Below are 144179 nucleotides of genomic sequence, written 5' to 3' on the forward strand. Positions count from 1 at the left end.
AAAATTTAACTTATTATCCATTTTAATAACCAATTAATAAAATATGTAAATGAAACCATTTTTAAAACCCCATTCCTAGAATTCACTTCTCATTTGGATGTAGAAAAGTATATAGATCCCACTCTAGCAAAGAAAGAAAGAAAAGGCCAGATTAGCTGAAAAATAGAAAATATTTTAACTGAATATTAAAAGAAAATATTTTAGGCTGAGGACATAAAGAAACCTAAATGAACCAGTCTCCAGAAAGTGCTAAGTCCTTCATAGGATAGAAGAGACCCATGGCTGCTCACCCCCAAAAATAAGACCTAGCCGGATCATCTGCTCTAATGTGTCTTTTGGAGCAAAAATTAATATAAGACCCGGTCTTAATTTACTATAATATAAGACCCAGTCTTATTTTACTATGTATAAGACCGGGTCTTAACTAACATAAGACTGGTCTTATAATTTTTGCTCCAAAAGATGCATCAGAGCTGATGGTCCCGCTAGATCTTATTTTTGGGGAAACACGGTGGTGCTAGCTGAACTATGTTAGGAAGAGGAACCCACCACAAGGAAATAAAGAGAAATGAGTTGAAATTTAACAAAACTTTAACAGCTTCATGAAAGCTGGCATTAGAATCTAGAGGACCCAAATCCACAGACAAAGCCTGCACCTACCCAACCAATCTTACCTCCTAGATTATAACCAAATACAGGGAGATAGTAGATCAATAGTAGGAGGGGGTGGGTAATAGAAGAGCTGAGACAACTCACTCCTGCCCTTAAGGTGAGTGGAGCCTCTCCTGAGTGTAAGATACCCTTTCAAAATGAGGGGGCAATGCTGAGAAATCCATCAGAGACACTCCTGAAGGCAGGAGAACTGACAGACCCATCCCCCAGGCATTGGCACATTCATCCTCAAAATACTAAGGGTAGGGCACATGCAGGAGCTGAGAGAAACACCTTCCCAACCCTCTATCCCACTGACCTCAAAAACCTAGTAAGTAACTAGGCTGTAAAGCAGACAGAGATCTCCACATTTCCAAAAGCTGGCAGCTTGGCTATGAAACAAAGTGATCTCTCTGAAATCTTGCCATTGCCCAAAACCCAGGCCTCACTGAAGGGAAAGTTCTGGTTCTGCCTTCAAAATATTTGAAGCTAATGATGAACTGAATCAAACTAAAACTGTAGTAAAGCCTAGATCTAGGTCAAATATGTATCAGATAGACTGAGCCACTATTCAAGTGGCTGAAAGAAGAATGGGCATGCCCCATTTTGAAGGTAAGTGATATTTACTTCAGTCTGTTTTTTTAAATACAATATGTCCAGCATACAATCAAATATACAAGACATGTGAAAAGCAAGAAAATGAGATCCATGGTAACAGAGGAATGATTCAATAGAAACAAAACTAGAGATGACCCAGATATTGATTGAATTATCAGTTGGGTTCATTAAAATAAATCTGATTAAAATGCTAAACAGTCTAGTAGAAAATGTGGACAACATGCATGAAGAAATGGGAACTATTAGCAGAAACATAGTAACTACACAAACATAATGAAATGCAAGAAATAAAGAATTCATTAGATGGGTTAACAGAAAGCATCAGGGGAGCTAAATGGAAAGTATCCAAGTTGAAAACAAAGAGAGAACAGAATGAGGGAAAACCATCTGAGATCTGCAGGATAATATCAAATCATTTAATATAGATATAATTGGAGTCCTAGAGAAGAGAAGTGAGAGTACGGAACAAAATAAATATTTGAAGAGATAATGGTCAGGAAATATCCAATATTAATGAAAGACATCAACACAGATCCACGAGGTTCAGTAAACTCCACACAAAGGAAAATATACCTAGACACATCATAGACAATCAACTGAAAAGCAAAGATAACGAGCAGGTATAACCACGGGGAGAAGAAAAAAAACCAAAACAACCACATGTGAACAGGTAAACAAATAAAAATGATGGATGACTTCCTACCAGAAATAAATGAGACCTGAGAACAAATAAATAACTACTTAAAAGTACTGAAAGAACTAAAAGGTCAACATGGAATTCTATATTCAACTAAAATACCCCTCAAAAATTAAAGTAAAATATATTCTCTGACAGATAAAAGCTGAGAAAATTCATCTCTAGAAAAACTGCAATAGAAGAAACGCTAAAAGGATTTCTTCAGATTAAAGTGAATTTATACCAGATGGAACCTTAGATTTGCTGAAAAATATGAAAAGCAATAGTAATGAAGTATTGTGGGGAAGAGAGTAATAGAGTCTAAAAATAACTACATACACATATGGTCAATTGATTTTCAACCAAGATGCTAGTCAATCTAATGAATGAAGGAAACGCTTTTTAAACAAAAGTTGCTCAAACAACTGGATATCCACACTGAAATAAAATAAACCTCATTCTGTAAACAAAAATTAATTTGAAATGGATTATATACCTAAAACCACTGAAATAAATCATAGACCATCTACGATTCACCATAGTCATAAAATCCCAAACCACAAAACTTCTAGAAGAAAATATGTTCTGTATGATCTTGGGGGTCATAAAACCATAAAAGAAAATATTGATAAGGTGGACTTTATCAAAATAAAAATTTGTTTGTAAAAAGATCCCAGTAAAAAAGGAATAGATAAGCTATAGTCTACATAAATAAATAAGTAAATAAATAAATATCACAGCATGTGTGTTTGTCAAAGGACTTGTATCCAGAATTCACAGAATAATAACCACAATAAAAAAGACAATCCAATTTTAAAGTGGGAAAAGACGTGAAAGACACTTCATGAAAAAGACACAAATGTAAGATAAGCATATGAAAAGTACTCAACATCGTCAGTGAAATGTAAAGTAAAATCCCACAAATATGACTACCCACAAAAATGACTAACAAAAAACACTGACAACAGTAAATGTTGACAAAGACGTGGAGCCACTAGAACTCTCATACACCATTGGTGGCAGTACAAAATGGTAAAATCACTTTGGAGAGCAGGAAGGTGGTTTCTTAAAGTGAAATATACACTTACCATAGAATTCAGAAATTTTCTACTCTTAGGTATTTATCCAAGAGAAATGAAAATATGTATCCACAAAACAAAATTTTATGTAAGAATTTACATAGCAGCCTTATTCATAACTGCACCAAACAGGAAATAACCTAAAAGTCTATGAATAGAATGAATAAATTGTGGTATATTAGAATAAAATACAACTCAGCAATAAAGAATAATTTACTAATACATACAGTATGGATGTCTTTAAAGCATTATAAGTGAAAGAAGCCAGATGCGAGAGAGTACATATTATATGAGTCCATTGATCTGAAGTCCAAAAGAAGGCAAAATAAATCTTTAGTGATAAAAATCAGCAAACGATCATTGGCGTAGGGAGGGGAGCAGGGATGATTTGAAAGATGCACAAGAGTTAATGTAATGTTATGTAATGTAATGGGTTAATGTAATGTTCCATATCATTTTCTGAGTGCTTATCACCAAGTGTATACAATTATCAAAACATCAAACTGAGCACTTTAAGAGGTGTGCATTTCATGATATATGTATTGATTTCTCTATCTCATCTTAAAACAAAGGTGGGTGGAGGATTTCTATTTCAGGTACATCTGTCCCAACATTTTCCTGATCTGTTCTCCTCAGAGTGATCTTTGGGTTCTAATCTGTTCAGAGCTAAGAACTTGATTATGGAATTTATCTTAAAAAGCATACAATCCAGTGTTCCAACAAAGTAGTATTTAGAAATCTGTGAAGCCATTTTATTTCCATTGAATAGTGAACAACACATGTGACCATTGTAAGGCACTGACTTGTAGTAATGTGATTTCAGCATGAATAGATTGTACAATACTTAACCTATTCTGTTGCAAGCTAGTCAAAACAATGGAGTAAAAATGAATTCTTCGAAGGCATATAGAACACTGTCACTCTTCATGAAACCCATTCTCTGATATTTGCTGCCATGACCTTTACAATGCTTCAAAACAGTCGCAGGGTTTTTGGAGACAAAAATAATTTCCTATCCAAAGCTGGCATCTTTTCCAAAGCAGGTGGACCCTTAGGTCGTGCCTCCTCCTCTGTAGGAAACACTTTAGTATTTGCCCGTTACGTAGAAATGGACAAGTCCATTGGGTCATATGGTAGGAATTTATTAACAAGCAAACAACTTTGTTCCTACTAGAAGACTAGCAATTAGGTTACAAATGACCTGAGAGCAGGTGCAAGAACTTACAATTTGAGAGCATTCCATTAGAATGTCTACTGCCTAAGTGGGTCCAAAAGAGGTACTCCGCGTTAAACGCTCCCTATCATTTTATGCCACACTCCCCCTGAGAAAATGATGTGACCTGCAGAAGTGGGGTTATACACAAGGAGCCCCCTGGAAAGGAAGCTGGGAGACCCAGTAAATAGGGGTGTTTTGTATAAGGTCCCTCAGAAGACTGAGGATGAAATCCTGCTGTGCGCTCACTCCTCAGGAATCCCAACTTGACCAGTTGATTCGAGAGAGCCAGATCCTCACTGCGTGAGCTGGAGTCCCAGTTCTAAAAAACAGCCATTTAAAGTGCACCAAAGTGGCTTCTAGGACACTGCTTTGTTATTATGCACCCAGAGACCAATTTTAGCCATCAGAAGGAAATCGAAAATATATACAAGTTTCCACAACTTTCTGGAGAATTAACTATTACCGAGAATTCGTTTTCTATTTCTTTGATCACCTTTCAAATTCCCACCCAGAACATTCCATGGCGAGAGGCAGTCAGCTTGAAAAGTAAAGACCAAACTTTTACACGGGTATAGTCATGAGGAGGGAGCTACAGGTGCCAAACAAGACACCAAGTCAGGAAATACTCCTTTGTGTGTAACGTGAAGGCAAGTCATCAGCTCAAACTAGGACTGGTCCAGAGAGGATTTGGGAACACAGGGCTTACTTCTTAACTCTCATTAGAATGCTAGGGTAGCTCTCAAATGTGAGGGAGAAACAGGCATTCACTGGGTCCTTTGCAGAGTATCTGAGGTCAACAACAAGAGACATGTTTTGAACAGAGAAGAGCCAAAAATAAAAACTGGTCATTGAGTCTCCAAGGCAACCTAAGGCTGGAAATCTAATAATGTTAGCAGGTGCTGTTGGAAAGGCTGTTTGAGAAGCAGCTACAAATAATGCATAGTGGTCAACGTGTGCCTCCAGCTCTGCCATTAACGACTGGGTGACCTTGGCAGTCAATCCATGGTTGAGTGTCAGACAAAGCAACAGGCCTTTTTGATCACCGCTGTACCTCCCGCATCCAGAACGGTGCCTGCCGCTGTGCGTGTTGATTGAAGGAGCCTAGGTTTCCATCTTCATCCCGCCACTTACACAGGATGACCTCGGGAACATTACCCACCTTCTTTGTGCCTCCATTCTTATTTATAAAATGGAGATGGTAGCTGGCTCATAGGATTGTTTTAAAAAGGTGGACATGAAGCATGTAGTAAAATTAGGTAAGTTAGCCATAATTATCTATTATATCATAATTCCTGATATTTATTTCATTTCAGGGCATTTCAGTTTTGTCACAAGGTACCTTTTGTGATTGCAGCCAGCGAACCACGATCTCCAAGATATGTCTCCCAACCCACAGGAGTAAGCCCCCCAGAGCCACATTTGTACCAATGAGCTGCTCTCATGGCTGTTTGGTTCTCTCTGAACATGTCTGGAATAGTTAAAATGTAACACCTGGAGTTATGGGGTAGCTATAGGAAAAGCAAAAGCTGTTAGAATGGTGTGGATAGACTGATGGCCTACAATGCCAGCTCCGAATCCTAAACGGCTTTCTAGTTCCTGCTGCCGATCTTGTCCTGTCTTTGGGCGTCTATGACAGTGCTATACCCTTATTTTTTGCCCAAATTTGTACTAGTGTACTTACTAGCTGTAACTAGGCTTTCTTTTCCCATTTCCTTTGCTCCTCACAATATTCCATATAATAGACAATATAGCATGATAGAATGAACTCATGGGATCAGACAAACACGACCCTACCACATACGGTCTGTAACTTTTGAGTTACAACCTATGAACCTGTTTTCTCATTATAAAGGAGAGCAACGCTGACTGCTTTAGGGCTGCTTAGAAGGTACAGATAATATAAGTAAGGCATCTAACAAGAAGGACTCAACAAATTATAGCTCCTATTACTATCCCCATTTTACAAAAGGGAAAACCATTGGTATTCTTTCCACTACACCACACTGGGAATGAAAAGAGGAAATTCCAGACTTAACACATAAGATCATCACAAGAATGGAAGTAACAGTGAGAAACTTGTGACTCTCAGGTGCTCTGAATTTAACTTGAAGTGGAATTGTGCACCAACTTGACATAATACATAACGACAGCTTTGCTCTAACCATTTAACTTCCATGTCTCAGACTCTACACTAATTTCCTTTCCCAGATTTCTCTCCCTGGGGAAGAGAATACATTGCCAGTTGATGTTGAGCATTCCACTCTGCTTGTCTGTTTTACAGTTGTTCTGGTTTTGGGAATTTCCTCCACTTACCAGAAAACTGACAAAGCAGGCACTTCACACTAGACCCAGAGGAGGCACCATGCCACAGTCCCTACTCAGCCCTTTCCTGAGCCTGTGAATTTGCCCCAAGTCCTAGTACCCCATGTCCCAGCATGCTCACCTTTACTCCCTTCGCAACTATGAAAGTGTCTTGATAAATGGCCTCAACTGTGTCTGCAGGTCTTAAACCACACTACGATCACCAGGGATGGGGATGGGGACAGGGCTTTTAAAAAGTATTGATGCCCAGGCCACAGCCCAAAGCAACTGAATCATCATCTCTACCGGGTGGGACTCAAGCATTAGTTTTTATGTTTTTGTTCTGTTGCAGCTTCTCAGTGATTCCACTGTGTGGCAGATGGATAGTGACATTAAGTTGCAAGCCAAGACTAACACAAGTTGAAAAATGATCAGGCCCAAGAGTTTTCCTTTGACCCACATTTAAGAATATTGTAAATAGTCAACGTTTCAAAATTGAGAGAATTCACTTATTTCAAGGCCCACTTAACCCATAGTCGTCTATTAAAATATTCACCTGGCTTTTGTAGACAGATCTGAGTTTGAGACTCCTGAATTACTGTAATAAAGTTGTTTTTGGCATTGTTAGAACTGCTACATATTAATGTGATTTTTATGCTAATTGGCTTCCACTCTGAACACGCTTATCTATGGTTCATAGTCTGAAAACTGCTTTTCAAAAGAATCTCTTATTTTTCCCCACTGCTACTGACTGGAGAAAGAACAGTTGCCTTGAAAATTTGATTTAATTCCACAAAAATAAAAATTAAAATTGAGAAGTTGTTTTACTCTGTTTACTCCTATAGTAGGCACAATTTGATTATTTCCAGTTGAGCATTTCCAAGTTAGCCACTTCATCTTAGGTAATTAGGTAGAGAAGCAAATTCCCTAGAATAAAGCAGAAATACACCAATTTTATCCCCAAAGAAATCTGAAAAAATTTGAGGGGCCTATACTTTTTCCTGAAGGAGCCAGGATTTCCCCATAATGCTCAGCACACATCTTCTTAAAGCCTCCTAAGTCATCCAGTTGCAAGAAATGCTGGGAACAGATGGATATCGGCTGTTCTGTTACCAGTTATAAAACAAATTCTGTAACATGTTCCAGACCACTATCTGAAATTGTTTACACTGGAAATTCATTTGAACAAAGAACTAGACCAACGACTGCAAGCTGCTTGGTCATTAATGATCAACTCAAACGATGCAGAACCATTTAGTCTCAGCTATCACATAAGGTGTTCTTCTTATAGGACTGTCCCAATCAACAAAACAGGAAGGGTTCTTCTATTCAGGCCTGGCTTCTGGATTAGGCAAAACACAGCCACATTAGTTGTACACTCTGCACTAGACTGAAGGTTAGAATAGTATATATTAATAGTATTCCTGCAACAGTAGCAGCGACAGGCATTTATGTCGTCTTTGATGTGGTTTAGTACACCACCATAAACCAAGAACCACCTTTCCTGGTACTGAATGCTAGGTCATTCTGAGAACAGATTAAGAAAATATGATACAAAGAAGTAGTACAATATTGATCGAGCCCCAGAGAAAAGAAAGTTTGAGTCCCAGACAGAAGAAATTGTAAAATCTTGGGCAAGTTACAGTGAGCCTTCGTTTCTTCTGTAAAACAGACCAATTTCTACCCCCACTTGCTTTAGATGGTAATATAAGTTAAAGTGCTTTGAAGATAAATGAATTCTCATAATTTTGGATCCAAGTAAGACCAAGTTAAATTGTCCTAAAGTCTGGACTTGGCTAGACTATCAATGACAAAGATCTCCAACCTGGGACCTTCTTTAAGACAACTCTCCCCCCATCCCTATTGAAGATTCCAGCTTCTAAAGAGGGAGTTAAAGGGAAGTAACATGAATTTTGAGGTTGAGAATGACTTCTAAAATAGTTTACCTTTAAAAAATTGACAAAGCATCTAATACTAAGCATACAATATGTATCACTGTTACAACACAAACAACCATCTAAATTCAATATTCCAGACACAGAAATTGGAAAGCTTTCAGAAAATGCTCTGAACGCTTCACTAACCAAATTAATTGTTGGGGATGGTCTCATTCAGTTCCCTGCAAAGAAACTGAATCAAGTCTTGACGTTTTATATTAAGTAGGAACAGTGAGCAAGGCACATAATACAGGTGACTGAGGTCACCAGTATGTCTTTTAACTATAAAAATAAACATAAGTAACTAATGGAATAACAAAATAAAAGTTTATTTTATTAGAATTAGGAATGTTCTTTCCCTCTGGGCAACCTGAACAGTCCAGTTACAATGAAAATCTAAGAACAGTTATTTCCACAGCACAGGGTGCTCTATGCACAAAATTACAGGGTTAGGAGCATTTAATCAATTTTACGGATCTGATTGTCTCACCAACCCGCCCCCTCCCGTCCCCCAAGTGCTCTATACCGGGATTTGCAGCCAAAAGAATTTGTTATATCAAGTCCTTTTCTCTGTTGTACTGAATTTCAGTTCCTAATTATGGCTGAATCACATTTTACATTGAAGATTCAACCATGTCAAATCAAGTCAGTCAGTCTCAGATCTGTTATATATGTGTGTATGTATACACATGTGTATTTAATATACTTATTTAAACACACATAAAACACATACAATCTGGGTCTCAGCAAAGTACACAGAATTTAGTCTGATGTTATATGCTACTCAATTTTACCACTGTGGTTTGTGTCCTGAGCTTTGGATCAAAATTTCATGGTAAATAATTTAAAGTCCATCTATTGCTCAATGAATTGTTCAAATGAAGCATGCACTTTCCAAAAGACAATGTAACCTCCCTCAAGACAGGGAGACCCTGGCGCCTACCGTGAACAGAGCCCTCTTGACAGAAAGACTTAGGAAAGTGAAATGGGGAAGCTGTCTGTCATACAATATGGCTTGCCTATCCCAGCTGGAGTCACTGAAGCTACTAGCAGTGAAAGCAATTAACTCAAGGAAGTCCGGCAAATATGGAGATAGTCGTTAAAAGCCCGGAAGTAGAAAAGGCCGGTTCACCTTGATCCATACAAATTAGGGAATGCACCCACAACTGCACTGCCCTCAGATGATGTGCCACACGGAAACGGAAACCAGAAAGCATCTCTGAGAAGCACTGTACCTCCTGGGGCAGGGGCTGATGTTACGAAGTGCACAGTTTTTGGATACGTGTTGCAAGGGGAGTATGTAAAGAGGATTTATGACACTCAAACTCAGACATTGCAGTTAACTGGTTAATATCTTTTTAAAAAAACACCACACATACACAAAACATTTCAAGGGAGCCACATATATCTAGATAGCAATTCTGGCTGCTTTACAAAGTTTCCAGGGAAAGGAACTTTTTCCAGCTTTCTTTAAAAAAAAAACAAAACTCCTTAGTTTTGATAAATGCCTTTTAAGATTGATGCAGTCATTTAAAATAAAGTCAAATGGATGATGGGGGGAAAGAGAGAAGAGGATATGGAAGAAGCAGACACCACGTTCAGATCTGCAGCTGAGCTGACAAAGGAGAGAGGGTAAAAAGGGACAGTAAAGTTGATCCTAAAGCGACAAGTGGTTTAAGGAAGCAGCATAATATACTCGGCAAACATTCACTGATTTTTGATGGGAAAAGAACAGTTGCAAGTACATCTCATGTAACAACCTTTTCTAAAAGGAAAAGTAAGGTGATTGAGCAAAGCCTAACTTAGGCAAAAGGCCAGAGGAAAGCAAACCTACTTCCCAATGGAGTAATAAGATGTACATTGCAAGGGCGGACAAAGTTGCCCCACAAACAGTAAACACCCCCTAGGCGCCAGGCATTTAAAGGAAGACAAAGAGGTCGTCAGCCCACACCGGTATTTGCTACTAAGACCTCTTAATATAGTTGCCTAGTTCACTCTGCACTCCTTTATAAAACTGAAAGATTAGGGATGCTGACCTCTTGAAAAATACCACAGCCAGAATGGCCTAAACAGGTATATAGTTAATAAAACCACCACCATCCTTTACTTTTAACATAGCTCTTAGTAGAAATCTCATAAAAATGGACATCACAGCTAAAATGCATTATTAATTCTCCTATCTGCTGACAATAGAAAAGAAGCAAAGTCAGTGATTTCTGTTTAAATGCACTAGATGGGAGTACCATGTTCTAGGGGTGCTGGCCTTCAAACTGAACCCACAGCAACACACACAAGCAATTGCAGGATCTGCCATTTTAAATTCACAATCTGAAACTAAGTGAATGGCTATTTATTTATATTTATATTTATATTTAAAGCAACAATATTCTATTTGACACCCTAATGTAAAGAAGGGGTGAGAAAAGAGCCGTAACTAAAATCTTAAAAGGCTCAAAGCAGCAATTAAAGGAAAAAAGGAAAAATACTTGACATGTTTCCTCTGGATGGGATCGGGGACTAGGATGCCTTCACCTGTGCATGAATGGGCACAAGAGGTGTAAGTGGATGTGTGAGGCCACGAGGGGAACGAGGCTGGGGGCCGGATCCCCGTGGACCTGCAGCCATGGGGCCGCATTAGTCAGAGCCTGACCTCTCTGGCCCTTATCATGCGCTGGGAATTCAAGGCATGAGGCCCATGGCCAGGAACAGACACCAAAACCAGAAAGGGAAAAGGAACCTCAGGAAAGGGAAATCAAAGAGCTCTAGTTATGTCTTCCAGAGGTGCTAAACCGACACACTTTTTATCCCAACCCTGAACCCTAGAAAGATAAAGAAAACTGAAAGAAAATGCACAGCAAATAGACATAATCTTGAAGATTTTTAAAGAATAAATATTTTTGTAATTAAACATTATGCAAACACGTGCCACGCTTGCTTTGTCCATGCATATGCGCTATATACAATTTTGAAAAATACTGTGTTGTCCTCTTGTTTTAAAAGTCATATACAAAGTTTTTTGTTGTTGTTTAATTCCTCTTGCTGCCTACCCCCTTCCCCGCCCCAAGAATTTTCTTTACAAGGAACTAATCATCATTCACTCATGACCTTGGGGTATGAGAGAAAGAGAGCCCGTCTGTGTGTGTGGGTGTATTTGTATGTGGAGGGGAAGAGGGGAAGAGGTCCTCTACCAAAGTACAACAAAATGGCTGGTTTGGACATGAAAAGCAGTGTCAAGGACCTGTTTTAAATTTTAACTGTACTACACTCAGGAAAAAGAAAAAAAGGAGTCAGCTTTGAGAATGAAGCTACGTTACAAGTTAAAGTTGGAGGGCTTTTAGTGTGTCTGTCACACTTTTGTTGGCGGCCTAGAATACTGTTGTACAATGGTTTATCTACCTTTTTTTATTACAATATAATTTACTTAAACTTTCCGTTAACAAAACAGAATTCTGGTACTACAGACCAGCGGTGTCAGAACAGGCTTATTGCCTCCTTGTGTGTTTGTTTTGTTGTGTGTGTTTTAATTGCATGAGCACTCTAGATGGTCAAGTTTTCAGAGTTCATTTTATGCAGGGCCATTCTCAGTCCTCAATGTACTCCCACAGGTCTTTTTCATAGCCTTCATGCACATGCTGTAACAAAACCCTTCGCCGACTCTCACAGTATCTGCAATCAAAGAGGAAAAAATGTTGTCAGCCTCCAGTAATTAAAAAAAACAGGCATTTACTTCTTTTTAAAGGTCCTCCTTGATTTTATACCGACTTGGACTTAAGTACCTATTTTTAGTAACACATCTTTAGGTCTAGATATAAAGATGCGACAAACTGTTTCTAATTTTAAAGAGGTATTTTTCAAAAGCCTGATTCCCAGTGTGGGGAATTAATTTTAGAGCAATACAATGTTAGAAATTCTTAAGGGCCTTAGGAATCATATGATTCAATCCTGTGATTCTACATAGAAGTAAACAGTTCCAGATAGAAGTAATTTCAAGGGTTGTTTATTCACATTTTTAAAATCTTTGTTAAAAAGAAAAAAAAAAATCTTTGTTAACTATGAAAGTACGATAAACACAATGTAGTAGCTATAGTTGGCTAAGGGAAGTTAAAATATTATTTAGGACAAAATCTCCAAGTCTCCCAAATTTCCAAAGATTTTTACTACTATTAAAAAGATATCAGTATTTGCCAGGAAACAACTTTGGGGGAAAGAGCTCCATGCTGAGAAAACAAACCATTTGAATCTTTGGCTTAAGAATCTTTCATCTTGAAGTACCATCTACTTAGGACAAAGTAAATCTCTCCTTAGGAAAAAACTAAATCTAAGAAAAACTCAAACAAGCCTGGGTAGCTCGCCTGTCAACAGCCACGATCCCTGGGGGCTCCAGACTACAGCTGGCATCCTAATCTCACCCCTCATCCTAACGGCCACTTGCCCTTTTACGCTCTTCCTTGCAGGGCAGCTACTGAGCAGATAAAGCTGAAAGGAAGCAACAGAATCCGCTGGCGGGATGCGTGGCTGATTTCCTTTGCTTTGCTTAACTGGCACTACTATCTGCAATTTGTGGCCCAAAGGACAAAAGTAATCTATGAGAAACATGGCAGCAGCTCAATTACTGGATATGATAAACCCAAGTTTCACCGTCACCTAACTTCACCACTAAGGCATGCCAGACCATCAATGGCAGAAACTTTAGCTCAAAAACTATTTTTTAAAAAATCTCACCTGTACTTATCTTGTACTTTCTGCTTTATATCCTGTAGAGAATCTTGGGAAATATCTCGTTCGAGGTAGCCCGAAAGCACCTCCGTGGCATTTTCTAGGTCTGCTTGGTTATTCTGCAAGAGGATGAAGAAATACATAGTAAATTTCAGTTTCAAAAGAAAGCTAAAAGGTAAATCAACTTAGCTACTTCCTTGCTTATAGGCTGCTCTCAACCCTGACTCTCTAATTTTCGCAGGTGGCTTTAACTGTACCCGTAAAGCTCTTTATTGCTTTTGCCTCTGACAACTTGTCCTCTCTTTTCCAGGACAATTTGTTAAATGTTAAAAGAACTAAAGAGTTACCCACTAACCTCTGGAAAAACATCAAGGAGAATTTGAAAGGACTTAACGAGTCTTTAGAAATCTAGAGTTCTGAGAACTGCTATTTGCTAAAACTCAAGGGAAAAATTGAAACCCATTCTTGCCTACATCTGGCTGTACCTACTTCTTATAAGAGAACAATGTATGGAAGATTAAAATTTTGTTCTTTTACTACGATGGCTAGTTCCAGATATTTACCCACCTAAATTCCCATCTGCTAGTCTGTTATGTCTAGTCATCTATCGACATCAATGTTTCATGCATCAATTTTAAATGAATACCCCTAGTTGAAAAACCTTTACTGCTAAAAATCCCTCCTTTAGTCATTACTCCCCCACGAAAGGTAACCACCACATTAACTTCTAATATCATATATTGCTTTTGCCTGAATAAAGGCTTTTACTGAGAACGACTGATGTGCCAGGTGCTACCGAAGCAACATTCATGGACTGTCTCACTTAAAGCTCAGGAAACCCTAGGAAAGTAGTAGCTCCATTCTAACAACAGATGGAGAAGAGGTTAAGTAATGCGCTCCAAGTCAACAGAGCTAAAAAGTGATGAAGTCAAGATTCAAAGTCAGGGCTGACTCCAGAGCCTGCACACGTAACCACTTGGTGGCTGAACTACATGCATTTGAGTACAGTTTAGGACAAGAAGTCTAAATTTCTTGTATCTTCCTCATACTACACTTTTACCCTACATTTTCTGAGCAGTTAGGAACTTTTGAAACGTTATCATATATCATATGTATGAAAGACCAAACAGTCCTATGACAACATGAGGGTTTTCCCCACGCAGTCACTACTCCTACCTCAAAGATAATGGACTGGTTATTCTTTTTGAGGTAGAAAGCGAAGACATAAGTGTACATGAGTGTGGCACGACACTGGCAGAGGACATCGACTGCTTTCTTCAGGAACTGCACCTCGATCCAGGACATGTTGTGCTGCTGCATCTCCTCCATCTTCTGCTTCACCTGAGCGTACAGCTTATGCTCAAAGCGCAGACTCTGCATGTGGTTCATGTAGCGATTACAGTAGAACAGGTACCTCTGCAGGGCTGCCCTAGATCGCTGTCCCAGGAAGAAAAATTAAAGTCACAGAATTATAACAAGTGTATTATATATATATACAAAAGCTGATACCAGACTTACTGATAAAACAGTATAGGAATTTGGCTAACCTCAGGAAGAGACAGACATTTTCTGCTAGCTTTGTTATTTAACTGCTTTGAATGGCCTACAGCTGTACTTCCCAATATGGCAGCCATTAGAAACACATGGTTATTTAAATTAAAATGAAAACTTCAGTTCCTCAGTGCTCAATAGCCATGTGTAGTCAGTAGCTACCAAACTGGACAGTGGTGATAAAGCCCATTTCGACCATTACAGAACATTCTATTAGATATCACTTCTACAGTAGGCACTAAGGTGTAAAACAAGAAGCAATATTTTAAAGAAGACAACAGAGAGGCAACCAGACATCATATAACTCCTGACATACTGCAACAAGAAGTAAACTGTCCCACCAGCAAAGTGTCCTGTGTCCTTTCCACCCACCACCCCCTTAAACTGAATTTGAATTCAAGTACCTAGAATTAACCACCAGTTTCAGGAAATAGAGGGGTAGAACCTATTAAATGACACCAGGGAGTTGCAACCATCAAAATCCAGAACGTGGAAAATTCTACAGGACAAAATGACTTAGTTTCTTCAACAAATAAATGGCAAGGAGGAAAAAAAAAAGAAAAGAAAGGAAGAACTTAAAGACCAGAAGAGACTGGTGCATTATCAAAAGATAGCAATCAAATTTGTGGACCTGTGTGGATCCTGATTTGAACCAACTATTAAAGAAAATTCATGAGATAAATGGGGATATCTGAACACTGGAGAGTTGATGATATTAACAAAGTATTGCTCTCAAAATATACAAAGGGTGCCAAAAAAAATATATGCACATTTTAAGAAAGGAAAAAACTGTATTAACATGGTAATAATATATACCAATAATAATAAGAATATACGTCATGTGTATACATTTTTTTGGCACCCGTGGCATATACAAACATAATAATGTTATTATAGTTTTATATTAAAATACTCTTTTAAAGATACATGAAATATTACCAAAGAAACAATATGATATCTGGTCTAGATTTGTTTTATATTATTTATTACACTGCAAAAATAATTCACATAGGTCTTTTCCATTACACTGTAAATCTCTAGAAGAGAGAGGCTTTGAAAAGAGTAATCTTATCTCTAGTACCTAATATGCAGAAAATAAATGCTTGTTAAATGCAACCACTATAAAAGGGTTTCTCACCGCATACATAGTTCTTTTCTTTTATTATCACCTCCTCTTCCTGTCCTCAAGTCGCAGACACTACTAGGCTCTATGGTTGGTCTCTTGCTTAGAAACACTAACTCTGAACCACAGAACTAGCTAATCACATGATATACTATCTTATACATTGAAGCATCTCAAAAAACCTACACAAGACATGTTATTTCAAATCAGGTAGGTAACAAAATAAATTCTTATACATTGGAAAATTATGCCAATTATATCTAATCATTATTAGGTTAAAATATTATATTACCTAAGTGAATAATCTAAAAATTATGCCAATTATATCTAAAAATATAACACACGGAAAAGTAATCTGCTTGGCATTCTATTCCCCCCCACCAAAAGCACTAATATTTTCAAGCCTGTCATACTCCCAAGAGGAAATGGAAAACCTAAATTACTGTATTAAAATGTAAGATATTAGAGGACTTTAATATAACCAACAATTCTGTCTAGAAAATTCAAATATCCCCCACTGTCAGCACTGCAGCATAGTATATTAAATCAAAAACTTTCTACAACACAGGTATACCTTCCCAAGGCACTCAAAGTACCACCAATACTCTTTCTGGACTGTGTGCCACTAGGCCAGAGTATGGAAGTGAAGAAAGTAAGAAGAGGCCAGATGGGTATGCAATGGTGTGCTCTATTCTAGAAGCCATGGCTCCCACTAAATAAACAAATAAAGGTACTCTTATATATACCTATAAGATCAGAAGATTCTATTTTAGTAGAATAGCTGTGAACTACAAAAATAATGCATTCTATGGGCCGGCCAGGTGGCTCAGGTGGTTGGAGTGCCGTGCTCCTAATGGTTGGTTCAATTCCCACATGGGCCAGAGAGCTGCGCCCTCTACAGCTAAGATTGAGAACAATGGATATCCCTGGAGCTGGGCTGCCTTGAGCAGCTGGAGGTTGGCGTGAACTGCCTCCAGACGCCGTGAGCTGCCCTGGGCTACTATGTGCTGCCGGCAGCTGCTGAGAGCTGCCGGCAGCTGCTATGAGCGGCCTACCGACGACTGGCTACCGACTGCCTCAGCCGGGGAGGGAGTGCAAGGCTCATAATACCAGCATGGGCCAGGGAGCTGAGTCCTACACAACTAAACTGAGAAACAATGGCTTGAACTGGAGCGTGTGTGTGTAGGTGAAAGAAGGGGAGGAATAATAATGCATTCTAGCATCTAAAATCTAGGAATTAGAAACTGGCTTAGAAACTATGCACAATAATCTACCCTCCGCTCGGTAGATCCCAGAAAGGGATTTTACCAGTACCCAAATGAAAACCACATGAGGCCAAAGATAATCCATACCTTTCCTCTATTGGCACATACTTTACCTGGCTAGATCTAGCCGAGACTACTCTTCAGGATTAAGTAAAAACTAAAAGCTCACTACAGTAATCAGGAAAAATATAATGCAACATAAGAGAAAAACATTTCTCTGTGGACTCGAAAGAATTATCAAAATTAGAAAACAGTTTTAGGAAAGTTTATGGTCTCTTCAGTATGATCTAAGACAATCGTGATTGCTTAAAACAGAAGTAGAAAACTGTAAGGGACAAAAGGCTAAGATAAACAAAAATGAAAACAAAAACACAACAGAAGGAGATGCAATGACAAACTGAGGTAAATAAAAAATGCAACAGGAGAATCAAGTCCAAATGGAAGGCTGGAAAAGCATGACTGTGATTGTAGAACTTATGTATCAAAATGACATGGTGTGATGTACCTCAAACCAGAGTTTAAGGATATTAGATGTGACTTGGGTAAGGGTGCCAAATGATCTCACTGAAAAAGACCATGGGATTTAAAAATCTGAGGATGATAACCTAAAACAACACAAACACTCTGGATACTCTGAATGAACTTATAACTGAGAACTAAAATTTTATTTCAGGTCTTAACATTTGTGAAATGGCTAAAACTGGCATCAAGCAGTATTACTTTAACTGTACCAGGAGAATGAGAAAACTAAGTGATAAGAGAATACATCAATAGTAAATTCTGATCAAATCAAATCATAACGTGCTATAGGAATGAAGGTTTGCTATACTGAGATGTAGAAAACAGGTAGGAGGACACGTTATCACATAGCACTTAGTAGTATAATTACACTGAATTAAAAAAAAAGCCATATAACAGTCTTATCGATAGTAATTTAATTTCAGCAAACAACTTGTCTGTCAATTAATTTTAACTTGAGTTTCATTGGTTTTATACTTCTTTTGATTTGGTTGTATAGCTGTACAAAAGCATAATAGTTTATAGCTGGTTTTATGTTTAAACAGTAATATTATAATGAATATAATTTAAATCAACATTGAAAATTATGGAGATTTTTCCCTTTAAAAGAACTATAAATATTGTGAAAGTCTATGAAACACCACTCATCATTTACAAATACAAAATGTAATTTTCCAGTCTCTTAAAAAAGTGAGACACAGAACTTTTACTTCTAACAATATAACAGACTAGGTTTATATACATTCTTTTGTGTTTATGGTATTTTTAATTATAAATAAATTTATGCTACTTTAATTAGAAATAAATTTTAAAGGAATGTTTAAAAAGTGAAATAAGAAGAAACAGATCATATTTTGGATTGTATCCTGGTAAGAAAAGCCATTTGAAAATATTTTGGGGACAATTTTGATATGGAATGAATTCCAGGAGTCTACAATGATAGAATCACCATCCTGAAAGGAACTCAAAGGGCTGTTGAATCTAATCCACACCAAGTATTCAAATTCCCCCTGTAACAGTGGTTGTTTCCCTATCAGATAACAGGGAATTAATTCCCCACCTCCTGAGGCAGTCCATTCCAAATGAGACCACCCATAATCATTAGAGTACTTGATGAACAATGAAGTTAAGAAACAACAAAGAATTAAACATAAGTGAGGCTGGGGGTGGCCGGTTAGCTCAGTTGGTTAGAGCGCGGTGCTAGTAACACCAAGGTGGCCAGTTCAATCCCCACATGGGCTACTGTGAGCTGCGCTCTCTTTAAAAAAAAAAGGATAATAATAATATAAAAAAAACATAAGTGAGGCTGCATATAAATAGCAGCAGAGCTATTTAGGATATACTGTTCTCCAGTCTCCTGGCTGGGGAGGGAAAATCTTGACACCCTGACTACTGAAACCTGGAATTATACTACATGACTAGATTAATAAAAAGAAAGCAAACAAACCGATAAATAGGAATGCTTCTGATAGGCATTCTGGATAAAATCCCCCTTCTAAATCTACGTGGCTACCCAGTATTCAATGGAGTGTATTTCCATCGATCTTCCAGACTTGAAAACTTCTCCTGATGTGCTCCCGATGAGCATACAACGCACGCCCCGGTGGACTGCTGCCCGGTAAATGCACCTACCTCCTGAGCATCTCTGGCCGCCTTCGCATCGTCCTCGTTATAGCGATTACAGTTGTACCTTAAAGTAAAGTAAGAGCATTCCATAAAGCCATAAATCAATGAAAAGGGAACAAAGCACCAAATTTTAGCCCGCATTAATACCTAGAACCAATATGCTCCTTTACAGAGACACACTGAGGGGCTGAAATGCCCAGGGTTCTACCACGATAATGACAGTCAGCAGGCTGAAGGGCACTCAGTGTTGTTGCCTCTCATGCACACCCAGAGCGGGAATCCTCTCTAGAACAGTCTATTGGTTCTCTATCCAGTAACAGGGAATTCCCCACCTCCTGAGGCAGTCCAGTCCAAATCAGCTCACCTATAATCATTAGAAAACACTATCATTCTAGAACTTCCATTTACTGGCTGCAGTTTGAACTTCTAACTCAATTTTTGAAGAAAGAGATCATCTCATCTCCTAGGCTGACTATTATTTAGGCCAATGCTGCCGATTTTTCCAGTTACTCACCTTCTCTTTTATAAACCAGAACACCAACAGCTGACAGACGACTGTGCGACAGATACTGCGTTACGTGCTCTACACACTAATACAGTTTATACGTCCCTGAAATCTGAACGAACCAGAAAATGAGGAGCAGGGAGAAGGCTGCCCAGAGAAGGCAGCAGAGTGGAGACGACTAAGGCAGGCACGTCCCTGTCCTGCTTACTCTACCTCTTCCTGTATGGGAGCCTACATCGTGGAAGCAGCTGATATTTACTGAGTACTTACTATATGCAATCCACTCAGTAAGAACTTGAAATGTACTATCACATTTAATCCCCGCAATCACCTTATGAAATTTGCATTATTATCCTCATTGAGCAGATGAAGAACTAGGTTTTGAGAAGATAAGTAACATTCTCAAGGTCGCAAAACTAGTTTCCCAGCTGGGAATTAAACACATGCATGTCTGTCTACTGAGCCCCAGGCTCTCAACCAGTAAATATACTGTTCACATGCTGTTATCATGTCTCCAGACTCCTTTAACAGTGATCTTTGTAGAACTAAAGAAAGAATTTTGATTTTAATTTAAACCTTATTAAATTGGATCCAGTATTCTAGCTTGTCAAGTCCTTCAGGATTTTAGTGGTCTATATATTCAATGTCCTTATTTGGTGTTACCTCAAAATGCATGCAAGATTCTCATATTATTAGTTCAAGAATGTCATTAATAAAACTGACTGGAAAAGCAGTCTAGATTATGTAAAGTAAAAAAAAAAAAAAAAAAAAAAAAAAAGCTTTTCAGCAAACCATTAAAGTATTCTACCAGGAAGACACAAACCCATTAGCCATACTCCAAGAAATGATCATTCAATTAATCCCAAATATTTCTCTGTCTGCATTCATAGCCTAGGCCACAAACTTCTCAGTCCACACCGAAATATTTTGCTGAGATCTACAAAACATTCCCTAATTCATCATCCTAATAATATCATTTGATTCTGATTTATATGGGTCATACGTAGCTTGTGGAATCCATCATAAAATCTGGAATTAACATTTTGTTTGCTTCCAGTCTTTGGTTCCTCTCTATTTTCCAAAATTATTCAGAAATAACCAACAGTGTTTCACTGATCTCATCTTCAACTTTTTAAAGTAACCCACACCACAATTCACCTGGCTCAGGAGATTTATTCATTTCCCCCAGCCTGGGTAATTACCAGTAATTACTCTACTTCATTTAGCCCCAAGATCACCTCTCCTTGCCCTCTACGGTCAACTACTAACACCTTTTCTTCCTATTTGATACATCCTTAAGTATTTTCCTTTTGATGCTTTTTTAGATATCTATAAGCCTCAAATCAGTCTGAGCTTTACTCTGCCACCATCATTAAGGATTTTCAGGCCAGATGACTGGTTATGTTACTTGGAAGGCTATTTTGAGGGTTCTGAGGCATTTTCAGATTTAGACAAGCAAGCAAGACTGATTTGCAATGTTAGCCATGAGGAAGGCAAGACACAGGTAACACTTCAGACACTCCCGGCCCAGGCTATTCTTTATTCTTCTGTACCTATTTGTTTTGTGTCCTTTTCAGTTTTCACTACAGCTCATTCAAAATTTAAGTTGTGATCAGAGATCATCTTACACACAAATATATATCGCTTTAATAACTCTTCTGCCCCACTCCCTCTCCTTCACTTTGCTTGTTTAAATAGAGTGGATTTAATTTCTGGAAACCCTAATCCTCCAATTTGCCTCCTTAAAATCCAGAATACCTGTCTGGTTAAAATCCAAATACCCTTCCTTGACTCTGACAGTGGCAAAATCACTTTCTGTACTTCCACTTAACCAATTAGTTTTTATCTAGTTCAGAATCATTTCAGACAAGTAATCCCTCAAACTATTCCTAACTAATGAAAGTTCCAATGAAACTAAAAGGGAAGACTTGCCCTTGTGTTAAGTACGCTCCTCATCCTGTCATGAACCTGCAGTTTCTTCCCCTCCCATCCACTCTCTACAAAGCAGCCACAATTAGGAGATAATGTACGTAAAGAACATAATACAGAGCCTTCAATCATGTCACTCCCTTAATATCCTTCTGATAACATCCAAACTACTTTAGGTCCCAGTGTACGTTCTCTTTTCCTATTTCCCACAACTTATGAGGGGCCACAAACTCAAATGCCAATAGGGGACAGGCCGGTAACTTAAATTAGTGAAACAGGCCTTTAGCATATTATAACACTCAGAAATACTTCACTTTTACCAAGAGATGTGCAAGCTCCTGTTTTTCTCAAAATTCATTTTCCCAAATTGATGCATGGAGCAAAGGTATATATCTCTACTAAACGTGGTTAGTGTCAGCATAATACATGCAAATGCCATTCAATCTTGGCGAGACATATCAAACTAGAAAGTAAAGGCCCCACTGAAAGGACTAATCAAGTTCAGGTGATTTCTGCCAAGCAGAAACTGCAGGCCTGTTCCTGTTTCAAAGAGAAGCTAAAAGTCTGGACTGTGTTGGGCAACTCCAATTTTCAAAGTTTGGGACAAATTTTTTGTCTGACAGTGGGCAGGGTATATAAAACACAACTGCACTCTGGATTCTGTCAACAGTCTCTTCGTTTTCAACTATTGCCTAGAGAGACATATTAGACAATGCAACTCTCCTCTAAATAAGTCACGTACGTTCCCATCATCCCCCATTTGTTCATGCTGCTCCTTTTGCCCTGAATGTTTTTCCTAACACTTTTTCAACAAACGAACGGAGTCCTCCTTAATTCACCTCAGTTATTACCTCCTCTGTGAAATATGCCCAATCAATCTCTTTCTCTGGATATCTTGTATGTACTTCTAACACTGACCACACAGGGTATTCCTCTAGCTAGCACCCAAGTTCGATGGTGATTTCCACGAGGCAGAAACCTTATTCACGATACGCGGCATATAGCACATACTCATGTGAACATATTCTTCCCTTCATTTCCCCAACCTACCAGGCAGATCCATGTGGTTCCCAAGGGCCAAGACACACCCAGCAAAACTCTGCTTTACAGTTCTGGTTACGACAGACCATGTGATTACAACCGCCATCCTTCTCAATTGTGACATGGCATTTGGGACATTCCTATGAAGAGAAACTATAAAGTTGGTGTCAATGCTACACTAGGTTGTATTACTACCACCGAGGAGAAGCCAGTTCTAGATTTGGTTTATTTTTAAATACCACATTTAATGGGATTAATACATGTAAAACACTTAGAACAGTGTCAAACACTTAATAAGTACTACTGAAAATGAGATGTTATCATCATTACTGGCTTTTAAGTTATACAACACCTTAAGGATTTGTTTTAGTGGGGTTGGAGTACAAAAACATTTTAAGCGCTTTTAACCATACACATAGTAATAACAGTTTTTATGGGAGGTAAAACATTTTGTTCATGTAAATATATTCTCTAGTGTCATCTAGAAATAATTACATACTTTCTGTATCTCACACTGTTCTCAGTGTTTTATATGCATTAACTCATAATCCTTACAGTGGTGCTACTCCTATTTCTATTGGTCAGATGAATAAACTAAGGGAGAGAAAAATAATAAAGTAACTAGTCCAAGGTCACACAGGTAGCAAATGGGAGAGTCAGGATTCAAACCTAAGCAATTTGATCTCAAGAGTCAGGCAAGTGGGATTGGTAAATTCTTTGTGGTTATTGAATTTTTCAACTTTCTTCTGCCAAAACTCTTGTTTTAAATTCTTTTCATTGTGGTCCATTTACAATTGTGCTACAGAGATCATGCTTTTATCCCCCGCCTGTATCGTTTTCTTGGTTGCTAATGAGTCAAAGTTATTACCCTGAAGGCCTACTGTTTTTTTTCTTTCAAAAAAAAAAATCAAACATTATTTTTAATAAAACTATAAATAAGATATAAAGCTTATATTTTTTGCTATATTTGTTTGATGTCTATAACTCCCACAAGGGGGGAGCAGCACCCGTTATATTATTTGTACAATTCAGCCTTTGTGAAACAGACTACATTGTCCACAAGCTATGGTAATTTAAAATAGTCAACATGGGAATTTTTAATCACATATTTTGAATCAAATTTTTGAAATGACTCACATATGTTTTATGTTTTCCCAAAGAAGCAAATTCAAAGCCTAAAATACCTGTTTTATTCTACATTTCTTGGTTATACCGTGTTTCCCTGAAAATTAGACCTAGCCAGACAATCAGCTCTAATGCGCCTTTTGGAGCAAAAACAAATATATGACCCGGTCGTATTGTATTGTATCGTATCGTGTCGTATCGTATACAACAACATAACTTAACATAACATAACATAATAACATAATGTAATACTGGGTGTTATATTAATTTTTGCTCCAAAAGACGCATCAGAGCTGATTGTCCAGCTAGGTCTAATTTTCGGGGAAACATGGTAATTAATCAAATAGTAGTAAGCGCTCGGTATGTTAGGATACCATCGACAATCTGTAAATGTGTTTAAGGAGCTAATAATAATAAATAAAAGATTCTGACATCTCCCAAGAGGAAAACTCTTCAGTTTCACTTCAAAACTACCAAGTAGATAAATTAGTTATTACAAATTGCCATTCTTCCTCAACAATCTACCTTCTAAACAAAGTCAAATATATCCAAGCCTCCATACTCCCTATTAAACATCTTGGGGTTTAGAGTATTTGGGTACTTCTCTAGATGCACAAAGAAGGCCAGAGTTTAATCAAACTACTTAGTGAAAATATAGCTGCCCTGTTCTAAATACTAGTTTAGCAAAGCATATTTAAGGATTCTGGGGCTTTAACTGGCAGGGAAATCTTCAATTTTCAAAAAAGATGGCTTGGCTGGAAATTTTTTAAGATAACAAAAGTAACCACTTTCTGACATTATAGTAAGGTTTTCATGAATGACATGACTTATATTTATCATGATGGCTTTAGAGAGCACAAAAATATTACTTAATTTCAACCACACACTGCTCAAAGACACTGGCATTTGTACTATGTGACAGGACTATGTGACTTTTACTGCTAATGCTTTCTGAGAGAGAGAAATGAATACGTACTTTGTAATCTTTTGGGGTAGAGCAGGGTAGTAATGGTGTAAAACTGTGTGTTCGTCTTCATCATTTAAGCACTCTGTATTCTTACTGTCTTGTAATTGAATGATGGAACAGTACAAAGCTATAACTAACACTGGCCAAACAACTCAGTATTATTTAAAGCACCATCTTCACATGTGAAAGACAATACTAAAAATGAATAGCCCATGAATAACCCTATCATTCATTACCCAAGTCACTTCCTATATGGATGAAATGTAAGACTGAATTAAATAAAAATTAGATATTTATACAATTTCCTATTAAGAGACTGGCTAGTATATATCTGGGATTCAAATGCCTGCTTGTTACTTAGTGATAGAAAACAAGGGTGTTCAAGATTATTTACATTTGTAAGATACTTGTCTAGTATTAAATTTTTGAATCTAGTATACTGAGCAATGCACTTCAAAAAATTAAAAACAAAAAACCAAGGGATACCCACATTACCCCCAAACTTCTATTTCTCAAGATTCAAGTCTCTTAATAAATCATATTATAGAAGTTTAACATGTTCAAGATTTACATAATAAAGTTACTCAGTTATTCTGACTGAATGCTGCTCAAAAGAATGGTTCCTTCCTTAAAAGTTAAACCCTGGGGATTTTTAAAAGCAGAGATGCAAATTAGACTAGTAAAACCAAGCTAGGTGGCGTAAATTCTATATCTGTATGCTAAAAAGTAGCCAAGAACTGTATGAAAAGGCATTATTATATCAAATGCCAGGGTAGAAAAATTATCAGCCTATTCTTCTATAGGAAACTGTTTTTCCAAAAAGGAAAACTTCGAGTACTGTGCATATTACAGTATAGTATTCAGTAAAATAAATTCAAACACTAAAATAAAGAAAATTTATTAATAGGCAATTATTCTGGAAAAGAAACAAAACAAACCTTAATCAAGAAAAAGGGAAAACAAGGTCCTTAACCAGGTAAACTTACTGCTCTTGCTAATGCTGATGCACCTATCCTTATCAGCTCCTCATTACCAAGAGTTTACTGAAGGAAAATACCAACCTTTGTGTTGGCTGCAATCCAGTTAGAGGTTTCACTGTCATCATCACACTTTTTAATCCACTTCTTCAACCACTGTTTGAAAACAATAACTATTAGGGTACAACAAAAGACTTAAGAAGGAGGATAGCAAATTACTTCAACACTTAAATGCAGTGAAGCTTAAATATAAAAGCCAAGGACCGCATTATCACTGGGTTTATTTCCTTTTAAAATCAAGGAAATCCTGTAATTCTCATGTTCAGTTTATACAAAATCAACCAAAAAAGGACCTTCGCTGGCTGAAGCTGAAAGGGGAACCTGGAGTTTGATGAGAAGCCCAGCTCCAAGGCGTGTCACTTCCCTTAGCTAATTACAAAGCCTGCTGAGGGAGGTGACTTACCATGCTTATCCTGATTATGTCAGGAGCTGGTTTATTCCTAAGGAATACTTGTAATGATCACCTTGTGGGCTGTGGTTCTCAGTCACCAAGTCTTAGAAGTGCTCTACCACAATATTTACAAATGAAAACGCCAGACAAACTTACCTTACATTTAACTGGATCATGCCAATTTTCTCCACAGTTAAAGCTGTTAAGTGACACAAGAGTTAAAAGAATTAAGTCCTACTTACTGTAAGTATATAAACAAACAAACAAACCGTTTCATGCTTTACAGTTCCTCAATATTTTCACCAGTTTCTAGTGACTGGCAAATATATGGGCAGAAACCATCTCTATTTTATTCTACAGTAAATCATTTAGAATTTAGTGTCAGGACCAGCGTGTACCGGTGTATGTGTGTGAATGCAGAATGATTATAAGCATAAAGGCATGCTTTGATGACAATTTTGTAATAAATGACTACCTAAACAGCTACCAAACTGTTAAGAAAAAAAAATCAGTTTAGTTAAATCTGTATTTTTCTGATCGTTTTTAATATGTATGGTTCCTTGCTACAACCATTCTCTAACTGAAGCCAAATTAAAATCATTTTCACTAATTTGAACTTAAATTTCAACCACTCAGCATATGTTAAATCGTGCACTTAATGTCTCAAGTGTCTCACTTTGTGGGGTAATAGATAATTTAGTACGAATGCACAGTACGCAATTTGAGAAAAGCACACAGGCCACATCTTTGCATGATACAAAAAAATGAACCTCAGTCTAGTAGAGATAAACTGTACCAAATAAGGTATAAAACAAGAGTGTGACTAAATATTCTCTAAAAATACACTAATTGCTAATGCCTTTCTGTTTTCTAAGTACATGGTATAGACATTTGTTTAAAAAGTATAAACTGAGAATAAACAAACACAAATGTTTATGAAAAAGTAACCATGGAATGGCTAATAAATTAGCTAATAAAGTAAGTTAGGAATGCCAAAAATCCTTTGCACATGAGAGGAACAAAATGCTATCAGTTTAAATGAAGTCAGGATAATGGTTACTTCTGGAAAAGAAGACGAGGAATGGGATGGATGGAGAAGAGAACCAAGGGGTTTCAAATGTATCTGTTTTATTTCTTAATAAAAGCAAACAAAATACTGATTTTGATTAAGCTGGATTGTAGCTACCTAAGTACTCATTGCTGTTATTCTCTATGCTTTAGTCTGTATTCGAGTTATTTCATACCAGAAATACATTTAAAGGTAGGTATGGAATCAGACTCCACCCTCTGTCTAACTGGTAAACTCAAACAGTAATGTATTATTTAATAATTACCAAAATAGCATGTATTGTACACATATTTAATGTCTGTGAGTTTACCTGCTCTTTTTGGAAATATTAATACCAATGATGTGTAAGTCTAATTCTATAGCTATTTGGAGAAGAGAAGACGGTACGGAATACCAAAATGTCGGTTTACTAGTTCAGAGCCCCTTGGTTTGACTGGCTTCTCATTCCTAAAAGATCCACAAAGGATCATCTTAACTCTCTAATATGCGAGATTATTGGAAATTCTCCGGTAGGTCGAAATCTATAATTCAAAGGCTGTAGAATATGCAATAGAACTCCAAGAACCCAGGTTACCGCAAAAGCTGGGGCCAGAGGAGCCATAGGAAAACTGTTAGTTAAAAAGCATATCTAATCAACCATGTTTTATCTTTCCAAATTTATCTGCACATTTTCTTTCTAGAAATAAGATTAAACTTGAGCAAAGAAAGCTTAAAAAAAAAAAAAGGCCTCATTTCAAGTAAGAGATAACTTGAAAACAGAGCAAGAGTCATAAAGGAACCAAACATAATTTGACAAAATAAGTCAATCAGAAATGAGAATAACTGAGTTTTCGTCCCAGATCTCTAGGTTAGCTTCCATTTAAGTTCCACTGGCACCCAACAAGAAAATGTGATTACAGCTGCACTCTTTCCCCTAAGAAAACATATCCAAAAGTTATAGAAACAAGGAAAGAGGAAAATTATTTCAGATGTGATTTCTAAATCCAATTCTTATTTAAAAGAAATACACACTACTTTAAATCAACACCACCCACATCCCGACCTGAGGTAAAAAAAAAGTTTCTACTATTTTTCTACCAAGAATAAACAGAAAAGCTCTGTGCACTATTCCAATGTTGGAAGTCACTTGCTCACCAAAACTGGCGCCCACATTTGCAGCGAACCGGTTTCGCATCAGGATATTGGACTTTAACAACGTGGTGGCAATCTGGGGCGGGACACCATTTTAACAGCCGATTGCACTGAAACACAAATTAGAAAGTAAAAAATGACAGTAAATTAAATCACCATTCCAGATTTCCTAGCACACCAAGCAATTATTTATATTGCTTTCCCAGTGTAAGGGCCAAAGGGGGGTTGGTGACACAAGCACATAAAAACCTGCCACCATTACTTAGTCTTCTACAGCAATGCTTTTAGATGTACTGTTTTTCCGAAGTTATAGATCCCCTGAAGTCTTGGTTTTATAAAATATATGTGTTTCTTGTTCTATACTTAAAATCCCACTGAGAAACTTTTTAAAAAATTACCCATTATGTGATCATTAACAAATATCAATTTGTTTATGGTTCTATTTCAGGGCAATTTTCAAAGATGCAGGAAAACAAAATATGCTCCACCTTAGGAAAGGTGTTTAGGTGATACAAACAAAGTAGTTTGAAACGAGATGGGATATGCATGTAATTTTTCCCTTTCACCATAAAGAGAACTCCAAAGAACAAAAGCCAGTTCTAAACTATGGCACAGGATGCATTTTAGTTCTTTCAAAAGGAAATAGAACTTTTACAGCATTTTGTTATGGAAGGAAACATGGATCATCAACACTATAGCAGAATTCAAGTTTATTGACCATTGGAAAAAAATACTATTCCTAAAATATACTATATTCTAAAAGATCTGACGGTCAGTTTAATCTCTAATAGAAATGAAAATTACTTTCTAGAGTTAAAATATCCAATTACACTGAGGCTCCATGCAGGGGCTGGCAAACTTCCGTGAAGAGCCCGACAGTCAAGGTTTGTGGCTTTGCATGCTCACTGGCCTCTCTACCAACTACTCAGCTCTGCCACTATGGCACAAAGCAGGACAGAACAAAGGAGCGTGTCCCAAGATAGCTTTCTTGAGAAAGCCAGGCAGGCCATGGTTTGCAGATCTCTGTTCTGATCAAAGAAAGACATCTCCTAAAAACGTAATTATTGCATTCTTTATTAACAAAGTTTACTGGTAATGGAAGCTAAAACAAGCAGAGATCTAGTGGAGTTAGAGTGCCAAACATAATTAAATATGACATAATTAATAATCAGCTATAACATCTGAAAACTATATAACTTTACTAACAATTGTCACCCCAATAAACTTTAAAAAAACAACAACAACAATCAACTACAATTCTCTGCGAGGGATAAAGAAAGAATACTATAAAAATAATTTTATTATCAAAGTTCAAGATTTATGAAGAGACGTCTACTTATTGCTTTGTCACATTCCTCTGAGAATAAAGGTGTTTGGTATGCTTCATAAATAAAGTCCATCACCCACGTTTACGATAAAGGTGTAGCTTACTGTCGAGAGTATTTTAACATGACAAAACCTAATATTTTTATTAATAAACAATTCTTTTTATTAAAAGAAGGAAAACTTAAGAGAAATCACTTACCTCTACAAAGCTATTTGTTATTAAATGCTGATACTTTAATTTAACTTTTGAATCTGTGATCAGGCGCCTGAAAGCAAGAATAAAAATAGTTTCTTAGGAAGGTTTCAGCCAAGATTATTTCCCACATTTATAAAATGTCAACACTATAGCTAAAAAACTGCCCTAAATTAAAAATATTAAAATGCACATAGACTATCCACAAATGTAACTGTAGTAATCAAAACAGTAATTTCAAAGTTTCTGTAGTTTCATTTTGGTAGGCATTTCCCCCATATTTCTTATACTCTAAATATTCTATTTTTACACAGTTTGTATTATGATCTAATGACTTACCAACTATTGAAATTTAGGCCCCTTTCAGAGTCTTCTGATATCTTGCCTTAAGACCGTAATTCTCAGCCAGCTTCCCTCAGACCCCTTCCCCAAAATCAGTGTGTGAAATAAGAGATGTTACAGATGTTAAGAAATGGATCCAGGTTTTGCTATATATAATTTGAAGGGCCTTCTTCTGAGCTCTCCTGAGAGCTCTTGTTAATTTATAAGAAATGCTTACTGACTGCAACCTGGCTTCTCTTGTCCACCTAGAACACACTATAATTCACAACAATTTCTAGAAAACAGGAACCCGTGAAAATGAAGAACCCTGACGCTCAAGTTTCTTTAGTTTTAATGGTAAAGTGAGTATGTTTTAAGAAAATGGTGTTAAAACAGAAAAAGATTAAGCAGTAACAAAGTCAGTAAGAACTGTATCAAACATGCACATAGTCCAACCTCATTAAAATCTTTAAAATGAACAAGAAAGTTTTGTACAATCTGGCCTCATCTAATTTTTGAGCTCATCACACAGTTCTCCTTCCACAAGACCACCCCACCCCCTCCGGCCTGTACCCCTTTCAGTGTACTCCTGTCACATCTTACAAAATAGTAAGCAGCACCCTTCTTCGGAGGCTTTTACTAGGAAAGGAAAGAAAAGGGAAGAATGTCATGGTGGGGCTCTGAGGTAGGACAGCCTAGGTTTGAATTGCTGGCTTTACAACTTTCTTGCTATGAACTGAGGGTAAGTTCTTTGACTTCTCCATTTTTCCGCTTACTCATCTGTAAAATGGACAGTAGAAATAGAGTTGGGAGACTAGACCGGTGCCTGGCAAATAGTAAGCACTCAATAAATATTAGATGCAATTACTATTATTATTATTTTATTTCATTAAACTAAAATGCAGTGGTACTCAAGGAGGCCGTTTCTGACAATTCCTCACCGCAGTCTAGATGTAGACACCCCTTTCTTAGTTCTCAGGGCACCTCATACACCTCTCCTTTAGAGAATTTGTCATAACTTGCATTAGAATGTTATCTGTATAATCATTTGTTTAATATCTGTCTTCCTGCTCCCGTCTCCAACTAAACAATAAGCTCCACGAATGGATCCCGTGTGTCCGGCAGACTGCCTGGCCTGTAGAAAAGTGTTCAATAAGTATTTTTTAAATGAGTTAAACCTTCACATTTCACCAGTGTTGGAACTGAGGTCTAAAAATAGAGTATTTGGTGATTCCTCAAAAAGTTAAACACAGAATTACATGATCCACCAATTCCATTCCTAGGTGCACATATCCAAGAGACGTAAAAACAAATGTTCAATAGAAAACTTGCCAACAAATGGTCATATGACAACATATGTTTCCACAAAAAGTAGAAATAACCCAAATATTCAAGAACTGATGAACGGAAAAACAAAATATGAAATACCCACATAATGGAATATTATTTAGCCACAAAAAAGAATAAAGTATTCTTTATTCATCCATGCTACAACCTTCATGAACTTTGAAAATATTATGTTAGGTGAAAGAAGCCAGAAGCAAAAGATCACATATTGTATGACTCCATTTAAATGAAACATCCAGAATGAGCAAATCTGTGCAGACAGAAAACAGATGACTGGTTGTCAGGGACTATGGGGAGGAGAGAATGGGAAGTGACTGATGGGTATGGGATGTCCTTTGGGAGTGGTGAAAATGTTCTGGAATTAGATAGTGGAGATGGTTGCACATTATGAACATACTAAAAGCCATTGAATTCTATACTTTAAAAGTTAAAATGGTGAACATTACGTGAAATTTACATCAATTAGAAAAAAAGGAAAGAACCAGACTCCAAGTCAAATGCCCTGATTCCCAAACACATCTTACTTCTATTACCCATAATGTTTTCCCGATGTGACAAACACTAATGACTTCTTACAGCTGACTCTAGCCTAAGTAGCCTAGCCTAACCCTTGCTTGGCCCACCAGGACTGGTGAGAACAAAGGTTAGCTATTAGGCCCAGGTTATTAAGTATTAGTTATTATTAGGCCATAGTTTATCTGGTGATAGGGAAGAAAAAGAAAGTGATTTCCCAACCTTGAGAATTAAGCATTCTCAAGAAGGCAAATGTCATCCTGGCCATTAATAAGCTAATTGTCTTGACAAAGACCGTTGTCATCACTTATGCTGAAAATAGTTATTATACCAACTCTCACAGGGAAGGCAGACAAAATGACTTCAACTGAAAGTCTATATACATTCCGAGGACAGCATCAGATGCATTTAACCACCCCTGTGTTTTGGGATAATCCTCTATTTTTACAGATGAAATAACTGGAGAGCTGTGATTTGATTTTTTTTTTTTTAAGTATGCCAGGTACTAAACCATGCCTTATGAAACTTGAGTGTATCAACAATATTATGCTTCAATTTAAGAGTAATAAAATTTCTTTAAAAAGGTTTGTTTTCTCTCAACATACCAATTATACACAAGCATAAAAAAGGAAATAAAAATCACCTGTAACTGTCACTCAGGAGGAATAGCCATTCAACATTTTTATAAATATGGACCTTTTCTCTCTCTCTACTTTTTGGTAAATGTATGATATATAATTTTAAATACAGGACTTACTACATATAACTTTATACCTTAGTTTTTTTCACTAACATTATTATAAGCATTTTTCAATGCATTTAAGTAATTTACAAATCTTTTAAATGGCTGTATTGCCTCCCACCTACTCCGACTGTTGGGCATTTGGATGGTAAGTTATGACAATGTGATGTTAACATCTTTACAATAAATCTTTGCCCAAACTTATGGTCATTAAAAATAAATATAATATTTACTATCATTTGAATTCATCTAATCAAAATGAAAGGTCAAAATGATCTGAGAATCATCTTTGGCCCATCTCTTTCTCTTCTACCCCACATATAATACATAATTCTGACTCTACCTTGAAAATCCAAGACATGATCCAATCCAATCATGTCTCACTACCTCCTCCGCTACCATCCTGGAGCAAACGACCATCGCCTCGCACCAGGACTGTTGTAAGATTCCCAATCTTCCTGCTCCTACCTACAGTCTCTTTTTAACACCAACAATCCGAGCAAACCCTGCCTGACCATGTCACTGCTGTGCTCTAAATCCTCTCCCGGCTCTATCTTAAATTAAAAGCCAAAAACCTTACAATGGCCCATACGGCCCATACAGCTTAATGCATCCTTCCCCCTCCCTCCTCTGCTCCCCTTCAATCTATAAATTTACATTTACAGAGTTCAAGAAACATTTTTTTAAGTTTAAATCAATAATTATCAGTAATTTACTCCTGTCTATTATCTACTTTGCTTTATTAACTACCAAAACTTGACAAATCATTTCATTTTTCTTTTTAACGAGACTAGGAAATTACTTCAGTATGAACTTGAGCTCTGATCCCTTATGCATTTAGTTTAAAACAGATAGTATTCTACAGCTTTTGTGTTCAATTTCCTACCTAGAATACTAAAGTAGTGCTTGTTTTTCTACTTCATCGTGGAGAAAGGATGGGGGCAGTAAATTTATTCACTAGGAGACACACAACATTCTCCATAAATTCTCTATAATCTGACTTAAAAATAAATACAACCTTGGGATAAGAAAAGATTTCTTAAATAGCAATAATCATAAATGATTGAAAATGAAAAGGGAAATCATTGAAATCATTGAAAGTGAAAAGGGAAGACAAACATTGGGGGAAATAGTTGTGATACACATACCTAACAAAAGACTCATATCAGAATATTTAAATAATTCTTACCAAGTTAATTAACAAACAACATAACAAAGTTTTAAGAATGGGCAAGTGTCTTGAATGGGTACTTCATAAAAAGGAATATCCACATGGCTAACAGAAAGGTGTCTGACATCATTATCCAGTAGAGAACTGCAAATTAAAACCACAATGAGATATTCCTACATATCCACCTAATGGCTAAAATTTAAAAAGATAGTGTTACAAGTGTGGGCAAGAACTAGAGCAGTCATACATAACTAGGAGGGATGGAGGGACAATTACTTTGGAAAACCACTTGGATCTACCTATTATAAAAGCTAAAAATCTCACTTCTGAAAATATACCCAAAAGAAACCAGTGCATGCCTACCAAAAGACACATACAGAAATATTCTTGGTAGCTTTTCCCACAGTAGCTAAAAACAAACAAATCAAAAAACTCTGAATGTCTATTATTAGGAGGAGAATGAAATACTGTATAGCAATAACAAAAACTAACCCTAAAAACCACAGATGTATTTGACAACATCCACTTATCTCAAAGACTTAAGCTAACTGAAGCAGATACTCTTAAAAAGAATGTATGTTACGTGATCTCATTTAAATAAGGTTCAAGAAGAGGCAAAACTAGTTGATGGTGACAGAAGTCATGACAGGTAACAGAGATGAGATAGACACTGTCTGGGAAGGGGCACAGGATGAACCTTCTGGGCACTGGCCAGGTCCTATGCCTTGACCTGAGTGGTTAGTAAAACAAACAGACCTTTAAAGCTAATGTACTTTACACATTTCACTGAATGCATTTTAGAACTTAATAAAAAAAATGAAAATTGATACACAGAAAATTGAGTCTATTATAATTAAGTAGGAATGACGGGTTTTCCATCGCAAAAGATGTTCTACTGTATTGCAATTAACACACATATCAAAGTTTAGTTTGTCTCTTGCCTCAGGTGGTACAAACCATATGACTTCACGTGAGGGTCTAGGCAGCTTCACAGCCCTATTTCTGACTTTTAAGATACCAAAAGAATGTAAAAAATAATCAGCTGACTTGGATGTTTGGAATATTCTTCTTGGAACAGCACAGACTTAGAGGATTACATTTACTTCTCTCTGGATCCATTCAATTACTTGGTTTTATGTCATATTTACATAGTTATAATATTAAAACCACTAGCTTAAAATTTTGTGATTGGACCTGTTGACAAAACATGAAAGAATCTGTTCCAGAATAAAAAAGAATAGCTATAAAGTTGACGACATAGAGTAATTAATTATACTAGAAATTAGGAGGTAGAAGAGATAAAGGTGAATGACAGTGTATAGGCACCAATCTCCTCGCCTTATGTAGTAAGGAGCTAAGACACACTGCTTAAAGTTGATGGGACGGGAAAGAATTATTAAAGAATAGTACTTAAGCTATATATCTAATTTAAAACAATCTATTGAAACAAAAACATTTCTGCCCTTTTCAGACAAGTGGAGAATTAGCCAGTAGAGGTGTCTATGATCTACATACCATGAACTTAATTTAAGATTCATTTTTTAAAATATTATCTGTCATTTAAAGCTTTAAAAAAAGCATTTGGCATAATTTTGCTAGATATAAGTGACAATAAGTTCCTGTCATCACCTCTGTTCCTAAAACCCCCCAAAAATAAATCATATGTTTTCAGAACAGCTGAATCAGAACACTGCAATTACAGATGTTTGACACTATCAATGATTAGTCAAGACGAGACTAAGTATATACTACTTGAAGGTCTCTGAAGACTTAGTAGATACAGGTTTATCTTTAATCATCACTAAGATTACGAGAGAGGCTATATATAGTAAAATAACGTTAGGCCCTAAACGCCTACATAAAAAAACTAACCAACTGCTAGGACGAACAGAAATAGATGAACATTTATTTGCTCTCAAGTGATAAACAATTTAGAAAAATAATTTTCATTAATCTCACGAAAGCATCAGGACAACTGGGACAAAGAAAAATTCTCAAAATAGACTTACTGTTGCTTGCCTGATTTTGGAAGTGTAACTGTATGAGGTTATTTGAGTAGGGCAGCCCCACTTAGCCAATAGCCTTAATGGCATCACAGCACAAATCAACCACTGATGTTTGCAATGATGGCATATGCTTATGAAAACAAGGGAGAATATAGTTCCGCTTACTTATTCAAGGATACAAAGCTATTACGTATCCGGTACTAAGCAATAAAAAGGTGAATCCATTGAATCACTAATCTTAAGAATTTTAAAGTCTAAGAAGCATTGAGAGTCAGTGAAAAAAAAGACTTTCAGTGTAGCATTTCCAAGGCCACATATCCTGAATGGAAGTAAGCAAAGAACTGAGTCAACATAAATAGGTACCTAGGGTCATACAGCTTACAGCCTAAGAATATGAGCAATCACAAAAATGTGTGGTAAGGGAAATATGGGGGAGCTAAGGAGCATAGTATGTCTGCCCAAACCAAATGAAAATCTAAACTAAGGCCTGAAGAAGGACTAAGAGGATAAGGTGGTTAAGAGTACTAAAGAATAAAACAGGAAGAGAATACTGCATGTCAGAAAGTCAAGAAGCAATGGAGAAAGAAGTAAACAAAATCAAACCAAACCCAATGCAAATGAAATGCACAGTACTTTCAAGAAACCAAGTTCTACATGTCCAGAACAGAGAAAAGGTAACAGGTGAAGCTGCACAGGTGCGAGCACGGGGGACAATGGACGCCATGTGTGAAGAACTGGAAGGCGATGGAAGTGGGTCTAGGAAGTCACTTAGGAGCCAGTTGCAGATTCACATCTAAAAGAAGACCTGGGGGCCGGCCTGGTGGCTCAGGCGGTTGGAGCTCCATGCTCCTAACTCCAAAGGCTGCCAGTGGGCTCTCAACCACAAAGTTGCCAGTTCGATTACTCGACTCCTTCAAGGGATGGTGGGCTGCGTCCCATGCAACTAACAACGGCAACTGGACCTGGAGCTGAGCTGCGCCCTCCACAACTAAGACTGAAAGGACAACTTGAAGCTGAACGGCACCCTCCACAATTAAGATTGAAAGGACAACTGGACTTGGGAAAAAGTCCTGGAAGTACACACTGTTCCCCAATAAAGTCCTGTTCCCCTTCCCCAATAAAATCTTTAAAAAAAAATAAAAGAAGAAGACCTGGATCAGCTTAATAGCAGCAGGAACAAAGAAACAGATGGACTTGAGGGTAATTAGGATGTGGAACTGAAAGAATTTGGTGCAAGGATGACTGGGAGATGCAAGAAAAAAATGAATCAGGGATATCATAAAGGTTTCTAATTTATGCAAGTCTTTAACACTTAATAGTGCCATTCTTTGATACTGAGAAGCAAGAATGAATGAGTTTGGTGATGGTGCAAGTAGCAGGAGGGTGAATCAAGATTGCCTGAGGAATATACATATGAAGACACCGGTAGGGAGATACATGGGCCCCAAGCTCAAAAGAGAGTTGATCTGGAGATATAAATTTGGGAGTTTCCAACGTATGCCTAGAAATAGTGGATAAAGTGTATAGACTGAGAATAAATAGTGGGTTGGAGAAAACCTGAGGAGCAGTATTTTACTAAGAGGCACATAGTCAATTAGAGCAGATCTGCAGCAGGCCTAGCGTGGTGGGCTTAGGGGTAGGTGGCTGGGATGAAGGGGGTTTTACCGGAAACGAGAAGATCAAGGAAATAAAAGGCTATAGTAGTGGTTCTCACACTGAAGCGTGCATCAGAACCAACTAGGAGAGTATGTTCAGATTGCTGAGCCCCATCCCAAGTTCTGATTCAGTAAGTCTGGAACTGGGCCTGAGAACGTGCATTCTTAACAAGTTCCTTAGATCTGCATCTGCTGGCCAGGGGACTACATTTTGAGAGCTACAGGAGTATCGCATAGAATGGACTCTGAGAAAGAAAAGGCAGTGAGTGACATGTGAGCACTATGTATAATTAAGTGGGAGTGACCAAGAAGTCAAGCAGACAAAAGCACAAAGGGCTGTGATACAGCAGGGTAACACAGAGAAACAAGCCTCAAAGAATCTGTGGATTCTGTGAAGTAAAATAACAGGCTGAATACAGCATTTGGGACTGAAGAGGAAAATGACTTCACATCCTGACCGGAAAGTATAAAGGGAAAAAAAGCTAGTTTCAACTTGAGAGGGTTATAGGGGAATGTATCTTCTGGAAAGAATTGGGTTTCAGTTTCAAATCATTAATTCCAAATAAGGTTAATTTAAATTAAAACAAGAAACCAGGTTTTAAGCTATCAAATTAGAAATTTAAAAAACAGTAACATCATGATTGGGATGGATTCAGTTTCTTTCACACTAAAAAAAAAATTTTTTTAAAGCACATTTCAGTTTCTGCACCTTATGATTAAACATTTAAAAAACGACATTATCTGATTTAATTACTAACATTTTAAATTCTAAAACAAATTACTTAAAAGAAAATGGAAGATATATACCAATACTATACAGCTACATAAAGCGAAAAATAAAAATCCCTTTTCCTAACTGCCACCCGATATCACTATTAAAATTCTCTTATTAATAGTCTTAGTTTTCTGTGCATGTACAAGGCTGCATATCCAAAGAGCTCAAGAAACCCCACAGAGGACAAACACAAAGAGAACCATATCTAGATATGTCATAGTCAAACTTGAAAGTCATATCTTGAAAGCAGGGAACAGGAGACAGGAGACAACAGCTATGATTCATAGCTGACTTATCAGAAACAATGGAGGCAACATAGTCAAAGCGATGAAACCATTGGATGAAAGACCAAAGAACATATAAATTTGTAGAAATTGCCAAACTACATTATAAAAAGGTTGCAACTGTTTATGCTCCCTATTGAGCTATATTCTCACTCACATTGGATATTACCAAATTCTTTAATCTTTACCAATATGAAATGTAAAAAGGACTTTTTTAAAAAAGTCGGGAGTATATAACTTTGATTTACTCGTTCATTTATTTAATTAGGCATGATAGCTAACACTTATGACCATTTAAATTTCTTGCACTGTGAACTGTTTGTTCATATCCTTTCCATAGGATTTTCTTACTGATTTCTAAGAGCCCTTATGGTATTAGCCATGTTTGTTTTAGGTGCTGGAAATGTTTTCGCCATTTCCCCCCAAATAAAATTTCATAGAACAGCCTTCTAACCACATCTCACTACCCAAATGTCTCCCCACTTTAAACTATCCTTCACTACACCATCAAAGTTTTATTTCTAAAATGCAAATCTTATTATCACACTTTTTAACCTTCTATGGCAAAACTCATCATAAACTGTCAAACTCTTTTCATCCTCACCTCTAATAATCTGCTACTCTGTGGCTCTAGCTACAATAGAATACTTAATAGAGAAATTTATGACCTACTTGGCACCCTTTCCTTAACCAAGATTACCCTCCCCATTCCCTTAACTCAAAATTTTACCCCTTTCATATTATTCCCTAGATAAAGTCTCCCTAAACTCTTCAGGTAATTTGTTTCTAACTGTACTTTATATATACCTTTACATATAAAACAAATTCTGCATTTTTGTTATTATTATGCACCTTTTGAGGGAAGGAAATATATCTTAATTTTTTTGTTCTCCTGTACATACTAGGCTCCCAGTAAATGTGGAATGGATGAAAAAATACAGAGACCTATACTGATGAAATGTATTGATGAAATTGATGTATTGATGAAAGAATACGAGGGATCAGAAAGTATCAGGGGACAACTGGAAGGATGGTGGTACTTCAAAATGACATGGCTTATTTCTGCGAACTTAAAAAAATAATGAAAAGATTTACTGAACGATAGAAACAGTATTAACATAGAGCTGACAACAGTAAATATTTTATGTAAATACGTTTTAGTAAACCAAAGTAGACTGATATTAAAGTGGGATCAGTGAGCTTTATAAACTGTGCTGATGAGGTCAACTCATGGCTTTATTAGGTTAAGAAAAGTGATCATTACAGCCCATGGCTGCTTTTACTTTTATTACCTTCAAATCCTAGTGCTTAAACACAGATGCAACAGTCCAGGACTAATTACATCATTTGTTCGTGGTTTGTTCAGGGCCTCAATCTGTTTATCCTCCTAGAGTGAAGTCAATTAGGCAGCCTGAGGTTATGAAAACAGCCCCACTCAGGAATTAAGTACCCTGGAATTTTACCCCAGATTTAGGAACTAACTATACTTGTTCCTTCAAGTTTCTTTCTCTCTTCAAAAGAGAACCTTTCACAAGGAGAGTGGTTAGCCAATAGCCTCCAGCTGCAGTGCCTCTGGGATGTGCCAGCTGAGGCCACATACCCCTGGGCAGTACCCAGGGGATGACCAAGCATGGCAAGGGTACCAGGGCCTGGTCATTTCTGCTTATTGAGGCATTCCTCTATGGTCAATCTATGTCGTGGAGCTCCCCACAAGGCGCCACAAGGCTCTCACAGCTGCCTCTCAGTCTGAGTCCCTTCCAACTGATTCCTCCTTCCACTTTCTCTCCTCCAACCAAGTGTTAGACCTGCATCAAGGTCTGTCTGCTCCTGCTCCCCCTCCTCTTTATCCTGCACAGAAGCTCTCCCATAATCAATCTCTGTCCCTTTTAACTCTATATTAGCATCTGCTTCCCAGGGGACCTCACCTGACACACTGACATATCCTATTCTCCAATTCCAAGGTTTACTGAAATCTAGCTGTCATGCATTGCCAAGTTTACCAGAATAGTGATTAGGCATTGAACCAAATTACAAACGGGCTTTTGTACTACAAAGGAATGTAGATTAGAAAGTCTCTTCAGACTTTAAAAATTTCACCTCCTTTGAGGTGCTGAGCAAAAATTAATTTGGTTGAACCGACTAACCAATATTCAACATGCAGAATCTATCAGAAATACTTACATAACTGTGTTGTCATCCACTAAGATATCACAACCATGAGCAGGACACGAAATAGTCTGAAAAAGATTGAAATTTAAACTATGTCTTCATTCAACAAATATTTACTGAATGCTTACCATCGCCAGGCACTGTGCTCAGTTCTGAGGATGCTGTAACATTTATAGGATCTTAATCGTTCCCTTTCTATCGAGGGAAATGTATGTGCATGAGTGTGTTTATCACCATAAGATAACTAGAACTGCTGACCTGAAAATCATTGGTTCTTCAATATAAAACTTGAAAGCCAAAAGCAAGAGATCTGAAAAGATTGCTCAAAAAGTTAAGCCTGATATATACAAATGTTAATGCTCACTGAGAAAACATTACCTGAATTGAATCTTTAACTGGAATGTCACCATGTAAATAGAAAAAAGTCTCAATTATCATTTAGTTGTTTTAATCTAGATAAAAGTTCCCATGCAATCCATAATCCAGAATGCTTCACCTGTTTATGTTTGTGCAAGGGTTAACAAGAAAAACTAAAATAATAATAATAAAAAAAGCATCTTTACCTGTCCCATGCCTTCCTCCATTATTTTGGTAGTTAAATATTCGCTCCAGCACTGCATACAAAACTTATGTCCACACTCAAGGCCAGTGAAATACTGCAACAAAAATACATGATCTTGTAAGACATTATCAGAAAAATCACTATACATAGTGCCTCAGTAAAGCTCTATTAAGTCACATTTCTCATAGTGGCTAAAATGTCCAATCTGACAAGACTAGATGTTCTCCTAAAATGAACTTCTAGGTGAGGAATATAGTCATGTGAACACATTGAACACAAAACACCTAATGAGAAATGCACCTACGGTACATATTTATATTTAGGAAAGACAGACAAATTTGTGTTAAATATAAAAATGTATCATATACCAATAAGCACATGAAAAGATGCTCAATATCCTTAGCCATCAGGATAAATCAAAATGACAATGTAAATCAAAATGACAATGAGACACCACTTCACACCCACTAGGACAGCTACAGTCAAAATGACAGATAACAACAGGTGTTGGCAAGCATGTGGAGAAATTAGAACCCACACACACAATGCAAAATGCTTCAGGAAACATGGAAAACACCGGGAGTTTCTTAGAAAATTGAACACAGAGTTACCACATGATGTAGTAATTCTACTCCTAGGTATATACCCAAAAGAAACGAAAATGTATGTACACAAAACCTTGTACATGTTCATAGCAGCATTATCCATAATAGCCACAAAGTGGAAGCAACCCAAATGTCCATCAACTGACAAATGGATAAACAAAATAGGGAATATCCACATAATGGAATGTTATTCAGTCATAAAAAGGATACATACTATATAACGAGGATGAACCTTGAAAACATTATGCTCGGTGAAAGAAGCCAGTCACAAAAGACCACATATTGTTTGATTCCACTTATATGAAAAGTCCAGAATGGGCAAATTCATAGAGAAAGTAGAGTTGTAGAAGTAGATTAGTGGTTGCTAGGGCTGGGGGATTGGGAGGAAATGGGAAGTGACTGTAAAAGGATACAGGGTTTCATTTTGTGGTTATGAGAATGCCCTAAAACTGTGGTAATGGTTGCACAACTGTGACTATACCAAAATCCACATTAAATCAGTGAATTATACGATATGTGAATTATATCTCAGTAAAGCTGTCTAAAAAGTTATCTCACACAAATACAGAATTTCATGGAGCTGCATGCAATGTGCCTAACCTAGAAAATAAAATCTTATGGAAACCAAAAGATTTATTCAGATAGCTAACAGTAACATTTTGGTCTAATCTTATTTACTTATATCATTTGAGGGATGGTTAAATGAAGTATACTATATCCTGTAATGGGATATGAAGTAAGTACTTTAATATTAGAGTCTAGAGGACTATATTTTAAAAAGACAAATACTGGTTACCATATTTTAATTTAAGAATATTTTATGGTATTTACTACTGAATTATTGTTAAGTAATACAGGCTCGTGGTTAAAAACAATTGAGTAGTATGTGTTTAAGAGTATTAAACAATTTAAGAGTAGCATGAGTTTATATTCAAAAATAAGTCTCCCTCACCAGCCTCCCATCCTGGTCTTCTACTTCTCTGCCCAGAAGTAACCACTATTTCCAGTATCTTACATATTCTTTCAGAGATGCTCTAACGTACACAGGTACACACTATAAGAGTACCACACACTCTATCCTGCGTCTTGATTTTAAAAAATTATTATTTGATAGATTTAATGGACATTAAGACTATGTTTTGCCTACTGTGCTATTGCATTAACTATAGATACATCTTTGTGATCATATAAATGTACCTCAAGACGAATTCGTACAAGTGAAATTATAACAAGTATAAATTTACAATTTGATAGATTATCAATCTTTATTCAAAGAGGTTGGAGCAATCGATACAGCTCAAGACAATTTGGTTTCTCACACCCATGTCAACATAGTATACGATCCAACTCTTTGATCTTTGCCAATGGAACAAGTGAAAATGAACCAATCTCATCAGTTTTGATTTTAATTTCTTTAATTATGAGTGAAGTTTAAACATCTCAAAACAGACTTAAAGCTGTATTTTTTTTTTCTGTGCATTCTCTTTACCTATTTTGCTCATTTTTTCAAGGGTTTTTCTCAATGATTTAGTGGGGATTTTTACTTATTTAGAAAATTGGCCATTTATAAGTGTGGAAAGTATTTTCTCCAGGTTTCAATTTTGAATGTTCACATTTTGTTGCCATACAGGTCTTTATTTTGTAGCAAAATGTATTAATTTTAAAATTTATGGCTTCCAAATTAATTAACTTCGATATAAGGAGTTAGGAATAAATCTCAAATTTCACCCCAGTTGGTTCCAACACCATTTACTGAATAATCCACCTTATCTGAAATGTCTCCTCTATCATCCTGTTCCACTGCACTGTCTACTCTCATATTTGGTAGGGCTAATTCTTCCCCAACCCGCATCACTCTATTCTTCTTTTCCAATGTTTACTATTATTCTATCTTTTCAAATACTTAAGTTATCCTATTATTTCCCTTAGTATTTAAAGTTTTCTTCATATAGCTCTTTCATATTTCTTGCCAAGTTTATTTCTACCTCTTTTATTCTTTTTGTATTTTTTATTCCATTACATTTTCTAATTAGCTGTTATTTGAAATATACTTATGAAATTTCTGATGTTGCTTATGGTATGAGATGCAAATAGTCAAGATACAAATTCTATATTATAGTACTTTGTTACATAAAAAATGCCTGAAAATGTGAAAGAAAATGTGTCCGAGTCCTGAGACTGGTTTTACAGATCAAATGAAATGAAAACTATTTATCAAGTTTAAAATATGGTGTTATTCAGATTGACAATGATTCTAACTCACAAAACAAGTGAAGGTAAATATTTGGGAAATCAATAGTCTAAAAAAAGATCTGGGAAACAAAATCGATTCTCATTACTCCCCAGCAGTGAAGATCTGGCACTAAATTGTTGCTAGATCACTAGTGGAGAGTATTTGATTTTTAAGGCTATAATGAGAAGGCGCATCGGTAGAGGACAAAATATAATAGAGTAATACATCAACAATTGTAAAATGTTCTATTCATGATTTAAAAATAATTTTAAATAATTTAAAAAATAAAGTATGTGCTTTATTCTTTCAAATAAGAATCCTTAAGACTGAGAAATTAAAGGTCACAGTGGTTATTAAGTGATGACTACAAATAACATTTCCACCTTTGGGATTTCTATACCAGGACCCATATAAGATAAAAAGAAAGCTTTTTATTGTTTAAAGACTTCTTTTAGTAACTTTTCTAATTAAATAGGTAAGACTAAACAAGATACATTAGAAAAATAAATCACAAATGCATGTCTAAAGATAAAGCAAAAACTAACGTGTGGTAAAAAACCTATTCATTGTGCTTGAATTGCATATCATCATAAATAATGATACCTGGGTATCTTTCTGTCTGTCTCATTCCCTTCTCTCTCCTTCTCCTTTGACATATTTGTTCCCTTACTTCCTTGCGCTTATGTACTTGGTTCCCTGGGCCTTTCCCTGACTCAGGTGATTAGATTATCTACGCATCAAACTTATCTGTTCGTATCATAAATAAATATGACCAAGAATACACTGAAATGTATAAAATATTACCTACAACAGAAATTAACAGTGATGGAGAAAAATACACACTCTTAAATGTTTCAATTATCTCCTCCATTTTACATACATAGCAACTAACATCAAAGAGCACTAAGGGCATCAAGAATTATCTTTCCTCCTTCAGAAGTTGTCCATATAATTTCCCATATAAGCTGAAGCTCTTTTGTTTAGAAAAACTAAGCAAATAATCAGAACATTAGTTCCCTTATCTGTGAAATGGAATGAGTTATAATGGAAGATAAGGTTGGACTTAGATCAGATGTTTCAGTGTATTCAGGAGAAAAAAGATTCAGAGGTGCCTGAGGGGTGAGGGACAGAGGGTCGCCTATCCTCTCAATCTTCTATTTTCCTGTACTTATTTAATAAAGCTTATTCTTCGAAAATACCAATCATTTATTTCATAAAAACGAAGATATTGTAGCCCCAGCTATATTGACTGGTAGAGTGAGGGGTTAGTACAGCTACATCTTACTGTTGATTCAAAACAACATTATAAAGTGAGTAACTGTTGCTTAAAAAGTACTCCAAAGTCTCAGGTAATTGTTTTTAAAAAACAGACCAGAGTAGTTAACTCTAAAGTGTTATATACACCTAGCTATTAGAAGCATTTAGTAAGAAAAAGAAAAAACCTGTTTGCACATGGCTCTGTATACAGCTAAAGATGCTTTCTAGAAATATAAAGTTATTTAAGATATACATTAACGAAAGGCAAGTATCAGTGTTTGAAGAGAGTAGTGGAAATGGAAACATGGGAGTTATAAGTAACGAAATCACCCATCCAACTAATAAAGCTTCAGTGAAGAATCTCAGGTGACATTCAGTTCCCAAACTGAAGAGGTTATGTTAATCTTCTATAGTAGAAGAACTGTAAGAAGTCCTAGTTTCATTATAATTATATTTTTCATAATGCTTGCTGCTTACTTTCCAACCCATGTTTGCTCTGTTTGCGTTCTTGTCCTGCCACTTACATAGCTAAACTTTCTTTAAAGGAGCGATTTGTTTATATTTGCAGCTTTCAATTCCTTTCAAGACGATGACTCTTCAGCCCATGCAGTGTAGTTTACATCTTACCACACTACTTAAAATAACTTTCCAAGATCATCAGCAAACTTCATGTTAATTCCAAATTCACTTTTCAATTATTTTCACCAAAGCTTTGAGCACTGTTTATCATTCTTGGCAGTAGTACGTACTCTCTTCCTATGCCTTCTATACTGCTACATTTTCCTAACTATCACACCTTAGAGGTTTGTTCAAATGTCATTTCTGTGGGAAGTCATCCCCGATCCCAAACTGAGTCAGGTATCTTTCCAACATTCCCACAGCATCATGCCCTATCAAAGCACTTACCATTCTGAACATGACGTTTCACTTATCTGCCCAGTTAACCTATATGTTACCTAAGGCAGGCATTATACCTTTATTCTCCATTGTGTTTCTAACACTTAGACTAGTGCCTGTTGTGTTGAATGAATGAATGAATGAATAGTAGGCTCTCCACCATCAGTTACAAGTGCAAGCAAAATTTACATTGTAAACTCGTCATGATTTTCAGTTCAAATCCGCTGAGACTGTTAAGATAGTCCCAAAGGCACTGAGAAAGTTACAGGGGATATTTGCACGCAGCTAGTTTCTTTCACTACTCAAATTACCTTTAAGACAAACTAAGGAGAAAAAGGCTATAATAGAACAGGAGGAGAAAGGCCAAAAAGAGGAAATCTTGTAAACCCGGGACAAATTATTTGGGTCTTAGTATTACCTCACAGACATTTACAAACTGTAAACACTATATAAATGTCAACTGGCAAAGAGAATCTGTTAAAGAAAAATAATAAAATGGTCAAAACATGAATTTAATGTATTTTAAAAAGTGCTGATTGTTTTTTAAATAGTCAAGTTAGGATTGTGATTTAAGGAGAGGGAATAGATACAATTCTCAGGCTGAAGAATTTGAAAGAATATCTTATTCAACCCATATAAAAGAAAAAAACAACCTGAGAGCCAGTGAGATTAAATGATTTACTACCCCAAGTCAAACAGCTAGTGTTAGAACTGTGATCAAAACTTGAGAATCTGGAAATTCAATTCAGCACTTTATCAACTAAGTTATTTTTAGCTCACTGATTTTTTAATTTCTCTGAGTACTTCACTTTATTTTAAAAAGTTTTTTCTAAGCCCTTGTACATGCAAACAAATTAGTTACCTTCAAATGGGCGTCATTAGAGATACAAATATAAAACTCTAAGATAAACAATGAAAAACAATATGTTAAAATACTTAATATGGTAACAAAAATCTGGTATACAGTAATTACTAGAAAGACCTGCTTAACTATAAAAAAGCAGAGAATATGAACAAGATAGCTACAATTATTATAAAATTAAGTTATTTCTTTTTTTTAAAGATTTTTATTGGGGAAGGGGAAGTTATCTCTTAGATACCTTGAAAAATTTTAAGAGGTAACTTCCAGGTAACTAAATATTATCTATGCCACAAACATTCCTATGGTCATTAATAAACTAAGGCCTCCATAGGAAGATTATGTTTACTTAAACGCCTAAAATTTCTTTACTAGGTAACAACGAAGTAAATCATCTAAATTCAACAGGTTTTAAGAGGGATACTTTTCCTTTAGTATCTGCTCCAACTGTCACCACCTGCTGTATTTAAGAATCTGTTAGAATGGATTTGTATAAGTAAAAATCTTTTTGTTTTTTTGAAGGTATAAAGAATACTGAAAGCTCCCTAGTGAAATAGTATTAGTGACATTTTATAAGTGTTTTGGATATGTATTTTTAAAACTTAGTTTTGAATGTCTTTTAATTTGGATGAAAAATAATTCCACTCACTGCCTACCTATCACACAATTCTCCCGTGGTGGTAAAAATAAACTCAGAAAAGATTTAGATGTGTAATGACAATTTGGACAAGTTGCTGCTTTAAAAAAAACAAATGGGGTAGGAGGAGGATAGAACAGGACCTTATTTTTTCTCTTCCTTCCCTTATCCTTAATATATCGATAGGTTACTACAATCCCAGACTTCCATCCCAGACCTTCCTTTGTTTAAATAATGAACGGTGATTGACCCTCTGAAACAGAGTCAGCGCTAACCTTAAACTACCAGATACTCACCGAGTTAGGGTAGTTCAAGTAGCAGATCTGACAAGGCATATCCTGTGCTGATGACCTTGTATTCATCTGGCGTGTTCGAGACTTTTTACTTGGATTAATTACATGACACTCAGCAAAGAGCTTCTCCAGGTTTCCATCAAAGTACCTGCATTATTTAAACAGAAAGGATGAGAGCCCAGCAATAGCACACTGTTAGAGCTCTCACAAAATCTGATTTTCTGTAGGGTAAAGCAATGAACTGAATTAAAATAAACCAACATTATAACCTTTTTTTGCTCAGAAGAAATGAGTTGTGTGGCTAAAATTGTAGCAAATGGAGGTATATACACATGAAGAAAGCAGATCCAGTTCTGGTTGCTATTTTGATATTTTTTACTTCGTTTTTATCCTGGGAAGTCAAGCTATTAGTATTTTAATAGTACTAAAACTAAAATGTAAGGATGAAAATTGTACTGTCTCTAGTGGTACCTTGGGAAGAGTAATGCTATTTTAAAAGGTTAGGCTATATTTTTTACAAAAAAATCCTTTTATTAATAATTTGTTATACCAGTTTAAATAACTAGCAAGTAAACCACCTACAAAGCATACCTCACCCCACAAATCATTTAAAAATGAAATTATTACATGACTTTCATTTTACAAAATAGACTTGCTTTCTAAATATTTGAAATTATTTTTAATTTACTAGGAAAGGGGAGGAAGGAGAAAAAAGTTTATCTTGAAATGTTTCTATATTAAATATCTATATATTAGCTGTTCATTAAGCATATATCTAAACATACACAAGTAGTTCACTAGCTAGGATATCAAGAAGCATGGTATGCCAAGTACCCCTACAGTTTTCACTAACGTGCAAACTTCTTGACAGAATTTAGTGGTAAATACTTAGCATACTATTTCCCAGTAATCCACCTGAGACATGACATGGTCATTGACCTCCTTAAATATCTTAATATTCTAAAGGGAAAAGCAATAGATTTAAAAAAAACTTCCAATCTGTGACAATATAGCCAGCAAAAATATTAATGTGAAATCTGGCCAATTACTTTTTAACTTGTAAAGACCAGGTTTCACTAACTATAATGTTCTTTACAAACAAACAGAAGGTTCTCAGGTTAAAAAATAACCAATGCTCAGAAGAGATTTCCAGTATTTTTAATGAAGGTCTTGTGTCAAGGCATTTACTGTATCTCCAGGGGAAAAAATAATCACTCAAATGAGAAAAACTCTCCTTAGACTAATAAATATCTTTCTATAAATAGGTATTTTGACTACTGTAATGATCAAATTATCAATGAAAATGTCAACACATTATGAAAACGGAACTCATAAAGTTAAAGCTTTCCTTGATTCAGCTAACAAAATACATGGAGCAGAAAATCAAGTTTTTCTACAAATTTTATCTCTGAGAAAGTCTAAGATGCCAGGTTTTATCTGAAAAGTAGAAGCATATGAAGCTAACACTAAATATAAACAGGTAAGTGAATTAAACACCTTTTTATATTAAAAAAAAATCATGCTCACAAGACAAACTTCTGTCATTCAAAACTTGACTACACAAAATTAGTGACTCCTATTACTCTGGTGAACATTCTAGACAGCATTCTACGCATACACAGCAAAATAGACGTGTCTATAATTTCATGAAAATACTGTACTCCAGATTTGTAACCTGCTTTTTTCACTAAACATGTAATAGATGTCTTTGTCAATGAACAGAAGTCTACATTATTTTTTATTGTCGAGTAATATTCCACTGCAGCTATGTCATACAATTTACCTAACCAAGCTTATACTGAGGGACATTTAGCTATCCCACATATAAACAATCCTAGATGAAAACCTTGGCCCATCTGATAGGAGAAAAATATCTAGAGTTAACTTGCATTTCTTTATTGGTGAGATGGAACATGTTTCTATTATCAAGAAAGGTATAATTATGTCAGTCAAAAGGTAACATTACTTTCCTTCGTAAGAAAACCAGTATCTTTTAACAGGATGGATTTCCTGTTTGTACATAACAAATTTCTATTAAGGCTGTCATATTTGTTTTTCTGGTATAATTCAGGATTTTGTTGTGGCAAGGGAGAAGAACACTGGATTGCAAAATAGATGTTCAATAATTAATTTTTAATACTGAATCTGAAATATATTGCCTATACATCTGTAACAAGGGGATTTTATTATATCCTAAAGTTGGTCAAGAACAATAAATTATTAAGATCTTACTATTATTTTATGAGTTCAGTATGTAAACAAGAAGAGTAATCCATTGTCTCATGGATTGCTTTCATTCCCATTTCTAACTTGCCTTTCAACCGATAGTGGTTTTAATTGCCACTTTCAATTTTTATGTAGGCAAATTATCATGCAACCCCATTGTGATTTCTGGATTTCATATCGTTTTAAAAGATCTCTCTACCCAAATATTATAAAAATTCGTTCATGATTTTAGGCCTTTCCTTTAAACTGTTTCCATTAAAACTGCTGATTCATATGGAAATTATTTTTGTGTAATAAGGAATACAGCATTTTAACCCAAATGGCTAAGCATCTACTGAAGGGTGTTTCTTCTACCTGTACATCTCAGCTTAAACCTCCCTTCCTCAAACCTTTGGCAGTTCCTCCACCCTCCCCCAGCCAGGTACGTTTCTGCAGGGTTGCATCCTCATGGTATTTTGTACTCCTGCCAACTCTTAGCACATTACTAACTCTGTAATCACTGTCTGTTTTGCTTTCTCTGCTAGTATGTAAAGCCCATGAGGACTATTTTATTATTGCTGTAGCCCTAGTGTCTAGAAGATTATAAGCATTCCATTTCTTTTTAAAGATGACAGTGATAAATGTGAATTCCTCTGCTTTAGGTATAGTTCTTAAAGATGGCCTATACTGGAGTTTATCGCTTTTTGATTCATGCTCAAAGCTACTGAGACAGCACAGGGAGTTGGGGCCGGGGCGCAAGGAAGTCGGACGTCCGGGAGCAATGCTGGGTTAGCTGACCACAAGAATGCCACCACTCCATTACCCCTTACATAAAAACGCAGAAATAGCTGATTCTCTTCCTCCTAACCGCTTACTTCCATACAGATGTCCAAATCACTATTGCGCGCAGTTGATCAAGGTTTTACCCCCTATAACACCTTCCTGAAGTGGCGACGATGAGCTGTCCACCCTCTTGCCCCCAGAGCGCAGGCGCAAAGAGTTACCAGGCAACATAGCCCAAAGAGGAAGCCCGCCTTTTTACCCAGGCCCGCTGGTCCCCCGTGTATAAAAGCTGCCAAGCAGAGCCAGCCCCGGAATCAGTACAGAGGTCCTTCCTTTTCCTCTATGCTGCCTCCCTCGTGTTTGAACATAAGCTTAGTAAAATCTGTTTGGAAAATGTTCTGGGGTTTCCCCTCAATTTCTATTTTAGGGAACCCAAAAACCCCAAAGCAGATAACACTATCAAAGAACTTTCAAATACTGCCCAGATGAACAGAATGAGGAGTTTAAGAACCCACCCATATTGCTGGGCATAGTAGGCCTAGAGGTTTTTTTCTTTTATTAGGTTCCATTTTATAAGAAATGTAACATTTTAAAATTTGTTTTTACTTTTATTACATGATCTGTCCAGCAATGGCTATGCAATGGTTATTTGGAAGGTACTGAAATCTAAATTGTTTTTACTAAACATAACTTAAAATCAATACTTAAACCTATTTTTTAATTTGTCAACTTTAAATAATATATTGATTGCCTTTATATGAAATGAATCTACAACTTAACTCTTGAGTTTTGGTTGGTACTTGCAGGAGCTTTTCCCAGTTGATTATAACTTTTTTCGCTAATTACATTGTTTTTGCACTCTATAGCTTTTTTCAATAATGATAAAAACACTTGGTTTCCTAAACTTGATTATCCTAATTACCTAGACACAATTCAAACATTGACATGTATTCAAATGCTCATTTTAGCCAAATCTGCCTCCCCCAACTCCCTATTCTCCCCCAATATTTGCTATACTGACAGCATCCATTTTCTTCTGGTACCTGTTGTTACTGAAGTCTGTGGTCAAAATAATTTTTCTCATATTCTAATTCAAATCCTTTTTCAACTGGTACATATACAGGTTTCATTCTTGAAATTTAGTAGTTCTGTAGGGTTTATCTTAACCATTTAACTTTTTCTCTTTTGAAATGCCATTCAGGTCTTAAGTACTTCAAAATCCTTTCGTTACTAAGACTGTCCTCCTACCTGATTTGTATCCAACCTAATTTTTGTTAATTTGTCTTATGTCTACCATCTGCTAATTACTTCGTTGTTTTTTTTCCTGTCTCACATATCTCTATTTTTCATAGTATCTACACTATTTCATGCTGTTGCTAATGTGGTTTTAAATGCTGCGAGTAATACCTCGTCCATTCTTTTTTTTGTGTATTTTCTAAGACTTTTATTAAAATATAGCTAACATACAATATTAGTTTCAGGTGTACATCATTGTTATTCAATAGTACCCACCTAGCACTATATATTCTTTTTCTTAGTTCTGTGAGCTGTTTTCCATTGTGGTGGTGTTTTTATTAAGTTCACTTTGACCCTTTATCTCACAGTCTTCATTTAATTTCCTTAAGAGAGCGAAGAAGCTCCCCTCCTCCACTGCCCCCAATTATGACAGTTTTATTTAGGACTACAATGCTCAAAAACGTGAGTGGATTCTCAACTCCCCACACACTGTATACCTGGTCACTATTTGAAAGTTCCTACAGTTTGCTGGCTTCTATGTACATCCTTATGAAAAACAGGCCCAAATGAAGAGACTGAGTCAGTGTGAAGCACTGCAATTCAGGCACCTTGTTTAATGAGTTAACACACAGTAATCTCTCTGCTTCACTGACTTTGGTAAACAGCTGTGAAGTTATCTTAGGACACTGTTTCCATTCCTGCAACCCTTGCTCATCGTTTTGAAAAAAATCATATTGATGAAAATAAAAACAGAATGGCACTGTGGTTTTTACCTTCAATCCAGCCTTTCCTCAGTGGGAGAAGGGCACAGTTTTTTCACCCCATCTCTCAGCCTAGATTTCAAGGGCAATTTGAGAAGTTTCTCAATAAAGTATAAATCCTCTTCTCTCTCTAGTTTTCTTTCTGTTCAGCCAGCATGTTTACAGAAATATAGTTAGGCAAACTACCACTTAATCAGCCATCTTTGCAGAATATCTAAACCTTAAGTTTTCATTTTATTTGACTGCTTGACAAGACAGAAACATAGGAAATAATATAAATTAAATTTCAAGGTAGGAAAGGTTACAGCCTATGGTTGTGGTGAGAGGGGACATGGCTGCTAAGCAACATCACTAGCTAGTGTTTCTTTTTGAATTCTGAATGACTGTAGAATCATTGTTTGCATCAACATCAACATTTAATTTTGCCATTAGGAATTTACTTAAAAGCCACTAGGGCTTCATACTTCATAAAAAGATCACTGTTGAAGGAGTCCTTATTTTCACAACAGAATCAGAAAAGCAAACATGTTAAGCTAATTTAAAGTTATACAGTGGAAGTTTCTACTGTATATTCTTAGGTTATCAGAGTTCAGTCCCCCTTATAGGTAGGTGTTTGATGCTCCCATTCCATATTTATAACATGTCCATAATCTAATGCCATAAGCCTGAGGAGCAAACATGCACACACACACGCGCACACACACACACACACAAATTTCTAAGAATATACATCATACACTATATATAGTCATGTATGAACATGCATATATACATATTTATACTTCTAAATAACAAAAGTTTTTATTTCAACATTCTCATGTGGCATTTTTATGGGTACCAGACTTCAAATTCAAAAGGCAACTAAACAGTTACAATTATTGTATGCCTTATAGTTCTGACAAAGCACTAAAAAACGATCTATGACACCATCTCTTCTATGGATTGCCATTCCAACTACCTTTTGGCCCCATTAACCTGCTTCTAATGGTGTAATTTTTTCCACTTTTAGAAAAGGTATATTTAAGCAAAAAAGGAGCAAAGAAACAGATTAAGTTCATTTAAATCATATGAATACGAATTGCCATCATATTTATAAAAAGCCAAAATAACAGGACATTAAAATGATAGTCTTAAAACAGCAAAACAGAATAAGGGACCAGACACACTAAGAGAGGCTTTCCCAGTTTTTACATATAGACATTGGTTTCAGAGCTTAACTCTCTTTCTAGAGAAAACCAGTAGACAGATAAAGTACAGTACGGTAACATAAGCAAGTTACTAAGAAATATTGAAGTAACATTTCCTTCTTTTCTCGAGAACACTGGGAAATGCTTTTTTGTTTCTTTTTTTTTAAATTATAACACTTGTAAAACTATTAGATTAAAAAAAACCTATAAATTGTATGGCTTTGATAACAATTTTAAAAGGGCTCCTGAAGTAGAATGTAAATTTTCATACAAATTAAAAGATTCACTGCATCCTTTATGGTTTTTAAAGCTACTCTTTTAAAAGAAGGACTAAAATTATTTAAGATGTCACATACAAACTCTACACAATTCCACAGAACTAAAACTTAAGATTTAGGAATAGAAACTCTTTATCTAAGGATGACTTTTGGTTCTTATTTTAAAAAGATCTAATGAGGACTTGTACAAGTCTTATTAAGAACATGCTTTAAAGGTTTCGGGGTTTTTAATGCTAATCTAAAAAATAAATTTAGTTCACATTTTAATATTAATGTATTATACGTTTTATACATAAACAAACATACTGATCATGCATTTTTAAGGAAAAGTAGAATATACTTTTTGAGATTAAGATGTTTCCCCTATTGGGAAAAACTCAACTTGAAAAAAAATGTTTAACAAAAAACATGATAAAATCTCCTGTGCTTGCGTACTGTACTGCTCAGCAAAAGAGCACTTGACAAAGAAGCTACAAAGTAATACTACTTTCAAATTGCAATACAAAAAATCTTATTCTGTAATTTTTGAGAAACTTTCTGCCATTTGTTCCTCCCTACTCTATCCTTTTACTTTATCCTTTTGAGTTCTGAGCCATGACGAAAGAAAGTGTATTAAGAAACTAACCACAATGAAACAGAGGTAAGATTAACTCCTTCTAAGCTTGAATTAGCAAAATCATGCCATCTGGAAATAGTTGTTATACTGTATTGTTTAGGGAATAATGACAAGAAAAGACTGTACATGTTCAGTACAGAGGCAACCATCATAGGCCTAACTACTAGTACACATGTCAGCAACAACATAACATCTTTTTTCTGAGTATTTTTTAATCTGAGGTTGATTGAATCTGTAGATGCAGCACTCTTGCATACAGAGGGCTGAACTCACTCTCTCTCTCTCTCCTCTCTCTCCTCTCTCTCCTCTCTCTCCTCTCTCTCTCCTCTCCTCTCCTCTCTCTCTCTCTCCCTCTCCCCCCCCTCTCTCTCTCTCCCTCTCCCCCCCCTCTCTGTTGGCCCCCTCAGGAGAGCCAAACGAACAGTATACTGAATTCCCACATACTCACCTACCATACAGCTACAACCATTATTAACATTTTGTTAATCAAAAGGCTTTTCTGAAGAATAAGGTTTTATTTTGTATGTACTTTCAAGGTAGATCTAAAACTATGCCACACATTTTAAGAATCTAATGGCTACGCCCTTCGTAACAGAGGAGAGAACTCTACACTAGAGGCTTCAGAAGACAATAAATGCTGATTTCATAGGTAGTTCCAGCCTAAAGGTGTAACTACCAGTAAACACCTTTACTAGTAGTTGTCCATGTTCTCTGGCTTGATCATGATTAAATCATGATTATTTCAATTTAACGAATTGTTCTAACCTGAAGCCCTTGGAACTTCAACCACTGTACAGTACCCAAAACACTGTAACTGATTTACACATGTTCATCCCCTCCTTGCCTCCGCTGCCGCCAGGAGAATCTCCAAAGCTTTTAGTATTTCCCCAAGAGACCATAGTCCCCAAAATGACACGAACCAATATCATTTTTTAAAACTATTTTTACTTCAAAGAAAATAAAGATAATGGCTTCTATGCCCTCTGTCCAAATTTGTGCATTCAACGGAGGTCCGCCCCTCTGCCCTGCTCAATGGTCTTCTCTTTCGGCTGCACATGAGTAGCACAACTTAGTAAATAAAATGAAACAAACTACTTGTGATTCAATAGTGGGTTTGATTCCAATTAAAAAGAAAAATTGTTCCTTCTAGTATAGAAAAGAAGTATCCTTTCATTCTTGTGATAATGGTGTTTCAATATATTTAATGAAAGTCCTCAGGTTGGAAATGCTGAGAGCCTTAAACCAAAGTATGTTTAAAATCTAGCTATGCTGAAACTAATAAGCAATCAAAAATATAACACAGTATAGAATTAAGATCCATTTTTACTTAGTTCCGTCACAGATTAAGCAAGTATATGTAGGTATTGTGCTAATTAGTGACAGTGTTAATTGCTTTAGAAAAGGTATATTTAAGCAAAGACGAGGACACCTATTTGCAATATGATATGCTAACTATGCAAGAGGTAGGAGGAAAATGCTTGGGAAGTAATAGAAAATAGCAAAAGTGATAAGAATTCAGAGAATAAGGAGATCCAGAAGGCATCAAACAAGTTGTACGGAGGTGTGACAATTAAGTTCACAAACTTCTTGTACCACTGTTGCTAACCTTTTTTGATATCAGAGGGATTATTCATTATGAATTTGTACAAACTGGACACACAGTTAACCAAGTTTACTATTTAGAAGTACTGAAAAGACTGCCTGAAAAAGTTAAGACGAAAACGACTTGAACTTTTCCCCAACAATTCATGCCTCTTGCATCACGACAATGCACCAGCTCACAGGGCACTGTCTGCGAGGGAGTTTTTAGCCAGTAAACAGATAACTGTATTGGAACAGCCTCCCTACTCACCTGATCTGGCCCCCAATGACTTCTTTCTTTACCCAAAGATAAAGGAAATATTGAAAGGAAGACATTTTGATGACATTCAGGACACCAAGGGTAATATGACGACAGCTCTGATGGCCATTCTAGAAAGAGTTCCAAAATTGCTTTGAAGGGTGGACAAGGCACTGGCATCGGTGCATAGCTTCCCAAAGGGAGTACTTGGTAGGTCACCGTAGTGAGATTCAGCAATGAGGTGTTGTAGCACTTTTTCTTGGACGAGTTCGCGAACTTAATTGTCTGACCTCATATATTACGTACAGAATTGTAAATGATGTCTGTGTGCCCAACCCCAGAATGAAATATTACTGATGCTCTCTACATGTGTGCAAAGATATACATAGCTCTTGAGGAGACTGGGGTCTGAATAGCTGAAGACATCCCAACGGGGTACAAGTATAGAGGAATAACTACAGCCATACAGAACAGAGTAAAAGTATGAAAAGATTTCAAAAGTCAAATAGTATAGCTTTCAAGTGGTAGAAACTACAGAGGTAGTGAAGGCTGATAAAAAAAACAAAAAACATCACGTGGCTTCTTGATTCCCTCTACTGTATGCTTTTTTTCTATTTCATTACATTCTGCTCTTTCTTCTTGTACTTTCTCTGCATTTACTTTGTAGTTCTTTCCCTATCTTGACACATCTAGCTCATTATTTGAAACTTTTAAGATGAATTCTTAGCTTATTACATTCTTTATATATGCATTTAATGTAATAAACTCCACCCTTAAGCAAACTTAGCTTGCATTCCACAATTTCCCCCTTAATATCCAAATACTTCCTTAAATAATTGAGTATTTAAAATTTCAACCAACATTGATAGAACTTAAAATGTTGGCTTAAAAAAATACCAAGGCTGTGTACAACATAAAGCCATTTACATTAAAAGATAGCACTGTTTGCGAATACACTTTCCTTGAACACAGTATTCTAATTTGGCATTTATTTTCTTTCAACCTATTGAGGTATCATTCTACTATCACTTCCAATTGCTGCCGTGGAACAGTCAGCTGTTCTGTGGACGAATATTTGAGGTCTAACAATTAAGTGCACAAACTCATCCTACAAAGTGTGCTACATACCTCATTGCTGAATATCACTATGGTCACCTTCGAAGTCCTCCCCCTGGAAGGTATGCACTGACACCAGCACCTAGTCCACCCTTCAAAGCAGTTTTGGAACTCTTTTTCTAGAATGGCCATCAGAGCTGTTGTCGTTATTACCCTTGACATCCTAAATGTCATAAAAATGTCTTTCTTTCAATATTTCCTTTATCTTCGGGTAAAGAAAGAAGTCACTGGGCAGATCAGGTGAGTAGGGAGGGTGTTCCAGTACAGTTACTTGTTTACTAGCTAAAAACTCCCTCACAGACAGTGCCCTGTGAGCTGGTGCATTGTTATGATGCAAGAGCCATGAATTGTTGGTGAAAAGTTCAGGGCTTCTAACTTTTTCAAGCAGCCTTTTCAGCACTTCCAAATAGTAAGCTTAGTTAACTGTTTGTCCAATTGGTGCAAGTTCATAATGAACAATCCCTCTGATATCAAAAATCGTTTTGACTCTTGATTTGGACTGACAGAATTTTTTTGGTCATGGAGAATTGGCTGACTGCCATTGCGCACTTTGACGCTTTGTTTCAGGGTCGTACTGGTACACCCAGGTTTCATCACCAGTGATAACATGGCCTGAAACATCGTCTTGCCTCTCCAAAAGGTCTTGGCAAACTTCGAATTTCCTTTGCTTTTGTTCACTGGTGAGCTCCTTCGGGACCATTTTTGCACACAACTTTCTCATGACAAGATTTTCAGTTAAGATGTTCCTAACTGTTTCTCTATCAATGTTTATTTGGTCTGCTATGCTTCTCATAGTCAGCTGACTATTTCAACGCACAATTCGAAGAATTTTCGCAATGTTTTCATCAGTTCTGCTTATTACTGGCCCCCTGACCTCTCTTCATTAGTGTCGCATTCTCTCCCCTCAGAAAAACATTCAATCTATTTGTACACTGCCGTTTTCTTCCTGGCATTATCCCCATTTGTACACTGCCGTTTTCTTCCTGGCATTATCCCCATAAACTTGGACTAACATGTCCCTGATTTCACTTCCACTCTCACTAAGTTTAACAACAAATGTAATGTTTGCTCATTGCTCTAATTCAAGCTCAGACATTCTCACGATCGCACACAGAAACACACAATAATGAACGCTACTCAGCAGAACTCCACCACATGTTGACACGAACACAGCTGTGAGATAGTGATATACCAAGGTTATGAAACCTTACCGAGCTGCTTGTACAGTGTTGCCTACGTAGTGCACAGTGACACGAACTTAATTATCAGACCTCGTAGGTTCCTCCACACCATTTGTTTTCCAAACCTGAAATGCCCAGTTTCCACACCCTCCTGCCCTTCCAATCCAATCAAATGCCATCTCATCAATAAACCCTTTCCCACCTAAGTAAGAAATAACCTTTAATATATTCCCGTAAAGCTTTATCTCTAAGTACCCTGGGAGTACAAACTGTATGACACATTGTTGTGTCTACTTCTTCATCACCAAACCTCCGTTCAATATCTTACACGTAGTTAATGTTCAAAAACATTCTTGAGTTTATGTAGTGAAGTAGCAGACAACAGAATGGATAAAAGAAAAATCACTTCACATGAGGTAACTAAATTACTCCAAGTTCAAGCAGCTACTAGGTGGGAGAGCAGAGATCTCGTGTTCTTAACCACTATAATACAATAACATGGTGCATTTACCACTTTCCATGCACTGCTCTCTGATAATGCCTGAATCATTTAAACAGGAAAACCCAAGTATACTGTAGAAGAATAGTGATGAATGCGATCACAAAAGGCAGGTTTCTGACAAACCAAATTTACTTTCATATACCAGACGATCACTGTGAAACAATGTATTATTACTAATGTGGCTATCACAGTAACATACAAGTGCTAACTCTACTATCACAAAAATTATATAGAATCAAATCCCAGATGAAAAAGTTGGCCTTAAAGAACTGGGCCAGATACAGTCATTGCTGCAGTTCTGATTCTCTGATTTGCTGTTTTGATTCATCTAAATGAGCATGGGAAGAATCTAATGAGTAAAGAGAATTCTGTTTAATTTGTAAAACAGAGGGAAACTAATTGACAGAGTCAAAAAGCAGAAGGCTGGGTGAAAAAGAGAATGACAAAGGTCTGGAAATCTGCTATGAGAGGTAAAAGACCATAAAGTTAAAATGGTCCCGTATGCACCAGCCCTTCATCCCCCTCCCTTCACCAAAATTTATTTTTAAAAAGAATAAGTCATTCGTATTTAGGGTCAGGACAAATTTGTTTAAATTGTGGACTAGAAGTCTGGGGAATTATTGGCAGGAATCTACTTACAACTCTATTTCCCTCACTGGACAGTGACTACGGCTCACCAATTAATAAATTACAAAAAAGAAACATATGCCTGGCATGTGGAAATAAGGAAAGAGAGGAAAGTGGAGGAAATTTTAAATACTGCACAATTTTGCGTAGGATAAGATTTATCTTCAAGTACGTCAAAATGAATAGAAATGATACTTGAATACATTTGCATTACCAAATGGGAAGCAAGATATTTAATACTATGTAACGAAAACCATTGGCCATAGTGTCTACCTTTCCTTTTCATTCCTGGGATTCTAAATAGTTATAAGATTTTTATACTTTATTATCCTTCATTTTTTATACTCAAGAATTGGGAGGTGCACAGTGTCACTGAAACTAAGCCTCCTTACATTCCGTTTTTTCATTTTCCAGGAGTATTAAGGTTTGGGGGGGGTGGAGAGGGTGTGTGGGCACTGGATTATTATTATTATTTATTTTTTTTTTTTTAAGTTCTCAGGTGAGTCTAATAAACAAATGCTTTGTTTATCAGTTGATTCTCTTGGGTTTCCTAGGTAAATGATTATATTGTCTAACATAAAATTTCCTTTCCTTCTTAATCTTCATACCACTTTAATTTTCCAAGTATTATTTTATCAGAACTTTCAATATGTTTAAAATGGTGGTGACAGCCAGTAATCTGGTTTAATTTCATGGGCATGCTCCTAATGTTTCAACATTAAGTATAATTTTGCTGTGGATTATTAGTTGATGCCCTTTGTTACGCTAGAAAATTACTCTCTCAATTTGCTAAAAACCGTTTTTTTCTCAATCATGAATAAACGCACGATATTAAATGCATCGTTGGCATTGTGATTGCCTTTCGGTTTCTTTTCATTAACCTGGTAAAGGAGTAAATGATCTAGATGAGCTTTTTCCCCCAATGGTGACCTCTCCTTCCATTCCTAGGAGAAATCCTACTAGGCCATAAATTCATTCAATAGTTATGTTTCTATATTGCCAAAAGGGGTACACGGTATATTCATTTATAATTCTGAAGTATTTTTCCCATCCGCAAGTATGCATTATTACCAATATTGTTTATCTGTGCCTTCCCGCACTCCCATCACATTTGGCAGCAGTTTATTCCCCCCTTCCCATACCAGACTTTCCTTTTTCAGAGCAGTTTTAAGCTCACACCAAAACTGAGCAGAAAGGAGTGCCCCATATACCCCTGCCCCCCCCCCCGCAACCTCCCCACAATCCGCACTGCCCACCAGAGTGGTGCACTTGACCAACCAATGAACCTATGCTGACACGTCACTATCACCCAAAGCTCATCATTTACATTAGGGCCCACTTTTGGTGCTGTATATTGTATGTGTCTGCACAAATGTGTAGGGATATTTGCCCACCGTGATGATTTCAAACAGAATATTTTCACTGCCCCCAAAATCCTTTTGGCTCTGCATACTCATTCCCTCCACCACCACCAACTCTTGGTAAGCACTGATATATTTCTTACTACCTCATACCCTCGTACTTTTATTTTTTCCAGAATGCAATGTAGGTGGAATCACACAATATGCAGCCTTTTCGGCATGGTTTCTTTGCACTTAGTAAGAGGCATTTAAGGTTCCTCTGTGTCTTTTCATGACTTGAGAGTTCATTTCTTCTTAGAGCTGAATAATATATTCCGTTGTCTGAAGGTACCAAATTTATACATCCATTCACCTACTGAAGGACATCTTTTGCTCCAAGTTTTGGAAATTATGAATAAAGCTGCTATGAACACCTGTGTGCATGTTTTTTGTGTGGACATAAGTTTTTAAGTCACTTGGGTAAATACCAAGAAGGCTGACTGCTGGATTGTATGGATAAAGTATGTCTAGTTTTGTAAGAAACTGCCAAACTGAAAGCAAAATGGCTATACAACTTTGCATTCCTCACCAGCAATGAATGACAGTTTCTGTTGCTCCAATCCTCAGCACGATTTGGTGATGTCAATGTTTTGGAATTTGGTCATTCTAATAGATGTGTAGTGGTATCTCATTTTAATCAGCAATGCCCTAACGGCATAAGACGTGGAGTAACTCTTCATATGCTTATTTGACATCTGTGTATCTTCTTTGGTGAGGCATCTAATTCAGATGTGTGCTCATGTTTTAAATGGACTGTTTTCCTATTGTTGGGTTTTAAAGAGTTCTTTGTATATTTCGGATAAGTCTTTTATCAGATGCCTCTTGCAAATATTTTCTCCCTGTCTGTGACTTGTCTTCTCATTCCTTTAATTCCTTTTTAAAATCCATTTCAAGTAACTACCTTTTTGTTTTATTTATTTAATTTTGCTCTCAATTCCATTAATGTTGCTTTATTTTAAACACTTATTCTACTCTTTTTGGGTTTATTTTGTATTTTTCTAACTTCCTATATCAAAGGCTTAGTTTGTTTTCTACATCTTTTTCCTTTTCTTATAAAAATTAAATATTAACATTTCTTATAAAAATGTTAATACTGTATATTTCCCTGTACAGTATTCCTTATTTGTACGTACTCTCAGCCACATTCCTTATTTGTACGTACTCTCATTAGTTTTAACTATTTTAGAAATTTCATTTTTGGTTTTTAAGGATTACTTGGAAGTATGAGAATAGAATGAACATCAATTTTCCTTGGAATTAACTATAGCCTAGAATGTGACCAATTTGAAAATGATATACTTGGAACGGTACCAAATACCAATACATATTTTAAATTCTATTTTTATTTATTGATAAACAGTGTAAAAGAAAACAAGTGTTAATAGTTATGTCATGAGAGATAATGGAGAGATAGCATCTACAAAACAAGAATAAAGTTATTAAAGTGAATAAAATTGGATACTGTTGAAATAAAAAATTCAAGATGGCTAAATAGCAGAATGGATGCAGAAAATAAACGAACAAAACAGAAACCGACTTATAGATACAGAGAACAAACTGATGGTTGCCAGAAAAGTGGGGGAGGGGTTGAAGAGCTGGGTGAAAAAGGTGAAGGGAGTAAGAAATACATGGGGATGTAAAATACAGCATAGACAACACAGTCAATAATGTTGCAACAACTATGTATTGTGCCAGGTTGGTACTAGACTAATCGGGGAAATCACTGCATAAACTATATAAATGTCTAACCACTATATTGTACACCTGAAACTAATGTAAAGTAAAATTGAATGTCATCTGTAGCTGAAAAAAATAAACAAATTTCAGCAGAAGTTTTTAAATTTCTCTGTAAAATGATATATTCCTATCAGAATAAAATCCCTGATGAGTTAGGGGGGAAAAGAAAAGGCAACTTAGTGAATTAAAGGCTGAGGAACTTTCACAGACTAGAGTTGAAAAAGGTAAGTACAGAAGAAATATTTTGAAAAAAATCAGAAGACCTGGAAAAGAGATCCAGAAGTTTCAATACGTGACCAAAAGAAATTCCAGAAAGTATTAAGAGAATGGAGAGACGGTAACACTGAAAAAGTAACAGCTGAGAATTTCCCCAAACCAAAAATATGGGCTCTCTGACTTAAACGGCCCAAAGGCAATGCATTCAAAACCCACCCCAAAAATCTCAAAATATTAAGGATTTCTCTTAGAATATGCAAAAATTTATCATTTATGAGACTTGACTTACGTGACTACAGACATAGCCTAGAAGAAAAAAAGGTAAATTTGGAGAAAACAGTGGGATGCAAGAAACAAATTAGAAAAAAAAAGCTAAACATACTGAGTAAAAATACTTAACGTCAAATGAAAAATTCAAATACCAAATTAATCAAGCTATGAGAAGAAGAAAGAATAGAGAAACAAAGTACGCTACAATTTTTGTCCTGTGCAAGGCATGGATATAAACACTGCAATTAAATATTGTTACAAACATAGTTTTAACTATGCAAATATAAATTTTAAGGATTGCCACTAGAAATGCTAAAATAAAGTATATAATTTTGAAATTATTGGGGGGGATGCCGAGAAACTTGATCAAGGCAACTAAACCACCAAAGGACAAACATGGTAAATATAAAGCACAACTAACAACAGCAGTAGTTAGATTTATGGGTACCCAATAACATACGTTCAGTATATATAAAACAAACCCTGAAATTAACAAGGGGAAACTGAAAAATTCACAAACTCACAGAAGTTTCCCAGAAGCCGCCTACTTTTTAATTCATCCTGACCACACTTAAGTACAAAATTTATTTGCAAAATGCTTTTAGTAGTGTCAATGGTATTACAGAATTCAGAATGTCTTTGGAGAGAAACATTAATAAGAAAAAAACTGTAAATAAGTCTAGTTCACTGAGAGTATCAAATACAAACAATGAAAACACCTTTTCCTAATAGATGAGTCATAAAATAAGCATGAAAATAAAAGTTACCAAACTTAAGAAATATCACTGACTTCAAGAGATGGTGAGATCCACCAGGGGGGATGGTGGGGGGATCACACTAGTCAAAGAGCATTTTATTCTTCAGGAACCCTGGGAAAGATGCATAGTTGATATGTGTTTAAGAACATAAGCTTTCAAGTCCAACAAACCTGAGTTTGAGTGCTAACTCCTTGTGTTACAAACAGGTAAATACATTAAACTCTAAGCCTTAGTTTCCACATCAATTAAGTAGGTATAATAGTTTCTAGCCCCATAAAGCTATCAGGAGGATGAAATGAAATACTGCCTGGTACAGAGGACTCAAAAATTGATAGCTATTATTGTCACTATTAAATTGTAGCTGGGGTACAAGGTATGAGAAATTGGGCAACACTCTTGGTATTACCTAGTATCTGTTTTACAAAGGGTTTTCAGTTGTAAAATAAAGTGAGAAATATTTTTCATTTATTTCTCACAATATCTGGGTTCTCAGTTCCCAATAACTAGTCGTAATCCTTTATTAAAATGAGGACTGCTACTTTTAGGCTGATAGAATATGGCTGAAAGAACCGAGGCTGTCACCCTACCACCTTAATAAGTATCCCCAATTTCCAATCTAAGGAAGACGAAAGATTAAGAATGGCATTAGTACTGTCATTTTCCAGTCCCAGTAATTTCTTCCCTTTTAGAACTAGGAACATTTTCAGAGAGAAAATACAAAACATATCCATTGAATATAATCCTGCGCCAAAAACAGAGAACCGGTTCAAACAGCTGTTTTGGTGGCCAGGATACCCTGATAAACTTCTTTACTTTGTTTTCATTGAATAAATGTGATTAATATGCTTAACAGATTTAAAGGTTTATGGGCAAGAAATTTTAAGAATTAAAAGAAGAACTTATTCATGTGCTACAAAAATGTTTCAAGCACTTTCAAAAAACCAACTTTTAGTTTACATACATATCAAAACGATACATACGTAAAAAGGGGGAAATAAAGGATATACAACAGGTAGAAGATACTGAAGCAGAACCCCCACCTCATCTCCACAATTAAATAACAAACATTAAGCCTGAGTTCCCTTAACACTAAATTTATTGCAAAATTTATGGATGAGGAATATAAGAGATTAAAGCAGACACCACTTGCCCATTGGTTTGTTCACATACTGCCATATAAACCAACAATTCCTTACTTGCTTCACGTAAATTCTGTTTCCCGGGCTTTCTGTATTACTTCTAAATACAAAGCTGATGTGATAGTTCCTTACCTTTCCATTAGCTTCTCTTTATCCCAATTGAAGTGGCTAAGGAGTATTCTTGTGATAGTTGCTGGATTCTAAAGAAGGGGGGGAAAAAAAGTCACTTTAAGGTAACAGCATTTCATTGACATTTACTGAATCTTCAGGTTGAATTTAAATTTCTATAACACCCCACCCAAATTTCCTTTCCAAAGATATTTCTTTATTCCCCTAAGAAAACACAAAATTTTAATTATGAGAAGCAAGACTATTTAAAAATAGTAAGTCACACTGATATGGCAGGTTTCTACAGGATTCTAAAGCAGAATTCAAAATAAGCCAAAAAGGAATTAAATGAAAAATTATTGTATTAAATCAAGCACTAATTACCTTTTTTTGCAATTAAGATTTGACAGCTGCCACATCCACACACTATTAATCAGTAAGATTTCTAACATCTTAGGTACTGAATAGTTCAAACGACTCCAAACCATTAAGTTAGAAGACCCTTCAAAGATATTTAATGAAAAATGACAAAATATCTGTACTGTGTAATAATTTATGGAGTATAATCTTAGGTTGTTACTTCATTTCGAGAAGGAAAAGCTAATATGAAATAAAAACTTTACTGCCCTATCATTCAATCCTGTCACAAATATTTCCATTTCCTATGAAACTAGTGAGTTTACTATTTGGGTCCAGAATTTTAACTTAAAATGCAATGGGAACTAAGAGATGAGTTAAGACTGACTCGTTCAAAGATACCTGAGCTGGTTACTATATCAGAGTTGGCTTATTTGGATTTCACGTATAATGTTATTACATCAAGTAACATTTCAAGAAACGTCTCTGTGCATAAACCACTCTTATTTTACCACAGGTAGACTATAGTATTAGTTAACTACTAATTTAGTTAAAATGTAATCCTACATAAAAATTATGTCATGAAAGAATTCTCTACCAGTTATTCTCAAAACACCATTTGTCACAGGAAAACACACACATACCCATACACCCCCCCCAAGCCTAAGATGCATGCACGTAACGCCTGTGCACCCACCGCTCCAGGCACTATTTATTAATCCATTAGTATTCCTTCCTTCTTGGACCCAAACCTCCTTAAGGATTCTCCTTTAACATAGCACTCCACACAGACACCAACAATCTACAAGAATTATGTAATACGTGAAAAGAAACCTATTAACCGATTCTCAATTATGTTTATTTGTATTGAATATAGAGACACTGTCAGGCCCAGCTCTTTCTTAGAAAATGGGATTCAACAATTTTGTTTTTTTTTAAAACTCAAGAGTTTGATAACAGGTATTCACAACAGGATTTACCTACAATTTAAATAAAGTTATTGATTTAGATTTAATCATATGTAAAATAAGGACAATAATTCTATCAATTGGGAGAATTAAAGCCTAGCAGTATTCACTAGAATTGTGACTAACTTGGTGGCACCAAATACACGATGTCTTCTCTGCCACTAGACAGAGTGCTTCAGGAAAAATGACTCAAGAATTAAGCCTTAACTTGCAAAGAGAAAAAAGGGAGAGGAGGGTAAAAGCCCTCTCTGACTTGATGCTGGCTGGTGCCTTTCCTGCGTCTGAGTTCCAGTATCAAAAATTGGTCCCAGCCACAGGTTCCCAAACCTGCTATTGGTTCATCAAAAATTACTATGAAAAGTTGTTAAAACACAGATTCCTAGGTTCCACCGCCATATTTTTATTTATTAGGTTTGGGGTAGGACCTCCCCAAATGTGCTCATCACCAAAGGGATTCAGAAAATCAGATCAGTGGTCCCTCCAGGGTGAAGGAAACACGACTTTTCCATTTTTCACCTCATCCTTTAAAAATTTCTGTGTGTTTAATACTGAGTATACTATATTGGAGATATATGCTCAAGTTTTTCCCAATAGGATGTTACTGAAAAAAATTTGTCTAAACCACAGTGGCATGATAATGCCAAAATATATTCTGCCAGTGCTCTGCGCTACACAGGGGGTAGGGGGGTACTGTTTCAGCACCGCTGGCTCAAATCATTTATGTGCACTGCATGAAGGAAAGGTGATGGGGGAATATTTACTGTGCATCTACTACTGTATAACAGGCTCCGTACACGGTACTTTATACATCTCATTTAGTTCTCAAAGCACTCTGTAAGATATAAATATATCCATCCCATTTTAAATACGAGAAAACTGACTAGGTTCCAAAAGGTTACAAAAATTACCCAACGCAACTCATTAAGTGGAGTAGTTGTGAATTCTAGCCGAGGAAAATCTGGGTCTAATATTCCCTCAATTACTCCATGCAGTAGAACCTAAAGGAATATTAAAGACCTCATTGAACTACTAGTCATATGTCTAAATATCGTTTACAAATGGGAAGAGGACGGCAGAATGCTAAGTGGCACAGGGAGCTTCAGAGGGACTGAAAATGTTCTATTTCTGAATGTGATGGTTGATTATAGGAGGAAAAACATTTATCAAAACTCAAACTATACACTTAAAATGGATATATTTAGTCATATAAAAATTATACATCAATAATGTTGATTAAAAACAAAACGATCTGACTTCTAGTCCTGGCCCAGATGGAGTAATAAGCTCACTGTAGTATCTCTCTTCTACTGATTCTAACTAGTAATAAGAGCCCTGGACAAAATACAACGGACAGAAGTACTCTGAAAACTAAGTAACAGCAGGCAAATTGTGGAGGGAAGTGAAGAACAACCAATAAGGTAGTGGTGAGTATACTGTTTTTTTCTCCTTTATTTCCTGGCTTTGAAACAAGGCTGGGCCAAACAGGGAAATGACAGTAGGCATGATCAGCAAAAACTGAGAACAGTGTATCTTTTTGGCCAGAGGACTAGGGCAAAAGACTCCTAGAGGATGTGAGGAGAAGACGTTTGCTTTTTCTCTCATTTCTGCCTCCTGTGCTGAAGCCAGCCCCAGCCATGAAAGCACACTGCTGCAGAGTGACTACTAAAAACCACCAGAGAAAACTCACTGCTCTGAGTAGAGGAAGCAGGAAGACGGCCCCATGGGAAAAGAAGAGTATGGAGGAGTCCCTATTCTTTTTTTCCTCCTGCCACTTCATCTCAAGGCACGACAGAGAGGAAACTAAAACCGAGAGAACTCCGTACTTGTGGCTGTGGGAATGAAGAAAAAGGGCCCCTGAAAGCCCAGGTGCAGGGGAAATCACTGAGAGCAAGGTGGAGCAGTAGACTCCTAATTCTGTGTATGAACCAAGTCCTGGGCTCACCTGCAAGTTGTGCATGTGTGCAACACAGCCAGAAGTGCAGGAGAGGCTTTCAGAACAGAACTACGCATATATTATAAACCACCGCCCAAGGGCTGGACAACCTAGATGGGAATGGGAGGGGCAAATTCAACATAGCAAAGGCTTTGAAAAATGAACAGATAATGGAACCACTGCCTACATAAAGTGAGAAAGAACTTAACTTGGTTGGCTTGTTTACTAAAACAAAAAAATCTGCACCATTCTCTAAAGGATTTTAACAGGATGCAAATCATACAACATAACATTTCAAATGTCCAAGACAGATTTCAAAATTATCAAACATAAGAAGAACAAAAAAATCTGACCAATTCTCAAGGGAGAAGGCAATTAAGAAGTAGACGCCTAGAGATGACTCGACGTTAGAATTATCAGACTTTTAAAGCAGCTATTAAAATCATGATCCTTTAGATAAACACCTTTAAATGAATTAAAGAAATTCTTAGAAAAGAAACATAAATTCTAAAAAAGAACCAAACAGAAATTTTAGAACTAAAAAACATACAAGTTCATTGGATGGGCTCAAAGGAGTCAGTGAACTTAGGAGACGTATCCATAGGAAATTATCCAATCCAAAAATAGAAAAATAATTTTTGTTTAAAGAAGAGTCTCTCAGGGCCCTGTGGGATAATATTAAATAGCTGTCAGCCTAGAATTCTATATTCAGTGAAAGTATAGTTCAGGAATGAAGATAAAGATAGTCTCAGATAACAGAAAACTAAGAGAACTCACTGCCAACAGATGTGCTCTAAAGGCAATGCTAAAAGAAGGTGCTGAGCTAGAAGAAAAATTATTCCAGAGGGAAACTTGGAACTTCAGGAACGGAGGAACAACAGAAGTAGAAAATGGGTAAATATTATAGATGACTTTTCTCCTCGTAAGTTCTTAAAAACATACAAAACTGTTGAAACCAAAAGGTGTAACACGACATGGTGAGGCGTAAGGGTTAAATGTATACAGATATAACACATGACAACTATAATATAAAAGGACTGGGAAAAAAATCATCCATACAGCTGTAAAGCGTCTATGTTTTACTTGTAGTGAAATATTAACTCTAAACAGAATGTGAAAACTTAAAAATATTTGTATTATAATCCCTGGAGCAACAACTAAGAAAAAAAAGACCAAGAAATATGACTAAAAAAGCCAATAAATATATAAAGTGGACTATTTTTAAAATTTCAATCCAAAAGAAAGCAGAAATGGAGAAACAAACAATTTAAAAAGGCCAAAATCCATCCACATCAATACCTATATTAAATGTAAATAATAAAAGTTTAAGACAGTATACAAATATTAAAATCATTATGTTGTCACCTGCAACTAATGTTATATTATCAATTAAACCTATTTAAAAATAGAAATGAAATGCTGCTAAGCAACAGACAGCTCAGTTTTTTTAAAAAAGGTAAAACTATATGTTGTCCATAACAACCCATTTTTCAATGTTATGATAGAGTTTAAAAGTAAAAGGATGAAAAATATATATATCATGCAAAACACTGGTCAAATTAAAGCCGCAGTGGCTATATTCATATCAAACAAAGTTAACTTCAGAACAAGAAAAATTACCAGGGATAAGAGAAAAACACATCATAATGGTAAAAGATCAATTCACCAAGAAAACATAACAACCTTAAATGTCTGCACCTAACAACAAAGCCTAATAATAAATCAAGCAAAAACTGATAGATCTGAACGAAAAATATACCAAATCCACAATTATACTTGGAGATTTCAATACTACTTTCTCAGTAATCCACTGAACAAGTAGACAGACTATTTGGAAATTAAGTAATCTTCTACTAATAACCAGGGGGTCAAGGAAGAAGTCTTTTTTTTTTTTTTTTGAGAGAGAGAGAGAATGTCTTTTTTATTAAAGTTTATTGGGGTGACAATTGTTAACGAAGAAGTCTTGAAGGAAATTAGAAAACATCTTCAACTAAAAAAAAATGAAAATACAACATACCAAATTTGTGGGAGATGGCTAACATTGTTTGGAGGAAAGTTACTGCGTTAAATGGTTATATAAAAAAAAAAAATTAGGGCCGGCCCAGTGGCTCAGGTGGTTGGAGCTCTGTGCTCCTAACTCCGAAGGTTGCCGGTTCGATTCCCACATGAGCCAGTGGGCTCTCAACCACAAGGTTGCTGGTTCAATTCCTCAAGTCCCACAAGGGATGGTGGGCAGTGCCCCCTGGAACTAGCAACGGCAACTGGACCTGGAGCTGAGCTGCACCCTCCACAAGTAAGACTGAAAGGACAACAACTTGACTCGGAAAAAAGTCCTGGAAGCACACACTGTTCCCCAATAAAGTCCTGTTCCCCTTTTCCCAATAAAATCTTAAAAAAAAAAAAAAAAAAGAATTAAAGTCACAAATGTTTTTTTTTTAAAGGGCAAACTAAACCTACAGCAATCAGAAAAAGTAATAAAGAACAGAAGTCAATGAACCTGAAAACAGAAAAACAAGAAAAAAATAAAACCAAAAGTTAGTACTAAAATCAACAGAACTCTAGCAAAGACTAACCAAGATAAAAAAAGACACAAATCACCAATATTAGGAATGACAGGGAAATACCAATACAGAATCTAGAGACATTAAAAAGGATAATAACAATACCGCAAACAACACTTTGCTCATTAATTTACAACTTAGATGAGGCAAATCAATTTCCTTAAAGACACTACTATTAAAATTCACTGAAGAAGAAATAACATCAATTTCCTACATCTGCAAGACAAACCAAATGCGTAATTAAACCCTTTCCACAAAGAAAACTCAAGACCCAAATGGTTTCACTGGTAAAGTCTACCAATCCTCCAAGGAACCAAAAAATATCAATTCTACATAGTATCTTCCCCCCCAAAAAACAGAAGAGAGAACACTTCCCAATTTTTATTATAAGACCAGCATCACCCTGATACAAAAATCAAAGACAAATAAACTACTCTATGAACAAAGATGTAAAAATTGACAACAAAATACATACTAGGAAATCCAATCCAGCAATACATAAAAAGGATCATTTACACCACAACAAAATGGGGTTTATCCTGGAATTGAAGGCTGGTTAAACCTTGTTTTAAAAACTCAACATTAAATTGCCCATATTAACAGCGTAAAGAAAAAAACCCACAAGATTTTATCAAGAGGATTCAGGAAAAGCCTGCCAAAATTCAACATTCAGTACTCATAAAACTCTCAGCAAACTAGGAATAGAAGGGAAATTTCCTCAACTCGGTAGGTAATCTACAACAAAGTTACAACTAACATCACACCTAATAAGGAAAGACTATGCTTTCTCCCTAAGATATGGAACAAGGCCAGGACATTCATTTTCACCACTTCTATTCAACATTACATTGGAAACGTTACAAATGCAATAAGGCAGAAAAAGAAATAAAAGGCTTAGACACTAGAAAGGAAGATAACATGACTGTCTATGTAGAATATTCCATGGATCTACAAAAAGCTCCAAGAACTACTGAATTTCACAAGGTCTCAGAATACAAGACCAATAATCATTTTAAAACAACAGTATTTTTATATACTAGCAATCACACAAAAATTAAAGTACCAAAAAAGTTAAAAGTACGTGCCATTTACAATAGCAAAAAATATGAAATATTTTAGGTATAAATCTAACAAAATATGTAAAGTACCTGTATGCTGCAAAATACTGATGAAGGAAATGTTTAAAAACCTAACTAAACGAAGAGCTACACCATCTTTGTGGATGTGGGGACTCCCAGTGTCCCTGGGGAACAGGTCCCAGGACCACCCAGACACCAAAGCTGAGGACGCTCGTCGTTGGTGAAGGACGATGCACACAGTGAGCTCCATCCACATCCCACAGGTTCCCAACCACGGACTGAAAATATCGTTTTCAAACCTCGGTTGGTTGAACCTGCAGATGCAAACACCACGGATATGAAGGGCCAAATGTAGTTAAAATATTAATGCTTCCCAAATTGATCTATTTATTCAACTCAATACCAATCAAAATCCTACTGAGAGTTTGAAAAGACTACCCCGATTTTAAAACATACCATAAAGCTACAGTATTGGCAAAAGGAGGCACAGATCCAAGGAATAGAAGCCAGAAGTAGATCCACATAAATATGTCAAAAGAGAGTTATTAAAAGGTGCTAATTCAATGGGTTAATTCAAACAGTGCTGGAATAATTAAGACATCTATATTTTTAAAAAATCAACTTTGACCTATACCCAGACTTCATACAAAATTCATAACGGATCATACCTAAATGTAAAACCTAAGACTATAAAACTGGGAGAAAATCTTTGTGACCCTGGGTTAGGCAAATAGCTCTCAGAATGAAAAACCACCACAAACCGGGAGAAAATATTTGCAAACCACTTATCTGACAAAGGACTTGTATTTAGAATATATATTTTAAAAATATGTATTCTTAAAATCTAACAAAAAAAACCAAAAACCCAATTTAAAAAATAAGCAAATGATTTCAAATAGACATTTCAAAGAAAATCTACACAGAAGCATAAACAAAAAGTACATGAATAGATGGATTACGTGAACATCATGAGTTATTCAGGCCACACAAATTGAAGCCACCATGGTACCATAACATGCCTATTAGAATGTGTGCGTGTGGGGTGGGGGTGCAGGGGCAGTTGCTTAAGTGGTTAGAACGCAGTGCTCATAACACCAAGGTCGCCAGTTCGATTCCCACATGGGCCAGTGAGCTGTGCCCTTCACAACTAGATTGAAAACGACTTGACCTGGAGCTGAGCTGAATGTGGGGGGAAGATCAAGGGGGGACCAACCTGACAATCCCAAGTGCTACAGAGTGTGTGGTGTGACTGGAACTCTTATACCACTGATAGGAAGGCCAACAGGAAAAAGTTAAGCAGTTTCTTATGAAGTTAAACATATACTTACTACAACCCCAGTATTTCACTAGTCGGAACTGGCCTAAGTGACATGAAAACTTATGTTCACCCCAAAACCTACACGTGAATGTTTAAAACAGCTTTATTTTTACCTGGCAAAAATTGGAAACAATTCAGATGTTCCACAAGTGGGGTGTGGAAAAACAAACTGTGGTACATATCCATACATACAACAGTAGGAATCGTCTCATGCAAACTTTCAGTGCAAGAAACCAGATTCAAAGGCTAGATACTCTATGATTCCATCTCTCTGACATGGCAGAAAAGGCAAAACTGTAGGGATGCTGCACAGATCCCCGGTTGCCAGGGAATAAGTGGGGGAGGATTTGAACAAACTGGGAAGGGAACTTTATAGGGGTAATGATGGAACTATTCTGTAACTTGATTGTGGTGGTAGTTACACACTCTAGGCATTTGTCAAAACTCATGGAATTGTATACTGAAAAGTATACATTTTATTGTATGTAAATTAAAATATAAATTCAAAATATTAAATTATAAAAGTAATCTAACCCGCTAATCTAACTGGAGCACCCATGATGGAGTCCTGACTGTTAAAAGTATGAGTATCAGAGGGCAACGCTGAACGGAAGGAACATAGACGTGAAATTTAGTGCCAGGTACCTTACTTACATCCTGATTTCATTTAATCCTCACATCAATACTTAATGCAAGGCAGGCATTATTTACATTTTACAGGTGAGGTGAGGTTAAGTGACATGACCCGAAATAAAATAGGTAAATAGGATCTGAATATTAGAGGAAACTTAAAAAAACTAACACTTGTAGCACCATCTTCAAATATTTTGATTTAATTCTTTAGGTTGGGGCCTGGTGAAAGGAATCCACCTATGTGTGCTACCAAAATTCAAAATGAGTTTAATGGAAAGTCAATTCAAGCTCTTGGTTAAAATATACAAATAAATAAATAGAACCTTCTTCACCCTGTTTTTTATTGTTGTTTCTCATTTTTAAAGATATAAACAAACCACACAAAAAGTTAATAAGCAAAATAACTATAATTAGAAAACTAATACTAGCAAGCAGTACGTTTAGGACAATAAAGCCACTTACAATCTCAAATTTTCTCTAGTTATAAGCTCTAAAACAATGGTTCCCCATTTTGGCTACATATTTGAATCTCCAGGGGAACTTTAAAAATTCCAATACGTGGACTTCGCCATCAGCAATTCTGATTAAGTGTTTAGGGTAGGACGACATGAGTGTCTGTATTTTTCACCCACAGTTTTTACCTAAAGTTTCCCAGTGATATGCAGTCAATCAGGAGCTACTACCACTTCTAAACAGTGTGCCCACTATGGGGGCTCTGCAAAGTAAGGCACATGTGAACTCCCGCCTGAATATAGAAGTATATTATTATATTAATTTGAAGAAAATTACATTCTAGGGTTACAGGAGTAATGTTTGCTTTGTAAGTTCTGCTTTTGCATTTTTAAAAAGCGGGTCTGCATATGCCAACAGTCCCAGCTGAGGTGTTAGTACTATCAATGTCCTGTCAGCCTCTATCCTTTGAGCAAGCAGCTCTTAACCTCCGTAGTACATCAGAATCATGGAGGAGCTTTTAAAAAACTGATGTGCTCGACACGTCCCCGGGCCAAATACTACTGTATCAGAATACTGAAGAGGGGAGGGGATTTTTTTTTTTTACCCAAATTAAATACTACAGAAAGGCCTCCAAAGCCTAGCTTTTTATTCATCTTAATATTTGATCTAAAATATAATTAAATGGGTTACAGACTTCATCTCAAAACTCAGTTTGACAATTTCCTAGACAAGAATGGGCTCATGTTTCTACAGTATGTTTCTATCTAGCTTAATCCAAGCCCCTGAAGAGAGCTGCCGATGGCCAAAATGTATAGACTATTGTTTTGTAATGCTTTCTTAAACTATATTAGAAACCCAAAAGCCGCAAAGTACAGAAACTTCTATGTAGTTATTTGCAACACCAACAAGAAAAAAATACATACCTGTAAAAGACAAATAACCCAGTAAAAAAATGGACTGTTTATGAATGTACACAATACAACTGGCTGAAAAACAAGAAAATATCCAACTTCCTTAATACAATGAGTGTTTTTAATCCACTGCAATGGCTAAGATCTTAAAGAATTTTTAAAATGCTCAGTAGAACAGTAAACAGCAGAATGGATATTACAGAATGAGGAATTAGTGAATTATAAAAGTGGTTTCCAAATTCAGCCCAACTAGCTGAATTAAAGTCACTACTAAAGTCGCCAGTGCACTTTAATAAAATAAAAAGTCCTCGGGCCCTGCCCTAGGCTGGCAGAGTCAGAATCATCACTTAGGGGCTAGGAATCCATGTCTCTAAGGAGCGCCTGGAGGTGATTTTTACAGGCGGCCAGATTTTGGAACCACTCAACTAGAAGACAGGCCTAGGGGATTCTCCCAAAACCCCTAAGAAAAAGACCAAAGGAAATTTCGAGAAACACCAACGAGGGCCACAGAAAGGGCCCTAATGCTATACACTCCATTGGGGCTGGAATGGGAGGTTGTAATGCAGTGTCTCAGCTCCTGCTCCCCGCACAAGAACGCAGGATATTGTGGCCAAAAAGGAACAACAACGGAGCCATAGATAGGGGAGTCATACCACTATATTCTCGATGGCGGCTGGTCGAGACACAGAAGTAGGATCGACGTGATCCACAATCCTCGACACACTTGCTAACCGCACTTGCCAGCTGCAATCCACCATCTGCTTCTCTGCCAACCAACCAACATTTGCTAGCCGCAATCCGCTTGCCACTTGCTAGCTGCAATCCGCCGTCGGCTTCTCTGCCAACCAACCAACCCAACGAACCCCCTAGCGTAGCCATGGCAGTTATATTAGTGGTTAATGGCTAACCGGTAACAGCTGATGGCCAACTTTTGGAGATTACACTTTTGGAACCTACCCCACAGAAATATACAAGTGTTGAAGGGTAAGAATAAGAAATTTCACATGCAAATTATTTGGAAACACAATAAAGAAAAATAACCTCCATTTTCCTGAGAAGGGACTGCCTGAAACTCATGCTGCACCCGTACTTAGTACAATACAGGCACACCCTGCTTTGCTGTGCCTTGCAGATACTGCATTTTTTAAAAAACAAATGGAAGGTTTGCAGCAAGCCTGTGCTGAGCAAGTCGATCAGTGCCATTTTTCCAACAGCATCTGCTCACTTTATGTCTCTACATCCCATTTTGGTAATTCTCACACTATTTCAAACTTTTCCACTAGTATATTTGCTATGGTGATCAGTGATCTTTGATGTTACTATTATAATTGTTTTTGACATGTCACAGACTGTGCCCATATAAGATGGTGAATGTAATCAACAAATGTGTATGTTCTGACAAGCGGCCATTTCTCCCTCTGCTGCCTCCCTTTCCACTGGCTCTCTCCCTCTCCTCGGGCCTCCCTATTCCTCCGAGACACAACAATATTAAAATTAGACCAATTAATAATCCTGCAATGGCCTCCTCTAAGTGTTCAAGTGAAAGAGCTGCAAGTCTTTCACTTGAAATCAAAGGCTAGAAATAATAAAGCTCAGTGAGAAAGGCATGTCAAAAGCCGAGAAAGGCAAAAGCTAGGATTCTTGCACCAATTAGCAAAGTTGTGAATGCAAAGGAAAATTCTTACAGGAAATTAAAACTGCTCCTCCAGTGGATACAAGAATAATAAGAAAGGGGTGGTCAGATGGCTCCGTTGGTTAGAGCGCGAGCTCTGAACAACTGGGTCGCCGGTTCGAGTCCCACCTGGGCCAGTGAGCTGCGCCCTCCACAACCAGATCAAAGGACGACTTGGAGCTGATGGCCCTGGAGAAATGCACTGTTCCCCAATAAAAAATTAAAAAAAAAAAAAAAAAGCAGCAAAACAGCCTTATTGCTGATATCCAGAAAATTTTTGTCCAAACAGAACCTGCAACACTCCTTTAAGCCAAAGCCTTATCCAGAGCGAGGCTCTAACTCTCTTCAATACTATGAAGGCTGAGAGAGGTGAGGACGCTGCAGGAATAAAGCTAGAAGTAGCAGGGTCGGTTCATGAGGTTTAAGGGAAAAAAACCATCTCCATAACGTAGAAGCGCAAGGTGAAGCAACCATGTGCCGTAGCTAGTAATCCAGAAGATCTAGCCAAGATAACTAATGAAGACGGCTGTAGATGGAACAGCCTTATATTAGAACATGTCATCTGCGACTTCTATAGCTAAAGAAATGAAATGAAAGTCGATGCCGGGCTTCAAAGCTTCAAAAAACAGGCTGACTGTCTTGTTAGGAACTAATGTAGCTGGTGACTTTAAGTTGAAATTAATACTCACTTACCATTCTGAAAATCCTAGGGCCCATAAGAGTTATGCTAAATCTACTCTGCCTGGGCTCTAAAATGGAACAACAAAGCCTGGATGACAGTATATCTGTTTACAACATGCCTTACTAAATATTTTAAGTCCAATTTTAAAGTTGAGACCTATTGTTCAGAAAAAAAAGATTCCTTTCAAAATCTGACTGCTCAGTGACAATGCGCCTGGTCACCCGAGAGCTCTGATGGAGATGGACAATGGGATTAACGTTTCCATGCCTCCTAACGCAGCACCCATTCGATAGTCCATCAAGGAGTAATTCTGACTTTTCAAGTCTTATTATTGAAGAAATAGCTGCTACAGACAGTGATTCCTCTGAGGGATCTGGGCAAAAGTAAACTGAAAATCTTCTGGAAATGATCACCATTCTAGATGCCACTAAGGGCATTCATGGTTCATGGGAAGAAGTCAAAATAGCAACATTCACAGGAGTTTGGAAGAAGTTGATTCCAACCTTTAGGGATGACTTTGAGGGTTCAAGACTCAGTGGAGGAAGTAACTGCAGATGAGGTGGAAACAGCAGAAGAACTAGAATTAGAAGTGGAGCCTGAAGATGTGACTGAATTGCTGCAATCTCATAAGAAGAGATGCACTTTAAGAGATGAGCTGCTTCTTACGGATGAGCAAATGAAGTGGTTTCTTGAGATGGAATCTACTCCTGGTGAAGACTATTGAAAGACAACAAAGGATTTACAATATTACACAAACTTAGTTCATAAAGCAGCAGTACAGTTTAAGAGGATTGACTCCAACTTTGAAAGAAGTTCTACTGTGGTAAAGTGCGATCAAACAGCACTGCATGCTCTAGAGACACTGCTAAAGTGCTAGCCATCATCTGGGCTTTCAGCGAGTTGGAATCTTCATTTAGCAATAAAATATTTCTTAATTAAGGTATATACACCGTTTTTTAGACACATGCCATTGCACACTTAATGTAATTTAATGTAAATCAAAAACATCCATGTGGCTCACTTTATTGAGATATTCATTTATCGCGATGGTCTGTAACTGAAACCACGGTATCTCTGAGGTTTTCTGTATTACGCAGCAAGTAAAACAACCAAAGAGAAAATAGTACAGACATGTATGTAGTGACATTTAAGGATCTCCATGAGATACCACTGAGTAAAAACAAAAGCAAGTTACCGAACAGTGTATAATATTCCACTTATGTGTTAAAAAAAAAAAGAAGTAAATTTCCATGACATATTGTATATGCAATTAAAAAAGAAAAATTAGAAGGATATGAAAACTGTCCCTGAGAGTTATCCCGGGGGACTCGTTTGGGAGTGGAGTGAAAAGATGTGGGTTTTCTTTTCTTACTTCATAAACATATACATAGAAATTTAAAATATTACTTTTATAAATTAATGATAAACAGCATAAGACTTGCTACTCAAAGTGTAGTTCACAAAATCACAATCAAATCAGAGTTTGTTAGAAATGCAGAATCCTAGGTCTCAACCCACATCTCCATTTCAATCAGACCATCAAGTTCCTGAGGTGAGGTGATTTGTATCCACATTCAAGTTTGAGAAGCACTGATGTATGTTATAGGAAGTGACATTCTGAGAGTTGGTTACACTAACTGTAAAAGATTTCATTTCCAAAAAAATACTTCATTTCCTTCTAAGAAGTTATCAAGTGTAACTCAGGTATATTTTTCTTCCCTTTAAAGGTATATAAGTATGTTGAGAGCTTTATATTAAGAGTCACTAAAAGGCTGCAATATAATTAATGCTTAGTCAATGATATACAATAAATTCTTTATGTATTCTAAGTTCATACAGTACCATATACAAAATGGAACAGTAGTATCTTGTCACCAAAACATGCTCTGGACTTTGATCAATCAGGATTCGGTGCAGGTGATGGAAAGCACTAACTAAATATTTTGAACACAGGGGGAGTTAATGAAAGGAAGGACCGAGAAGAGGAGCGGTAAAGCTATGTCTACAGGAAATGACACAGCATTACACAACTGAATCACCAGGAGCTCTCACCCCTTAAGTCACCAATGGAACTACTAAATTTAAGAAGAAACGGCAGATACCTATGATCCAAGGATTAGAAAGCTGGAATCAGGAAGCCACTACTGTCACAACAACCTAGATACCTGTGAAGCTAGGTGATGTACACAAAATAACAGTCTAGCTGCTGCCTTTGTCACAAATGTCCCTTGATAACACAGAAAGATGAAGAATGGACAGTGCAATGCTGCATTTCTGCTACTGCAGAAATGGATGGAGGCATAAAAGGGAAGAAAAATGAACTCCTTTCAAATCTCACACACACACACACATATTTAATTGTCAGTTACTATTTCACATCCCAAACCCTAAATGCATGCAAATAGTCTGAGGAATAAAGTTTTTGGCTTTCTAGCCCAGCAATACAGAGAGGTGCTTAAGAGGGCTGAGGAAAACAATCACAGAATTTCCAGATGATTCATAAGCTGTATTCATTTAAAAAGAATTTATAACTAAAGAACACTAATCCTCAAAGTCTCCAGCTTTGAATATTTCTAAGATACCCTCAAGAGAAGGAAGGTAAAGGACAAAGGAAAAACGTTGAGGGTAATATTCTTGAGACTTTCCCATTAAAGATGCTTCCTGGAAGATTCAACAAAAATTTCACACTTTCACTCACTACTCTTGATGGTTATTTAAAATACAATTTAACACTGACTAGTTTTGACCAACTACCTATAATTCTGTAGATTGGCAATACGTAATTTTAAATTTTGCTGAGGTAAGCATTTGAATTACAAATGTAATTCTGATATACCAAAATTTGTTAATGAATACAGGGTATGATCAACAAATATGGTGAATGTTTAAATTTAAAAATGTGTTACAGTCAAAGACACATAGCCATTAATCCCCCTCCAAATACTCCCCCTCACTTCGAACACACGTATCCCATCGCTCTTGCCACTTTCGGAAGCAGTTCTGGAAGTCCTCTTTCGTGTCTTCATCCTCCATCATGACAACCCTCTTGTGTCACATATCGCTTCTGGAATAGTAATTTCTGTCAAATACAAACATTACAGTGTGTCCTCATCCACCTTATTCAATGGATCTGGCACCATGCGACTTCTGGCTCTTCCCCAGTCAAATCAATTCAGGACAAGGAGGCAGCCACGACAGCACAACTAAAGACACTCATGAAGGAGGACTTCCAGAACTGCTTCAGAAAGCGGAAAACACGATGGGAGAAGTGTGTTTGAAGCAAGGGGGAGTGTTCTGAGGAGGATTAATGGCAATGTGTCTTTTACTGTAATAATTATTTTTATTTAAACATTCACCATTTTTGTCTGATCACACCTCGTGCTTTATGTTTACATGCTACACAAAATATAGAAGATAAACAAGTGAGATTATGTGAAAATAGTGCTTATTTTAAGAGCATGGAGGTGTACGTAAATTTGCATCTCACAACTGTTTTCTAAGGAAAATCCCGTAAGAAAGCTATTGTAAATTTCTTTAACACTCAAATAGTAGTCATAAATCCAAACGATCTTGAAATAAACACAAACATACTCCTGTACCATTTAAGCAAAGTTGTATAACCACACTGTAAAGGACAGATACATCTCCAGCATGTTCAATTGCCTATTATTCTCAAAATATACAGCTCAGTGATTAAGAATCATGAAAAAGGAACACGTGGCATATACAACTGGAATCTTCCTTCATGAAGGTTTGGCTAAGAACACTTCTACATGTATTTGCTGAGGGAATTTTAGAGAATGAAGCTATCACCTTTGATGATGGGATTGCTGAATCACTGTTTAAATTTTTTTTTAATTTAATGTATGTGCCTAGTTTTAGAAGTTAATAGCAACCTCCAGATTTAACAAACTTCTTTGCCACATCTCAGTCACTAATTTCCAATTCTCTGAGGCAACCATTTTAAGTTATTTTAGCTGTTTCTTTTGTGTTTACTTTTAGCATAAATGTTTATGCTCAGAGAGATAATATCTAAAACGGAAAGACAGCAACTATCGCCTTCCTAATGTGAAAGTGAAGATTTAGCACTCCCATATGCACCCTTCCCCCAATCTTGCTTGTATCATTTTATCATCATTTTTATTTAAGCCACTATCCATTGTTTTTTAAAAATCAACTAACAGGAATTCCAGAAACAGACGAGAGGGGAGGAAATTAACCAATGCAGTACTAGAAGTTAATTTCCCAAAACTTTAAAAGGACACAGGTCTTCCAGTTAAAAGAGTCCAGTAAGGGCCCAACACAATTAATCAGAAGATTCACACACATCTCTCCAAAACACCAAGGACAAAGATAAAAGGAGGAAACTTAAAAAATTAAAAATGAAAAAGTCGTAAAGAAATGATAACCACATTGGTATTACTTATTAATAATAGTCAATCTTTTATAAACATTCCAATGTAGTTTCCCAGCTAGCCATTCTAGCAACCAAATTTAAAGGCATATTAAAGACAGTATCAGGGCCACAATGAGTAATATCCTAAGAAAAGTTATGTGTAAGTTAAATTGAGGATGCAGTCCAGCAAAGAGAGATCAAACCACAAAACAGACATAAATCTAAGAAACAGAGGTTCTGACCCAGGAGAACAGTGATGCCAAGTTCACGGCTGACAGCTACATGAGCAGCTCAATGGGAAGAGCATCCTAATTAGAGAGGAGCAGGACAGAGAGGGCTCCAGGAGTGTGAACACAATCCAAATGACCTTGATACCAGAAGCACTGTTCTCAGCATTTGATATTAGGCCCATTAAAAAAAAAGTAATAATAATAATCATTCTAATACACTACTTGGATATTATAATCATAAACACAAACATTGTTCAATAATGTCACTTTCAAATTTAAGCTATGAGCAGATTAAATTAAGACTTGGCTGTATGAGCACAAGACAAAAGAGATGTCGAAAGGTGAAAAAGCAAAGTAGTGTATTAAAGTTATAAATATACTCTCATTTAAAGAATTAATACCTTTTTCATTTTTACCACATGCATGTGTTACTATTTTTAAAAAAGAGAACAGATTGCACAGAAGAGCTACAATAACTACCATACATTAAGAAATCATTAAGGAAAAGTACAAAGAATTTGAAAAGGCAATTCAGAGAAATGTTAAAACAACTGGTGATATATTCTATAACAGACTAATGAAAATTGTAGGATTCTTAATAGTGTCAGCAAAGGTGTAGAGAAAATGACAGTTCACACATTGTCGGTGTAAAGATAAACTCAATAACCTTTTTTGAAAACGGTCTTAAATTTACAAAAATCATAAATGTCTATCCAAAGTCCAGCAAGCCCACTTCCAAGGTGAGGTTAGGTCTAGAAAGGGAAAGGAAAGGAAGGAGACACAATATAGAATGAACAAAATGTCCAACAATAGGGAAAATGATAAAACTGAAAAGACTGTATGAGAAAATACTTTAAATCCACAGTATACTGTTGAAGGAAAAAAATAGCAACTTGCAGAATAAAGTGGAATTGGAGTAGGAAGTGGGAAAGAGCACAAATATAACTCATTTTTTTCTAAATTCATTTCAGTTGTAGATTATTTGTTGACATAAGAAAGCATACTTAAAAAAAAATCAAATCTTAGCAAAGATTTAGATCTAGTTAAACAGTCCCCATCTTCAGCCCCCTTACTAAGTAAGATTCCCTTTTCACAAAGATACAGACCAACCAAATTTTGTAAAACTACCACAAACATGCATTTTAAAAAGAAACTGAAAAGTCTAAGTCACTTTTGAAATGTTAATAGTGGCAGTCAGGATTAGAATAAATGTACATCTCTAAAATTCAGAACTATTTTGCTTTATATTGAGTTGGACTGCTAGATCTGATAATTTTAAATAATAGATTCATGACTAATATTCATTTTAATATTGTCACACTATAAAAGGTAAAAAAACTTTATGATCTATTTGGACCATGAAATACCTAAAATACATTTGGAAGAAAGTACTAAATATGAAATATGAAAATTAAAAAATTAATAACCAAAATCATTTCCAAGACAAAAAAAGTGGGAGCCATCTTAAAACACACCAAAACATCTTAACACTACTGAATCAAAATACCTCTACTATGGTACACCATGAAACTTCACTTCAAAATCCATTTCCACATTCAAAAGATAGATCTCAATAAAGTGTATAGTTTCTTAAAGTGTTAACCACGGACATCAACCTTTTGGGCCAGAATTTAGGCTGTGAATACTTAAGATCTTACTTGAAAACCCAGCAACCATTACTGAAAAACAAATACAAACTTTTATCTGCCTTTTCATTTGGGAAGCCTTACGAAACACTGTATTAACTTATTTGGAAAAACATAGCCTTTCTTTTAGAAGCCGATCAGCAAAGAAAATGATGCAAACATTCAGCTACCCCTATAATCCCTTACTTCACAAGCAATACTAAAGTAATATAAATAAGCAACCTAGCACTTCACATTTTATATACAAGTCTTCCACTTCATTTTCTTGCATTGTATTGCCTAAATTTTTAAACCTGCCTGTGACTAGGTCTCAGGATTCAGCATAAAAATGCTATTATTGCTCTCATTCTAATCCAGCATTTTAAAAAGCCAAGAATTGCTACCATTTAACAAGTAAATGGATACAAATATTTAAGTGAATGGTACAAATGTTTAAATATAAATCCTTAGGTTACCTTGGAGAAGTTAATGAACAACCTTGAAATTTTAGTTTATAACCATCAAAATACTCCAGAATAGAATATATAAACATTAATATATAAATATATACACATGGGCACATCAATCTATCTTTTCTGCTTCTTCTCCCCCAGTTTTATACATGGGATCCTTTGTCACCATAGTTTCAACCAGGTCTATGAATCAGGAAAACACCATCAATATCCTAGATTTAAGCATTTCTTCTGTTATTCAACATTTTATAAAAATATAGTGGTAAGTGCCAATTTATTTTGTTGCCTAGGTGTCAAGTAAGCTTCTGGTTTAATAAATAATAAAACTGAGTCCTTTATAAATATTTATGTGAAATTTGTCATGTCAGAACAGGCTTCCCATAAACATTTACAGGATAAACAGCGTGAGCTTAAAGGATGAGGTACTTGCTGCCAATATGTACGCGTGCAGATGTGTGTTTAATGGTCCTTGAATGACTTGTCTTTGGAATGATTCTGTCCTACCTTTGCTGCGGCAGCCCGCCTGTCCTTTGCATCACTGAATTCATACTTCTGGAAGTACCCAATAAGCACTGTAACAGACAGATGGACAGATCAATGGGCCACAGCGGCAAAGGCCAGACAGACTTGATAAAAATTAAAATCAAGGTATATAAAGGGACGGGGGAAACCAGAAGAAAAAACATATCTACCTATACTCTGTAGTAAAATACCTCAACTTCATGTCTGCAACCCTCCCATATATTTACCCAAATAAACTATTCTTGATTTCCATATTATCCCCTTTTTTCAAGTAGAAATGGTACCACTGCAATAAGCAAAATAATCAGTATTTTTAATACCATCAACAGTTACAGATATAGCAGGTACTTCTGTAACCATGCCACATAATTTCTTCAAATAGAGGTTGTTCTTTTTAACATACAAGAAACTATCACATCCAAAGGCTTTCTATGCCAAAATTAAAATGACAATTATTACACACAGAAATTTTCCACTGTAATGCCAAGGTCTACGTGATTAGAGTACACGTGAAATCACTGAATAAGAGTCATATTTCAGCCTTTCACCATTCTACATCTTCCTGTCTCTGTAAAAATGGTTGCTAACACCACATCTAGATAACTTTGGGGGCTTAAAAGAATATAAAATAATGCCATTTAAGCCAATTACAGAGTCATAGTAAAACATTATATACAAAATTACCAACAATAAAAGATATTGTCCTCCAGTTACCTCAAATCTATTCAAATGAGTATTCAAGCAGTGTCTCAAAGTTATTTTTTAAGAAACATATCTCAAAATGCTGGCTTGGCTTAAGCTGCACCAAAAGCCTACACCCATGTAAATGCCATTTTAATCTAATCAAATAGTTTATTTTATATGCATCTAAAATAATATAGGTCCATGCTACATATTTAAGAAAGACTGAGAAAAAATGTTTCCCCTTTTATCTCCAGGGGATCTAACCATTTATACATTTCTTACTGTAACCCTTCAAAAACATGACTGGATAAAGAGACACGATAATCAAATGCAATAAATGATCCCTGACTGAATTCTGGACTGGAAGAAGAAAAGCTCTAAAAGACATTACTGGACAAAACTGGGGAAATGTGAATGAGGTATGTGCATCAAATTTTTTTCCCTACAACTTTATTCAGATATAACTCATACCATAAAATACTTTCAAAGTATATAATTCAGTGCTTTTGATTACATTCAGAGTTGTGACACAGAGTTGTGTCACATTTTAGAACACTGCATCACCCCAAAAGAAACTCCTACCCATTAGCAGTCACTCCCCATTCTCCCCTTACCCAGCCCAGACTCTGACAACCACTGATCTACTTTTTGGCCCTATGATTTGCCCATTCTGGACATTTCACATAAATGGCATCATGGAGTATGAGGCCCATTGTCACTGGCTAATTTCATCATTTGATTTTACTTATCTAGGAAGGCAAACAAGCTGAGAGTTTGCCATGGACCTCAAATAGTCTGTTTTACTGAGGGAATGAAGAGGAACTATTAATCCAGGAAATCAGTTAAATGAAGGCTGCTTAAAACTTCAACTACACTATGATACTTACTTTACAGATGAGGCAAAACAACATTAAATAGCTGATACAACTGATAAAAGGCAAAGCTGAAACAACTTAGTTCTGTATGATGCCAAAGACTTGACCACTAAGCTATTCTGTCTCCTAATAACTCACCGATTCTCACTGCTTCTACCTCCTAGTATCTTGAATCCCACTCCTTCCTCTCCATTTCAGCCTTGTTAACCTCTTCATATATTTCTTCCTAAGATTATTGTAATTAATAGACTTCTCACTACTCTCCCTGCTTCCTAATCTCATCTGTTCTCATTATTTTCTATACTATCAGCAAAGTGGTCCACCTAAAAACTAACCCCATATTGATTTAAAGGTTTAAAGTTGTTTCACCTCACCCAAGGAGCTAACTTCATCTCATTTAGCACTATGCTGGCCTTTCATAAAATGTCTACCTGTCCAGTTCCACCTCCAAGCACACTACTCCCCAATAATTTTAGCAACATTCAATTCTGTATTGTTCATTAACATACCAGACCATCAACAGCTTCTACCTTTGTACATTCTATTCCTCTTCCTCTGGAATGCCACCTCCAACCCTTAGTCGCCTAGTGAGCTACTATACATTTTTCATACTAGCTTCAGACGTACTTCCACCGGGAAGATTTATCAGTCCTTCCCAGAAAATAGTATTAAACATTCCTTCTCTGACCTTGTAATTCTACTGTTACACATATCACTGCACTGTAACTTATTTATAAATGCTTCCTTAAAAAATTGTTCAGTATCTATATTCCCCCAGCACAGTACTGCAGCTAAAGAAATATTAGTTGGTTAAAAAATAAAATAAAATATATATCCGTGTATGTATATATATATATATATATATATATATACACACACACATACATATATATACATATGTATATACACATATACATATATATCAAATCAAGTACTTTTCCCAGTTAAACTTTATTATTTTTAGAAACCCATTAACCTCAGAAATCCATAAAATAATTATAACAATATTTAGGGTCTTGAAAGGAGGATCAAAATTGAGGTGAGGAAGGGTGGAGGTTCTCTACATTTAAAAGTATTAAGAATGTACAAATTAATAATAGTGGTTGCCTCTGAGACAGGGAACCAGGTAGTTAAGATACTACGGTAGGAGATTTTTCTGTTTTTCAATCTTTTGTAAAGTATTCAACAATGTTAGAATACTAAGCCTGTTTAAAACTCCTTTTTAAAATTAGATGTTATTGATTGAGGAGAGTTCAGTCATACTGGCCTCAGCACGCAACTTACTTTGTTTTGGTTACACAGAATAAGAATTCACAAAGATCAGAAGTTTGCATTGTAATTTCAGGATGTCACTTAATCTGATCCAGAAGCTGAATAAAGGTAGAAGAAAACATTACTCAGAGCTGTCTAGCAACTGCTTTTATTTTTATAAATGCAGAGTCAGAGGAAATATACAGAACTCAAAACCCCAAAACTACTAATACAGTAACATCAATATGTTACCTATTCACTTTTTGCTGCAAAACCTGCCAGAGTCTGCACAGAGGGTATGAACGAACCGGTCTGCCTTCCACTAGTCTGGCATTTATTTACCTGAACAGGGTGCACGTAGAGTTATACCTTGCTTGAGCAGACACGCACAGGTCTGAATCCAAAATACCTTCCTAATCAACAATCCATAAGAAGTAAAGCAGAAGCTTTATTCGGAATTGTGTGTGTGCGCGCGCACGCACGCTCTGTTAAACTATGCTCCATTAAAACAAGTGTTAGTGTGGATGTAGTTTAATGCATTGGTAGTCTCCGTAGGTTCAAGTAAAAAGCTACAGACAGATTTTAATATATGGAAGAACTCCAAATCAGAGCTGTTCAAATATGAAATGCGCTCACTTCTATAAGCAGCCGTGGGGGTTACATCGCTATACAGGTTTAAGAAAAGGCTCAGGGACCACGTAACAAGGAGCTAGTACTTGGTAAGCGGCCGGCCAGGGTAACCTTTAAGATCCCTTTCACCTTTGGTAATCTGACTATGTGAATCAAAAACTGTTTTGACTCTGGTATGAAACAAAGATTAGACAAATTTATTTCATCCATAATTCCTCAGCTATTGTTCAAATGATTTACTTTCATTCCTAAGGATGACTAGAGGATTTCTGTGAATTTTATAAGTTCTATTTTCACCCCTTTGGCTTTACAGCTGGATAAAATACAATATAAATCAAGCTTCAGACACGGGTCATATATTTCAAGGACCCAGCTATATGTTAATGCTATATAAATTAAGATTATAGAAAACAGATACAACGTTTAAAGCCAACGAAAAGGGGGCCGGCCCAGTGGCTCAGGTGGTTGGAGCTCCATGCTCATAACTCCCAAAGCTGCCGGTTCGATTCCCACATGGGCCAGTGGGCTCTCAACCACAAGGTTGCCGGTTCAATTCCTCGAGTCCCACAAGGGATGGTGGGCAGTGCCCCCTTCAACTAGCAACGGCAACTGGACCTGGAGCTGAGCTGCACCCTCCACAACTAAGACTGAAAGGACAACAACTTGACTTGGAAAAAAAAGTCCTGGAAGTACTTTTGGGGAACACTGTTCCCCAATAAAGTCCTGTTCCCCTTCCCCCCCCAAAAAAAATCTTAAAAAAAATGTCAATGAAAAGGAATTTTTACATTTAAAAAGTCAAACTGGGAGTAAAATTATACATACTTTCTTTTCAAAGGAATATTATTTCCATATAATTATAAATAATAATCCAGGCCATTCTAAGTTTTTGTTCCATAAAAACTGAAGTGGGTTGAAAGGTAAAGACGTTTCCTTACATTTGACCTTAAATGGTATCAGTAGTAAGCTCCCCTGAGAACTTCATAGAAGAATGACTTTCTCAATATTCTCATAGTAAGCAAGCTATGCTCTGTTTAAACATACCAAGCATTGGTTATCCAGCACATCCACGACAATCTTGGTGCTTCTGTCAGTAGAATGCTGGGCTTTGTGGACCACTGGTTTCAGTTTGTAATTTCATAAATAAATCATGAATTTTACAAAATATATATGTATATTATAACATAGGTCAAGGAGTGAAATTATTTTATGCTAAAACTTTTGTGTTTTTAAATGTTTACATTGGACTAGAAAACAGTAAATGTTGTAACAGCAATTTTGACTTAAATTTTTCTTGAGGATGGTACATGTGTAGGCTGTCACGTATAAATGGGGCATGTATTAGACTTCTGACTACTCTTTGTTTATTTGGATTCATAGGTCACAGCAATGAAGTCACAAGTCAAAGCTCAGTGACTCAGTCTGTACAAGCCCATCTCCTGGGCACGGAGCTAGATGGAGAAAGGTATAGTGGATCCAGAGAGACAAACAGAAAAGACCCAGCACAAAAGACAATAACACTGACATACGCTTTATTTATATTCAATGATATAAAATACTGAGTTCTGACCCCAGCTATTAAAATCTGGGCAAGTTAATTCCTCTTGTTCTCAATCTCCGTATCCATAAAATAGTAAAAATACTACCTACTTCAGCGAATAGTTGTCATGACTGATATTTCCTTAAATAACTGGTGAAGAGCAAGAAAAAAACAAAACAAAGAGTATTCTATAGAATGAAAAAGGTTAATTAGTGAAGTCAACAGAAGAGGAATGTGAACAATTCACACATGATAAAAACAGGGATAGTACTAAGACTTATTTTTTATCAAAAATAAAAATCAGTAAGAAAACTCTCTCATATTTAATGTTGACTATTCAAAGTTTATTTATCAGTTATGTCCCAGGAACTGTTCTGGTAAATGGGAATCCCAAAAACACAATGATCCTACCCTTAAGGATTTCAGGGTCTATTTAGCGGGAAAGTAAATAATAGAGATGAGAGTCTTTTTTTAAATAAATGTACAAAATTCTGAGCCTCATTCTTAGGGAAGGATTCAAAAAAGAATTGATTTTAAAGTGGATCTGAAGTATGAAAGAGTTTATCAGGGGAAAAGCATTTGAAGTAAAGGAAAAAGCCTTACAAAAGCACAGAGAAAAATTTCAGAGGGAATACTCATTATTTTGCTATGCCGGGATAAGTGTGAAGAAATGGCAGATAAGCAGAAGGGTTGAATTGTGGAAATATTGACCTATCATGCTAAGGAATCTTTTATACAAATCTGCATCCTCTTAGAGCCTAGTTATTGGGACCCCAAGGCTCAGAGCACCATTTCCTAGTCCACCCCACTTATCACAAATGGTTCAAGATCTGGTAAACTCTCTCAGGCCACAAATTTAGACCAAGTATGAACATTTCTGACACCATCATAAACTGAATAAGATGAATCCTGTAAGAAGACATTTCAGCATTCCCTGAAAAATCTGTGCTGACCATAATACTCACAAGGCCCCACTTTCCATCAATATCACCTTTTTCACACTCTTGATTTTTCTGATTTTGCCTTCTAACAACTTCTAATAGCTTCTAACAAAACTCTACTTCTCTACACAAAGATCAATGTTTTCCTTCTTTCCTAAAGACCAACTAGTGACTCTGGAAGGCAGGGATTTCTTTAACCAAGCATCAAAGAGTGGCCAACACACAACAAAAGTGAAATACACCAGGGTTGACATTGTGTAAAAATAACACTTCAAAACACTTCAAAAGGTGGGTGTGGGGCTCTGGGTAATGGTAACACATACACTAAGACCCACCACTTTGAAAACCAGGCGAGGGCAAGTCCAGAGACAGAAAATAACTGAGATCAGGCTACACATGGATACAAGTGGGTATAATGGGTCCTGAATTAGTGCCTTTATAATCGGGTATTTATTTACATGTCTACCCCTTCCTAGACTAGGAGCCCTGGAAAGGAATGTTCTCCATTCATCTCTGTCTCCCACTGCCAAGCACAGGTACCAAGGGGAGGCATATGGCTATAAAGGTTGAGGACAGACTTGGCAGAACATGGTGAGAGGAAGATGTACACTGGTTTTAGGAATAGCAAAATCCAAAAGGACCAAGTTCAAGATAGTAGCATTAGATCAGATGGAAAGCAGACTTCAGTCTTTTAGCTTCTTATCTGGAAAGCATTCACCTGAATTTCATAACTGGAAAAAAATTTGAAAATCATCAAGTCCAAACCTTTACTTTTGCAAGGGCAGATTCAGAGTAGAGACTGATTCAGTCTGAGGTCACATTTTGTATTATAGATGGGACCAGACTCTAGACCTAGATTTTAAAGTATGAGTTTTATGAAATTGATAAAATGTGAATTAAATGGACAAGTAATCGTTATATACTTAAGAGCTTTATAAATAGTTGTCCCACCTATGGAAGAAATTTGTAAATACTAACTTAGGTGAAACCTACTGCACTATGCAAAAGGAGGCACCCTACACTCAGCTTGAAGGGCTTTCAAGTTCACTTTTTATTACTCATGAAACATAACATCATTTTTTTTAAAAAACCTCATGACCCTGGAAGTCGTATCTAGCCTTCCCGCCATACCCTTGCACTTCACCCTTCCTGTACATGGCACCTGTGGTAGCCAGCCTCCAAGGCGGCCCCCAGCGATCCCTGCCTCCTGGTATTTGTAGTCACCTCCCACAGTGAATAGAGCTGACTTGAGCAGCCAACAGGACATTGCCAAAATCACGAAGTATGCCTTCCAAAGTCTAGGTCACAAAAACCATTATGGAATCTGTCTTGCTCTCTTTGATCACTTGCTTTGGACGAAGCCAGCTAACATCTAGTGATGAGGACCTGATGAGGCCTCCTGCTAACAGCCATATGAGTGAGGCATCTTGAAGGCAGCTCTTCCACTCAAACCAAGCTGGCAGATAAACGCAGCCTCAGTCGACAGGATGACTACAAGCCCCTCAAAGACCCTGGGAGCCAGAAGCACCTAGCTAAGCCACTCAAACTATGAGATGATGTGTGTTGTTTTAAATCCCAACAAGCCACTTGTTGGGGTAATTTGTTACGGAGCAATAGATAACTAATATAAAGGGAATCATCTAAAACCAGAGTCAACTAGCTACAATGGAAGATTATTTTACTACTGTTTTTAGTATACAGAGAAAACTTAAGTACAAGAATTTGGTTTAGTCAAAAAGTCCAACTAAAGTCTGAAAAAAACTGATGTAGCAGAAAAAGCTTGTACTTCTAAAAGTCAAAAAGACCCGGTTTCAATTACCTCCACCAGTCTCTAACAGAGAAACTCCAAGTTTCTCTGAGAAACCTATTTCTCAGCCTCTCTAATTTCAATTTACTTATCTGTATAATGGAGATAATGCTATTTCCTTGAGATTTCATAACAAATTAATACACATGAAAACACCTAACATATTCCATAAATGTCAGCTATTATTAACACTTCTGTCTCTGCCTGAGTTTCCCCTTACATAAAAATGAGTAAATTAGATCTTTTTCCCTCTCCAACCTGTTATTTTCCTGCGTCTCGGACAGATCCCTTACTCCAATCTTTAAAATGACATACTTTCTAGCTTCAATCCGAGTTCAAAATTGCATGCAGTCCACAAAGTGGTTGCTTGCTCCTACAGAATGCAAGCTTCAAAAATTCCCAAGACATAACCCATAAACTAAAGGTATTCAATGATTTTTAAAATATTTATCGCCCCTCTTCCAGGTGGGATAGAGTAGCTAACAGGTAAGCCAGCATTCCCATCTAGAATGAAAAAAGCCAGATAATGTCCAGAAATCATCTGTCTGAAGGCAGCAGAGAGCAGCTGAGCCAACAAGAACTAGAGGAGCTGGTGACCCAACAACAGAAGTGGCTTTTACCCTGGGGTCACTTGCAAATTCTGACAGCAAGTAGGAGACTGAAGATAATCCACCAAAGAGGGTGCTAGTGGGAGACAGAATAGTGATCCCCACCAACAATGATCACATCCTAATACTTGGAACCTGTGAATGTTATGTTACATGGTAAGAGGGAATTAATGTTGCAGCTTTATCAGCTGACCTTAAAAATAAACACTGTCCTGATTATCTAGGTCAACCCAATGTAATCAAAGGGTCCTTTAAAGTGGAGTAAGAGAGCAAAAGTGGAGGTCAGTCAGGGAGATTTGAAGATTCTATACTGCTGGCTTTGAAGATGGAGTAAAAAACCGTAAGCCAAGGAACACAGGCAGCCCCTTGAAGTCAAAAAGGGAACAGATTCTTCCCTAGAGCCTCCAGAAGGAACACAGCCTGCCAACACCTTGATTTTAGCCCAGTGAATTCACTTTCGACTTGTAACTTTCAGAACTGGCTGAGCTCCCAGATGGCTCAGTTGGTTGGAGCGCATCCTCTCAACCACAAGGCTGCTGGTTCCACTCCCACAAGGGATGGTGGGCTGCACCCCTGCAACTAGCAACGGCAACTGGACCCGGAGCTGAGCTGCGCCCTCCACAACTAAGACTGAAAGGACAACTTGAAGCTGAATGGCACCCTCCACAACTCAGATTGAAAGGACAACAACTTGACTTGGAAAAAAATACTGGAAGTACACACTGTTCCCCAATAAAGTCCTGTTCCCCTTCCCCAATAAAATCTAAAAAAAAATAATAAAAATAAAAATCTTCTAACTTTCAGAACTGTAAGATAATAAATTTGTATAGTTTTAAGTCAGTAAATTTGTGATAACTTATGGCAACAAAAGGAAACTAATACTGAGACTTGAAGGGGTATCTCCAAGAATGGTCAGTCTTCCCCTTCAGGACATTTGCTGAAAGCTGGGATTGTGCGGGCCAAGATGAAAAATCTAAAGGTAAAAAAGCCTCTGAAAGAAAAGCAGAGTGGTGAGTCCAGCAGGCTAGGAAACAAAGGTTAAGGTCTGAGACCCCTAAAGGAGGGGCTGCTGAGAATACATCATGTTCTTACCGTGTTTCCCCGAAAATAAGACCTAGCCGGACAATCAGCTCTAATGCATCTTTTGGAGCAAACATTAACATAAGACCCGGTCTTATTTTAAGGGTATTATATTATACAATACAATACCGGGTATAAATAACATGATATATGATATGATATATGATATGATATGATATGATATGATATGATACCAGGTCTTATATTAATTTTTGCTCCAAAAGACGCATTAGAGCTGATTGTCCGGCTAGGGCTTATTTTCGGGGAAACACGGTAGTAGAAGAATCTAAAGAATCGGTGGCAGATTATAGATACGATGAAAATGAACAGGGCTATAACTCAGCCTTATTAGATCAAGGTGACTTTTTACCACCAATCAGAAAATGAAAATCCTCTTTGGAGGAATCTATCATTATCCAGAATCTCTAAAATATTTTATACACAATGTGTGGTATTGCAATCAAAAGTAAGCCAAATGACAGGAACACAGGACTGAAAACAGAAAGAAAAAAGATATGAAGAGACTAACGTAATTTGAATACTACAGTTAGTTGATAAACTTTTAAGAATATATGATTAACATGCTGGAGAAATAGAGCAAAAGATGGAAAATATAAAAAAGAAATCACCAGAATATTAGCATCTATAAAAAAAGAATTAAATGGAAACTCTAGAATTGAAATATACAACATCTGAAATTGTGAACTAATGAAGAGGTGTTCAACGGCAGATGAGACACAGAGAAGACAGATCTGGAGACCCAGAAGATAAATCAACAAAAAATATGCACACTGACGACAGAGAAAAGAGGACGTAAGAGAGACAAAAAAGTATGGACACATGAAACATAAAAAGCTCTAATAGAGGCATAACGGGAGTCTCAGAAGGAATGGAGATAAAGAAGGCAGAACTGAGAATTTCCAAAACTGATAAAAAAGACATCAGCCCACATATTCAAAAGGATCTGAAAACCCAAAACAAGATAAACACAAAAAAAACCACTAGACGCATTAATAATTTTCTATCAGTCTTTCAAAGACAAAGTAAAATATCTCACAGGCACCCAGATTGAAGACTCATTAGCTTCGCCCCACCACAAACAATGGAATCCAGAAAACCAAAGTATCTTTAAAGTGCTGAAAAAAAACTACCAACCTAAAATTATATACATGATAAAAATATTCTTCAAAAAAGGTGAAATAAAAATATTTACACAAAAATTGTTTACTAAGTGCCTACTAGGTGCCAGATGTTGCTCTGGGCACTGGGAATACAGCGATAAATAAAACAAAGCCGCTGCTCTCATAGAACTTTCGTCTCTTTTTCCTTTTTAGTTGGACACAGAGTTTTCATCTTAATGTAAGAACTCTAAATATGAACAAAATGGAGTATACATCAGGTGGTATCACTGCTAGCTCCTCCTTGAAAAACTTAAGCTTCCACTCATCGCTCCCTAGTTAGTCATATCTTATGATTCATATTTCCTAGATTTTATTTAAGTACAGAGCTTAATATTTCCGTTAACACCCCCAAAGCATCAATACAGCTTATATATAAACGTTTCTGATTAATCAGTAATACTTCTTAATTTGTCGTTTATAACCCCTTGCTGATTTATAGTAAACTCATATAGTGTGGTTAGTCACATCTCCTGCTTGCAAGACTACATTACATTGTCTTAACGATTCAAACCATCAGAGCAGTGATTCTCAACCTATTTGGTCTCAGAACCCCTTTTCATCTTAAAAATTATTGAGGATGACAAAGTTTTGTTTATGTGAACAATAACTATCAATATTTGTTAGATTTAAAACTGAGAATTTAAAAAATATTTAAATTCATTAAAAACAACAGTAATAAACTCCATGATATATGTTAATATATGTTATATATGTTAATACAAAAACATTTTTATAAAAATAAAGTATATATTCTAAAACAAAAATTTAAAGAGATGAGTGTACTATTTTACATTATTTGAAAAGTCTTTGATAGGTATAACTAACTAGAAAACAACAGGATTCTCGTATCTGTTTCTGCATTAAATCTCTTGGATATGTTGTTTTGTTTGAAGAATAAAGAAAATATGGCCTCACAAAAATACATAGTTGGAAAAAGAAGTACTTTCATAGCCTTTTCAAATAATTAGGGATTCTTTATGACATTACACCAAAATTCAAAAAGCAGCAGTTTCTTAAAGGCTAGTTACAAGGCAGAATCTGAAACAATATCAAAGAACTTTTCATACTCTTGTTGTATTAAAATTCAATGGTTTATATCTTGTGCTTTGAATGGATAATTACCAATGCATGATTGTAAAATATCACAACTGGTCACTGGAAAATTGGACATTTGGAAAATACTGGCTCATTATGTTATGCAGATCTTCTAAATGTTAATGTAGCTTATTATACAATATCTCATCATAAGTTTTTGAGTACTAGGAAGCTATACGTTTTCCAAAATTCCAATTTTCATTTAGAAACTTTAAAAATTTTGTTTTATTTAAAATTTTTATTATTGGCACCAAATATTGTAAGCAGTTTTCCTTGAAATGACAGGTGTATTTCATTCATTTGAAGAAACATTTACCATATTTATTTGCCATTTGTCTAAAAAAGCAGTTTGTCATTCTTTCATTCGTAAAAATGGTGTTCTACCCAACAAGCAGCTTGTTCAGCTCACAAATCAAACCACTGCACAAACACTTTTCTCTGAAACAACCGCTATACTTGAGTATGCAGCAGTGCTTTATGCATACCTCCAATTTTGCCACATAAGCTATTAAGATATGTACTTAATGGACAGGATATAAAACTAGTAATTTTTACTGCTTCTTCCAGGACAATAAATAAAACTGGTATTTTTTCGTGTGGCAGTGAAGAATACAGTGAATACAACCAGTATAGTTGGTGCTACTGTTTGATCTGTGCTAAGGTTCCACCCATTGCTACTGTACCATCAGGACAAATGTCAGCACATTAAAAAACACAAATGATGTCCTAGTATTGTAAGACAGTTTTACTTTCATGGACCATACTTTGAAAACTATTGTATTAGAGTGGCTCGATTGTTTTTAACATCACTGTCAGTTTATGTAAAGTGCCAGGGAATTCCACGTAGCACATTATAAATGAAGTTTAATTACTAACAGGGCCGCCCGCATACGAGAGAGGCGGGCGCCTGGGCAGTGAGCTGCTGGCAGTCCCTGTGGCTGCAACTGCCAGGCCCGGGGAGGCACACGGCCGGGGTCCCAGGAGCAGCCTCCACGTCTCCCGGCCAGGGCTGCGCTTGCTTGGCTGGCCCTTTGGCGGCCTCCCGAGTGGCCTCCGCAGCCTGGTCTTCCCACCTGGGGCAGACAGCGCTGAGATCCCGCGGCCCGCGCCGCCAGGAGCTGCCCAGGCGGAAGCGCCGCATTTCAGTTCCCTGTAGAAGGAAACACAAGCTAAAGCAGGAGGAGGATGACCGTCCAGTAAGAAAAGGCCAACTGAAGCAGGGCTCTGTGCTGGTGCTAATGACTGGACTCCTTGTGCACACATATCAGGAGATAGAGGGTCATGGGTAAATCCATGTACTAATGGCCTTTCTGCACTTGGCATGTTAGCTGTCAAGAAATGGATCAGACAACGGGAGAACCAGTGAGAAGTTGCCAGGAGGCTTCAGGAAATTGAGGACAGGATAATTGATGAAGACGAAGTTGGAGCTGACAGAAATAATAACCATGTCCCCAGTCTTGTCCTTTCTGACGCCATGAAAACAGGTTTGGAGAGGGAATGTGATAAAGTCTTTACGAAGGAAATGATGGAGTCCATCAGCCGTGGAGCTTCCATGGAGCTTGTGCTCTGGGAACGTCTCCCTGAACTCCTTTCTGATAAGCCAAAGCCACCACCTAATGGTAAGAGCTACACAGGAGAGAGCCACGCTAAGCATGCCACTGCTGGCACAGCCTTCCCTAGGAGAACTAAACTGTTCTTGGAACCTCAGCAAACAGGGATACTTATTTACAATAGTTGGGAGACAGGTACTTGCAGAGAAGAACAAATGGAACTCTAGAAACCTGTTTTTATACTAAAGGTGTCAGATTTTGGAAGGCTCACGTGTTTAGTTGTGGGTGTACTTATATAGTAGAGGGACTTGAAAGTTTTATGAAACGGGTATAATAATAATATCTCTGCCTGTTATGGGGGAATGGCGGACTCTCATTTTGGGTAGCCATGTCTTGTACTCAACTTTCTGCCAGGGAAGCTTTTCTCAAGGGAAAAGCTGTTTTCTAGAGGGATTATTAATGTGAGATTACAGTCTGCAAAGGCAAGTATAGAAGCTTTCTGCGTAAGGATGACTTAAATAATCTGTCACACTGTCTAAACCATTCACATATGTTGGCGAATACTCAGACACTTGAGTTGAAAACCACGCATTAAAGGATTCTCCTACTACAACCTTTCTTTGACAGCTGAGTCATAACTTCACCTGTAGATATGAGCTCTGTTTACAGTGGTGAGTATTTATGATTGGGGAGAAGGAGGGAAGAAAGCAGTAGTGTAAGCCTATTGCTAAGAAATTTAAGAGGCTCTGAAACTTGCCTATTACCAATTCGGTGTAGCTATATTGATTACATAGCCAGCAGCATTGTGGCTCTCCTCTTTGCCTCAGAAAATGCAATGAAAATACAAAGAGAAGCGTTTTCCTTTGAGGCTTCTTTTGCCTTGTGCTGCTGTTGCTCCTGTTTCCCTTGCATAACTGATAAGCCAGGTCCTCCGTAAGGTTTACAACTTAGTTAACTTTGAGGGACATTTTAAAAGGTTTTGAGGTGGCCCACGCGCATCCCTCAGGTAATCCCGAAGAAGTGCGGTCAGCTACGCCCAGCACGGGCAACTTCCGTAGTTCCCTGTACCAGGTACAAGCTGCGTTTTTAATGGTAATTTAGAAAGCAATGACTGAATAATTAACAGAACACATGAGCAGACGACGTTGAGATTTACTGAAATAGCCATGGCGTTACTGCGTGGTGCTTCAACTGTTGTGCAGTAGCCTAGTTAGTGGAGAACAGCTTCCTGCTAGCAGGTCACCTTCACTGAGGAGCTAAACCAGCTGAAGGTGTCATCTGGGGAGCACCAGGACTGACGTTTTTATTTCTCAGGAAGAGCTCTTCTGTGTGGCAAGGACTCGGCAGTGCAAAGGAAAATGACAATTCCTTAGTGCTACAGAACATCCCCTGTAACTTATTCAATGAGTGTAACAGTGTAATACTGGCCTTTTCATCACACAAGAGACCATCCCAGTTCTTTTTGTTTTCTGGGTTTCTTCCCCCTTAGTAGGAATCAGATAGACACCTTGCGTAGGGGGAAAAAATGATTTATGTCAAGTAGAGGTAACTTTTTAGAAACTAGCTGCCAAGCATTTTCTAGACCTAGGCTGAAATCCCTCCCCGTTACAGATGGCATACAAGTCACAAGTCTGTTAACTGGGCTGCTTCTGCTCTTGCCTTTCGTTCCTGCTTTCTCTCTTTCTGTCTGGATAGTCAGGAAAAGATTTAATTGCTTAATATTTAAACAAAATATTTAATGTCTACACAGTAGAATTATTCGAACTTGAAACCAGTATTAAAATCAGTTGGAAACCAACTAACAGTTTCTCAATCTCAGATTTAGAGATGAATAAACTGTATTCTGTTGAAATCTGCAAGTGTTTGACTCATACCGTTTGAAAAACTCCTGCCTTTAGATCATTTTTAATGAGACCAACTCGCAGTCTGTAGCCTTGAAATCTTCATGCTAAAAAATTTGTTCTAGTATAACAAAAAAACATGAAGTGACTGCCCAGAATTTAGAGTTAGTCCTAGTGTTCGTGTGGAAGGGGAGGTGACAGCTTTCCCAAGAACCCAGACACACTGATTGTATCCTATAGGAATTGGTGGGCAGGCCTCTGATCAAAGGTCTGTACAATGAAAAGGAAAGACAAGCCCCCAAATAAGGCTCTGATACCATTGGTAAATATAGGAGAGAATTAGGATTCTGGTGATTAAAATCCAAACAGAACTTGTTTCTACCTGACATGACAATTATTTCTAAAGGAAAATGGTATTTAATGCTCTTTAAACTTCTTGCATATGTTTGTACAAAAACTGTCTTCTTCATCCCTGTGCTGCTTATCCATGTGTGCCGACTCCAGTCCCCACGCCTCGGCTTTGTTTTTCATTTGTAGCATACGGCTTTGTGCTTTTGCCTTAAGGTTTCCCTAGCGGAATAATGGGTCTTTTCAGTTTGTACAGCTTTTGTAGCATGGATCAAACACTGACTGGCTTTCTATGCTAAGTATGAAGAGAAAAAATTATCTAAAGCAGGTGAGCTTTAATAAACAAATATATATTTCCTCTGAGTTTGAGCCGGTTTTTTGTTGTTAAAGTGTAGAAAGGAAGTCCAGGTCTCATAAATACCAATCAGTCAACTTTTAAAAAAACAAAACAAAACTACTCATTCTTGAAAAGGTGCAAATGTAAATTTTAGAAAAATAACTAGAACCATGAGAAGAATGTTTACTGGCAAATTCATTAATTATTTTGGACCTGGACCTTGGTTTTGTTTTCAATAGTGATAAGAATGGTGCAGTACTAGGAAAGTTCTGGAAAATGCTGTCAATTTTACTTTAAAATGAGAATCTGGTGTTTCTGTATTTTATTGTTTTCAATAAAACTTCATAAGTGAAAATAAACAAACAGGTCACAATTATGTTCAAAGGCCTTAAAAAGTTTGTCCTCTTGAAATTTAAACACTTTTTTGTTGTCATCTTCTTACACTATTACTGTGGCATTGTCTAGAAATAAAATAATTTATTAGTGCCAGAAGAAAATTTTGTCTGCCTCCCTTTAGTTTGCAGATAAGGAAAACAAAGCGGCAAGCATTTACTAGACAAGGACAAACTTCAGCAAGTATTTACTGAATCTCTACTATGTCAGGCAGTTAGTGCGCCACATGCTATGGATGAAGACTCAGCTCTCACCCCTCACAACCCTCATGTCCAGCTAGCGAGAGACATTTAGGCACTGGGATGGCTATATTACATCCTCAAACATTGTATGAAATACCATGCAAACATAGGTAAGGAAGCATTGGAAAGGTAGAGGAGAGGGACCTAGAAAAAGACATGGTAATATCTGAGCAGGGTCTGCATAGGAGTACATGAGGCAGTTAGGAGGAGACTATTACAAGAAGGGCCAGCTTGAACAAAAATTGGAAAACATAAGGGTGTATTACATATGAAGGAATTATAAGTAGTTGCAATGAGGGTGGTAGGAGAACTCCGAATAGCAGCAAATAAAATTGAAAAAATTAGCTGACATCAAGATGGGGAAGCCATGAATGCCCTATTAAGGAATCTGGACTAGACTTAATAATAGTTTCAAAGGAGATAACGAAGCAAGCCTGGGGAGAAGTGGCTGGGATTATGGCTATTCTTAGCAATGTCTAAACAAATGTTTTAGTACTAAGGAAATGTTACCTAATACTTCATTATCTGCTGTACTTTCTGCCAAAATGTATTAAGTGTCGGGTCAATTGTGACACTTCTTTTAAGTGGAACATAGAGAAAAGGAAAAATGCTACTGAACAATGTTTACAGCTTTTTAAAAATTACATGGGAAAACTCCCAGCACAGTATTTGGCATTTCTCATTTAAATCCTCACAACTTATTGGCCTTAATACCAGCATTCTCATTTTTAAAAATGAAAATAAGTCGGGCTCTACAAAGTTAACCTGCCACAGCAATGAGAATCAGTGAGATCAATGAGAATTTTTTAAGCTGCCTCTGGGACACCAAACTACCAATCAGGCATCTACTATGTACCACGATACATCAAAAAATGTGACATTATTCAAGATCAAACCAATGACCACGTATCACTGGGTGAATGACAATTTGGGAAGAAAGCAAAAAATTAGGAAGAAACTTAAATTATATATGACTACAGAAATATATGGACTCTATAAAATGTCTTGTTCTTTTGGAATTGAAGATTCAACATTGGCCGACATTTTAATTAGTTTGAGCAGTTTTGTTTTGCTTTATTTTAAATACATTTAGCTTTTTAAAACACTGAAAATAAGGCAAGGACTTCCACTGCTATCTCTATGGGCCCCAAAGGATCTGGTCATCCCAGATTGGAACTCTGATTATAGATCATTCTCTCACCTAGTAAGTGATTTTCAAATGTCAGCCTAAATAAATTCTCATCCTTCTGCTTATCCCACTATTTAAAGGGAATAATGAAGCTATTTATAAAGGTACATGGTAAGGTAATGTCAAGATCAAAGGATGACATGTGTGTGTATAGTCAAGGTCTAAGCAAAGTTACGGGCCTGTGATAAGGTGCCTATTAAAAGACAGTATCTAATGTTAAACAGAGAACTAGGCATCGTGCATAATTAAAGAGATAGGTTCACTGTCATGAAAGAAATGGAGAAAGGGGGATTGATGATTAACTTCAGGAAGAAAAGTTTTCATTCAAGCTTCCAAAACAATAATTACATTTTAAAAAAAAGACTTTTTTTTCATCCAAAAGGCCATCCTAGGAACAATGCATATAAGTGAACATACAAGCAATTTTAATTCCATTTTAAAAAAAACCACAAGAGTTAAACTTTAGAATGAGCAATATTACAAAACAGCTCACTGTTATTTATTTTTAGTTAAGCAGAGAGTGGAATGTTACACAAAGGATTCTTTAGAGACATTAGGCAAGAACAGGGCTGTGCATTAAAATAATCCAAGGAAGAGAAGATTTTTATTTAATGACTGCCTGGTCCAATCTCCCAGAGACCATTTTTAGTTCGGGGTGGGACCAATGTGCCTGTATCTTTAAAAATCCTCAGGTAAAGTAATCTGAATAAGAAGACTGTGTCAACTGAACATATTGGTTGTAATATTATGCTCTAGTTTTGCAAGATATAACCATTGCAGAAAAATCAGTCAAGGATGTGTGGGGTCTCTCTGCATTATTTCTTGCAACTGCATGTCAATCTCTAATTATTTCAAAGTAAAAAGTCTGATGAAAAAAATCCCCAGGTAATTCTTCTATGTAGCTAAAGTAAGAAAAAAAAAAAAAATCAGTGGACTGAAGAATCTCAAATTCCTGCCAAATCTAACAGACTGCAAGCTATTGTTTAATCTTAGCCACTGAAAGGTAATTAGGAATGCTTATCGTTTAAAGGGATAATAGTGCTTTGCAAAGTCAAACACAAATAATTTATGGTTAATCCAAAATAAAAATCCAAACTACTATGCACTCCCATTAGTATAGAAATTGACTGGATAGATAAGCATCATACAATAGTTGTCATTCATCTCTTGACTGAGCCAGGTATACATATATTAACGTGGCACCAAGAATTCCTGCCTCTAGGTCTTCACACTTTTGAGTAATCCCCTCCTCTTGAGTAAGAGCTGGATTCAGTTACTCACAAGTACAATATGGCAAAGTGATGGGATGTCACTTCTGAGATGAAGTTATAAAAAGACTGTGGCTTCCATCTCGGGGGCTCTTAAGACTCCTTGCTCTGAAGAAAATAAGCTACTGTGTTATATATAAGTCACTTTATGGAGAAGCCCTGATGGCAAAGACCTGATGTCTCTGGCCAACAACCAACCAGTGAAAAACTGAGGCCCGCCAACAGCCACAGAAGTGATCTTGGAAGGGGATCCTCCCCCAATCAAGCCTTAAGAACTGCAATCCTCCTTGATACCTTGGTTGTAACCTTATATGAAGAGACCCTGAGCCAGAGGCACCCAGCTAAGCCGCACCCAGAATCATGATCCATAGAAACTGTGATCCATGTTTGTTGTTTTTAAGCCACTAAATTGTGGGGTAATACAGGGCTAGAGAACTCATTCATGTAGCTACCACAGGTCAAACCCCCAAAAAAGGAACATAATCTGATGACTTCTGCCTACGTTTCTTCACAGTATCAAACGTCCAAGCTTCTACAACATCGTCATCAACAATTAACCAATGCTTTTGCTTTAGCTGTCCTCACCATTAGCCAGTCACTTTCATTCTCGCTTCATTCAATTTCTTAGCATGGCTTCCTATTCCTGTTTTCTATCCATCCAAATCCTAGCCATCTTCCAGATCTGAATACCTATTACTATCCACTTAGCATCTGGCTAAACTACTTACTGACCTAATAACTCGAGTGTCTAAATTCAAAGAGATCATGAACTACTTCCGAATAAATCTTCTCACATTCTCATCACTACCGAGTGCAGTACTGAGCACCGTTTGCAGTATTCAAGACTTGATATGCCTTCCAGTGTGCTTTTGTTTAAAAAAACAAACAAAAACAAAAAAAAGCAGACAAGGAGTGGGGAAGACTAGAAGAAAAATAAAAGTTTTCCAACAGAGAATGCGAGCTGTCACTAGTTTGGTTTGCACATTTGAAATAACTGAGTAAAGACCACCCTATCTGAAGCATAGCAGTACTGATGATAAATCCCTTTCAACTCTATGATTAACCTAGTAAATGTTGTCCAGCACTCTTGAAATTTTATTTTCATTAGTTTCTTAAACAACTTGCCTTCCACCATGAATCCACCTCTGTAGTAATTTGCAATTAGTTATAACACGTGGAGAAATACTGCTCCTAAATTTTAACTGTATCAGTGGTTCTCAAACTTTAGGTTGCATCAGCATCACCTGGAATGCCTGTTACATCAGACTGCTGGACCCCACCCCGAGTTTCCAATTCCTAGGACTGCTGCATTAAGCTTACAGCTTAAGGAGATCAGCTGGGAAAAGATAACACTTCAAGAGCAGTAAACCCTACCAAAACCTTAACAGCTTCAAAACACACATCCCCATTCTCAGTCTCTCTCTCTCCCCTTCCTCTCCCTCTCCCTCTCCTCCACCCCCCACACTCCACCCAAACAACTGTTCATTTTGATATGCACACTAAAATTCAACTTCTTGGAAACAATGAGCACTCCAATTAAGGATGTTAAAAAAACAAGGCATTAATGTAAAAAAGATCTATCTAGATCAAAAGTAGTTCAACTCTCAATTTCCTACATTAAAAAAAAAAAGGCAAAACAATAACTGAAGGTTCTGAGATGTAAATTAACTTGCCAGTTAGAGGAAAAACAAGACTAGAACTGACTCCCACCCAGTGCACAATAAGCTGGAATACACTGCCTCTCAATTCATGCTTGAAACCTCACCTTAGAAGTTCTTTAGATCTTTTAATTAAACAAATAGGTGAAATAAAAGTAAAAATTTCAAATCAACAGCCAACAGAAAACTTCCCCCGCTAAGGGTTAGATTCTACTGTGGTCTTTAAAACAGGTTACTTAGCATAACCACTCTTGTAATAGCACCTCAGTACCTCCTCTGACCATTCACACCCAACAGCCCCATGGCCCCTCCCTCAGCACACTCGTTAAACGAACTATTCCTAAAAGTTACTTGCCCTCACTCTACCCATTCTCCCTGAGAGTCAAAAATCATGACAGGGCATGAACTATGAGTATTCTAGTGGTTCAGAACTATCACTGGAGTGGCTAAAAATATACAAATGTTCAGGCTCCAACTCAGACTTAACTAATGAATAACAATCTCTGGGAATGGAGCCCAAGAACCTCTATATGCTCCTAAGGCAAAAACTATGCCTTCTATTTAACAGGATAACTGGAACACAAGGCAGTGCTCGCTTCCGCAGCACATATCACAACCAACATTTGCTGGAACTTGTTGTGGAAACACAAAACGGCAAGTTTGAACATCCCTCAATTGCAGAATTGTGTAGTGTTTAATAAATTACCTAACTATTTAGGCAATTACATTAGAAAACTACTTTTACTGTTAGCACCACGAGTTAAGTAAATACAGTTGGTTGGGTAAGTTAAGGGCTTTAAGCACTTCTCTATCATTGGTATAAGTTAAAGCTAAAGAAAATCCCTGATCTTTTCTTAAAAGTTCAAAAGATAAGCTAGGGTAGCCACAGAGGATTTAAATAAAACAAGAGCAAATTCAACTATAACAAGAGAGTTACAGAAAACCAGAAAACCAAAAGTTTTCTAAAAGAAAAAGTGCAGACTTATTTGACTGAAGACTAGAACATGCAGAAACCACGTTTCCCCCAAAATAAGACCGGATCTTAAATTAATTTTTGCTCCAAAAGACGGATTAGGGCTTATGTTCAGGGGATGTCATCCTTAAAAATCATGCCAGAGCTTATTTTCCGGTTATGTCTTATTTTCAGGGAAACACGGTATCTACAAATAACAGTATTTATCTGTTGTTGCCCAGAATTACTCTCTGAGAAAAGGGTAATCAAAATCCCAAGGGAAGATCAACCTGGAGATCTTTTCACATTTCAATCTTTTTCTCCTGCAAATTTGTTTTCAAATTCACTAATAACGTACCTGATTTCATGTTGAAAAGTAGCACTGGGGAGCAGAGGATTTAATTTTTTTTAGATTTAACAGTGAGCTGTCTATTGTGAACTAAGTAAAACAAGTTTTTCACTTGACAAACTTAAAACTTAGTCTCACATTAAACATCAGCTTTGGCCGGCCCGGTGGCTCAGGCGGTTAGAGCTCCATGCTCCTAACTCCGAAGGCTCCCGGTTCGATTCCCACATGGGCCAGTGGGCTCTGAATCACAAGGCTGCTGGTTCAACTCCTCGAGTCCTGCAAGGGATGGTGGGCTCCGCCCTCTGCAACTAAGACTGAACACGGCACCTTGAGCTGGGCTGCCTCCCGGATGGCTCCATGGCTCCGTTGGTTGGAGTGCGTCCTCTCAACCACAAGGTTGCCAGTTAACTGACTCCTGCAAGGGATGGTGGGCTGCGCCCCCTGCAACTAGAAACGGCAACTGGACCTGGAGCTGAGGTGCACCCTCCACAACTAAGTCTGAAAGGACAACATCTTGAAGCTGAATGACACCCTCCAAAACTAAGATTGAAAGGACAACAACTTGACTTGGAAAAAAGGCCCGGAAGTTCACACTGTTCCCCAATAAAGTCCTGTTCCCCTTCCCCAATAAAATCTTAAAAAAAAAAAAAAAAAAAAAAATCAGTTTTTTTTTTTAAATTGGAAAATCTAGACTGATATTTAAAGCCTCTAGATACAAAGAGGTCCTATAAACCAATAAAAGGTAAATATCCCCAAAGGGGATAATGTGAGCAAATGTAAAGGGCAATTTACAAAAGAAATCTCAATGCGCAATAAACATGTTGAAACTTCAACCTCATTTTTTTTAAACAAATTATAATTTACACCAATCAAGCACCAACTGGTGGGAGAAAACTAGGCTAACCTTTCTGAAAGCAATGTGGTAATGTTTTGCCTTGAAAATAAGCAAATCCTCTGACTCAGCAATTCAATTTATCCTAAGAAAATAAAGTAAGACAACATTCAAAGATTTATCTAGGAGTGTACTCCGAATGAGGTTTATAAAAGCCAGAAACTGGAAAAAAAGAAAGGTCAATAATAACAGATTGATTGAATAATTTATTTTAGATCTGCGATCACGTAAGCACCTAAAAAATATGTACTGACAGGAGAAAGTTGTTGAGATTCCTCTGCTTTTTTCCTATTGAAAATATAAACAGAACATATAGTATGAATCTGTTTTTATTAAAAATATGTATAACTTATGAAGAGAGTCTAGAAAGAACTACAGATCAAATTTTGGCATCTCTCTGAGTGGCAGGTTTATTTTGTCTCTTGTTTCCTGGCCTAATCAGTTTTTTCTTACCTGTGTAATTTTTTACGTTTAAATCTATTAACATAAATAACCAATAATGTTACCAGAGCCTGGTTTAGATTTAGTAAGTATGCCATTTGGAGAAAAGGTCTGGGATAAATCCTATCCTTTGATTTACTGATATTCCTAAATATGAACTTTTAACAAGGGATAGAAATTTATATATTCAGGAATTCTATTTAAAAAGCATCCTTAACATAGACTAGAAAAATACGTTTTCAAAAATCAGGCGTGGAAACATGGTCAAAGTAGGACACCCATAAAAAACCCCTAGTATTTTGTAGGTCTTTTTAGTTCAGTTCATCCATGTTTATTCTCTCTTCCCTAAACTAAGAAAGAATGATGTCATATGCATTAGCTACGTCTCTGTTCCAGAAGTGACATAAAGAACTTGTAAGGTTTAGTCTCAGTAATCAAAACACACCTAAGAGCTGAGGAAATTGGTTGAGATTTAACTACATGAAAACAGGCCATAAAAGATTTAGAAAAAAAAAAAAAGAACAAATAAACAAAGAAAAAAAAAGACCGTACGTTAAAAAGTTAAATAAATATTCATGAGTTTTTTTGAAGCTAATTGAAATGTCAACAAGCTGGGTAATAAGTTTGAAAACATCAGATTTTTTACAGTTGCAAATAAATGGAAAGAATTCAACATTTTACTGTGAAATCTTTTAATAAAGTTTCCTCCAAAAAAGAAAATTATCTCAATTTGGTGGCCTAAAAAGTCAACTGTTATATTTTGAGAAACAGAAAAACAGTAAAACTTAATCTTTCTTCTACAACTCTTCAATATCCTCCTTAGACTGCACTATCTATATGAAAGTTTGAGATTTCCGCTGTTTACCACCAGATAGTACAGATTTTTTTGTTTACTATTATTCAAAAAGTCTTCAAATGGGCCTAAATATATGGTTTAATTTTCAAAACTGTTGCTTGCTAGCCAATACTGTAAAAATCTGTTAATCGTGCAAACTCAATGAACGACTAGGCAGTGACATACTGATAATTTGCCAATAAATATCAATTTTCACAAAAAAATGTAATGACTGACATACAAAACAGCAATCGTAACTTGCTGTCATGTCTGTTAGTTGCCTTCCAAGTAAATACTGTTTTCTAAAGTTGCACTGAATCGACTTCATTTTTATTCAATCGTATACCTGACCCCTCATAACTGTTTTTTCCAAATAGAAACTTTATTTCCTAAATCTCAAAAAGGCAAAATCTGACCCACAAGAAGGTTAAATAAAATGCGGTTTATCAACTTAAACCAAGCCTAAGTTACTGACCACAGAATAGAAATAACCAGAGAAAGGAGTCCAGAAGCAAAAAGTCGACTTTCTCACAATAGGGTCTTCTCCAGTATTAGTTAATTAACACTGCGTTTTGTTGTTTTAGCTGCAAGGAGGGGTATACAATCTGCAGTAACTCTTCCAACAGCTTCAAGTCATATGCTACTACCAGGAAAAGTAGCATTTAGGTCCCAAACAGCCAAGACGTAAAAAGATGCAGGCAGAGAAGCCTCACCATCGGAAAAGAAGGCCCATCGGCACCTCTTCCGAGAAACAGTTCCCTTCCCCCACCTTTAAGTAGGCACTTAAGACTGCCAAGCAGATCCATTTCTTTATTAACGGGTGCCCACTTGGGGCAACCGCACACCCAGCTGCTCTTCGGCCTACTCGGCCCCCTCCAACAGGGCTCAAGTGAGCCTGAACGCGGGGCAGGAGCGCCCTTCTTCCTGCTCTTCTCCACCCGCCCCCCCGCGCTCCGCCCCGCCCCTGGAGGCGCTGCGCCGGCCGGAGGAAGGACACCGAGCCCAGGGACAGGCAGGAATCGCCCGCAAGAGAAGTCTCAGGCGGCCGGAGGCCTCCGCCATGGCGGGACTGGGAAAGCACCGCCCCCGGCGCACCTCCGCACGGCCGGCTAGCCGGCGAATGTCTGCTTCCGACACCCTCCACATCCAGCGGAGGCAGCGGAGGAGACGGGGCCGGGAGGCGCGGCGCTGGGCTGCGCACCAGGCCCAGGCCTGCCCCGCGGGGCCGCCCGAATCGGCCGCCCGGCCAGGCCCGGTCACGCCAGCGCGGCGGCCGCCCTCACCTGGATGACCTCGTTGACCTCCCGAATACATTCCACCATGTGCTGCAGGATCTGCTCGGCCGTGAGCACCTCGTAGCGGTAATCCTCGTCCTGCTCGTGGCCCTGCCCGCCGCCGCCGCCGCCGCCGCCGCCGGGCCCCAGAGCGCTGCCGCCGCCGCCACCCGTCTCCACGCACAGCAGTCCGTCCCGCTCGCCGCCGACGCCCAGCCCGGGCTCCACCAGCTCCACCTCGCCCAGGTCCAGGTTATCATCGTCCGGCTCGTCCTCGTCCTCGTCCTCCTCCGCGCCGCTGTCCTCCTCGCTGCACTCTTCGTCCTCGTCGAACTCGTAGTTGTAGCCCTCGTCCGAGTCCATGGTGCGACGCACGGCGGCCCGGCGGACGCGGGCCCTGAGGCGGGGAGAGGGCGGGGACGCCGAGGCCCCGGCTCTCGCTCCGGCTCCGGCTGATGTCCGGACGCAGGCCTGGCTCCGGCCCCGTGGGCCGCGGCTCCTCCCCGGGCGCGGCGGGTGGCGGTTGGCGGCTGGCGGCGGCGGGGAGGGCACGGAGGAGGGAGGGAGGGAGCGAGGGGGCCGCTCGCCGGCCGCCTCAGTCAGACGCGGCTTCGCTCCGGCCTCCCTGAGAAAACAGTCCCCAGCGCCACCTCCACGGCCGCTGCTACCGCTACTGAGCCAACAAAGGGGCGTGCGTCACCGCGTCGCGCTGCGTCGCGCGTCACTCCTCTTGGCGTCACCGCGCCCCGCCCCGCCGCCCCTGCGTGGAGTGCGGGGAGACCCCACGGCCCGGCCGGGCCTTGGCAGCGGGGCGCCGCCGGGTCCCGGGTGGTGTCGGTGTGGGCCGACCCCAGGGCTCCTCGTCCCCACGAGAGGGGCCTCGGGACCGCCCAGGTGGTGGTTTCTGCCGCAGGCCGTAGGGAGCCAGCCCCCTCCCTCCACCCGGTGAGGAAGCGGCCTTCCCGCCCGCCCTAAAGTAATTCTGGGAAGACGTCCGCCGTTGAGCTACAATTCCGGTTTCCCAGGCTGCTCGGGGAAAATCCGTTTTATGCGGAGCCTCCAAACTGTGTGACGGGAGAACCTCATTCTGAGGACTAGCTCGTTTGGTTCTGTCTGCTGGTACGGACGTGCAGGGGTTTTGAAGTCGCCTATAGTGACGTCATTTTAAAGACGCTTTTCCCGAACTCCGCTCCGGGAGCAGCGCTGGAGCCCTGTAAGCGCATCGCACGCATTAGTTCTCATCTCCACGGAGCCACGGTACCCGTTTTGTACCTTTGGGAACACCACGGAACACTTGCCCTGTTTTAGCCCCTGGATGATCTAAAATACTATAAAAATGCTTTATAATGCATGGTATGCATCACATACTACAGAGTATATAAAATGCATTTTAATGCAACATAATGCAGGCAATAATAGAAACATCCACAAGGACCAAATATAACAGAAAGACGCTTGTCTCTTACCTGGAAATGTGTGAACTGAGCATTGCCCTATGTGCTAGGAGTTTAACAGAGAAGGTAGGAAGCTGGTCTAGTCTCAGGGAACAACAGAAACTGAGCACAGTAGGTGTTACGTAGTTTAGTGTGGGGAGCTTCAAGTGTAAGGAGGGTAAGTAAAGGGCAAGATGCTGGGCAAGCGAGAGGCCAGGACGGTAAGACTGTTTTATGCCATTCTAAGAGTGGACTTTTAAATCTTTGTAAGTAGGAGAAGAGAGCCAAGAAAATGTTCTGAAGGAAGAAGAGGCATGAGAAAGCTCCCTCTTGGGATAACGGGAAGGAATGGTCAGATTGAAAATCTTTTCAAATCTGAATCCCTCACGTATTGATAAATCTTACTGTTCAACCTACAGGTTCTCTTTGGAAATTGATTTTGAAAAGTTAAAAATTTCTTTCTAATGTAAATACGCCTCTAATTTACCCATTTTGTGAGTTTTTAAATAATCCCATTCCCTAAAATAATTTCAGGGTTTGCAAATGAAAGCTTTTAACACCGATGCTGGTACATGTCGGTCCTTTGATTCTGTTTTTACTTAGCAATTCTAGGTTGATGCCACAACTGGGGCAAGCTAAGGACACTAGCAACCCTTATCTCCATCCCATCCCCAGTGTTATATACCTACAGAAAAAATCAGTAGCACTGATCCTTACCCTAAACTCATTTGCCCCATCATTTTTTCATCGTACCCCTACCTTGAATGAACCCTACCATTCATATCCTCCCCATTCATACTGGAGCTGCTGATCACTATTGGAGAAATTGGTATAACAGCCTGCATTCTATTACTAAGTCCCAATCACCAAGCACAACTGAATTCTCAACACCACCCAGCAATCCTGTTAAATTTGTCCGAATTATTCTTCCACTCTAGGCAACTTTCAAACCTTCACCAGTTTTCTCAAACCCCCAACCTTGCTTATCCAAATTCTCTCAAAGTAGATAGCTTTATATCCCAGAGAAAGCGGGAATCGTAAGGACCAATGTGACTGAAGCATGCTAAGCAAAGAGAGTGTTAAGGGATGTAGTCAGAAAAGGCAGATCTAAGGGCCTTGTAGGCTCTCTTAAGAAGTTTGCATCATTGCAATAGGAAGCATTAAAGTGTTTTTAGCAGAAGAATGAAATATGTTCTGTTTTTTAAACAAAACTATGCCTGCTTTGTGGAGAATAGACTGAAAGCAGGGACCAATTATGAGGCAATCTCAGCTATCCAGGTGAATGATGATAATGGCTTGAGCTAAGGTTGTGACAGTGGACATGATAAGAAGTGGTCAGATTTGTGTATAGTTTGAAAGTAGAGCCAACAGCCAGATTTGCTGATGGCTTGACTGTGGGGTTGATAGAAGAATCAAAGTTACCAACTGGATGTGGGGCTTGTCTGACTGGGTGCATGGTGGTGCCAGTTACTGAAACATGTTACATTTGAGAAGGTTTTTGGACATCGAGGTAGAGGTGTTGATAGGCAGTCCCATATACTAATATCCCAGACTGAAAGTCAGGAGACGTTAGGGCTGGAGATAGACCGGCACCAGAATTGATGTCAATGCTGAGAAGCAGCATAGGCTAAAGGCTGAGAGCTTAGGATCTAGAGACCGAGCGGCCTTGGCCTCTGCCGCTCCAGTTGCTGTCCATAATCCTGAGCAAAGTACCGAACCTCTCTGAGCTTCACTTTGGAGGTTTATAATTCCCATTCTCGTTGGATTCTTTGTGACCATCGAGTGAAAGAATGTATTTAAAGCACTTGACACAGTGTCTGGCACATCGCTCACAAAACTAGAACTTTAAAAAAGTGTCATGTCACCTTGCATCTTGTGGAGAAAACTATAGCCAATTGGATTTATAACCTTTTAATTGATTTTATTTTAATTATGCCCATATGTACATGGCCTGTGCCATCCCCATTTTCTAGGGAAGAAAATTGGTCTGCTTCATTCTCAGAAACTTTTCCATTGTCTCCTGACTTCTTTTTCAGTCAGTATCATGGGAAATCTCATAGTGCTTCTGAATTTTGGGGTCTCCTAGTCATGGATAAACCTTCATAACCAGATTTTTTTTCCAGCAACACTCATTCCATTGATATTTTGGATATTGTTTTAGAATCAGGTTAGGTTATAGTGCTATTTAAGGAAACCAGTATGACAACTTCTCTGCGGCCCCAAATTGGCCAAGGGATGACCCACATACAATGTTTTTCTAAATGACTTGATTGTAAAGGTATCAGCTATGGTGACTACGGGGTAGAACTATTGTAAACAAAAGGTAGTAGTCTGTAAACAACAACAGGACGGGGTCCTTGAAAAACAGAATAGGCAATATTTCCTTGGTGCCAAAAGAATCCATGTTGGTAATTAGATACACCCACTGTCCCCATGTCCTAATAAAGGCAAAAAGTATGAGTACACATTTATTAAATATCTACTCATTGAGCAAAACTCCATAAATATGTATATGCTCACCAAATGGTTATGAACGAAATTTCAGCAGGAAGAATGTGCAAGTGCTTTTCAGATAAATAGAAATTAAAATAGCACTGGAATTTTTCTGAGGGCAGATAATAGAGCTGTAAGTTATGGAAAAGCCTCTTGTAATGGCAGGGCGCGGAGTGACCAACCATCCCCGTTGGCACAGAACAGGGGTTTCCTGGGAATTTTCAGTGCTAAATCTGGGAAATTGCAGGCAAACTGGGACGACTGGTCACCTTGCAGGGCACCCCACCAGAATTCCTGAATGATGTGATTAAAACACTTTTCAAAACTAAGTGGAAAGAAATTGCTTTTTGACATTTTGATTATAAAGTTTGTTTCAATGCAGCATGTTTTGCTTTTTCAAAAAATGTTTTTGTTATTCCTGTGTTTTACCCCACAGAAGGTAAGAAATTTTAATTTTAATATAAATTCAATTTACAATTAAATTTTAGCAAAAGTGTGAAGAGAGATTCTGATAAGCTAATTGAGTACTTTGCATTTCTTTAAAAATATCCGTCTGTGTATTTCAAATTTTGTTACAAACAACAATTAAGTGTTGCACCATTGTTTAGAGGTAGATCTTATCACACCAGTTCTATGTGGTAAATAATAATAAGGCTTAGAGGAACTGAGGTTATAGGCCTCATTAGAAGTCTGGTAGAAATAGTACTAACCAAAAATAGAACCCAAGATTCCTGACTGCAGCCCTTTCTCTAAGAGAGGGGTGCCCAAATTTTTTTCAACGTTTTTTACCAAGGGCCATATGCGGTAAAATACACAAACAGCTGGGCCACTCACTCGAGGTCAAGTACATATTGCCTCACCTGGTTTATTTAAGTAAACTAAATATATTTTTGGAATTTGCTGCGGGCCAATAAAAAATGGATTGCGGGCCGCAGTTGGCCCGCAGGCCGCAGTTTGGACACCCCTGGTCTAAGATACCCTCTACTGTCTTTCTTCTAGTAAATAAGATCTATAGACTTTATTATAAAACCTCAGATGTTATACAAGTAATTATCTATAGTATGTGGTAAGATAATGCTGGAGCTAGAAGTAGAGTACATGCCCTCATATAATTAGACAAATGTACAAAACTGTAGTGTCTCTGTTCTCCATAAATTACAAGGCACATTTATTTGGCCTAAATGTGTACTTATGCCCCAAACAAAAAACTGGCAAATTATCACCTCCCCAAAAGTGAACACATGTTTGTTTTAATAACTTAGCCACTTGAAAAAAAATATTTTTTTTTCAACAAAAGTTTGCAAAAGAAAGACTTCTCTGTAGTTCACAATATCTCTAGTTTATCATGTTGCCTTTTGGATGTACTTGAATGAATGGGCAAAAAGTGAGCAAATGTATTATCGAGTCTCTACTCTATGCCTGTGTAGGTGAGTGTATGTTTAATTTACTCCTTCTGATCTTGTGAAGTTGGAATTCTTAACCTCATCTTATAGATGAGAAAAAAGGCTCAAAGATGAAAAGTAATTTGCCAAAGTCCGCACAGGTGACAGAGCTTAGATTCAAATCCACGTTTTTAGAGTTCAACCTCACTGTTTTTACCACATAGTTCTCAGGGATTGTAATAAGATCTTATTCCTATTTTAATGTGCCTTTGTATTTGTTATCGCGGAGTAATTGCTATCAAGCCTACTGTTGTCCAGATTGGCAGCATAAACACTGACTGCAATGTTTGTTCCTCCTGGAAATAGGTAATAAAAATAGAATAGTGAATAAATAGATGTGTTATCCTCTACTCACATTGCCCTACTTTATTCTTGTAGATACAATCTTAGCCTTTTTCATGAAAAAATACGTAAGTCACGATTCTTGTTGACCAACCAATCAATAGTTATTTATTTGTGTCTACTTAGGGCAAAGCTCCTTTCTAGGCATTTTGGAGAGAGAAAAAAGAAGAACGCTGCCATCTCAGAATTCCTAATTTATTCAAGAGGAAGAGACTGAAAGTAAAAGATAACTATAAAAACTGTACATTGAAGAGTGTCACAAACCAAGAAGAATGGCCGTCCTTTAAAGGACGTAGGTCACTAGCCTGGGTGTTGTAAGAAAGCTGTATATGCTGGACTTTCTCACGCTGCCATGCCTCTGCATCTGCCTGACATCCTTCCCAACCTCTCTTTACCCCGAACTATTCCATATGCTTCATGACTGTTTTTTTAAGCCATTCCAAACCTGGCACTTGAGGCCTAGAAAATGAATCATCGTATCTTCCATTCCTAACAAACTTCCAAGATTTGATAACGTTGGAATGAATTAATATAAACCTAAAGATGTAAATCAATGGTCATTTATTGTCTTCTCACCTCAGAGTGTGTTGAATCTTGCCAACCTAATATTAACACTGGTGTTCTTACCTGTTAATTCTTCTAGGTCTCCACAAAAACTTGAAGGTTATGTGGAGGAGGAGGAAGGAGTTGAACTCTAAAAACCTGAGTTTGAATCTAAGCTCTGTCACCTGTTGTGGACTTTGGCAAATTACTTTTCATCTTTGAGCCTTTTTCCTCATCTATGAGATGAGATTAAGAATTCCAGCTTCACAAGATCAGAAGGTGTAAATTAAACATACATTCACTGCCAATCTGGATAACAGCTGCTTGTCCTCCATGGCACCCCTTATCTAGGGTTTCTGTAAGGCAAATGCCCATCTCACCTCCCAAATCCCCTGTGGTACCTCAGCTTTTAATACTTCATGGCAAGAGAGGATTGATGTTGAAATTCAATGGGTTGGACATAAATGATACAATGCAGCCTGGTTATGAATGAGTAAAGGATTGCAGCAAGGAGCAAAAAAGAAATAAATTCCTTAAGGGCCTGGAGATCAGAGTAACCAAGGGGACCCAGAAACAGCAGCATTGACAGGTCCACCAAACCCCAAAGTTTTCAGAAACAAAAATCTTTTCATTTTTTAAAATTTTCTCCTCTCTCTCTCTCTTTCTCTCTCTCTCTCTCTCTCTCTCTCTCTCTCTCTCTCTCTCTCTCTCTCTCTTCTACTTTGTTGGAGACAATACCATGACTTAAAAGGCATCATCACCTTTTCCAGCTCCAGGAACCAGATGCCACTCCCTTACAGTTATTTTGCAATGTGGCATGAACCGGTTTTTCAATTGTGTCTTTCCAACTATACTTTCAGAGACGTCATCAGTAAAGTAATAATGGAGGACTTGTGATGCATGACTTCTTGTCCAGAATTGTTTATGAGCTGTTTCACATGTTGCTTTCATGAAAAGATAATGTAACATGTTGGATGTATGATATGACAGACTCAAATGCTATAGCACTGAACAGAATTCCCATGTTAAAGAGTTTAAATGGAATTAAAAAATAATTAAAATCATTACATTGTATCTAAATGTTATTAAAGTGGAATAGTCCCAAAGGGTTATACATTAGTTATCGATTGGTATTTTTTTTGCATAAAGCAAAGCCAGGTATATGCAGATATATTTTTCATGAACAATAATAAACTGCATGTATGAGCTATGAGAGCTGTTGTTTTCTTCTAGGGGAGTGTCAGACAGAGGAATGTTGTATAAAAGTGAATAGTCTTACTTGCTCAGCTAACTTTGAGAGGCACTGTGGTGTGTCAGCACCAAAAGTTCCAGAGATAGAAGCCCCACTTACTAAGTATAATATTATATGACCTTAAGAAAATTACCTAACCTCTTAAGAGCCTGCTTCCCACTCTAAAAAAAAACAACAAAAAAAAAACCACGGAATAATAATAGTATTTTCCTCATTGGATTGTAACAATTAATGGACTAAAGTAAAGGACTCACTACATTATCATTATTGGACACAGAAAATGTACACTGTTTTGTTTTAGACCTGAGAATATACAAAGATGATTATTCAGTCCCTTTTAAAGCAGTGGCCGTTTGAAGGGTACAGACCGTTATTTATTTGTCAAATAGTTGAAAATGTTGCTGTGCTCTTCTTGTATGCCTGAATTTTTATTAGTTAATTCAACAAGTTGATTATTCACCAAGAGTATGTCAGGCACTGTGCTAGATGTTGAGAAGAGGATAAATAAAATCATTTCAGCTCTCAAGATGCTCAGAGATTAATAGGGAAACATATCTAACCATGAACTACATTATAATATAATAAAACTGTTATATAATAAAGTATGATCGGAATGTTAGGGGAGCAAGAAGATGGGAATCTCAGTGTGGGAGGCAAACAAGGGTATCATGGAGGGCTCCTAGGGGAGGTGTGGCCGAAGCTGAGTATTGAAGGAAAAATAAATGACGTTCTGGAAAGAGAGAGTATGTATGAAAGAATATGGCATATTTGAACCATGGCCTATTTGGGGAACATGCCTGAAATTTAGGGTGTATCTGAGACTGTTAGAAATAACCTTGTACCTTCTCTGTACACTTCCCATTCCTTTCTTTTTTCCCATTCTTTTTTATCCCCTCTCCCCTTCCTCCTCAGGTAACTTGGCTAAAGCTTCCAGAGCTTGCAAATGGTAGAGTTAAAAATCAAAGCCCTGATTCATTTCTCTGTCTCCAGAGTCTGTGCTTCTCCTGCTATGTTACTTTGAAGATTTTCCACTCTTTTCAATAAAGTTTGTCATTATTTTCCTAGGAATTTTGTGAGCAAGACTATGTCAGGTTACTTGCTTTACTAAACTCATTTTGATGATTGCGTTTGGATTATATAGGACTATAGGATGTGTGCAATGAGGGGAAGATGTGTTCTCCATTAATTCAATTAAGTGCACATTTACTGAATGCAATTGATAGATGTAATGTTAAATTGTTTGAGACTTTTCTTGTTTCTTGAGATAGGCCTGTAATGATATAAATTTCCCTCTTATTACTGCTTTTACAGCAGCCCAATAATTTCGATATGTTGTATTTTCATTTTCATTTGTTTCTATATATCTTTTGCTCTCTCCTTTTATTTCTTCTTTGACCCAGTCTGTAACTGGTAATTTTTAAAGTTAAATTTCTCTTTTATTACTGACTTCTCAAAAAAGCAGAGGCAAAATATAAAATGCCAAAATAATTATAATAGTAGTTAAAGGTTTTCCAAAGACAAAAATGGTAGCAGGCTAATGTGCATTAATTCTTGTAGAGGGATTGAAAGCTCACAGAGATTGAAGGACCTGCTTTTAGTTTGTATGTGTGCCTATTTGTAAAAGGGCTTTCCCCTTTTATCCCCACCTGCCCTGTTTCTCTCTGACCTTGCTGATCCTCTCAACATATTTCAGCTTAAAGGAATAAGGAGTTTTAGTTCTGGAGCCATGAACATTTCTAATTCAACCTTAATTCTTAAAAGTAAATGGAATTAGTCTTGATAAACAAGGAAAAATGAATTCAAGAAATAATAGAAACATGGAATCAGAAAAAAATAATGGGATAGATTGCTTTCTGAACGATCAACATGTAATAACCAGTTGTTACAGCTATGGAAACTATGTACTATGTACCAAGTAAACACTGATTTTGGGGGGCGAGACCACAAACATTTTCCACTTTTAAACATCTTATGCCATCATTTAGAGATCATATCTTAAAAAGCCCTAAATATAGGGATGAGATTTGAAATTTTCTAAAGTCTTATCCCACCCAAACACATTTTACTTTACAGACATAGAAATAGAACCGTGCCTTAAATATACAAGCCAGTGCTGGAATAATTATGAAAATATGGGAGAGGAGGGTGAAATGCCAAAGCCTTTCATGTCAGGAAACAATAAAATCCAAAGATACATTTTTCACACAATAGGATCACAGAATATTGCGAAATGAGATACTAGTTATCTCTACTTCAATCTCTTTATTTTATAAATGAGAACATTAGAAGGAATATGGTTTGCCTATGGTGGTATTATTAACTAGTTAGTGTCAAAATGCTTAAATCTAATCCCTCATTTATTTCTTCTTAATCTACTGCTTTTTAAAAAAAATCTTTTCTCATATTCGAGGCAGTATAACAGAGGCTCTGGAGAACCAGTGTTTGCCTTCAAATCCTGGGCCACCATCTAACTTAGCTATGTAATCTTGGGTAAGTCAATTATTAATCCTTTTGGGTCTCATCTACAAAGTGGACGAACTAACAGAATTTACTTCCTAGGAGTTCGCAGAGATTGATATATTAACATGCAAATGCTTAATTCAGTGCCTGACACATAGTAAGCATTAAATAAACATTAGCTACTTATTATTCCGTATAAATATAGTTCTTAAATAATAACATGATGGGCAGGAGTACATAACCTAAATATTGTAGAACAAGGGTGTCAAAGAAGTTGAATTTGTGTGTGGAAATGGGAAACAGAGAAAAAGGCATAGGATGGAGAGGGAAAGTATAAACCAGGAAACAAACTACTGTAGGATTGAGTTAGAGCAAGGTAACTGTCATGCGGGGTCTCTGGTCCTGCTTCCTACACAAAAACACAGGATATGGTGAGGCCAAAAAGGAACATTAACAGAGCCATGGATAGGGGGCTTCATACCATTATATTCTCACTGGTGGCTGGGTTGGAGACACAGGAAGCAAGAGCCACACCATCCGCAACCTACCATCTGCTTCTGTCAATCAACCTCAGTTGCTAACTGCAATCTGCCATGCTAACTGCAATCCGCACTTGCCATCCACAATCCGCTGCTAGTATAGCCACTGCAGTTATATTAGCGGCAATGGCTCACTGGTTACAGCTGACAGCCCACTAGCCATAGCTGATGGCCATCAAATCACAGTTGATGTCCATTTACTACCTGAGCCAGCACCTTTCCACGTGAGGCCGAGAGTCTGGAAATTGCACTCCTGGCTCTGTCCTACAATAATCAGAAGGAAACTGGGTCATAGGAGAATTTTAAATAAATAATGGACCAAAATCTCTGTACAGATTTGGGCTATGGTGGAATTGGCAGGCTTAGGGTCTTACCGTAGCAGGAATAGGCTTCAAAGACCATGTTCCCTGAGACAAGGTGTGGGGACAGAGTCCCAGAGAGCAGTTTCCAGGCTCTCTGCCTCACATGGAAAGGTGCTGGCTTGGTTATTAGATGGCCATCAGCTGTAATCAGATGGCCACCCACTGTGGCTGGGTGTCCATCAGCTGTCACCAGTTAGCCATTAGCCACTAATATAACTGCAGTGGCTGTGCTTGCGGGTTGTTTGGTTGGCAGAGAAGCCGGGGGCAGATTGCGACTCCAGCTTCCTGTGTCTCCAACCCAGCCGCCAGCGAGACTATAGTGGTATGAACCTCCCTCCCCATGGCTCTGTTGGTGTTCCTTTTTGGCCTCACCATATCCTGCATTCTTATGCGGGGAGCAGGAGCTGAGACCCCACATGACACACGGAGAGAGAGAGCTAGCTTTCTGCCCAGGGTAACTGAAGAATAGAGCCAAAATCAGAAGTGTGGGTAGAAATAGCAAGGGATTAAGAAGAAGTATTTGGCTCCTTTTGGGAAGCCTAGGTAGAAGAGAGACTGACAAGTGGAATCATTGAAAAGTAAGTGTAGAGAAGTAAGAAACACTCTAAGACAAATCTTGCTATAACTATTGTCGTGCAGGGAGTCATGCGGGGTCTCTGGTCCCGCTCCCCACATAAGAACGCAGGATATGATGAGGCCAAAAAGGAACACCCACGGAGCCATAGGTAGGGGAGCCACACCACAGTATTCTCACTGGCGGCTGGGTTGGAGACACAGGAAGCAGGAGCCACAGGATTGCTACTTGCTGTCTGCTTCTCTGCAATCCGCAATCCACACTCCACTGCTTGCTAGCTCAGCCACCATCTTCTTGCTAGCCCCATTTTCTGCTAGCGTAGCCACAGCAGTTATATTAGTGGCCAATGGCTCAATGGTTACAGCTGACGGCCAACTAGCCACAGCTGATGGCCATCCGATCACAGTTGATGGCCATTTACTACCTAAGCCAGCACCTTTCCACATGAGGTCGAGAGCTTGGAAACTGCACTCCTGGCTCTGTCCCCACACTATTAATTATTAAAACCCAAAAACCTAATTATACTCTAAAAAAGCTAGCCTAAATATGATGTGGTTTATAACACCCTACCAAACAGTTAAAGGCCAGGAAGTTTGGTCCTGGAGTCAGAGCCAAAACAGTTTCAGGTGGTAGGTGTAGGCACACCTGTTTGGTAAACAAAGAGGCTTTTGTCCAAATGTTTATTGCATTTTGTCACCACCTTTTCCAGAGAGATTTGTTCAAAGTTAGCATAACAGTAATAGCACTTCTAAGAGTTCTATGGACCCATCTAGAACTTTCTTCTGTGATGACAGTGCTCTATATGCATAATCTAAATAGCAGAGAGTACCAGAAATTAGAATTTTTATAATGTGCTCTCAGTTCCTCAGAATGTCCAAACAAATAGAATTCACTGGGTTTGGAGCTGAAAGGGACTTTAGAAATCCCTCATTTTACAGAAGGAGAACCCAATACTCAACAGAGTAAACTGATTTGTGTGTTACCTAAGTGATCAGTAGCAGAGCTGGCTCTAGAATGGCAATTGCCTAACTTCTAGTATAATGCTCTTTCAACTCTGATGGATTATTAACTTGCATATTTAAACTGGTTTAAAAAAATGACCCACAGGTTCCTAAATACTTCCTAGGAACTAGTGCTAGATTGGCTGTAACATATTATTAGTAGTGCTTCTTAGAGATACATATGTTGGACTCCATATCTAGGATTCTGATTCAGTATGGTCAGGAATCTGTATTGTTAGAAACTACCCAGTTGATTCTCTTGCTCATCATTCCTAGGGAGTGTGGTCCAGCCTTTGATCAGATATACCAATCCCATCAATCCATTCATACAACTTTTGCTTGAATACCTCCCATATAAAGTTATTATACAAACAATCCGTGATACCTAAGCCGAGGGGGATGAGGGTGGGGTTTAGGTTTTAAACTTCTGAAAACTCTGTCCAAGTTTAGGCAGAGAAACAGGAATTCTCTGTATATGAACAATCAATTGGTCACAGATGTCAGTTCACATAAATTGGGGCTGTATTAATGAAAACATGAAACGAGGCAGAAGATCAGTTGAACTCAATGGTAGAACCCAGCAAGCTGGACCTGGTACTTTTCCATAAATTAATTCTGTATCCAAAATCAGTTGAACTCATACTTCTTGGCATTTAGAATTAAGGTTTTACTATCAAATATATCCATGTATACAGCATTCTGAGGCTAGCTGAATAGAAGCGAGCAACAAATTTATTATAAAAGCTATTGTAATATCACAACTAACATAGATACATAATTTAGTTTACTCCCCACTTACCTTTGCTAAGTAACCTTATTTTTGTGCAACTATCTCTTTCTCCTCTATGAATTCTATATATGTGATTCTTTGAAGGTAACCTAATCCTTAGTTATTGCTCCAGCACCAGGCTTAAGACTGTGAGCACAAAGCATTCTCATGGTGACTCTTATAGGTCTGGGGCAACCTAAACTGATCCAATCAAACTGAAGGGAAAGATTTACCGTATCTTGCCATGTATAATGTGCACTTTTTTGCCCAAATTTGAGAGGGAAAAATAAAGGTGCGCCTAATTCATGGGTAGTACTTATTCCGTATCTATATAAATATTTTTTATTCTTTTATTTATGCTTATGAGTTAAAAGTGTAACTCTAGAAATCAATAATAAAATCTGAATGCAAAATAATACCCTGGAATACAATAATTGGCTTTGTTGAACTTATGACGAACTTGCGAAGACAGAGTTCTTGGCTTTCTATGATGTGTAAATATCATAAATTTGTTACCGATACATAAAATCTCTCATACCTTGTATCTGTTTTTGTGTTTTAAATGCTAAAGTTCCTTTATAATAAAAAAACAAGTACTTAAATGTAAACGAAAATTCGAATTAGAATATTAAAATGAAAGACTTTTTTTCCCCCGGAAAGTTTGGGCCAAAAACATTGGTGCATGTTATGCACGGCAAAATACGGTACATTCCATAGTAGGTGAGAGGTTTCCTTTCTCTCTTCACCTATAAATGAATAAGGATATGTGGTACCACTATTGCTGCTGGAAATCATCATTTAACCAAGAGGGAATCCACTTGAGGGTGAACCCAACAGACAGAAGGGCAGAGCTGTGAGAATTGCATAGAAGTGGGGCCAGAATATGGTTGCACATTAACTAGAGAGACCCTAACCACTGGACTTTTTGTTTTGTGAGATAATAAAATTTCATATTGTTTGAGCCTGAGTTAGGCATCATTCATTATGTGCAGCTAAAAATATCCTAACTATCTATGCATAAAAAATAGTATATGTTCAGCCTAACAAGCACTGTGTTTTTTTTTTAATTAAGTTTATTGGGGTGATAATGGTTAGTAAAATTACATAGGTTTCTTTTTTTATTAAAATTTATTGGGGTGACAATGGTCAACAAAACCACATAGGTTTCAGGTGTACAATTCTGTAATACATTATCTATATATTGTATGTTATCTATACATTATGTGCTCAACACCAGAGTCAGTTCTCCTTCCATCACCATATATTTGACCCCTTTACCATTTTCTACCATCCACCCTGCCAAACACTTTGTTTTAAAATAAATGTGACCAGCTCTAAATCCTCAAACCATAGCAAATTATATTTGATAACCTAATCAATAAGTATGTGACCTAGAGACTTTGAGTCCCTGACTTTATCACCAACTCTTCTTTCACATCGATGTTGTTCTACCAGCACAAACTTTAAACTTTCATTGGGGGGTACAGTCTGAGAAAGGCTTTCTAACCCAGTTCAGGAGCTCGGGCATAGTGTTTACATTATTATCTACTTAACTATAGGCAATGCATCTGCATAGAAGATTTATGTATTGATTGAGCCCTTACTATGCAAGGACTGAAAGATGGGGCCGTTGAGGCACAAGAGAAACTTGGGGACTGTAATGTCAAGAAAGCAGAGGAAAAAATTCTTTTGAGAAGGAAAGAATACGCAGCCCTAAAAGTGCTGCTAAAAGCGCTCTTGGAATGTACAATGCAGTTGAGTAGGCAAGATATTCACCCTACAAAACAAAGACACACTGTAATACTAATTTCCATATAGCAAATGTCATGTGAATTCAGTCTGTACCTTATAGCTCTTTGCAACTCACTGTGGTTCACGCAATAGCAATGAAAGCATCCCCGAGGAGCTGTTAAAATTGCAGAACCTCATATCCCCAGAATCGACTGAATCAGAATTTTTCATTTTAATAAACTGATGAAGGCTGGCATTTTAGGAATTTAACCTAGAGATATGCAGTATGAATTGGAGAGAATAGGGTCTAAAGTAAGGGGATAGGCTTCTCTCTTCCTTTTAATTGACAAATTTTATGTACATATAATTTGTTTTATATATACATACTTTATTTTTCATCTTTAAAAAATTTAGAATTTATATAAGTGTAATTCTTTTTTACCTTTAAAATGTATATATATATTCATACATAATTTGTTTTATATGTACATATACGTTATATATACAAGTACTATATAGTTATCCACATATAATAATACATGTAATTCTTTTTTCACCTTAAAAAAATTTTTTTGTCTTTGACATAATTCTCTACTGATTCATGATGAGGTTCCTAATCCTTTTTAACAGCTTAATGGTATTCCACCGACTGAATAAATCATCATTTATTTTTCAGTATCGATGATAGACATTTAAATTGTTTACAGATTACTTTGATCAACACGTGGTCCTGCAATCAACGACTTCCCTTATGTATATGTATATCTGTAGGATTAAATTCCTAGAAATTGAATTGCTGGGTCAAAAAGAGTAAGTGCACTTGAAACATTTTTGACTGTTACTGCCAAATTGCCCTCCATAGAGGCAGTACCAATTTACATTTTCCGCTCTAGGAGAGTGATATCAAAATTTTTAACATTCGCCTATCTGATAGATGGAAATAGGAGCTTGTTGTTAATGTGGTGGAGCTTCTTTTAATATATTCAGAAACCATTGGGATTTCATTTTCTGTGAGCGATCTGTAATTATATGAATTGTCTTTTCACTTTCTTGATGGTACTGTTTGTAGCACAAAAGTTGTTACTTTTGATGTAGTCCAATTTATTTATTTTTTCTTACATCATTTGTGCTTTTGGTGTCATATCTAAGAAGCCATTACCTAACGTCAGATCACAAAGTTGTACTCCTATACATCTTTGTTTTTCCTAAGAGTTCCATAGTTTTACCTCTTACATTTAGGTCTGTAATCTATTTGGAGTTAATTTTTTTGTATAGTATAAATGTATGCATTTATTTCTGGGCCCTTAGTTCTATTCTATTGATCTATAGGTCAGTCCTTCTGCCAGTACCCCAACTGTCCTGGTTACCGTAGCTTTGTACTAAGATTTGAAATTAGGAACTGTGAGCCCTCCCATCTTCTTTCTCAAGTTGTTTTTGGCTGTTCTAGGTAACATGTATTTCCATATGAATTTTAAAATCGACTTGTACATTTTGCAAGCTGGAGTTTTGATAGGGATTTTGTTGACACTGTAAATCAGTTTGGCAAAGATCGTCATTTCAACCCTGTTGTCTTTGAATCCATGAACATGGGATGCTGTGCTATTTATTTACATCTTTAATTTCTTTCAACAATGTTTTGTAGTTTTCAGCCTGCAAATACTACACTTCTTTTGTTAAATTTATACCTAGATATTTTATTCTTTTTGATGCTTTTGTAAATGGAATTGTTTTCTTAATTTTATTTTCATGATGTTCATTGCTAGCATATAAAAATACAGTTGATTTTTTTAAATATTGATTTCACATCCTGTAACTTGAGGAACTCATTTATTGATTTGATGAATTTTACATATAAATACACCCATGTAATCACCAGCAAGATAACAATATGGTACATTTCCAAGACCCCACCATTGCTGTACCCTAAAGGGAACCACTGTTCTTACTTTTGTCATTGTTGATTCATTTTGCTTGTTCTTTAACCTCACATAATGCAATCATACCTAGGCAATCTTTTGCATGTCTTTTTTTGCTCAACATATTGTTTGTGAGATTCCTCCATGTTGTTGCATGTGTCAGTGGTTCTTATGTTTTAATGGCTCTGGAGTGTTCTATCTGTATGAATGTACCAAAATGTATTGATCCATTTTTCTTTTGGTGGACATTTGGGTTCTGGTTTGTGGCTACTATGAATAAAACTGCTACAAGTACATGACTTTTGGTGAACACATGCATTAATTTCTGTTGGAAATCTAGGAATAGGATTGCTCAGTGAGAGAATAACACAGACAGAAAAAGAGAAAACTACAAACCAACCTCCTTCATGATAGTTTAAGTCCTCCGTTAGATATTTCATTAGATTTTGGCTTGGCTTTTTACCTTCTTAGCGTTCTCTTTCAGTGAACAGAAGTTTGTAATTTAAATGAAATATAATGTATCCACTTTTCTTTTAGTGTTAGTGTTATTTTTGTGTGTGTCCTGTTCAAGAAATATTTTCCTGCCTTGATGTCATGGAGATATTCTCTCATGTTTTCTCCTAGAAGCTTTATTGTATTGAGTTCTATTCAATTCTATCAAATATTTAGCTTCATGTATTCACTGCAACAGTCAAGATACGGAACAGTTCCATCAACACAATGATTCCTTCTGTTGTTCTTTAATAACCACAACCCCTTTTTCTCCTATACCCTCCCCCATCCCTAACCCTTGGTAAACATTCCTTTTTTCTCCATCTCGAAAAGTTCATCATTTCAAGAATGTTATGCAAATAGAATCATTTAGTATATTACTTTTGTGGTTGTTTTCCCCCCATAATTCCCTTGAGATCCTTCCAAGTTGTTGTATCAATCATTTATTCCTTCTTATTTCTGAGTAATATTCCACGGTATTTATATACCACAGTATAATCATTCCCTCATTGGAGTACATTAAATTGTTACCAGTTTGGGGCTATTATGAATAAAACTGCTACAACCATTCATGTACATGTTTCTGCGTGAATATAAGTTTCCATTTTTCTAGGATAAATGCCCTAGAGTGCAGTAGCTATGTCATATGGTAATTTTAGTCTTATGTTTAGTCTCGTAAGAACTGGCCAAGCTGTTTTCCAGAGTGGTTGTACCATTTTACCTTCTCACCAGCAATATATTTGTGATCTGATTTCTCTGCATTCTCAACAACATTTGGGAATATCACTATCTTTTATTTTAGCCATTCTAATGGCTAATCTCACTCTGGTTTTTAATATGCATCTTCCTAAAATTTTATGATGTTGAATGTCTTTCCATACACTTATTTGCTATTTGAATATCTTCTTTGGTGAAATTCCTGTTCATGTGGTTTGTATGTTTTCTAATTTGAATGTTCTGTTTGTGTATTTTTTTAATTGTGAATTTTAAGAGATCTGACAATTAAGTTTGTGAACTTGCCGCCATGCGCTTACATTGGCAGCACTGTACAAACAGCTGGTAAGGTTTCATAACCTTGGCATATCAGGGTCTCACAGCTGTGTTTGGGTCGACATGTGGCAGTGTCTTGCTGACTGGTGTTCATTATTGTTGTTGTGTGTTTTTGTGTGCTGTCATGAGAGTGGCTAAGCTTGAATTAGAGCAATGAACAAATATTAAATTTCTTGTTAAGCTTGGCAAGAGTGGAAGTGAAATCAGGGACATGTTAGGCCAAGTGTATGGGGATAAAGCCTTGAAGAAAATGGCAGTGTACAAATGGATTAAATGTTTTTCTGAGGGGAGAGAATGCGTCACTGATGAAGAGAGGTCAGGGAAGCCAGTAATAAGCAGAACTGATAAAAACATTGCAAAAATTCATTGAATTGTGCGTCAAAATCATCAGCTGACTGTGAGAAGCATAGCAGACCAAGTAAACATCGATACAGAAACAGGACAATCTTAACTGAAAATTTTGTCATGACACAGGTGTGTGCAAAAATGGTCTCGAAGGAGCTCACCGATAAACAAAAGCAAAGGAAATTCGAAGTTTGCCAAGACCTTTTGGAGAGTCAAGACGATGTTTCAGGCCATGTTATCACTGGTGATGAAACCTGGGTGTACCAAGACGACACTGAAACAAAGCGTCAACATGCACAATGGAAGTCAGCCAATTCTCCATGACCAAAAAAATTCTGTCAGTCTAAATCAAGAGTCGAAATGATGTTGCTAACCATTTTTTGATATCAGAGGTATTATTCATTATTAATTTGTACCAATTGGAAAAACTATTAACCAAGTTTACTATTTGGAAGTGCTGAAAAGGCTGTGTGAAAAAGTTAGTCAAAAACGACATGAAATTTTCACCAACAATTCATGGCTCTTGCATCATGACAATGTACGACGACAGCTCTGATGGCCATTCCAGAAAGAATATTTCAAAGATGACAGTAGTGATATTCAGCAATGAGGTATGTAGCACGTTTTCCTAGGATGAGTTCATGAACTTAATTGTCATTCTTCGTATCTAGTATATTATAGATACTAGTCCTTTGTAATATATGTGGTTTGTAAATATTTTCTCCAAGTCATCTGTAGCTTGTTTTGTTTTTCCTCTTCTTAATGGAGACTTTCACAAGCAAAAGTTTTTAAATTTTTCATTAGATCCAATTTATCAATTTTTCCTTTATTGATGCTTTTGGTTTGAAATCTAAGAACTCTATACCTAACCCTAGGTCCCAGTTTATATCCTAAAAGCTTTATAGTTTTACAGTTCACATTTAAGTCCATGACCCATTTTGAGTCAATTTTTGTATAAGTTGTATAATTTAGGTCAAGGTTCATTGCTTTGGCTGCAAGATGTCCAATGACTCCAGGATCATTTGTTGAAATGGCTATCCTTCCTCGCTTAAATTGTCTTTGCACTTTAGTTGGGTGTATTTGTGTGCATTTGTGTCTGTGTTCTCTATCCTGTTTCACTGATCTATGTATCTATCCCTGCGCTAATACCATGCTGCCTTTATTATGTTGCTCTACAGCAAGCCTTAATATTACATAGAGTGATTCCTCCCACTTTTTCTTTTTCAGTTTTTATTTTTCTTTATTCTTTGGTATTTTATTATTCTTTACTATCATGAATGTACTTTGTTATACTTCCTAATTTGTTATACTGCTGATTTTTAAATTAGCTGTTGATTTTTGAATGTTACTCTTTTATTCATCCATATAAATGAAGTTCTTTTGTTAGTTCTGATGGCAAATTGGGGAGTGAGGCAGAAGAGGAGAATGGAAAAACTGACACCCTGGAATCAGGAGTGCTTCTTGCTTAGACCTTACTCCAAATGCAGGCTCTTTGAACTAGCTCTGCCTTCCAAAAAGGTCTGGGGAGAATCCAAAGTCACACCTCGAACAAGAAAGCAGTGGAGCAAATACCCGGGTGCTCTTAAGGTAGAAAAGCTTTCGTAATTTCTAAAAAGAATGAGAGAGAAGAGTATCGCGATGAAATACTGTGTTTTGTCTTGCCTTCTCCTGTTGCAAAGGGAACCTCTTTGCAAAATACTACAGAGAAAATTTAATTGAGAAAACTAAATGAAACTCTTCTATAATACTAGAGGATGGACCTTTTCTATAAACTACAGTTTTAAAAACAACATTTTGAAATAATTAGATGAGCCCTTGGATCTCCACAGGGAGACCCAGAGATGATACTGGAAGTAAGGGATTGGAAAAAGGTGAAATTTCTGTGTGTAAGAAAATGTGAGGAAAATGGATATTGTTCTGAAAAAGGATTAGGCAGCACAAAGTAAAAGAGGACAAAGGAAAGAAGAGAAATAGGAAATCAGGAGTTTATGACAAAATGCTAGAATTCAGGGAGAAAAGTGACTGAGGACGTGTGCTTTTTACTTTTTAAGAACTAAGTTGTTTATTTATTTACTTAAACATCACTTTATTTTTAGATAATGGTTTACTTTTCAATTACTGTTGACATACAATATTATATTAGTTTCAGGTGTACAACATGGTGATTAGACATTTATATAACTTTTGAAGTGATCACCCCAATAAGTCTAGTGCCAATCTGACACCATACATAGTTATTACAATATTATTAACTATATTCCTTCTACTGCACTTTACATCCCCATGACTATTTTGTAACTACCAATATGTACTTCTTCATCCCTTCACCTTTTCCACCCACCATCCCAACCCCACTCCCATCTGGCACACGTCAAAATGTAAGAACGAGTTTATTAAAATACAATTTTAAGCTGTTGTGTTGCAGTTATTACTCTGTTTCCCAGACTTCAACAAAGACTTAGTGATTTTTCTCCTAGATAAAGCCTACTCTATGTTATCATTTCCTCTTTGTCCAGAATGAGCTCATTTGCATTTTACCAAGTCTGAGCACCTTTCTCTTAAGCACCTACACTGAAGTGGGTTTGCCCTGCCTTTTGTGTGCTGTTAAAACTCCTCAACCCATACTTTACGTTTCTCTCATTGTCTTTATTCCCCACTACACAGTGAACTAGTTGTTAACATTCCATAAATCTGTTTCATGTTTGATGGCGGGATGACACCTGGGAAGGTGGGTATGAATAGGACAAAACGGAGGGTACAGGTTTCCAAACCAGTCAAATATCTGTTGCCTCCATGATTTTTGGCAAATGTATAAGGGAGTTGAAATTTGTCTTTATCCATCTCCCACATTTCTTTCTCCCACATTTCTTTCAGGATCCCTGACCTCCAGGTAATCAGCCCCTGCATCCTGCCCGAAAACTCTCAAAATTCTCCTGCCATCTAGACCTTCCAGTTGCAGTTTCTTCTTCTTTCTCCTCTCTCCTGTCAAAGCATCTACTTAGTAGTACTTGACTATGTGATTATAGGATCAATTTAAGTAATCTGAATTAAGGGATGACTAAAATTTAACTATCCCGTTAGAAATTTGTACCTTAAAACACACATCTGTTCATTCATATTTACCGCGAGGAGTATCTTTTAATGCTTCCTGTCCTGTGCGTCCTCTACTGTCTCTTGGTTCCTTATCTAATGTTCCAGAAATTAAAATATGTCTAATGGAGATGATATCATTTGTTGAAACCACTTTTAAAGATGATAAATTAAGGACCAGAGACTTTATCTAACTTGTTAGAGTTACAAGCCAGCAACAATAGTAAAATACTGACTGTTTAAAGAATTAAGAGTGGATTTTCATGGTGAACTGCTCATCTTGCCGACCAAAAAACTATTGCTGTCAAAGGCCACAGTCCCTTTTGTGAAACCGTTGAAGGCCTCACGGAAATTTTCTGAGTCTGGATGGTACACTCTCTCTCAGCGAGTCTGGGTCCTTTTGCCTTTACCCTTTTCCTTCCTTTCTAGTTCCTGGAAATAGTATAACACAGTGAGAATAATGTACACTCTTTCATGAGATATCTAAATAAACACTAAGAAGTGACTTGCCAGAAGCAGCAGTAGAGAAATGAATTTACTTTCTCTGACGAGATTAAGTTGCCTTCTAAAATAATCTGGGGTATGTGAGCCAATTGGAATAACGTCTCCATTGTTTATCATCTGTGGTCAGAAACAGCACTAGAGGAAATCTCAAACAGTCAAGCTGGTCAATGAAGGATCGTAGGCCCAAGAAAGTTAAATGTTTGTCAGAAGTCAGCCTCATTAGGGGAGTGAGGACAAAACATGAGTTTGAATTTCCAAACTCAATGCTCTTTCCGTTCTGCTGAGATGTTTCATTGTGTGATCATGGAAAACTGGAAAGGCTTGGTGGCCTGGACAACCCCCTCTATTGTCAGCCTTTCTTAGTCACCGCACACAACACTCATGTGGAAATTTCCTTTAATAAGCTTTCATCACTTTCATGTGATTCTAAAGTTGTTGGTGCCTTTGACCTAAACCATGCAAATGACTTTCTTTCATCCATAATATTGACTTGTTCAGTGACAGAGGTGTATCTAGGGAGGATTCCACTGAGTTATTATGCTGTCATCTCCGAATTACCTCTGATTCTCCTCCTTCTCTTCATACAGATCCACAAAACATCTTTAACCCTCTCTGGGCAAAGTCTCTGCTAGGCCTTTTTTAAAAAAAATATTGGTGCCCTCTTTTACCTTATATCTACGATTAATTTTGTCTTGCCATCATCGTTCTTCTCAGCTGAATCTCTGTCCCCATTATTCTTGTCTTCTGTCACATTGCCTAGTGCTATCTCTGCCTCAGGCCTTGGCTCAACTGTGTCAATTGGTTTTATCTCAGTAGCTACCCTGCCTGGGTTATTAACCCATCCCTTACTATGATTCCTTTCCCATCTCTGGCTCTGTCTGAGTCCTTGACTCAGCCTGGGCCTCTGGTTCCACCTGAGTTCCTAGCGCTTTAGGGGTCTCTGGCCCTGAGTCTCTTGCTGTTGTGTGGGCCCCTGCCTCTGTTTGGGTTCTTGATTGTGCCCCTGAACTTGCCTGCCTTTCAGGTACCTAACTCATCAATGGAAAAACACCTACATTGTCTCAGTAGACTCAATTTTACTGTGGCTGAATTTTCTATACTTGTCTTGGAGATAGCGACCACAAAGAGCTTTTGATCTGAAACCCGAGATCTTATGTGATTATATGCAGAGAAGAACCCTAAGAGAAAAAGAAAAGTTAAGGCTCAGCACTGTCGATTAGTAATAGATAAAGTTTGAAGTCATCCAACACCCCGAAGAATAGCACTGGCTTAATTATAATGGAATTTGATTAACAATCCATTGCTGAATATCCTGTTCATTATCTTTAGGGGCCTGCGATTCAAAACATTGACCCCAGCTTTTCTGTAGTAGTGTTTTCCAGGGGGTATGCATGCCATTTCATTGGAGCAAAGGAAGAAAATAGTAGTTTCTTTTTGTATTTTTAGCAAATTGTTTTAAATTCTATACCTGAGTATATTTTACAATGTAATGAAAATATTAGTGACATAACACATGTACATATTTTATAAATAAGCATATATCTTTTTGGAATGTTTCTAAAAAGTGTTTTACTAATAGGATGTGTGATGCAATGGTTTGGACACCGCTGTTGTAGTTAATTAATAAAATAAGTATGTGGCTTAGAAGGATTAAAGGAGAAGTATACACAGGCAAAACTTCTACACGTTTTGACAATTAAATTCGCGAACTTGTTGCAATGATGTTGCTAACCTTTTTTTGATATCAGAGGGATTATTCATTATGAATTTGTACCAACTGGACAATTAACCAAGTTTACTATTTGGAAGTGCTGAAAAGGCTGCTTGAAAAAGAGATGAAACGACCTGAACTTTTTGCCAACAATTCATGGCTCTTGCATCACAACAATGCACCAGTTCACAGGGCACTGTCTGTGAGGGAGTTTTTAGCCAGTAAACAAATGACTGTATTGGAACACCCTCCCTACTCACCTGATCTGGCCCCCAATGACTTCTTTCTTTACCCGAAGATAAAAGAAATATTGAAAGGAAGACATTTTGATGACATTCAGGACATCAAGCGTAATACAATTACAGCTCTGATGGCCATTCCAGAAAAAGAGTTTCAAATTGCTTTGAAGGGTGGACTAGGTGCTGGCGTCGGTGCACAAGTTCCCAAGGGGAGTACTTCAAAGGTGACCGTGGTGATATTCAGCAATGAGGGATGTAGCACTTTGTCTAGGGTGAGTTCGTGAACTGATTGTCCGACCCCAAATGTTATTGCTCTGCTTAATATTGGTAATATTTGTCTACATAAGAAATGTCCAAGCCTCTAGAGAAGTTTAATCAGTTTATTTGAGCCAAACTGACGACAATTGCCTGGTAGCAAAGTCTTAACAGATTAAGAAAGTGCTCTGAAATATCGTGGTTTTGCAGCTTATTTTACACAGTAGAATGAAAGGAGGAGGGTTACATGAAATCCATTGGTGGTAGATTAAGGGGTGGGAGAAAGCAAAGCGGGGAAATCTCTGGGATTGGATAAAAAAGTAAAATGGAGAGACAGGTACTTCTTTTACATTGATGGGTACAGGATAGCTAATAGTCAGCATTTCACAGCACATAGATATGGTAATCAGAGGACAAGAATAACGATGAGAGATTCTGTGGGAAAGGGGATGACTCTGACATTCCAAAGGTATGTTGTCTTAGATGTAAAAAGAGAACAGACAGGCTCACTTAAGGTAAGGATTGACCTTTGTCAAGGAAGCTACAGGCCAAGGATGTGGCTACCGGCCATGACCTGCTTTTAGTTAGGAATTTTATGTTCAGACCATCCTGTGTGGTTAATTTCACTCTCTGAGTTTGTGGGGCCTGCCATGTGGGCCCTGAGCTCATCAGGTTTGGTATGTGGCCCCTTTTACATCCACACATTATAGAGGAACATATGTTGACTTTTTTTTTTCGAGGTCCATAAAGATGAAGAGGTCCATAAAGATATGATGAAAAAATAAAAAGAAAGAAAGGGAAGAATTTATGAACTTTCTTTTGGAAGGGCAGAAGAACTGTGAATAATTCATTTATGTCTTTGCTTTCTTCCTCTACTTTCTGAACCTTGCTCCTGTCTGTGCAGGGTCAGGTATCATTAGATAAAAAATATTTTCGGTAAATAGGAAGTGCTTGCTATTAAGGATTGTTTACTAACATGAAATGACTTTTTTTTTAATTGGGGAAGGGGTACAGGACTTTATTGGGGAACAGCGTGTACTTCCAGGACCCTTTTTATTTTTCCAAGTCAAGTTGTTGTCCTTTCAATGCCAGTTGTGTCAATCTTAGTTGTGGAGGGTGCCGTTCAGCTTCAAGTTGTCCTTTCAGTCCAAGCTGTGGAGGGCGCAGCTCAGCTCCAGGTCCAGCAGCCGCTGCCAGTGGCAGGGGGCACAGCCCACCATCCCTTGCGGGAGTCGAACCGGCAACCTTGTGGTTGAGAGCCCATTGACCCATGTGGGAATTGAACCGGCAGCCCTCGGAGCTAGGAGCATGGAGCTCCAAACGCCTGAGCCACCGGGCCAGCCCGAAATGACTTTTGAAGAGCCCTTCCAATCACAAGATTCTAATATACCAAACAAACCACCAAAAGGAAGAAAACAGGAGAGAGGAAAGGGCCGGCCCCGTAGAATTGCCTTTTCTTGGCCGTCATTATTTAGCAGGAGCATTAACTCACCAACCATCATATAGAAGATGCTGCCCCACCAATTGAGGTTGCAGACTAGCAGGAAATGGGGCTCTAAGATATTCTCACTGGACAATTTCACTTGCATCAGAAACCAAATGAGGCAGAGGAGTAGACAGGTGCCTGGAATCAGAATAAAAGCTGTCACAAGCCATCAGAACTCTTCTTCTCTGTCTCTCCCATTCCACCCTCATCCCTCTCTTCTTTGTCACCCTCAGCCATCTCAATTATGCTGTGGAGTCTATTACATGGCAGTGATCCTGGGAAGACCCATGTGGCAATTAACCAAGATGGAAGCATGAAGAGCTTCTGTTTAGACTGAAATAAGATTGTCAAGGTGGAGCCTATAGATAAGACGGACAGGATAGGTAGCTAACTAGCTACATAGTAATTTTCTGGTGCCAAAATGGCCTGTAAAATCTCCCCACCGCCCCATCAGATAACAACTCTTAGAGATATTTCCATTGGGTTAAGCACAATCTCTTCAGTTTCCCCTTTTTAAGAGGCAATAGCCCTAGAAAGAGTGAAAGTTTATCGAAAGCTTTCCTCCCTTTGGGAAGAGACAAGAGTCCTTTGGTAGCAGTATCCCTGTGGGGCTGGGGGCAATTTGGTAAAGGAAGGAGAAATGGCACAGAAGGGGAAGAAATACAGGGACAAACGTTTCCCACCTTATCACGTTGTACCTGAGATGAAACAGATGATGGAGATGCCCAGATCTATATGGGTTTTGTCTCCGGGCCCTTGGGTGAGAGAAATGCTGAACCGTGTAATAATAATGAGGATGATGAGGGCAGAGACGAGGAACAAGGCCCTGAAGTCCTGGAGGTAGTCTGCAAGGGGCAGGGGAGACGCAGAGGCTCGCTGGGGCAGAGGTGGCCTGCCCTTAAACCAGGCTACACAGCGTCTAGGAAAGCGAGTGAGGGGCAAAGGAGGACGGAATCAGGCCTTATCTCACATGCAATGGGGTCCGAGTCAGGCGCCACCAAGTGGGTGGGTGGCCTCACAGACACCAGTAAGGACACTCTTCCATCTCCTCATTGGCATGTAGAATTCCTTTTACAAGGAAGGAAATAATTTATTCCACCGTGAGAGAAAAGTTGAAATTATAACTATACCCTTGACAGGTATACTAGCAGGTAACTTGCATATTAAGGTGTAAGTGACAAATATTTCTTTTTCTGAGGGAAGTTTGTGAGTGCAAAAGTAAGAAATAGCACAAGGTCCCTCGGCATTAGCTTCCAATAATTCAGGGGGCCTGGCTTTTAAGTCACTGGGGGAGTCTAGTCAAGATAAACTTGGGCAAATTTACCCTGTTGGAGGAGCTGTCCCCGCATGCCTGTGACTCGGGAGGAAAGGGAGGAAAGCGGGGAGCTGTGGGGGATCCCAGCAGGCCTACCAACGGAGGGGCTGGAGGATTGGAGAGCACTCACAAGGTGCCTCCGGTGTGTGGCTCAGCAGAGGTCGCGGTGGCCCACGGCCCCGAGATCCCCCCAAAGGCTCTGCTGGTCTTTCCGCACGTGAGCGGCACCCAGCGTGCAGGGGCCCAGCGCAGCAGCGGTTCCAGGCGGAAGCCCCCGGGCCGGGGCAGGACGGGTCCTCTGCAGGGGCTGCCGGGTGCCAGCCGCAGGGCAGAACTGGCTGTGGGGAGGCAGGAGGCATCAGGCAAGGAATCTCGTCTCAGGTGTCTCCATCTCCACTCAGACAAAAGAAAAGCCGTGGGTCCTCTGCTGGGGGGATCCCTCACGCCTCCATACTCAGATCTTTCTCTCCTCTGGCTCCCGAGCCTCCCACAGGTGTTTGTTATTTATTTATTTATTTAGTTAGTTAGTTAGTTAGTTAGTTGGTTAGTTAGTTAGTTAGTTGGTTAGTTTCAGGCGTACAAAGCAACATAATATTCAGACATTTACACCCCTCACAAAGGGACAACCCTCTTCCCCCAAGCTGCTACCCCTCTGACACCTATACAGCTGCTACAATTCCAGTGACTCTATTCCTTATGCTGTACTCCACACCCGTGACCATATATACACACATACATGTATATGTGTATATATGGCCATATATATGTATATATACATACAATATTATTCTACTTCATAAAATATTATTCTACTTCAGCTTCAGTTGTACAGTGCATTGTTCAGACATCCACACAGTCTAAGAAGTGATTTTTTTTGTTTTAATTAAAGTTGACTGGGGTGACAATTGTTAGTGAAATTACATAGATTTCAGGTGTACAATTCTGTATGACATCATCTATAAATCCCATTGTGTGTTCACCACCCAGAGTCAGTTCTCCTTCCATCACCATATACTTGATCCCCCTTACCCTCATCACCCACCCTCCACCCCCCTTACCCTCTGGTAACCACTAAACTATTGTCTGTGTCTATGAGTTTTTGTTCCTCATTTGTTTGTCTTGTTCTTTTGTTGTTTTTGGTTTATATATCACGTATCAGTGAAATCATAGGGTTCTCTGCTTTTCTGTCTGACTTATTTCACTTAGCATAATAATCTCAAGATCCATCCATGTTGTCACAAATGGTCCTATTTCATCCTTTCTTACTGCCGAATAGTATTGTACTGTGTACATATACCACAACTTCTTTATCCATTCATCTATCAAAGGACATTTTGGTTGTTTCCATGTCTTGGCCACCGTAAACAAAGCTGCAATGAACATCAGAGCACATACATCTTTATGGATAAATGTTTTCAGAATTTTGTGGTAGATACCCAGGAGAGGGATTGCTGGGTCATATGGTAATTCTATTCTTAATTTTTTGAGGAACCACCACACTGCCTTCCATAGCGGCTGCACCAGTCTGCATTCCCACCAACAGTGGATGAGGGTTCCTTTTTCTCCACAGCCTCTCCAACACTTGTTACTATTTGTATTGTTGATGATAGCCATTCTAACTGGTGTGAGGTGATAGCTCATTGTGGTTTTTATTTGCATTTCTCTGTGATTAGTGATGTTGAGCATGTTTTAAAATGTCTATTGGCCATTTGTATGTCCTGTTTGGAGAAATGTCTCTTCAGGTCCTCTGCCCATTTTTTAATTGGATTGTTTGTTTTTTTTGTTGTTGAGTTGTAAAAGTTTCTTATATATTTTGGATATTAACCGCTATCAGAGGCATTGTTTGCAAAAATCTCCCATTCTCTTGGTTGCCTCTTTATGTTGTCAATGGTTTCTTTTGCTGTGCAGAAACTTTTTAGTTTGATATAGTTTCATTCATTTTACCTTATACTTCCCTTGCCTTTGAAGTCAAATTCATAAAATCCTCTTTGAACCCAAGGTCCATAAGTTTAGCACCTACATTTCCTTCTATGCGGTTTATTGTTTCAGGTATTATGTTTAGGTCTTTGATTCATTTTGAGTTAATTTTGGTACATGGTGACAGACAGCAGTCTAGTTTTATTCTTTTGCACGTGGCTTTCCAATTCTCCCAGCACCATTTATTGAAGAAGCTGTCTTTTCTCCATTGTATTATTATGTTTTTGGCTTCTTTGTTGAAAATTGTCTGTCCATATTTATGTGGGTTTATTTCTTGGTTCTCAATTCTATTCCATTAGTCTGTGTGCCTGTTTTTCTGCCAATACTATACTGTTCTGATTATTGTTGCCCTGTAGTCAGGGAGTGTGATACCTCCAGCATTGTTCTTTTTTCTTAGGATTTCTTTGGCTATTCGGGGTCTTTTGTGTTCCATACAAATCTGATGATTTTTTTGTTCTATTTCTTTAAAAAATGCCATTGGGGTTTTGATGAGGATTACATGAAATCTATATATTGCTTTGGGTAATATGGCCATTTTAACTATGTTGATTCTTTCAATCCATGAATGCGGAATGTCTTTCCATTTCTTTGTGTCTTTGAAGTGACTTTTTAAATAATTAACTTTATCTAAATATATTCCTGTTTCACCTGTCCCCAGTTAAAAAAAAATAGGAGTGAACTTTGCTTCTCCCTTCTTGACATTTCCCCCATGTCATACACAAGCTGCTTCCTCCAAAAGGACTACAGCCCCTCCACAGCCTACAAAAGGCTTTCCCATCCTGTATGTTGGGCAGCCAGGTATGCTGGCATTGTAAACACTGTCGAAAGTCATAGCATTTACTTCCCTTCTTTCCATCTTAGCTTCTGGCTCTAGAACCTAACCCTTTGCTGTAGATCCCAAACCAACTGCTGTGGAACCTAACCCTCTCTGCCCTGACACCCTTTCCTCCCTCCACCACAGAACTAGAACCAAAAGGAGTCAGAACACATAACCTGGGTACAGTGTCTGGATCTTGTCCAAGCCCTTCTTCCAGACCAGGTCTCTGCTAAACTCCAGACACTTAGAGACACCTGCCAGCCGAACCTGGGTTTCTCACAAATTCACCACACCCAAGAGGTCTTTAAGAAATTCAGTCATCTTCTTTCTCTCCATCCTGCACCCCCATTCTATGCTCTTTTCTTATTCCCCACCAGTCAATCACAATGTGTTCTGCCAATTCCACCTCTTTAGTGGTCTCAAGCCAATCTTGTATTTCTGTGTCCACTTCCGTGTAGCATTGCTTTGTCATTTCTGTCCTAGATTTCTGCAAACAGCTTTTTACTTGGTCTCTGCTATAAGGCTTGCTCTTGTTCAGTTTATTCTCCACAAAGTTATCAAGATTGATGCCTCTAAAACACAAATCTGATTTTGTTTCTCCTGTGCTTAAAAGACTTTGATTGCACCCCACTACTGTGAGGTAGAGTTCTAATGTGTTAGCATGAATTGGTTAAATCCAGCAAGACTGGGTTTTTGCTTGTATCACCAGTCTCATTCAACCACTCAATACCTCCTCCATGTCAGGTGTTGTGTTAGGTACTGAGGGTGCAGTGCTGTGTTGGACTTCTTCCACGTGTCCTTCTGGATCCACTCTCTGTCCTTGTTCAAGGAGGCTGACTATTATGGCTACGTCAATGGATTCCCTTGCCATTCACGTCTGACCAAGGGCAGGCATGGGCAGAAGATCAGAGGTCCAGAGATCAGTGTGTTTATTCACTGGTTCTATCTTTACCCGAGTACTAAGGGTGGTCTGACCTTCACCTAAGGTGGAGCTCCTGACAGGCAGCCCTCTCCTCTGAGGCACGCTTTTCTGTTCTGGTAACTGCTCCTTTTGCTTAGTGATCAGGTTTAGGAATGGTAATGACTTCCCATTGATAGTTTCCCCCAAGCATTTTCAGTGCAAAGGGGCTTTGTAACTAGTCCCTTAACTCTCTCAGATGAACCATTTTGAGCAAGTCATCTGTTCCCTGCTGCGTGTGCTCCTTATTGGCATGAAGCAGAAAGCCTAGTGACATCTAGACTCAGTCTCTCCCTCCTTCTCTCCTCATGCTCCAAACCATTTTATTATTTTTGCAGTTTCTTAAACCCATCTTGGTCTTCCTTTGAACGTGGTGAAGAGGGTCCGTATCTGGCACATGCTTTCTATCACACTTCCCACCTCATCTTTGTCTGGATTAACATTAATCAAGATTCATTTCAGTCTAACCTTTTTGGGGGAAGCCTTCCCCGAATCCAACCCTTGATCGCTGACTTTGTGCTCCTGTAGAACTTGTGCTTACTTCTTTATACACAGTGTGCCAATTTGTCTGTATTTCCTTCTGGACTGTGAATTCCTTCAGCAGCAAGGACATCCCCTATTTAGCTGTGTCTCTACAACATCTAACACAGTGTTTAGACCATAATAATGATTCAGAAAATGTTTCCTGATCGCATGAAAATTAAAAATGTCAAAAGGAAAAAGTGGACTTCTGGTTTCCAGTCTGGCATGCAAGGAGCATGGAAGTTGTCACTTCATTATAACAACAAATAAAAATCTAAACAAACTGAAAAATCAACAACACTTCTGTTTAAATTCATCAGAGAAACGAGATCACGAGGTAAATTGTGCCCTGCCCCATATTGGAGAGCTGTAAAATAAATCTAGTGAATCACAACTTACTAGAGCAGAAACCTCTGCAGGAACCAGTGCCAGGGTAGGAAAATCTGAACCATAACTGAGGAATTGCTGGAGGTTCTGTGTGGATGAGTCTGAGGGATTAAAAACTCTGGGGGACCCTATCACTGGGGGGGGATCTCCCCACATTAGTGAGTGTTACTCCAGCAGCTTGACCAGGTTCTCACAATGAATATTAGAGAAAAATCTCCTCCTGCTTCTAGCAGAAAGAGGAGAAAAGGAATCATTTTGAAATATGCCAGAGCATTCTGCTGCTCTTCTTAACAAGGTCTTCCCTGAAGAGAAACTGTCTTACCAGAGCCTAAACTGTTGGGGTTTTATCAAAGCTTAACTGACCTGGGGAAAAGGAACACAACTCCAGCCTGCTCTAACTCTTCACGTGGGAGGAAGGAAATACCCAACTCTAGCCCACTCTATCTCCCCAACCTAAGGGGGTTGGGGGGCGTGAGGGGATGCTGAGAAACACTTGTGAAGTTCACAGTCCAGAATATCACCTCACTGAAACACTGAGACCTAATCATAGGACAATACAAGGTCTGACAATTAGGTTCGTGAACTCATCCTAGAAAAAGTGCTACACACCTCATTGCTGAAAATCACTACCGTCACCTTCGAAGTCCTCCCTTTGGGAAGCTATGCACCGATGCCAGTGCCTAGTCCACCCTTCAAAGCAATTTTGGAACTCTTTTTCTGGAATGGCCCTCAGAGCTGTTGTCGTATCACCCTTGATGTCCTGAATGTCATCAAAATGTCTTCCTTTCAATATTTCCTTTACCTTCGGGTAAAGAAAGAAGCCAT

The 144179-nt window shown here is 37.6% G+C and overlaps 1 protein-coding gene and 1 pseudogene across 2 annotated transcripts; one reads left to right on the forward strand and one right to left on the reverse strand.

The window, feature by feature from the left end:
* Positions 1 to 8786: 8786 nt before the first annotated feature.
* ARIH1 (ariadne RBR E3 ubiquitin protein ligase 1) lies at positions 8787 to 112460 on the reverse strand. Its single transcript, XM_081047722.1, has 14 exons — positions 111359 to 112460; positions 66303 to 66370; positions 48322 to 48466; positions 41539 to 41631; positions 40988 to 41043; positions 29999 to 30065; positions 28477 to 28583; positions 26430 to 26472; positions 25907 to 25978; positions 22763 to 22893; positions 19285 to 19342; positions 14371 to 14631; positions 13201 to 13313; positions 8787 to 12144 (listed from the first exon to the last, which is right to left on the reverse strand). The coding sequence occupies exons 1-14, from the start codon at positions 111710 to 111712 to the stop codon at positions 12060 to 12062; spliced, it is 1653 nt and encodes a 550-aa protein (XP_080903848.1). The 5' UTR covers positions 111713 to 112460; the 3' UTR covers positions 8787 to 12059.
* On the forward strand, positions 99052 to 99557 carry LOC308497647 (coiled-coil domain-containing protein 117-like; annotated as a pseudogene). The gene has a single exon. The product of its transcript is annotated as a coiled-coil domain-containing protein 117-like (transcript).
* Positions 112461 to 144179: the final 31719 nt, after the last annotated feature.

Source organism: Rhinolophus hipposideros (assembly GCF_964194185.1).
Source record: "Rhinolophus hipposideros genome assembly, chromosome: 5".
Taxonomy (NCBI): domain Eukaryota; kingdom Metazoa; phylum Chordata; class Mammalia; order Chiroptera; family Rhinolophidae; genus Rhinolophus; species Rhinolophus hipposideros.

What these genes read in the sequence shown, in the direction of transcription:
- ARIH1 (XM_081047722.1), bottom strand. Translation starts at nt 111,712, where the DNA reads ATGGACTCGGACGAGGGCTACAACTACGAGTTCGACGAGGACGAAGAG. An exon ending in TGGAGGAAGGCATGGGACAG is followed by an intron (nt 41,044 to 41,538) that starts GTAAAGATGCTT and finishes AATCTTTTTCAG; the next exon opens with ACTATTTCGTGTCCTGCTCA. An exon ending in GGATTGCAGCCAACACAAAG is followed by an intron (nt 22,894 to 25,906) that starts GTTGGTATTTTC and finishes TTCTCTTCATAG; the next exon opens with GAATGTCCCAAATGCCATGT.